This window comes from Scyliorhinus torazame, chromosome 28, assembly GCF_047496885.1.
Source record: "Scyliorhinus torazame isolate Kashiwa2021f chromosome 28, sScyTor2.1, whole genome shotgun sequence".
NCBI classification, from domain to species: domain Eukaryota; kingdom Metazoa; phylum Chordata; class Chondrichthyes; order Carcharhiniformes; family Scyliorhinidae; genus Scyliorhinus; species Scyliorhinus torazame.
In genome coordinates, this window is record NC_092734.1 from 24,106,532 (window position 1) to 24,244,489 (window position 137,958).

General features: G+C 46.3%; 2 protein-coding genes and 1 non-coding gene across 7 annotated transcripts; all 3 read right to left on the reverse strand.

Annotated features, from left to right (window-relative positions):
• Nucleotides 1-4,549: 4,549 nt before the first annotated feature.
• spef1 (sperm flagellar 1) lies at nucleotides 4,550-60,548 on the reverse strand. Of its 5 annotated transcripts, XM_072491663.1 has the most exons (8): nucleotides 60,342-60,548; nucleotides 55,549-55,660; nucleotides 54,004-54,139; nucleotides 46,335-46,377; nucleotides 44,903-44,966; nucleotides 35,928-36,024; nucleotides 26,360-26,485; nucleotides 4,550-4,725 (listed from the first exon to the last, which is right to left on the reverse strand). In XM_072491663.1, the coding sequence occupies exons 1-7, from the start codon at nucleotides 60,448-60,450 to the stop codon at nucleotides 26,372-26,374; spliced, it is 675 nt and encodes a 224-aa protein (XP_072347764.1). In that variant the 5' UTR covers nucleotides 60,451-60,548; the 3' UTR covers nucleotides 4,550-4,725; nucleotides 26,360-26,371. The 5 variants fall into 5 exon arrangements, with proteins under 5 accessions (XP_072347764.1, XP_072347763.1, XP_072347765.1 ...); XM_072491662.1 differs by lacking the exon at nucleotides 4,550-4,725 and having other exon boundaries at nucleotides 22,766-26,485; XM_072491664.1 differs by lacking the exons at nucleotides 4,550-4,725; nucleotides 26,360-26,485 and adding an exon at nucleotides 29,606-32,517.
• On the reverse strand, nucleotides 35,774-35,846 carry trnar-acg (transfer RNA arginine (anticodon ACG)). Its single transcript has one exon. It is a non-coding gene; the product is annotated as a tRNA-Arg (tRNA).
• A 1,861-nt stretch (nucleotides 60,549-62,409) lies between the features above and the next one.
• On the reverse strand, nucleotides 62,410-112,416 carry adam8a (ADAM metallopeptidase domain 8a). The gene is made up of 25 exons (XM_072491665.1): nucleotides 112,163-112,416; nucleotides 111,528-111,637; nucleotides 106,095-106,171; nucleotides 102,408-102,483; nucleotides 102,223-102,299; nucleotides 99,295-99,478; nucleotides 99,112-99,177; nucleotides 97,666-97,737; nucleotides 96,146-96,315; nucleotides 93,073-93,154; nucleotides 90,453-90,604; nucleotides 89,255-89,432; nucleotides 86,901-86,990; nucleotides 86,022-86,217; nucleotides 82,742-82,844; nucleotides 80,562-80,742; nucleotides 79,725-79,802; nucleotides 79,119-79,203; nucleotides 77,747-77,870; nucleotides 74,173-74,356; nucleotides 71,760-71,819; nucleotides 70,217-70,288; nucleotides 67,400-67,453; nucleotides 66,259-66,336; nucleotides 62,410-64,682 (listed from the first exon to the last, which is right to left on the reverse strand). The coding sequence occupies exons 1-25, from the start codon at nucleotides 112,212-112,214 to the stop codon at nucleotides 64,632-64,634; spliced, it is 2,652 nt and encodes an 883-aa protein (XP_072347766.1). The 5' UTR covers nucleotides 112,215-112,416; the 3' UTR covers nucleotides 62,410-64,631.
• Nucleotides 112,417-137,958: the final 25,542 nt, after the last annotated feature.

Sequence of the window (137,958 nt, forward strand, 5' to 3'; positions counted from 1 at the left end):
TCCCCCTGTTCTTCACATCCAAACCAGAATGAAACACCTGCCCCACCCATCCTCTACGTAGTCTGACCTGGTCTATCAGTTTCAGATGCGTCTCCTGCAACATAACCACATCTGCCTTTAATTTCTTTAGGTGTGCGAGTACCCGTTCCCTTTTAATCGGCCCGTTCAGCCCTCTCATGTTCCACGTGGTCAGCCGGGTTGGGGGGCTCTTTACCCCCCCCCCTTGTCGACTAGCCATCCCCTTTTTTAACCCAGCTCCTCACCCGGTTCCCACGTACCCGTATATCCCCCCAACGGCGCCCTCCCGCCTCGACCACCCCATCCCATAACAGCTCCCCCTTCTTAGCAGCAGCAACCCAGTTAACTCCCCCCTCCCCCCCCCTCCGCTAGATCCCCCTCCAGCGTAGTTGCACCCCCCATGTTGCTCCCAGAAGTCAGCGAACTCTGGCTGACCTTGGCTTCCCCCCTTGTCCTCGGCCCCCACTGTGCGAGGCCCCCTCCTTCCTGCGTCCCTGTTCCCGCCATAATTACCATAGCGCGGGAACAAAGCCCGTGTTTCCCACTCGGCCCCGCCCCTAATCGCCGGCGCCCACTGTTCCTCATACTCCCCCCCCCCCCCCCCCAACATGGGGAAGAGAGAAAAGTTCCAGGATTGCAAAATTAACAAATTGAAAAAACCATCCCCCCCGCCCTTTTTTCTCGCCTTTCTCTTGCCCGCCTATTCCAGCTTCTCGTCCACAATAAATGTCCACGCCTCTTCTGCCGTCTCAAAGTAGTGGTGCTTCCCTTGGTGTGTGACCCACAATCTTGCCGGCTGCAACATTCCGAATTTGACCTTCCTTTTGTGAAGCACCGCCTTAGCCCGATTAAAACTTGCCCTCCTTCTCGCCACTTCCGCACTCCAATCTTGATATACGCGGATCACCGCGTTCTCCCACCTACTGCTCCGAGTTTTCTTCGCCCATCTGAGGACCATCTCTCTGTCATTATAGCGGAGAAATCTCACCACTATGGCTCGAGGTATCTCTCCAGCCCTCGGTCTTCGCGCCATAACGCGATAAGCTCCCTCCACCTCCAAGGGGCCCGTCGGGGCCTCCGATCCCATTAACGAGTGAAGCATCATGCTCACATATGCCCCGAAGTCCGCCCCTTCTGCGCCTTCGGGAAGACCAGGAATCCTTAAATTCTTCCTCCTCGCATTATTCTCCAGCACCTCCAGCCTTTCCACACATCTTTTGTGTTGTGCCTCGTGCATCTCTGTCTTCACTACCAGGCCCTGTATTTCGTCTTCATTTTCAGCGGCCTTTGCCTTCACGACCCGAAGCTCCTGCTCCTGGGTCTTTTGCTCCTCCTTTAGCCCTTCAATCGCCTGTAATATCGGGGCCAGCAGCTCCTTCTTCATCTCCTTTTTTAGTTCTTCCACACAGCGCCGCAGGAACTCTTGTTGGTCAGGGCCCCATACTAAATGGCCACCTTCCGACGCCATCTTGCTTTGTGCTTGCCTTCCTTGCCGCTGCTCTAGAGGATCCTCCGCAATCCGGCCGCTTTCCTCTCCTTTTTCCATCCGTATCCAGGGGGGGATTCCCTTCTGGTTTACCACACAGTGTTTTTAGCCGTTAAAATTGCCGTTGGGGCTCCTATTAAGAGCCCAAAAGTCCGTTCCACCGGGAGCTGCCGAAACGTGTGACTTAGCTGGTCATCGCCGCACCCGGAAGTCGCCCATTTCCCTTTTAAATGTAGATGCTAAGCTCCTGGCTAAGGTGATGGCGACGAGGATAGAGGACTGTATTCCGGGGGTGGTCCACGAGGATCAAACTGGGTTCGTTAAGGGGAGACAGCTGAACACGAACATACGGAGGTTGCTAGGGGTAATGATGATGCCCCCACCAGAGGGGGAGGCGGAGATAGTGGTGGCGATGGACGCCGAGAAAGCATTCGACAGAGTGGAGTGGGATTATCTGTGGGAGGTGCTGAGGAGATTTGGTTTTGGAGAAGGGTATATCGGATGGGTACAGCTGCTGTATAGGGCCCCGGTGGCGAGCGTGGTCACGAACAGACGGAGGTCTGACTACTTCCATCTTCATAGAGGGACGAGGCAGGGGTGTCCCCTGTCTCCGTTACTGTTTGCATTGGCGATTGAGCCCCTGGCCATAGCACTGAGGGGCTCCAGGAAGTGGAGGGGAGTACTCAGGGGAAGAGAAGAACACCGGGTATCTTTGTATGCAGATGATTTATTGCTGTATGTTGCGGACCCAGTGGAGGGGATGCCTGAGATAATGCAGATACTTAGGGAGTTTGGGGAATTTTCGGGGTCCAAATTGAATATGGGGATGAGTGAGTTGTTTGTGGTGCATCCGGGGGAGCAGAGCAGGAGAGTAGATGACTTACCGCTGAGGAAGGTGACAAGAGATTTCCGGTACTTAGGGATTCAGATAGCCAGGAGTTGGGGAACCTTACATAGGCTTAATTTAACAAGATTGGTGGAACAGATGGAGGAGGATTTTAAGAGATGGGACATGGTGCCCATGTCACTGGTGGGTAGGGTGCAGGTGGTCAAAATGGTAGTCCTCCCGAGATTCCTTTTTGTGTTTCGGTGCCTCCCGGTGATGGTCACGAAGGCTTTTTTCAAGAGAATTGAGAAAAGTGTCATGAGCTTTGTGTGGGCCGGGAAGACCCCGAGAGTGAGGAGGGGGTTCTTGCAGCGTAGCAGGGATAGTGGAGGGCTGGCACTACCGAGCCTAAGTGAATACTACTGGGCCGCCAATATCTCAATGGTGTGTAAGTGGATGGGAGAAGGGGAGGGAGCGGCGTGGAAGAGATTGGAGATGGCGTCCTGCAAAGGAACCAGCCTACAAGCAATGGTGACGGCACCGTTGCCGTTCTCCCCGAAGAAATACACCACAAGACCAGTGGTGGTGGCAACACTAAATATTTGGGGGCAATGGAGACGGCATAGGGGAATGACGGGAGCCTCGGTGCGGTCCCCGATAAGAAATAACCATAGGTTTGTCCCGAGGAGAATAGATGGGGGATTTGGAGCATGGCAGAGAGCTGGGGTTGTGCAACTGAGAGATCTGTTCGTAGACGGGACGTTTGCGAGTCTGGGAGTGCTGACGGAAAAATATGGGTTGCCCCAAGGGAATGAATTTCGATTCCTGCAACTGAGGGCTTTTGCGAGGCAGCAGGTGAGGGAATTCCCGCAGCTCCCGACGCAGGAGATTCAAGATAGAGTGATCTCGGGGACATGGGTGGGGGATGGTAGGGTGTCGGATATATACAGGGAAATGAGGGACGAGGGGGAGATCATGGTAGATGAGCTGAAGGGGAAATGGGAAGAAGAGCTGGGGTAAGAGATTGAGGAGGGGCTGTGGGCTGATGCCCTACGTAGGGTAAACTCGTCGTCCTCGTGCGCCAGGCTAAGCTTGATACAATTCAAGGTTTTACACAGGGCGCATATGACTGGAGCAGGGCTCAGTAAATTTTTCGGGGTAGAGGATAGGTGTGGGAGATGCTCGAGAAGCCCAGCAAACCACACCTACATGTTTTGGTCATGTCCGGCACTGCAGGGGTTCTGGGTGGGGGTGGCAAAGGTGCTTTCGAAGGTGGTGGGGGTCCGGGTCGAGCTAGGCTGGGGGTTGGCTATATTCGGGGTTGCAGAAGAGCCGGGAGTGCAGGAGGCGAAAGAGGCTGATGTTTTGGCCTTTGCGTCCCTCGTAGCCCGGCGCAGGATATTGCTAATGTGGAAAGAAGCCAAACCCCCGGGCGTGGAGACCTGGATAAATGACATGGCAGGATTTATAAAACTAGAACGGATAAAGTTCGCACTAAGGGGTTCGGCTCAAGGGTTCACCGGGCGGTGGCAACCGTTCATTGACTACCTCGCAGAACGATAAAGGAAATGGGAAGGTAGCAGCAGCAACCCAGGGGGGAGGGGCGGGGGGGGGGGGGGAGCCCGGGCGGGTCCTTAGGGGTGTTTTTGTATAGATATTTGTATTAGGCTATGTATATTGGATTGTTTGATTTTATTTTTGGAGAGTTAGTAATTTTGATATGGCAGTTGCCATTTAGTTTATATATATATTATTTATTTATTTGTTAAAAACGGCCACTGTTATTTATACTGTTTTATTGTTGTAAAAAGGAAAACCTTTGTATTGTTTTGTTTGGCCAAAAAATTTGAATAAAATATATTTTTTTAAAAAGCATTTAAACAATTATATGGTAAAGCTGGGTGTAGAGGATTATGGGCCAAATGCAGGCAATTGGGACTAGCTTAGTGGTTAAAAACTGGGCGACATGGACAAGTTGGGCCGAAGGGCCTGAATCCATGCTGTAAACCTCTATGACTCTATGCACAGCACAAGCCAGATAGGCCAAATGGCCTCTTTCTGCTCTGTAAGTAACTTTGTATTTGCCCATGTTTTGGTCATTCCTTCCTATGGTTTAATTCCAGCTCTGAACAGCTGTCATCCATATTATTTGGGAAGTGAAAAGCTCAAGAATTTAGTGCAACTTCCCTTTATTATCAGTATCACGAATATGACAGGGGTTCTTGCACGTAGTATCGTTCCACACACCAGGGGGAATTCCGGGATGAGCTGGAAACTCTGTCCAAAATGTGTTTGGAGTTAACATGGATAAATGGTCCAGTACAGATCAGCCATGACTTAATGGAATAGCATATCAAGCTGGAGGGGCTGAATGGCCATCTCCTCTTCCTGCGCTCTGAAAACAAAATACTGATTAGTAAGCTAGAAAACCGTGTTGTAAACTGAAGCTGGGGTAATGTCGCCCTCAGCGTTCTCCTGTGTTTCTCTGTAAATTTGTTATCAGTGTCAAAATTGCGATAGTTTGAGATTGTGTTTGATAAACGTATCTGCCCTATCAATTTCTCAGTACTCATGGAGTGATGTAAGGATGTATCTGGGGACTTTTGCTGGTTTAGTTCTTGGAAGAGACAGAATTTTTTGTTTTGAAACATTCAGAATCAGGTTGCTCCATCAGGAGGTTTGAGGGTGGAAAATATGGCAACTGTCATTTATCTCTGCAATTTTTACAAGTATTAACGCTGAAATATTTCACATGTCGCTGCTCTATTTTTAACAAGGATGTCACTTCCTGTAACATTGAAGAGTTAATTAATAAACCTGCATTCTGGTATCAACTGGCGGAAGATCTTTCTTTGTGTGACGTTTGGTATTTAGCCTTTGATTTTATTAAAATCAACATTTGCGAGCAAACATGACTTCCGATATAGTATTGCGACAAGATTGTCACAATGTTCTTGCATGTGTACAGTTTCATTGTATCATCCAACCACAATTGCATCATAATTTGATCAGATGATTACAATTCCATCATATTAATGGAATCGCATCTTTGCAAAACCATAACATCATCAGCACGGTAGCACAGTGGGTAGCACTGTGGCTTCACAGTGCCAGGGTCTCAGGTTCGATTCCCCGCTGAGTCACTGTCTGTGTAGAGTCTGCACGTTCTCCCCGTGTCTGCGTGGGTTCCCTCCAGGTGCTCCGGTTTCCTCCCACAGTCCAATGACGTGCAGGTTAGGTGGATTGGCCGCGATAAATTGCCCTTGGTGACTGTAGCGCACAAAGACTCCGTGAGACGAATAGAGTGAAGTCGATGAGGCTTTATTAAGCGTGTCTGTTCCCCCGCAGCTCGATAGTAGAATGGCCTGCGGGGGAGGACTCCGGCTTCTTATACTCCGCCTTCAGGGCGGAGCTAGAGGTCAACGGCCAACCAGGACCCGGGATCTGTCAGCCAATGACATTAGGGCTTCCAGTCCCACATGACCCCTAATACATACTACCACATTCACCCCTTGTCAAAAATGAACCCGGCGGGGTGATGCTTCGCATGGTGGTAAGGGTTTACAGGGCTGGTCCTGGGAGGAAAACATTCATATGGCAATACAGTATGTACAATTTTGTCCTGTTTCAACTATTTACAGAAGGTATCGGGAGAAAGGCAAAATGTTCTTGTGAAAAGTCCATATATCGATTTAGATCGACGCCACGAGTCGGTCGGGCGGTCTGGTCGTCTGTGTCGATCGCCTCGGCCCCGGTGGTGGTGGTGGTGCTTGTACCGGTGTTGTCGTCTCCGGGAGCCTTACGGTTTCAGCTTGGGCTTTATTCTTGGTCGGGCCTGAGGGGAGGGGAACCGATCCTCCTGGGGAAGGGGGCGGTCGCGGGGTGCGGCGGTGGCAGGAAGGGGGGGGGGTTGGTTGAATGGTGTCGGGGGGGGTGTGTGTGTTGCCGGCGGGCGCCAGATCCCGCAGGGAGACCGTGTCCTGTCGGCCGTCGGGGTACTCCACGTAAGCGTACTGCGGGTTCGCGTGGAGGAGGTGAACCCTTTCGACCAACGGGTCCGCCTTGTGTGCCCGCACATGCTTTCGGAGCAAGATGGGTCCTGGGGCCGCCAGCCAGGTCAGCAGCGACGTTCCAGAGGAGGACCTCCTAGGGAAGACAAGGAGACGCTCATGGGGCGTTTGATTAGTGCTCGTACATAATAGCGACCGGATGGAGTGGAGAGCGTCCAGGAGGACCTCCTGCCACCGTGAAACTGGGAGGTCCCTGGACCGTAGGGCCAGTAGGACGGTCTTCCAGACCGTGCCGTTCTCCCTCTCTACTTGCCCGTTCCCCCGGGGGTTGTAGCTGGTCGTCCTGCTTGAGGCTATGCCCTTGCTGAGCAGGAACTGGCGCAGCTCGTCGCTCATGAAAGAGGACCCCCTGTCGCTGTGGACGTATGCGGGGCAACCGAACAGTGTGAAGATGGTGTTCAGGGCTTTAATGACTGTGGCCGCGGTCATGTCAGAGCAGGGAATGGCGAATGGGAAGCGGGAGTATTCGTCCACCACATTAAGGAAGTATGTGTTGCGGTCGGTGGAGGGGAGGGGCCCTTTGAAATCCAGACTAAGGCGTTCAAAGGGGCGGGAAGCCTTAATCAGGTGCGCACCATCCGGCCTGAAAAAATGCGGTTTGCATTCCGCGCAGATGTGGCAGTCCCTTGTGACTGTACGGACCTCCTCTAAAGAGTATGGGAGGTTGCGGGACTTGATAAAGTGGAAAAACCGAGTGACCCCCGGGTGGCAGAGGTCCTCGTGGAGGGTTTGGAGGCGGTTAATTTGTGCGTTGGCACATGTGCCGCGGGATAGGGCATCGGACGGCTCGTTCAGCTTTCCGGGACGATACAAGATCTCGTAGTTGAAGGTGGAGAGCTCGATCCTCCACCTTAAGATCTTGTCGTTTTTGATTTTGCCCCGCAGTGCATTATCGAACATGAAAGCTACTGACCGTTGGTCGGTGAGGAGAGTGAATCTCCTGCCGGCCAGGTAATGCCTCCAATGTCGCACAGCTTCCACTATGGCTTGGGCTTCCTTTTCCACTGAGGAGTGGCGGATTTCTGAAGCGTGGAGGGTTCGGGAGAAAAAGGCCACGGGTCTGCCCGCTTGGTTAAGGGTGGCCGCTAGAGCTACGTCGGAGGCGTCGCTCTCGACCTGGAAGGGGAGGGACTCGTCGATGGCGCGCATCGTGGCCTTTGCGATATCCGCTTTGATGCGGCTGAAGGCCTGGCAAGCCTCCGTCGACAGAGGGGAGGTCGTGGTCTGTATTAGGGGGCGGGCCTTGTCTGCGTACTGGGGGACCCACTGGGCGTAGTATGAAAAAAACCCCAGGCAGCGTTTCAGGGCTTTTGAGCAGTGCGGGAGGGGAAATTCCATGAGGGCGCGCATACGTTCGGGGTCGGGGCCTATTATCCCATTGCGCACTACGTAGCCCAGAATGGCTAGCCGGTTGGTGCTAAAAACGCACTTGTCCTCGTTGTACGTGAGGTTCAAGGCTTTGGCGGTCTGGAGGAATTTTTGGAGGTTGGCGTCGTGGTCCTGCTGGTCGTGGCCGCAGATGGTTACATTGTCGAGATATGGGAACGTGGCCCGCAACCCATGTTGATCAACTATTCGGTCCATCTCCCGTTGGAAGACCGAGACCCCGTTTTGTGATGCCAAATGGGACCCTTAGGAAATGGTATAATCGCCCGTCTGCCTCGAAGGCTGTGTACTTGCGGTCACTTGGGCGGATGGGGAGCTGATGGTAGGCGGACTTGAGGTCCACGGTGGAGAAGACTTTATATTAGGCAATCCGATTGACCATGTCGGATATACGGGGGAGACGGTACGCGTCTAGTTGTGTGTACCTGTTGATGGTCTGGCTATAGTCTATGACCATCCTTTGTTTCTCCCCTGTCTTCACTACTACCACCTGTGCTCTCCAGGAACTATTGCTGGCCTGGATTATGCCTTCCTTCAGTAGCCGCTGGACTTCGGACCGAATGAAGGTCCAGTCCTGGGCGCTGTACCGTCTGCTCCTAGTAGCGACGGGTTTGCAATCCGGGGTGAGGTTCGCAAACAAGGACGGGGGTTGCACCTTGAGGGTTGCGAGGCCGCAGATAGTGAGTGGGGGTATTGGGCCGCCGAATTTGAACGTAAGGCTCTGTAGATTGCACTGGAAATCTAATCCCAGTAATGTGGGGGCGCAGAGTTGGGGAAGGACGTGTAGTTTGTAGCTTTTGAACTCCCTCCCCTGCACCGTTAGGGTAACTATGCAGAAACCTTCGATCTGTACGGAGTGGGATCCTGCAGCTAGGGAAATCTTTTGTGCGCTGGGATAGGTGGTCAAGGAACAGCGTCTTACCGTGTCGAGGTGGATAAAGCTCTCCGTGCTCCCGGAGTCGACAAGGCATGGTGTCTCGTGCCCGTTTATTAGCACCGTTGTCGTCATCGTCTGGAGTGTCCGGGGCCGAGCTTGATCGAGCGTAATTGAAGCGAGACGTGGTTGTAGTAGTGGAGCGTCTTCCTCGAACCCCGTGGAGCCGTCGACACTGGGGTCCGTTGTTGCCGTCCAAGATGGCGTCGGAGATGAACAAAATGGCTGCCCCCATACATCGCACATGGCTGGGGGGTCACAAGATGGCGGTGGGGGTGGACAAAATGGCCGCCCCCACGCGTCGTACAGGTCTGGGGTGGTCCAAGATGGCGGCGCCCTTCCTCCCCTCGTGGTGGCCGGGACCCAAAATGGCGGCGTCTGCGGGTCGCACATGGGGCGCTGGGGGGGTTGGGGAGTGTTAGGACCGCGCGGGGCTCCCTCATCTCTGGGGACAGCGGTGGTCGGGACCCAAATTGGTAGCGCCGGCGGGTCATACGTGGGGACGGGGGGGAGGGGTTGGGGAGCGTAAGCGGCGTGCAGGGCTCCCTGTTCTCCCGGGACCGCGGTGGTCGGAACCCAGAGTGGCTGCGCCTGCGGGTCGTACATGGGTCGCTGGGGGGGTTGGGGAGCGTAAGCGGCGTGCAGGGCTCCCTGTTCTCCCAGGACAGCGGCGACCTCGCGGGACCGGCACACAACCGCGAAATGGCCCTTTTTCCCGCAGCTCTTGCAGATTGCTGCGCGGGCCGGGCAGCGCTGCCAGGGGTGTTTCGCCTGGCCGCAGAAATAGCAGCGGGCGCCCCCGGTGCGACTTGGCGTTTGGACCGCGCAAGCCTGTGGGGTGTCCGGGGGGGGGGGTGGGATTTTCGCGACGGGTACATACGGAGCCCAATGGGCTGCCGCGCGGTCGGGGCCGTAGGCACGGGTATTACGCGTCTAGGGAGGCTGCTAGGGCCCGTGCCTCTGAGAGTCCTAGCGACTCTTTTTCTAGAAGTCTTTGGCGGATTTGGGAGGAATTAATACCTGCCACAAAAGCATCGCGCATTAACACGTCCGTGTGTTCATTTGCGTTCACCGAAGGGCAGCTGCAGGCTCGTCCCAAAATCAGCAGCGCGGCATAGAATTCGTCCATCGATTCTCCGGGACTTTGCCGTCTCGTCGCGAGCTGGTAGCGAGCGTAGATTTGGTTAACTGGGCGGACATAGAGACTTTTCAGTGCTGCGAACGCCGTCTGGAAATCCTCCGCGTCTTCGATGAGGGAGAAAATCTCCGTGCTTAACCTCGAGTGCAGGACCTGTAGTTTTTGGTCTTCTGTGACCCGGCCGGTGGCCGTTCTGAGGTAGGCCTCAAAACAAGTCTGCCAGTGCTTGAAGGCTGCTGCCGCGTTCACTGCGTGGGGGCTGATCCTCAGGCATTCCGGGATGATCCTGAGCTCCACAGTCCTTTTTAGACACGCTTAATAAATTGTGGCGCACAAAGTCTCCGTGAGACGAATAGAGTGAAGTCGATGAGGCTTTATTAAGCGTGTCTGTTCCCCCGCAGCTCGATAGTAGAATGGCCTGCGGGGGAGGACTCCGGCTTCTTATACTCCACCTTCAGGGCGGAGCTAGAGGTCAACGGCCAACCAGGACCCGGGATCTGTCAGCCAATGACATTAGGGCTTCCAGTCCCACATGACCCCTAATACATACTACCACAGTGACCAAAAAGGTTAGGAGGGGTTATTGGGTTACGGGGATAGGGTGGAAGTGAGGGCTTAAGTGGGTCAGTGCAGACTCGATGGGCCGAATGGCCTCCTTCTGCACTGTATGTTCTATGTTCTATCACACAGGACTCTGTCCTTCCAGAAACATTGGAAGAAAACAGCAGCAACCATCACTCCGCTACATATCCATTGATGGACAAAAACTGGTTGAAACCATCTGTGCTGCACCTCACCTACCCACATGGAACAACCTTCCCGAGCAAGATCTGCCGGCGGACATCATATAACGGTCCGTTGACCTCGGGTGGAGATTTCTGGTCGCCGGGAGGCGCAGACGGAGAATCCTGCCCTAAGTGTTGCCACCGGGATTGAATTACATGCGGTTCCCATTCTTGTTGCGGGCGCTATTCGGGGAGCAATTCAGGACATACTAAAGGGCTCTGCTGACGTGAATTCCGAGCAATTTCCAGCCCAGCGGGCGTCCTAATCGCTGGGGCCGGAGTTACTGCCAAAGAGTCTGACAACCGGAAATGTTTTAAGCACTCCACTTACCACACTCATTGCAGCCACCAAGATGGCTCAGAGAAAACCTGCCCCCTGCAAGGTCGGGGGTCCGAGGTGGACTCACAGCTCCATGCTAATGAGGAGCGGAGGGACATCCTCTTCCCCAGGATGGGCCGCAGACTCTACCCTCCTGAACACTGCCTGAGAGGTGGGGGCAGAGGCAGTCAGTGCTGCCAGCCTCACCCAGGGCAGACAGCTGGTGATCCGGAGATGTGGGGGTCACTGGTGAGGCCTCTGCCCTGAGAGGAGCAGAGAACCAGGGAGGGCTCCAAAGGCTGCACTGCGGGTGTCCTCTGGTTGGGGTGAGCTCTGCTGATCCCTTGCTTCCTCTGTAATGGGGAAGCGCTTCTGAGGGGTGCCAATGTCTCATTGGCGGTAACTCCGTTTTTGAGATAACAGCAGGTGCCTCCTTAGCTACACGGCAAAGACTCCTCACTGTTGATTAGAAGTCAATTCAATTAAAGTTACTTTGCCTCACAGAATCAATGAAAAATACAGTGCAGAAAAGGCCTTTTGGCCCATCAAGTGGTACCGTTGCAAGAAAGGCACCTGATCTGCCAATCCTAATCCCATTTGCCAGCACTTGGCCCACAGCCTCGAATGTTAAGACGTGCCAAATGCTCATCCAGGTACGTATGAATAACTTTGTGGGTTAGTCGCAGTTTTCACAGATCATCAAAACAACCTCCCAAAATATCCCCGATCTTCTTTGCAGCGAAATGTTTTGGGTTGAGAATTGGATGCACTCATATCATGATCAGCGCTCACCTACTGTGTCAAGACTTTGGTCTCCCTAAGGTTATCTACCTATTCCCAGAGATTAATGTACTTTTCCTGCAACTGAGCTAAATCTCATTGATTTTACAACGGGAGGATTTGGAGACATTGGGGAAGATGATCAAAAATTTGGTCAAAGAGGCAGCTGGTTGAGAATGTCTTGGAGAGATAGAAAATAGAGGTGGAAAGGTTTAGGGAGGGATTTTCAGATTCTGTGAACTAAGGCAGCAGGGGGCACAGCCACCGAGGAGGCCCAAGAGGCCAGAATTAGAGGAACACAGTTACCTTGATGAATTGTAGGGCTGGAGTAGATTACAGCAATAGTGAGGGGTGAGGCCACGGAGGTATTTGGAAATAAGAAAGTGTATTTTAAAATCGAGGTGTTGCTGGAGCAGGAGCTAGAGTAGGTCAATGAGCAAAGGAACGATAAGTGAATGAGACTTGGTGCAATGAAGAATTAAATGATTGCACTGCTGCCTCACAGGGACCTGGGTTCGATTCCGGCCTTGGGTGACTGTGTGGAGTCTGCACGTTCTCCCCGTGTCTGCGTGGGTTTCCTCCGGGTGCCGGTCCAGTTTCCTCCCACAATCCAAAGATGTGCAGGTTAGGTGGATTGGCCGCTCTAAATTGTCCAAAATGATTCGGTGGGGTTACTGGGTTGCGGGGATGGGGTGGAGGTGTGGACTTAAGTCGGGTGCTTTTTCCAAGGGCTAGTTCAAACACAATGGGCTGAATGGCCTCCTTCTGCACTGTAAAAACAAAATCTATGATACCACATACAGACTTACAAGTAAGCTACTGAAGGCTCCGAAGACTTCTTTAAGATGCACCGTTCTGTAACCAACACCCTCCCAACAAGAATATGAAAGTCGTGTTGCCCCAATCTCACCAGTTTTATGTTAGCGGATTAGAATAAAATTTCCCCCAAGGTTTTCCTTGACTCGGCAAAACAGAAATGACCAGAAATGTAGATTAGACACAACAGGAGCTGAAACAGGAAGGTTAACACTTTGGAAATGACCTTTCCTTGGTTCTGTACAACAATCTTTGACGAATAGGCACCCCCCCAGGATGCTAATCTATCATTTTGCTTTTCTGTTTGACTGCTGTACGTTTCAACCACCCTTCTGTTTTATTTCAGCTTTCTATCTGCACTGAACCTTTGTTCATGTTCTGAAGGAGACAAAGGAACAGTATTCTGCTCTTCCTAATGTCGGAATGTGGGCTTGTGGTCATTGTTGGATCCCCCGTGTTATCTGATAGCGTTGGTCATTACAAGCTGCTTGCTCAGCAGTCTGCTGCCCCGGCCTGCTTGGTGTGGAATAAGGCCAAAGCATTTTTTAAGTGAGTTAATGCAAAGTTCATTGTGTAAATCAGAAAGCAAGAAGTGATGATTATGTGCTGAACGGCTTGATGTGATGTCTGCTGTCCCCACTGATTTCGAAGTTTGATTTGTGTGGCTGTCAACTCATGGGCGATAGACTTTTATAATGCATTCCATTCCATCTACGAATCTCTATTTATTGCAATAAATTTAGAGCTTAATTCAGTACTTGATTTGCTAAACGTCTGACTTGTGGTAAAAGACTTTGGTAAGCAAATAGGTTGAGCCATGGATGGTGGGACCTGGGTTCTTCATCATCATCGTGCTAATGCCAGCAAATCTAAAGAGCTGGTCATTGACTTCAGGAAGCAAAGTATTGTCCACACCCCTGTCAGCATCAACGGGGCCGAGGTGGAGATAGTTGACAGCTTCAAATTCCTAGGTGCGCACATCACCAGAAATCTGTCTTGGTCCACCCACGTCGACGCTACCACCAAGAAAGCCCAGCAGCGCCTTTACTTCCTCAGGAAACTAAAGAAATTTGGCATGTCCACATTAACCCTAACCAACTTTTACAGATGCAACATAGAAAGCATCCTATCTGGCTGCATCACAGCCTGGTATGGCAACTGCTCGGCCCAAGACCGCAAGAAACTTCAGAGAGTCGTGAACACTGCCCAGTCCATCACACGAACCTGCCTCCCACTCCCTTCAGAAAGCGGGCAGCATAATCAAATACACAGTCCACCCGGCTTGCTCACTCTTCCAACTTCTTCCATCGGGCAGGAGATACAAAAGTCTGAGAACACGCACGAACAGATTCAAAAACAGCTTCTTCCCTGCAGTTACCAGACTCCTAAACTGCCCTCTTATGGACTGATCTGATTAATACTACACTCCTGTATGCTTCGCCCGATGCTTGTGTCTATGTATTTACATTGTGGACCTTGTATTGCCCGATTACATATTTTCTTTTCATGTACTAAATGATGTTTGAGCTGCACGCAGAAAAATACTTTTCACTGTACCTCAGTACACGTGATAATAACCAAATCCAATCCAATCCACAAGGTGACCCTTTCATTTCAGACAGAGAACACACAATTAAACAAATGACAATTAAACGAGTGGAGAAAATGAAGATTAAAAAGTTAAACAGGGAGTTGATTAGAGGCAGACGTCAGGAAAAAGGATGAGATACAAATGCACCTATCAGCGGAAAACAAGTATGTTACATAAATGGCGAGAGAAAACAACGGGGCTATAGATGTGGTAGCTACAAAGTGGAGAGGTAAGGAAATTGACGCATATCGGCCAAAAGCCAACTCCACAAGGTGAATGACATGAAAGGGAACACAATAGTATCACTGTAGAGCAGTAACTAAAGGAGAAGGGGAGAGAGAGACAGCTGACATCAAAACTGCAACAGTCTGCAGGTATCATCTCCCGAAGAAACAGGAATCTTTCACCTTTGCTGATCCTGAAGACTATTCCCAGATGTGGCCACATTAACCTGAGTGTGGTAATTATTTGCTGGATTTAGCTCACAGAGTTATTTAATGTTGGATGTTGTTTGGCAAAAGGGATGTCTTAGAGTTCTGGTAATCGCAGATAGGTGGAGACCAAGGGGATGGTTTCATGTATAATTATGTGCGTACAGTGTCACAGTGTGTTATCATCCTCCTCGTCATGTGTGTTTTTGCCTTTTTCTTTAGTTAATAAATACTTTTTATTCATTGTTCCCCACAATGACTAGACTGTTCCCCACTGAGTTGTACATCATTCCTCCTCACATTATATTAACAAAAAAGGAAAAACCATGGTGAGCCAGTGTTCCAAGTGATCCCTCTGGATTTCGGGTTACTTTCACGAGGTTCGTCACAGGATCTGAATTGACAATGCCTGTTCTTTTCCAGAGTGAAGATTCTTCAATTTCCCCCTGGAGGAACTTTTATTCAACTTTTATTAAACATCCCCATCGCCACACTCCAAAGATGTGCAGGTTAGCTGGATTAGCCATGCTAAATTGCCTCTTCATGCCCAGGGATGTGTAGGTTATGTTAAAGGGTTATTGACGGGGTAGTGGGCTTGCGTAGAGTGCTCTTTCAGGGGGTTGGTGCAGACTCAATAGGCCAAATTACCTCCTTCTGCACTGCAGGGATTCTATGGATCTATGGAACTCTAACACCTCAACATCCATGGCTTATCATTCCCACCGGGTATTATGACAATATCTGCAAATGTGGTGATGATGTCTTGTAACCCACTGACTCCTGCTGTACTTGTGGATCTGTGCAACATCTGTCATTAACAGCGATTGGCTTATTGTTATCATGAATGTTCACACCATTTGCAAGATTAGTAACTTGGTGGCGAAGGCACTCGTAAATTACAAGAACATGAGCTACATCATATTATTGTCGCCCACCCCAAAAGCTATAAAAATAAGAGGTTTAATGATTAGTGCATTTGTTCTCCATTAGTTGTTGAGGTTCCTCTGATCCCAGGGCTGTAGCACATGTCATCCCACACCTTTACAGAGACTCTTTGCTGCAGAGGTCACCACTGACATAGAATCATAGAATCCGTAAAGTGCAGAAGGAGACCATTCGTCCCATCGAGTCTGCACTAACCCTGTGCACGAGCACCCCACCCAGGCCCATGCCCCCATCCCATCCCCTTAAACCCTCGTAACCTTTTTTGGTCACTAAGGGGCAGGTTAGCGTGGCCAAATCACCTAACCTGCACATCTTTGGACTGTGGGAGGAAACCGGAGCACCCGGAGGAAACCCACACACACACCACATAGAGTCACGCAAGGCTGGAGTTGAACCCGGGTCCCTGGCACTGTGCGGCAGCAGTGCCAACAACCACTGTGACATCTGGAACAACTGGTTTAGTTGTTGTAGCACAGCTACCTTTTACCACAAGCATCCAAATTTCTTCCAGATTGACCGTTCCTTCGTGTTGGTCGTTGCCTAGCTTCAATTAGAGGTTTCATTCCTGTGGTCACAGAAAAATATTCTTGTCGAGCACCTTGTGATTTGGACTGAGCACAAGGTCAAGGTGCAGGAGCATCAGATTCCTGTCTCTGCCGATCTCTTTCGCAGCGACAGGCTGAAGCAACTCATTCATTTTTATTGTGTGACTCCAGAATCAGTCAGAGTCGCAGCACTGACTCAGTGAATTAATCAGGTTACATCGTGCATGCTTTGTAACATTAATAGGTCTTGTACCTAGATCTATCTGCATTGCAAGCATGCCCATTTGGCTGGGAATAGCTTCAAAGGCTGAATGAAAAAGGAATATGCATGAGTCGCGCAAGTGAGGGTTGTTGTAGATGTCACTGCTGCCCATGGAATGTGAGGGTGCAGAAGGTCTTGGAGACGGCAGCCAAGTTTTACAAATGCCGGCTTTCCTTTGGAAAAATACGCCTCGGTTTGGCGTTTTCCTCCGGTTTTTCCGTCAACCCATTTCCTGCCTAGCAACCAGAGGGGAGAGTGCTGACTGACAGTAGTTCTGAAGTGAGTCATAATCGGGATTCCAAATCTCAGTTTCTGTGGTAACTTGGGGGAGCTTGGCACTGTAAGGTTGGGGGGGGGGGGGGTATTAGCTTTTGAAGCTGTATGACCAACTGATGACTGTAATCATTGCCTAAAGTTACAAAAAGGTCTTTCAAGAGAGGGCCTGACCACACATATGGGTGATGACAATGTTTTAACACAATCTCCTTCCACTCAATGTTATTAGCACTCTAATAGATTCCAGTGTCCTCTGTTATACGAGGAAGAATTTAACTCTTCAAATGCTGACAACTCTTCAACACACAGGTCCAGAATTTGCTGGACGGGGAGTGGGTGTGGGGGGGGGGAACATTACACGGCACATGTTGTCAGATTATTTTCCTGCAGCATCAACTCCAAATATCTCCATGCCGCAAATTGCAGGAAATGTAAACAATTTTTCCTTGCATCATTCACAAGTCACTTTAAATAGAACATAGAGTGCAGAAGGAGGCCATTCGGCCCATCGAGTCTGCACCGACCCACTTCCATCCTATCCCCGTAACCCAATAACCCCTCCTAACCTTTTTGGACACTAAGAGCAATTTAGCGTGGCCAATCCACCTAACCTGCACGTCTTTGGACTGTGGGAGGAAACCGGAGCATCCGGAGGAAACCCACGCAGACATGGGGAGAATGTGCAGACTCCGCACAGACAGTGACCCAGCGGGGAATCAAACCTGGGACCCAGGAGCTGTGAAGCCACAGTGCTAGCCACTTATGCTACCATGCTGCCCTAAATCTGTGCCCTCTCATTCTTGATCCTTTTCCGAGGGGGAACAGTAGTTCTCCCCGTCTACTCTGTCCAGCCCCCCTCATGATTTTGACCATCTCTATCAAATCTCCTCTTAGCCTTCTCCTCTCCCAGGAGAACAGTCCCAATCTTTTCAATCGATCTTCGTAACTGATCCTTATCCTGGAACTATTCTTGTAAACCTCTTCTACCCCGTCCAATAATTTAATCGTGGCCTAAATGCAGCCTTCCACAAGTTCAACACTGGATCCAACAGCCACTGTACTGCTATATTGGGTGGCACAGAGGTTAGCACCGCGGCCTCCCAGCACCAGGGACCCGGGTTCACTTCCAGCCTTGGGTCACTGTCTGTGCAGAGTCTGCACGTTCTCCCCGTGTCTGCGTGGGTTTCCTCCGGGTGCTCCGGTTTCCTCCCAGTCCAAAGATGTGCAGGTTAGGTGGATTAGCCACGCTAAATTGCCCCTTAGTGCCCAAAAGGTTAGGTGGGGTTACTGTGTTAGGGGGATAGGGGGCGTGGATCTAGGTAAGGTCCTCCTTTGGAGGTCAGTGCAGACTTGGAATAAACTCTGGGTTTCTGGCGCTGTGAGGTAGCAGTGCTAACCACTGTGCCACCTTTCAGAGTTAAATTCTTCCTCATATAACAGAGGAAGACGGCATCTATTACAGTGCTAGTGACAATAAGTGGAGGAGATAGTGCTAGAACATTGTCATCACCCATGTTTGGTCAGGCCCTCTCTTGAAAGACCTTCAGCCAATGATAAGTCATCAGTTGGCCACTGTGTATCAGTGCAATGAGGATCAGCTGTGTAGCTTTCCCAGACTATATAAGCAGAGCACTGAGTCCTGCTAGGGGGGGAAGCTAACTTGGTGAATGCAAGGAAGGTGCCGTGCAGAATTTGTCCTGTGCTTGCTATTGGCCATGGACTCTGCAAATACCCTGATTTGGATTGAACTTTGGCCTGTATGTGAACCCGCACTGTTGCTGTTACAGTGTCGTGTTTTTCCTGGGAAACAGATTAGCCGTACAGGTTTAAATAGGGATATACTGCGAGCAAAGCTAGGCTCAAAGAAGAGTTAGGTGTTTATTTCCTGCTCTGTTTTGCTGAGTACCTGAAGATCTTTAAATAAACATTCAGATTTTGGTCTCTGGACCACTGTGTGAGCTATTGAACTGAGTGAACCCCACCCCACCTATCACCATCCCCTGCCCCTTGACACGTCACATATGTCACCCCCCTTTAGAATCCTGTTTCAATAAGATCACCCTTCAGTATTCCGAACTCCCGAGAATATTGATCTAATTTACTCAGCATCTCATTTTAGGACAACGTTCTCGGCCCAGGGATCAATCTAGCTCATCTTTGCTGTACTGCCTTCAATGCAATTATATCCTCCCTTAATGCACACCTAAACTAAACCAATAAAATTAAATCACAACATCGTCAGTTAAAGAATGGGATATGGAGACACATCTTTTGAAATCCCTACAAAAACAAATTTGTACTTCACGTGATAACATGAGTTAAAAATCTACTGTAAGGATTCAGAGCCAAATTGAATGTTCATCGCTCTTTAATGTAAAGGTCAATGTATTTCATCTGTTCCAACTTAATTTTTCCATTGGTTTGAAAAATAGTTTCCCCTCCCAATTATCGGAGCTACAATGCACAATAAAACATTTATAGTCAGCACCGCATGGAGTGTTTATGGCTGCTGTTTAAGACCTCAGGTTCTACCATTACATACCGAACGCTACAAGTCGCTACCGTAAGCAGGAAAATGTTTGAGATAGCGCCCCCCACTCACCATGAGCTATCCCCGCAGCAGCAATTTAAAATGTTTACCTCCAATTTTGATTAGAAATGGCTGGAATTTTAAAGAGTGTCCGGATCGCGAGCAATGCCATTTGTAACATCAAAACGGTCGTGCTCGGACCCGATGGCACTCGTGGTCTCAGGCCGGCGCAGATGTGCGGTGGACCCCTGTCTGTGCGTACCCCTGCTCAGACAGAATTTCACATTGGCCCAGGTCCCTAATACCCCCTCACAAGATGGAGCCCACAGCCTGAGGCACCTCGTGGAATTGCCCTACGTACCCTTTTGCACGGCACAGAGGGTCTTAACCCCAGCGGCCTGCGGTGGAGGGTATTGCATGCAGCAGTCCCACACAACCAGAGGATGCATTGATTCATAGACTCGCTAGATACCTACCCTCTTTGCGACCTTATGGAGTCCGTGGACCAGGCTTATATAGGTTGTTTTAGACTGCAGCCTCTTTTCATTTTTGTTTGCAGTTCAGCCCCACGCTCCAGATCTATGGGCACCCGATACGGAGAGGGGCAGGTACGGAGGAGGACCTCTTCCTGAACCTGCTCCTGGGCCCGGCCAAACCTGCCACATTCCTAACCTATCCCAGCTTCATTCATGGCTGGGTGTCCCTGGAGAGGGAGCACACTGTGTCCACTGGTACCATCGAGGCCTTCCATGCCTGTTGGGCACCCCAGGGGCTGGGGTGCCTCATTGACCCTTTTAATCTGATTTTGGTTCGATGTTTTAAGTTACGTTTTGATGCACTATCAATTACTACAAAGACGAGAGTAGTGAATAACCGAAGCTTTATTGAGCAAAGATGTGTGGCCTCCTGTAGCTGCTACCAGAATGGGAGCAGCTCCGGTGTGCACACACATTTATACGCCGCCTACTAGGCGGAGCCAGCAGGCAGGGATTTACCCATGTACCTCTAGTACAGGAGCCTTACCGTACGACATCTAATACAGGTACTACATCTAATATATAGTTAGTGGTGACTACCACACGTTTGTGACTCGCGTTTTGTTAAAGGCAGTTTCCCTTTAAGGGACTGTCCCTTTAATTTGTCCCTCAATTTATTTGATTTAGTCTACTTGGTTACTTGTATTGCTTGGAATCATGGGAGTCCCACATCAGCCCCTTCCACCTCCAATTTAAACTGGGGGCGCTCTCCCGGTCCCAGGTGACCGACATGGGGCCTTCCTGTGACCAAGTGGGGCAGTTCAACACGGTTCCCACTGCATCAGGCTGCTTTAAATCCAGCCCCAAGTTTCCCCTCCTCTTCAATGTCATGCCTCTGTACTATTATTCGCTTTTGACTGTTTCTTGAAAAAACTTCTAAATATTAGGCTAAAGCAAAGTCACTAAATCTGAGGAAGCGCATAGCTTAGATGCGGTTGAATGCTTATTATATCGTCTAGTCAGGATTAGCTTGCAATGCACGTTGAGGCAAAATAATAAAAGCTTATACCAGCGGAGGCACTTTTAGTCATTTAGAAAGGAAAGCACCTTGCCTCCCCAAACGTTTGTAGCTTGCGTTGGTTAGCTGCTCCTAATAAGGATGTTGGACCTTGGTACAATAGCACAAATACTGGAGCAGATCTGTTTTCCTATTATGTCTGGTTCCATTGTGTATCAATTTCTCTCGCCTATCCTTTATACTCAATACAAACACTGAACACAACTCCCCAGTGTTCAGGCAAAAGATTAGTTTATAGGCCTGTTGTTGTTAAGAACATATTTTTCAATTGCCCTTTTTGTGGTCAGGCTCAACAGGAAGAGCTTGTGATTACTGATGAAACACCAGGGTGTGTGCTTGTTTGTTGCCAGAGACTCGTACATTATCTGCTCAAGCTAACAATAACTACTGATTTTCTATCATTAGATGTTTTGAATATTTTAAAAGTTGTTTGTCAGAGTGCCCTGAGATGGAACTCACAGTTTAGCTCCCTTCTGCACTTAGGAGGGAAACATTCTCATTTTCCCGCTGATTGGTAACAACAGTCGCACCCTCAGTGTGGAGGTGGAAGTATGATTAACACATTCGCAGGCGGACATGTATCCAGTTATTTCATTTGAAGAATCTCTTAATTCCTCACTCAGTCTTGGACCTGGCCTCCAAATGTGGAGGTGATGGTGCGGCTGAATTTTGTCCTAATCCTTGCAGGCAGAAAGGAAGTTCTTGGGAAATTATATTGAAAATCAACACAGTGTCCCCATTCTACAGTAAGCCACAGAGAAACCGGCCTCTCCATCAGGTCCTCAATGGCGCCACTACCATAGAAATTGAAGATAAATCCGTCATTCTATGGTCGTGGTTCATTCTGATTGAAGTCTGACTAACCAGCCATTGTGGTCAGTGAGTGTAAAAAATGGCGTGGTGATATGTCATCGAATTAATGGCTAATTCTATTCATTGTAATGTCAGACCATTGCCGTGAAGCATATAATTATTTGATAGTCATTTTGATTTTCGGTTGTTCAAGTGTAACATGTGGACTATTTTCAGTAGGTCTGGTTCCAGAACCCTCGCCCTTAGCTTGTAATCTCCACTGATGTGCTGCTCTGGACTCAGCAATACATCAGAACCCCTCCAGTGCTTGAGGAGGAGCATGGGGCGGGATTCTCCGCTGGCGGGATGCTCCGTTTGCCGGCGCCCAGGGGGTTTCCCGACGGCGTGGGGCTGCCCCACAATGGGAAACCCCATTGACCGGCCGGTGTAACGGAGCGTCCCGCCGGCGGGTCGGAGCAGAAAAGTAGCACGGCTGGGCGGAGAATCCAGCCCATGGTATCTCAACCATTACAGATGTTTGGAGAGATCAGTGATGAAGACCTCTGCAGTGCACTATCACGTCTCCATTGAAAATGTTGCAGGAAAACGGATATAAAATCCTTATACTGGAGGACCAGATTCATTCCACTTCACTTCTGGATAAATACATTTAGATTAAGCAAAGATTGGAAAGGCTATTATATCTAGTGTGATGAAACCTCAGGTCACACACACGCATCTTAAATTTGTCTACCTTGATTGGCAGAATTAGTTATATGGCTAAAGTGACACAGTGTACTGTGTATTCTCAGGTCTGGGTCATGCCTACTAGAAATGTACAATGAAAACCCTGCTTAAAGCCATCAAAATAACTAACAATAACCACAGAACAAGCTGCTACGTTAAGGACTGATACTGATTAATAATCTATGAAGCAAACCAGATCAATGCAATTAATATTTGGAGACTGACTTCAAAAAGGCTTAACAATGAACTGTGTATTAAGAGGGTTCAGAGGTTTTCCATTGCTTATTATTTTAAATCCCAAACGTATTAATTTTCTGATGCATGGAATCAATTAAAAATAGGCTCAAAATTGCTTCTTACAAAGAGAAACATGATTGCACATTCATAGTTCCAACATTAAATCTACAGCAATCATGCTCAGAATCTGGCTATTCCCTAGTCTTCCTTCAGACTTGAAAGCGTCAGCCATTGGGTTTTGTGCCCTCTTTTGGACAGTTTGTGTGGTGGCTCGAGACAGACGCTGGAGGCTTCCAGTAATTAACAAAGAGGTTTATTGATGAAAGGCAAAAAGCAGTGAGGTAACAGGCACAGAACATTATATAGCACTCCAGCTCCCTGGTCCATCCTGCGTGCAAACTCCCTATTGGCCGGGGTTCATTCGCTCTCATACGATAGGCCCCAAGCCGGTCATGTGGTCCATGGAGCTGCCCCTTAAAGGGGCCACGCCACCACACCTTGAAAATGAACCATCAGACAAAACATATCCTTCGGGATAATGGTTGTAGGTTAGTAGGCTACTGAATAGTGGAAACATGATTTAGTTTACTGTATTATGCCTTGATCTTGCTGACATCACTTCCTGTAAAGTGCTAGTCACAGATTAGGGTGGATGCAACTCTTTTAGATTGAGGCATATGAAATGAGCGATACACTAAAGGAAACCCCATGTTACAAAATGCACAGAAGGTGCATTATACAAGATAGTTGCAAAATGTTCAGTTCAACTTGCAATTCCTCAGATATTGAATCTGTCTGTACCCACATGCACTATGCGTGGGCAGCACGGTGGCATAGTGTTATGAACTATGGCTTCACAGCGCCAGGGTCAATTCCCGGCTTGGGTCACTGTCTGCATGGGTTTCCTCCGGGTGCTCCGGTTGCCTCCCACAAGTCCTGAAAGATGTGCTATTAGGTAATTTGGACACTCTGAATTCTCCCTCAGTGTACCCGAACAGGCGCCAGAGTGTGGCGACTAGGGGCTTTTCACAGTAACTTCACTGCAGTGTTAATGTAAGCCTACTTGTGACAATAAAGATTATAAATAAAATCTGGACAACATTCAAACTGCGAAATGGCCAAGTGAAATTCATGGCACACAAAATGCCAGGTAATGAGAATCTTCAACAAGAGAGCCTAATCAACTCCCTTTGACATTACCATCATTGAATCCCTCATGGCCATCATCCTGGGGTCACCAGTGACCAGAAATTTAATTGGATCAACCCCATAAATACAAAAGTACGTTAGGGGATGACTGTTCTGTGGCGACTGAGTCACTTCCTCAATGGTCAAAGTCTTTCCACCACCTAAAAGGCACAAATCAGAAGTGCAGTGGAATACCCTCCACTTGCCTGAGTATAGCTGCAAGAACATTCAAGAAGCTCAAAGCCATCCTGGACCAAGCATCTCACTTGATTGATACCACATACATCAGCAGTGCAATGTGTGCCACCTAAAAGATACATACCAGCAACTCACCATGGCATCTTCGTACCTTCTATACCTGCAATCTCTACTAACTGAGAAGTGCAAGGGCAGCAGGTGCATGGGATCACCACCACCTGCAAATTCTCCTCCAATTTACACACCATCCTGACTTGGAAATATATTGCCATCCTCATTTCTGATTCAAAATCCTGGAACATCCTCCCCAACAGCACCGTGAGAGTCCCTTCACTACACAGGGCAGTCACAGTTCATGAAGGCAGATCAGGTTCACCTTCTTAAGGCCAATTTGCGAGGATGGGAAATAAACGCTTTCCTTGCCAGTGATCCCCACATCCCACAAATGGATAAAATACCGGGTATTCCACTGCAGTACTTCGCTGTGAAATATACTAGATAAATTTGCGTTGTCGGAGTTTTGTACCCTAGGAACACATATCAGGAAATTGTAGGCGTGAATCAGCTCCCTCCTGTGTTCCGTAATAGGTTGAAAATAGGAGTTCATGTAAATTCCCAATCTGCATGAGGTTGCAGCGCCGATGTGCATATTCACAAGCTTTAACCCAGAGGCTTTAATTTTTGAATAATAATAATAATCTTTATTGTCACAAGTAGGCTGACATTAACACTGCAATGAAGTTACTGTGAAAATCCCCCCGTCGCCACACTCCGGCGCCTGTTCGGGTACACGGAGGGTGAATTCAGAATGTCCAAGCACGTCATGTGGGAGGAAACCGGAGCAGCCGGAGGAAACCCACGCAGACACGGGGAGAACGCGCAGACTCCGCACAGACAGTGACCCAAGCCAGGAATCGAACCTGGGACCCTGGAGCTGTGAAGCATTTTCCATCATCACTGGGCCTCTCCCGTTACAACAAATAAAGGTCAACATAATTGTAACTTCCTTTTGACCCATATTGTTGCCAGCTCCATAAGACCTTCAGAGTAACTCCAATATTTCTTAATGCTATATCAGGTGTTAAACTATACATTCTCCATATTCTGGACAAAAGCCTTTTTGAAGTCAGTTGCAAGGAATGACGTTTCAATTCGCCAATTTTCCAGACCCGTCCATGTTTTCCCCTTTCCTCGGCCCATATCTCCCCCAACCAAGTGTAACTGAAAGAGAATTCTGTAAACCACATGAAACAGCAGATTCAGTCTGAATTCCAGCTGTAATGTCTCAATCTCTGTCAGTTCTAATATATTTTGGTTTCAATCATCGAATTTGAAACAAAAGTGCACTGTTTTCTAATAACGTGGACAAAATAATTTATTCACAAATATGTGTTCAGCTACGTTGAATGACACTTTACAGATCACATGACTAGCAGCACAAAGACTGACATATAGGCCAGAATTTTACATTGCTCAGACGGACAGGAGCCTGGTCCGGAAACACATGAAATTGCACAGGAAGTGGACGGGCACGAGTCCCAACGTCATCGTGCACTCACGTGATACTTCAGTAGGTGGGCACGCATGAGTCAAAAGTGCACCAGCCAACATGCAGGCAACTAAGCCCATTAAGAGGCTAATTGAAAGCAAGTTTGCTTGGCCCAACTACTTTTAGGGTCCGGGGTGTCGGACGATGGGCCAGGTGGCCATTTGTTTGGCTACAACCTCGATCCAGGGGGCAATGAAATGTCAAGGCTGTAATAAAATTTTAAAAGGTGTCTGGGGACTGAGGCTTACGTTTGAATGTGCCGCCTAGGCTCAGAGCGCAGCGTTCTTTCATCACATTTGACTTGCAGAGATCTGCAGTTGCTTGAGGCAGCTCCGCATCAGCTGCCCGCCTTGAGGAAGCCCATCAGAAGCGCCAGCTTTTACCCTCCTTTATCTTGGCACGTGCTCTCTTCCCACCCCCGCTTGGCAGCGCCACATGTTTCTTAGCACGCTAGATGCCCCTTAATTGGACAGCCAGCGTGGAATTGTGCACCAGGGCCAATCGCAGTCGGAAGCACATTTTGAGTTTGCTTCTGGACCTGCCAAGGGTGTGCGCCAAATGGGGGGGAAAATTCAGGCCATGGAGTAGAACTTTGAACAAGACCACCCTCTATAAGGAACCATTTGAACAATATTATATTCAATTTAAATCTTTAGATAAAAATAAGTTGTATTTCAATTCTCTCATAGTTCCTAAAGTGAAAACAAGGTAAACCAGACATGGTATTAGGGTATTAGGGCACAGTTCAACCTTCAATCTAAAATCACAATAATTAAAAAAGCTCTACAGAGCCTGTGGAAAATGTATTGGTAGGTTTTAGAGAGTGAGAACACTAATGTGCCACTTTCATCCCAGTAACATTATGCCACGTGTCTGAAAACAAATGAATAAAAGGCTGCCAAACATCTGGTCCATGGACATTTTAATTGTTCCTTCCCCCCCCCCCCCCCCCCAACCTTTTTTGTGTGTCACATCACTGTCGTCTGCGATTTATGCTTCTTCAAATGCCTTGTCAGATCTTCGATTCGGAGGTCTTTCAGCTGAACCAGGTGCTCGAGTCTCTGTACTTTCATCTGCAGAATCTGACAAAACGAAGAACATTTCAGCACACTCGAGAGCAGTCATCTCCGAATGTCACATCAACTTTTGTTATGGAACACAGCCTGAGAAAGCACCCAGCTCCAACCATTGAGATAAAAATGAACACCGTCAAATATTACCATAACATGCACTCATGTTTACTGCTTTGTGTCGTATAACATTTGGACCCTGCAAGTTTAAATAGATTGATGGAGTCAGCACCAGAGGCATGTTGTGTTGTTCGGGTTACATCTCATTAGTATTATATTGGTAATGGATACACTGGTGCATGGTCTGGAGTACAAATGCAATTTAATGGCAGGCAAAATTTGCAACATATTTTGACTGTCATAAGTGATGATGTATCATTTTTTTGCTTGTAGAAGAGACGGACTTGGATTGGGCAGGGACAAAACCCACATGACTCATAGTGATCTCAGATAGAGCAAAAATATGATTATGCAGCTGAGTTGAATGATTCAAAAATGCCCACCCATGTAATTCACCCACCGGATAAAGCTTCGATTCACACTCAGGCAATTATGTATCGCTGCAGTCCCTGTACAATGACAGTTACTAATTTAAAATAGTACATCTTCAGCTCAAGACGATACTAGTCGTAAAAGATGAATTCATCGTTTTGCTCTTATGCCTAACTCCCTTATGTGTGGCGGTCTGTGTGAAACATCCGCCTGGTGGTTAATCCTCTCAGAACCACATCTGATCATATAGCTCTTTGTATAGTTCTGTTTTCAATTTGACCTGAGCGTATCATTGAATATTGCTTCTGTCTGTTAATTATAGGTTGTCTCTGTTTGAAATACTTGGCCAATTTAATCCATCAAAAATAATAAATAAGATATAGGTTAATGCTGACTGAAGCACCGATTCTTCAAATGTAGTGATGTGTCAGTGGAAGACTCAAACAAGAGGAATGCAAGTTGTGTGTAGACAGAAACCAGAGGAATTCTGTCTGAAGCACTACGAGCTGAAGGCTTTGCTTTACAATCTACGCTACAAACCTGATGCCTTCAGATATTTGCCTTCTGAAAGGGTAATCTGTAGAATGGCACAGTGTTTAGTATTTGTGTTTGCATGGAAATTCGATTGCATTCCTAAGAGAGGTAAAAAAGGCAACACATTCATGTAAAAGTGTTTGGCAAGTATTTCACTCGGAGGTTTGATTCAAAGTCGTGGGGGGTGGCCATTTTGTTAAACAAAAGGACGGGGTTTGTGGGGGCCAGGGTAAAGAGGGCTCAGTTGCAGAGACAGAGACAGAAAGGGAGGTTGGCGCACCCGAACCTGCTGCATTATTATTGGGCGGCGAATGTGGAGAAGAGAGGGGATGATGGTGGGGGGCTTGGAGTGGGTCAAGATGGAGGAGGAGTCCTGTAGGGCATCCAGTCTGAGGGCCAGGGTGACGGCTCCGCTGCTGTTTGCTCCGGGGAAGTATACGGGGAGCCCAGTGGTGCAGTCGACGGTCAGCTTGTGGAATCAGCTGAGGAGACATTTTAAGTTGGAGGGGATGTCAGTGTTGACGCCACTGAGGGAGAGTGGAGGGCGTTTGCCAAGTTGCCAGGGTACACTTTATTGGAGCAGCTGCTGCTCCCGGATGAGTTGAGGGAGGGTAGGACTGGCGGTATATGCACGTGGTTGGGGCAGTAGGGTGGGGCGCAGGTGGTGAGGATCAAGAACAAATGGGAGGAGGAGTTGGGGGAGGGAAATAGGTTGGGGACTGTGATGCGAGGCATTGCGGCGGGTGAACTCAACCTCCTCCTGTGCGAGGATGAGCTTGATTCAGTTCAAGGTGGTGCATAGGGTATACATGACTCAGACGAGGATGAGTAGGTTCTTCCAGGGGTGACCGATAGATGGGGATAAAAGGGGGGAAATTGTACAAACTGTGGGCTGTGATTTTGTGGAGGGTGTATTTTTGTTGTTGCTGTTTTACACATGTTTGGAATAAAGTACATTTTTTTAAAAAGTAAAAAATGTTTGGCAAAGCGCTTTTTTATGCAGAATAAGCAAAATGGCCAGAGGAGTCCTGTGTTAATTTGTAATGAACAGGTGATTCAATGATACATTTCAATGTGAGTCAAAATCCTCTTCCCCAAGATGATGAAAGTTGAACGGAGCACAGCTTTGTTTCCGGACAGGAAAAGTTAGCCTCTTTCTTCAGCACATTACACTCCTGACTCACGGACACCAGATTCTGCCGGACGTAGAAGCCAAGATGGATAGGAGGGATATGACTCATTTGGTTAACCAGGGCACTTTGTCCTGCCTCATGCTTCCCCTACCATTGCCACGTGGAATCTCCAGACACACGCACACACACAACGCTTCATTGGAGACCAGCCCTTCCTCTGTAAGGTTCAGTGTGGGAAATGAACTATAAAGATTTATCTCGAACAAAAGTAGTCAGTTAGCAGCACTGCTGAGTTTAAACAATAAACTCTGTCAGACTAATTCGACACATGAAGGAGATGGGCTATTATCGAGGTGGTTACAAACTATGCACATTGGAATCCAATAAGTAAACCTCTTCACTAACAGAATAAAATCTACTGACAGTGCAGATCTTTGATAGCCATTAATCATATCTAAAACCAGGCATGTGATGCTCAGTAGATACAAACATACAAACTAGGAGCAGGAAAGGGCCACTCGGCCCCTCCAGCCTGCTCTGCCAGTCAATAAGATCTGATTGGAACCTCAAATTCGCATTCCCGCCTACCCCTGACAGCCTTTCACCCCCTTGTGTGTCAAGAATCTATCTATGATGTGGAGATGCCGGCGTTGGACTGGGGTGAGCACAGTAAGAAGTCTTACAACACCAGGTTAAAGTCCAACAGGTTTGTTTCAAATCACTAGCTTTCGGAGCACTGCTCCTTCCTCAGGTGAATAAAGAGGTAGGTTCCAGAAACATATATATAGACAAAGTCAAAGATGCAAGACAATGCTTAGAATGCGAGCATTTGCTTCAAGAATCTATCTAGTTCTGCCTTAAAAATATTCAAAAGACCTGTGTTGTATCTTTGGTCTAACAGCACAAAATAAATTGATTGCTGATGCATATGGGTTTAATGCAAGATCAACAGAAGTTTATTAGATAGGTCTTCACTATACAAGACGAAGGACAAAAGTCCGCAAAGTAGTCAATGATGTCACACATGTTACGTGACTCCCTTCTTAAAGAGACATTGCACACAACTACAATAACCCACATATATAACATCCCTCCCTCTTTAGTTATAAAGTCCATCAGGACTAATAACTAATATTTTAACATAGTCATTTACATATACATATATATATATATATATATATATATACACACACACACAAGTGCGGGCATGAAATTATTACATTGTAATGACACAGTCAATAAGATAGACTGTCAGGTGGATGACTATTCCTCACTGGTTGCCTGTGCACTTCTGGGACTTTGTTCTTCTTGACCTTAGATGTATTTTCAGGTTCTCCAGTAGATGTCTCTACCCTGGAAGGTTTTATAGTCTCTTTTTCTGAGGGGAGACTTGTAGTAGCAGGTACCTCTGGTGCAATTGCTTCTTCTGTAGGTGAACTAGAAGTTACACAGTCAGATGGGACGGAGACTGTTACCACTTGCGGTGGTCTGGCACTGGCACACTAACGCGTGTTGACAATAACTGATCTGCAAGGCGTCTCCACACGAGTTGGTCTTCGTTTGGACTGTGTAGGATATTTGGCCAGTCTGAGCCAATATCGTCCCTGGGACCCACTTCTCACTGATGGTGTAGCAGTGTGCGAACACTTGTTGAAACAAGCTTTCCTTCAATTCCTTTCTCGTCTCAAGATAGGGCAGCACGGTAGCACAAGCGGATAGCACTGTGGATTCACAGCGCCAGGGTCCCAGGTTTGATTGCCCGCTGGGTCACTGTCTGTGCGGAGTCTGCATGTTCTCCCCGTGTCTGCGTGGGTTTCCTCCGGGTGCTCCGGTTTCCTCCCACAGTCCAGACATGCAGGTTAGGTGGATTGGCCATGATAAATTCCCCTTAGTGACCAAAAGGGTTAGGAGGGGTTATTGGGTTATGGGGATAGGGTGGAAGTGAGGGCTTAAGTGGATCGGTGCGGACTCGATGGGCCGAATGGCCTCCTTCTGCATTGTATGTTCTATGTTCTTTATGTTCTAAGGTCTGTGACTGTTGGTATCTCTCTACTATGTCAGATGTCTCCTCTGGCAAGAGTAAATCAAAGGTAGTCCTCAGCTTCCTTTTCATCAATAGAAAAGCTGGTGAACTTTGTGCAGTCGCATATGTCGTATTTTGGTATGTTGCTAAAAACTTGTTCACAAAGCAATGTAGTGAGCCTTGGGCCATGAAGACTTTGAGTATGTGCTTCAAGGGCTGGACAAAACTTTTAGCTAAACCGTTCGTGGAAGGGTGGTAAGATGCAGACTTTACATGTTGAACTCCACAAATCTTTAAGTAGTCTTTGAACCCTTGGGCTGTAAACTGGCACAAATAAACAAGAACACTTATGACACTTAGAAGCTACAATGAAATGCTTCAGGTGCATGGTCTTCGTGTCAGGAAATAAAAATGTGATTCCTTTCAGATATCCATACAATATCTGGGACATGTAATTGACAGTTAGGGTCTACACAAAGCATCTAAAAAGATGAATTAATTAAGCCATTGACAATGCTCGAATTCAGTTCAATCCTTTCCAGCCAAGAGCGGCAAAAGAGAGCTGGAAAATTTCCTCAGACCACGTGGACTGATAGCTCTGTAGTTTACATTGGCTGCCCTTGCTCCAGCAATCAGCCTGTGATTGACCCGTTTTGGCAAAGCGATGACATGCCTGTTGGTGGGTAGACTTCTTCTGGGCGGCAAGCAGTTTATGCGCTTGCTCCAAGCTGAGAAGCTTCGAGCTCCATTAAAATGGAAATTGCGGATGCAGCCTTTGCACTTAGATTTCATTCCATTAGGGCAGCAATGGTGGTGCAGTGGGTTAGCATTGCAGCCTTACGGCGCCAAGGTCCCAGGTTCGACCCCGGCTCTGGGTCACTGTCCGTGTGGAGTTTACACATTCTCCCCGTGTTTGCCCCCACAACCCAAAAGATGTGCAAGCTAGGTGGATTGGCCACGCTAAATTGCCCCTTAATTGGAAAAGAAATATGAATTGGGTACTCTAAATTTAGAAAAAAAAAGATTTCATTCCATTGATAATCTTCTCTGAATGGCCTCATTTTTCAAAACACACGCCAAACGATCTCTAATTGAGTCATCTAGCGAATTGCCAAATTCACAAAGCTCTGCAGGGTGTTTGAGGATTGCGACGAACTGTACAATATCTCCCCCTTCTAACTGATTCCTTTGATGAAATCGAAACCTCTCCACAATATTTAATGGCTTTGGTGCAAAATGGTCTTCTAATATTTTAACCAATTCTTGATACGTCTTATCCCCGGTTTCTCAAGCTTCTTAACAAATTGAAAGTTGTGCTTCCAATTGTACGTGGGAATACAGGGACCTTAATGTCTTCCAACATCTTATTGGCCAGAATATAATAATGGAATCTTTCTGAGCATGATTCCAGTTCTCTGAGTCTTCAGCAAATGAGTCCATTGGGCCAACGTTTTCCGCCATTTTAACAGCATCGGAAGGCTCTCCCATCTTCCCTTAAGTTAATGGTCTGGTTAAATATAGTGGAATTGCCAATTTAACAGCTTTTTGTTCTGTGCCCCACACTACCTCCATGTCTTACTGCATGTGACGGGAGCTGCAGTCTGAACTCCTCGGAGTGCCGGTTTAAAGTCAGTATGAGTCCTTCCTTTGAATTTTTGCCCCCCAAAAGCTTTCCAGTTCCGATGCCAGATGCGATTCCTGATTTTTGTTAATCTGCTTGACTGATTGATCTGGTGAAGCAGCTCAACTCTTCTACATCAGAGGCCAAACTTTGGCTTTTTATCTTTCTTCTGAAAAGTATTTTTTCCCCTGATCCGTTCCTCGCCGCCAGTTTTCTTTTTGTAAGCTGTTGTATCTCTGGGCTAACAGTACAAAGAAAATAGATTGCTGATGTACGTGGGTTGAACGCAAGCTCAATAGAAGTTTATTAGGTAGGTCTGCACTGTACAAGAGTTGGTACTAGACCAGGAGCAAAGGCCCTTGTAGCCCATGTAGCCGATGACATTGCACATGTCACATGACTCCCTTCTTAAAGAGACATTGCACGCATATACAATAACCCATATATATAACTTCTTAAAAATAAATTTAGAGTGCCCACCTACCCTACACATCTTTGGGTTGTGAGGGTGAGACCCACGCAGACACGGGACAGTGACCCAGGGCCGGGATCGAGCCCGAGTCCTCGGCGCTATGAAGCAGCAGTGCTAATCACTGCGCCACCGTGCCGCATATATAACACTCTGCTTCCACTGCCTTTTGAGGAAGGGAGTTCCAGAGACTCGCCACCCTCTTGAGAGAAAATAATTTCTCCTCATCTCTATCTTAAATTTGACAGCAGTGTTCAAAATCACGAGGCGCGGCTGGACACGTAGATAGGGAGAAACTGTTGCCGCTCGAGATCGAGAACGAGAGGGCACAGATTTAAAGTGATCTGCAAAAGAAGCAAATGTGATATGAGAAAAAACATTTTAACACAACGAGTGATTGGATTCAGTTGAGGCATTCAAGAGGGCATTCGATGATTACTTGAATAGAAACAATGTGCAGGGGTAGGTAGGAGAGCGGCGCTAAGTCAGAATGAACGTTTGGAGAGCTGGTGCAGGCACGATGGGCTGAACGGACTTTCTGCGCCGTAACAATTCCGTGATTGGGAAATGTGCAACCCCTTATTTTTAAATAGTGACCCCTAGTTCTAGATTCTCCCACAAGGGGAAACATCCTCTCCACAGCCACCCTGTTAAGATCCCTCAGAATCACATACTCTTCTAAACTCCAGTGGATCCAGTTCAACCTTTCCTCATAAGACAACTCGCCCATTCCAGATCTAGTAAATGTCCTCTGCAATGCGTCCAACACATCTGCATCCTTCCTTAAAGAAGGAGACCAATACTGTACACAGTACTCCAGGTTTGCACTCACTAATGCCTTGTATAACTAAAACATATCCTCCCCACTTTTGTATTCTATTCCCCTTGCGGTATACAGCAAGCTGCTTTTAATAGTGAAGAAGTCTGGCTGCTTATTAGGCCTATGCTACCACCAATACAAAATTCATGATTTTTGAATAATACAATAATGATTCTCATCTTGGGTTTCACTTTTTTTTGCTAGTTTCCTTGCATGGTGTTTGTCTTTATAAAATGGGCCTTCTGATTGTTTGGCTGTGTTACGACCCCTGGGCTGGTGCGCCATCAACTCCAGCCCCACTTGACCCAGAGTCATAGAACATAGAACATACAGTGCACAAGGAGGCTATTCGGCCCATCGGGTCTGCACGACCCACTTAAGCCCTCACTCCCACCCTATCCCCGTAACCCAATAAACCCCATCTAACCTTTTTGGGCACTAAGGGCAATTTAGCGTGGCCAATCCACCTAACCAGCACGTCTTTGGTCTAAGGAGGAAACCGGAGCAGCCAGAAGAAACCCACGCAGACACGGGGAGAACGTGCAGACTCGGCACAGACAGTGACCCAAGCTGGGAATCGAACCTGGGACCCTGGAGCTGTGAAGCCACAGTGCTAGTCACTGTGCTACCTTGCTACAGTTGCAACACAATTGAAATTAAGAAATAATTCTTAGAAAATACACTCAAAGTCTTTGGCCCTTAGCTGTCCAATAACTACACTCACCAGGTTTGTAAATTTAAACATAATTACGCTTATTAATAACAATAACTATAATTAAATATCCAGAAAATACAACTGGTTAACTATTATCTAATTCCTAACCCTTCCACTTAAACTCATCCCACCCTCTACACACACACACAAGACAGACAAATACAGAGGGGAGAAGAGGGGTGTAAAGTAAAAGATGAGTCCTTGTTTCAGACGGTTGTTTCTAGCACACCTTCCTTCAAGCCTTTCAGTTTGAGCTTTTTGTTTCCAGCCTGTAATGGTTTTCACTGTAGATTAAATGAGACTCCCTGCTGTATCAGAAGTACAGCAGCTTTTCAGGAGAAAACAGGAGGGTGAGAGAGAGAGAGCAGGTCCTTCTCTTTGAGTGCCCAAGTCGCCAGCACTGCTTTCCTTGAGTCTCTGGAAATCATCCCACTCGGGCAGGATCCAATCATCACCTGTTACCGGGCAGAATACGGACTTTTGGCCAATTCATTGGCCAACAGCCAACCAATTGAACCGAGTCCCATCCCATCTCGGGTGCCATAGCGTCTGAGTCCTGTTGAAAACTAGCACCATAACTTATGTTGCATAATTCCTTATTCTCGCTGCTGCTTGACTTAAAGATACAGGTCCATGAAGCATCCATGGATCAAAATGGTGACGGCAAAAAATAAAAGAAAGGGGAAATAAGGGAATCGCCAGGAAGGAGCCATTCTGTAGAAATTGGGCGGGAATTTCCAGCCACGGGCGCCGGCGTGTTTTCCGGCAGTGGAGATGGCTCGCCATCGGTCAGCGGCAGGATCAGGCGGTCCTGCCACAGACCACGGGGTTTTACATGGTTCCCACCCTCTGCCGCCAGGAAACCCTCTGCGATAGTAGGTGGGGGGGGGTGGCGTTGCCGTCGGCGGGACTGGAAGGTACCGCTGGTGGGGAGTGTCGGAAGATGCCGGCCTTTTACTTTTTAAAGCTGCGCCGCACCGTTGAATGTTGGTTGTCACGTTTCCTTTTTGTTCAAATTGTAGCTGTAAGCAAAACGTGAATAGGAAACAAGTAATTGCGCAATGTCAAAATAAATTCAGATATATATGTTAATTAAAGCACAAGGAAAAATGTGGAAGAAATGACCCAATATATACACTGTCAGCACTGATTTCCCCACTCCTGACCATTGCCCATTTCATCCGCATTTACAAGAATAAAATCCACCGGCTGTGCAGGTCTTTTGTGGTCATTAATCATATCTAAAACCAGGCACGTGATATCTGCATACTTAGTACAAATGAACAGAAGAACTTGGAGTAGGCCACTCGGCCCTTCAAGCCTGCTGCGCCATTCAATTACATCATGATTGACCTGATTGTAACCCAGACTTCACATTGACATGGTGCTTCCAGCAAACAAATCTTCTCAGGATAGGATTTCCGTAGGAGATTCCAACAGTGCTCCAAAATTCTAGAGGCCAGATTCCATCATAGACATTCCTTTTTTAAGTCCGAGCCAGCCAGGAGTCGAACCTGGAATCTCCTGATTCGTAGTCAGACGCGTTATCCATTGCGCCACTGGCCCATACGGGTCATCATAGACATTCCTAATGACACCAATTGAACGTTATGTAGCAGAATGAGCCATTTTCATTACACGACCTACCCCGACTGTTTCACGAAGGGCGAACAAAGCTTGTTCCTTTTCCTCTAATAAGAGACGGATTTCAGGATCCAGGTGGGAATACTGCTCACAAAACGACCTAAGACAGACAAAATGGAGATGGGTCAACCAAAATAGAACATGTTCACTCTGCTGCCTTTCTAATAGTAATTCAACACCTGTGCCAGAATTTAACAGGCCCCTCTCCCCCACCCTGGACAGATTCTGAGGCTGGGGAGGGATGGATGGTGTAAAATTCCGTGTCCGTGATTCTCCCTGGAGTCCCGCCTGCCCTGACCCAGATGCAATGTTTTAACAGTGGGACAGGCAGGGAACGGGCCTGCTACAATTGAACCTGATTAGTGAACATCAATTATTGGCCACGCGAGGGCCGTTTCCCACCCAGCCTTAATTGTTAGGCTGTTACGAGGATGGCCCTGGAGTTGGGGAAGTTCGGGAATCGACGTATCGGGTGAGAAGGGCGGGGGCATGCGCCTCCATCAGAAGCCCTCTTCTGATACCGGGCACATCCTCCTTCAGGTTCAGTGGCCTCTGGGCCTCCCTTTTCACAGCCTCCCCCCAGAGACCCCAATCACTCCCTTTGGGCCCTGTATGCGATGGCCAAGGAAGGTGTGTTCACAACACGGCCAGACAGGTTGCTTGTGGATACTTTCAACACATGCCAATGGCAGGTTGTAGGAATGGGAGCGATTTCTGGTCAGCCATCAACAGGAAAGAGAGAGACAGAAAGAGCGAGAGCGAGAGAGGGAGAGACCTTCTCCCTGTGCTATCAGGAGACAAAAATGAGACCCCTTGGGACTCTGAAAATTATTCCTCTGGGATTGGATCCAATCTCCACCTGTTATCAGCAGAGCAAGGCCTTTTGGGCCAATTCATTGACCACCAGCCAATCAACTAAACCGAGTTCCACCCCATCTCTCTCCCTGGGGCCGACAAGTCTGAAGCTCCTGTTCAAACCAGCAGAGGCTAGGAGAGTGTTCTCTCCTGTAACTTCTTAATTCTGCTGCTTGACTTAAAGATACATGCCCATGAATCACCCGTGGATCAAACATAATGACAGCAAAATAAAAGAAAGGGGGAATAAACAGGCCGGACCCTTATACATCACTGTCCATAGCTCCAGGCTACAACATGCATGTAAAAGTGTATGTTGCCACAGCAACTTGGACTCCTTGGACAAAATGGTGCCAATATCACGGGGCTTGATCCCTGTTCTGACTGGGGTGGATTTGTGACCTGCCTCCTTGCCCTAACCATGGTAGGGATCATTGCGTTGGCGGCTGTCCCTGACTTCAGGTAGCGAGAACTGAAGACGATATTTAAAACATTTTTCAAAGTGCACATTGTATAGCACAAATATTAATGATATTGATCGGTACTTGGCGCCTCATGCCATATATTTGACAATTGCACTTGTTTATACTGATACAGACATTCATAAGCCTCATTGTTAGGCTTCTAATTGTAACTAACGTCCCCTTTCTTCTCCATCCTCAATTAGCTTTTCAGCTTTCTTGTCTTCTCCCATCAGGCTTGTGTGTGTGTGTGTCTTTGATTTGTATTCCTTCAGACAAGTTGTAGTCGGTTGTGATAAATTATAGAAAATAATTAATAATTACATTTTACAAAGCTCTGTTCAAAGTAAATTGCACATTGGGCCATTGTGCACAAATGCGGGCGCCGATTGTGTCGTTGAATTTTCCCATATCAGAGCACTTACAATGTGCCTGAATGGATATATTGTGCCACTAAATATTATGAGATATTTTCCCCTCATTTATACTCTTTACCTCTCCCCCCTCCCCACCCCCAACCATCCCTCTGTGGTACATTAGTCAATTATTATTATCCTGAGCCTAAACATTGCAGCAATCTGCTCGACCTTGATCATCCTGGTAATGAAACATCTGTAATTGCAGCCGCGCTGTGGATGGGCACTTTGCCAATCTCCACCCCCCGCTTAGCACAAGAACACTGAGGCCAGCCATAGATTGTTATTTATGCTTGCTTTCTGTTTATTTTGTCGGGCCTGGTAGTATTCTCATTTTATTTTTATTTTTGTTATCTCTCTGCTATACTTCCCTTGGCCGTACTCTTTTACTCTTGAAGTCACAGATTTCAGGGTCTGGTTCCATGAGTCGTGCCCCCCACCTCCCTCACGCGGGTTGCTGTTTTTCAAGCACAATGGCCATAAATTACAGATCAATTAAAAACGGGACAGAAATCAATCAGTCACAGTGGGGAAGGCTGCAAATTATACCATTGGATTACTGAATGAAGGTCATGTAGCAGAAATCCAGGTCTGGGTTCCATAATCGTTGCACTGTTATAACATGTGCAGTTCACCATTGACTTGTGATATTATTGCTAACTTAATTCCTGCTCATTTTTTAATAGCTCTCATGGAAGCATTCTTGACATAGGATGCTCCTCCTTCAGATACCGTGTTCTAAGAGGGCATTGTCAACCATGGAGTTCCATTGGATTGGTCCATGATCAATGTTGGCAAAGTACTGCAGTGGTTTTCCCTTTCATTCTGCCGTACAGCTGACCAGGAAACTCTCCCACTCTTACCGCCTGCCATCAGGAACGTGGAAGGATTTACAGGCTGATGATCAACTTTTTTTGTCACGTTATGAACGCACCTTCTGTGGGCATCAAGTCCTGAAGTGGAACTTGAGCCCAGAGCCTCTGGCTCACCGAGGCGGATGCTCCTCGCTGCACCACAAGATGGTGTCTGACATAGGACACCTGCACAATACAAATTAACATGAACGTGTTTGCACATTCAGAATAGCAACCCCAAAATGCTGAAATTACTGTCCAGCTTTTATGCTGCAGAACTGTAGTTAGACTCTTGAAATCTATCAGGAAGATATCAAGGCACTCGATAATGCAAAGGCTATGGGCGCTGACAATGTTCCGGCAATGGTACTGAAGACTTAAGCTCCAGAACGTCCAATGCCTTTAGCCATGCTGTTCCAGACTGGCATCCACCAATAATGTGGAAAATTGCCCAGGTATGCCATGTACACACACCTGGCCAATTGCTTCCCATTCAGTCTACTCTTGATTATCAGTAAAGCAGCGCTGTTAAGCAGTACTTGCTTCACCATAACCTGCAACCTGACCATTTAGTTTGGGTTCTGTCAGTATCATTCAGCTCCTGACCTCATTACAGCCTTGATTCAAACATGGACAAAAGAGGTGGGTTGAGAGTGACTTGCCTTGCCATCAAGGTAGGATTTGATCAAGAATGGCATCAAGGAGCCCCAGCAAAACTGTAGTCGATGGGAATCAGGGGGAATCTCTCTGCTGGTTGGAGTCATACCCAGCACAAAGGAAGATGGTTCCATGTGCACCATCTCCAAGATGTACAGCAGGATCTCACCAAGGCTCCTTAGGCAGCACCTTCCAAACTCACGGCCACCACCGTCTAGAAGGACAAGGGCAGGAAATACATGGGAACACCACCACCTAGTAGTTCCCCTCCAAGCCACTCACCATCCTGACTTGCAAATATTTCACTGTTGCTGGATCAAAATCCTGGAATTTCCTTCCTAACAGCACTGTAGGTGTGCCTTCACCACATGGACCGCAACAATTCAGGAGGACAGCTCACCACCACCTTCTCAGGGGCAATTAGACCCAGCCAGCCAAGCCCACATCCCTTGAATGAATAATTTAAAAACTACCTTGTTTGTATGATTGAGCAAAAGCAAAAGAAGTAGGTTGTTATTGTAAGCTCCATCAGGGTGGTTCAAAAACAACAGTAAAAGCCACAAAATCGTAAAAGAACAGGAAACTATAAGCCACATACAAAATTTCAAATGTGAAACCCTTCATCAGAATGGACCATAAAAAAATGAACAAGTATCTTTGTGAGACTGGAAAAACAATGTCAAACGTTCAAGAGTAGGCAGGGAGAGAATGAACAGGTATGGTAATCAGTGTGAGAGTCAACAGTGAAATTCAACTTTGATGAGTGGTATGAAGACGTGGTAGTGGATAGGCTGCCCAGAGCTCACCCTGTCTTATTTTACTTTCCCCTGTTGATCGGAAAATTGGACGGTGATCAGCTACTGTCTGTTTTGTGCATCCTCCCCATTTCTGATCCTCGGAATGCACTCCATGGTGCTCGTTCCTTCCGAGCCCTGTGGCAGACATACAATCCGCACGTCCTGCGCTCTGGACCAGTTCTCCTGCTCCTCCACCTTCACCTGCAGCCACTTGCATAGATCGCCCAGGATCCCCACCTCTGCCCCCAAAGGCACAATATGATCGCACTGGCCGGACACCACTTTCTCCACCTCACATATCGTTAACTGTCTTCTGCCGGGTCTGATAGCCAGCAGGTATGCCAATCCTGAGGAGAACCTCTTCTCCTATAACCTCCACTTCACTTTTCTGCCGCAACTACCCCGCTAACGGGTAAAAAGTGCCAAAACCAATGCCTTCGAGCCGGAGCTGCCCTATGTGCGACCACTCACTCCATGGCTGCCACTGGAAGTCAAGATTTAGCAGACTTGATAGACTTCACACCCAACACATCCAACCAATATGGCGCAGCAATCAACAAATTTTAATTAAACAGCCAAAACAGTAGAATGCAAGTCCGAAGTTGTGATCAACCATACAATGTTGTATGGGTCAGCTCTCATCTTGAGTAGTGTTCAGTTTGACACAAAACAAGGACAGGAGACAGTGCTGAGAAGAGCCACAAGTCTGTTAGAAGACGGAGTTATGAAGAAGCCTGAAAATATTTGGATTTTTCAATCCTTCAGAAGGCCAGGCGAGAGGTGACCTTATAGATTTACTCAAATAGTTAAAAGAATGGAGAGAGCAAACTGAATATTATTTTAAATTGACGTTCAAACACAGGACAAGGGACACAAAACTAGTGAAAACTGGTAAAAGGTGAGTTTTCTGACAGAGTGATCATTACAAGGAGCAGAATTTCATTTGGACTATGGAACCATTTAAGGAACAATCAGGTACTGGAATGGGGCAAATAGAGAATTATTCTGGAAGTGTGAAGTAAGCTGGATCAAATGATGATTCCCATCTGTAATTATCTTATGAATTAAGACGCATGATGGATTTGCATTCACTATTAGACAGAATGAACTATATTATGGAACTTTGATCTTCCATACATTCTCTTGAACCTTACAACACCCCAGGATTATTCATCTGCTTGATGGACAAGGTGGCACATGACCGAACAAATATGAAAGAAGGCCCTGAAATTTCATTCGCTCCGTTTGAAGATCGAGGCTACTTTGGAGAGCAGAGAGGTTATAGGGGAAGGTAAAGTTCTCAATATCAAGGCTATTCCTTCACTTCCAACCATTCACCCAGAAACAGTGGGGAGAGTATGAGCCCGCGTTAGCCGTGCTCGGGATTGCCGACGCAGGCAGAAAAATCAGGAGAGAATCGGGAAAAGCGATTCCCTCCGGGGAGATTGTGTTTCCCGATTTTCAAATTCCGTCGCCGGTGAGGTCACGGGATCCACGCCCAAGAGGGCGAAAACCTAAATTTTAATCCTTTTGAATACACTTGAATGTAATTACCCAGCACCCTGCCACATGACCCCCCCCCACCCCACCCTCTGCCTCACTGAATATTCAAACCTCACTGACGTGACATCGTGTCAGCAAGGTTTACAATAGGTTTTGAAAAACAAGATTCAGTTGAGAGGATCCCCCCCGGGGCCAAAGTCAAGTATAACCGCCGGGGGAAGAGGGACATGCCTTGGAATGGGTTGGCACTGCCAGGTTGACACTGCCAGCGGGAGTGCCAGGAGTGTCAGGGGGCAGTGCCTGGGGGGGATGCCTCTGGGGAGCCACATTGGGGGGGTGTTTTCCCGTTTGCGTGTCGTGGGGGAGAGTGCCGAGGACATTGAGGGGGGAACTTGCAGGCACGGGGGGGGGGGATCAGGCAGTGAGGGGAGGGTCGCCGGGGATATCTCCATGGTGGGGGAGTTGGTAGAGAGTTGATTCTCAGTTCTGATCGGACCCCCGTTTAAATACAGCGACCCAATCTCTATGGAGCCAGCCTTGCAGGCTCTACCAGGCCCCCGGCCTGCTAGCCTGACATCATAAACCGTGCCCACTCATTTCTATTTTACCCAGAGAGGCTCAAGATCTGGGCTGAAAACTGGTCTGTGCAGCTGGAGAGCTGCTACCCGTTTTCAGTCTGAGCCTGACACTGAAACAATCTGGTAACATTCTGCCTGTGGACAAGCACAATACCGTCAGACACAATGCAATCCATCACTGAAGGTGTCTCTTGGAGCTAGCATTTGTCCGTCTGGGGAAAGCAGATCGTCAGTGCTGCAGGTGGGCCTGAGCATTCAAGCACATTGCAGTATGCCTCATCAGTCTGTTGCAAGTGCCAGCGCAGCTACGCCCACCATCAGAGGGGAACAGCAAGTTCCACAGTGAACAGAGAGGAAGATCAAGTGTAAGTGGCAGCAATTGTATAGGAACCAGCTGGCCAGAAGACCAGCTCATTTCCTTCCTTGTAGCAGTGATTAAACAAAACACAACCTCGCAGAGTCTTATTATAAAAGCATGAAAGACAGAATGAGTAAAATTGTTTCTGTGGGCTACTTGAGTCTAACCAAATATATAAAGAAAGAACGTTGCTTTATACATTACCCTTATATCTTCGGGATATCCCAAAGTGTTTGACAGGCAATGAATTATTTTGGTGATGTGATCACTGCTGTAATGTTAACACTGCAGCGGTCAATCTGCTCAAATCAAACTCTCCAAGACAATGAGTTAATTTGCTGTTGTGATGTTGGTTGACGAATGACTGTTGACTAAAAAAACCGTGCGAGCCCTGCTCTTCTTTAAAGTGTGACCAGGGAAACAGCCATTCAATAGGGTCAGTATTAACAAAGATAAAGTTTTAGCATAGCCTGCAAACATTTTCTAACGAGGTTGAATAGATTTATCCTGAAGCTTGCAGAGCATACAGAACGCTGACAACCAAGGACACCTGTTGAGGTTGGGCTGCACAAGCTTACACAGATTTCCAAGGGGCAGACAAATGGGACACTATCTGCACATGCTTCCCCATTGATATCATTGAAGAATGCGGCATGGGTCAGTAGCTCGAAGCACTGCCTGGCCCAGGGAATCGACATTGTGGTTTGGAGTGTGAACGGACTCTTTACCCATTATTTTGTTTTTAGTGAGGGTCTGTACTGATCGCAGCTAAAGACGCAAACATCTGGAAGCAGATAATTTTCTCGCATTTTCAACATTTAAGCACTCACAGGTCCGATCCAGTATAAGGTAGATGCAGGCTATAATTCTGCGGCGGGAAACTCAGCCACGTGTTTCGCGATGGCGTGCCGTTCGCCGGCGACGGGATTCAATCTTCTCGCCGCGTGTCAATGGGATTTTCCATTGTAACCACCCCACGCCACCGGGTAACCCACCGGCGGGGATGTGCTACCAGCGGGAAAAGTGAATTGCAACGACCAGGGAATTATTTCCCCAACAATGTTTTTTTTAAAATTTGTTCTTGGGACGTGGGTGTCGCTGGTGGGCCAGCATTTCTTGGCCAAATTGCCCTTGAACTGAGTGTCTGGCTGGACCATTTCAAAGGAGGGGGCAGTGAAGAGTCAACCGCATCGCTGTGTGGGTCTGGAGTCACCGGTAGGCCAGACCGGGTAAGGACGGCAGATTTCCTTCCCTGAAGGACATTAGTGAACCAGATGGGTTTTGATGACAATCGGCAATGGTTTCATAATCATCTTCTACTTTTAATTCCAAATTTTTATTGAATTCAAATTTCACCATCTGCCGTTGTGGGATTTGAACCCAGGACCCCAGAGCATTACCCTGGGTCTCTGGTTTACTAGTCTAGTGACAACACCACCACCTCCCCAGAAGACGCCAATGAACCGTTACAATATTTTGATATCCCATGCTCAGGATTGACAACTTAATAACGATAAATCGCAAATCAGGGGCGGGATTCTCCGTAATCGGCGCGATGTCCGCCGACCGGCGCCAAAAACGGCACGAATCAGTCCGGCATCGCGCCGCTCCAAAGGTGCGGAATTCTCCACATCTTGAGAGGCCGAGCCCTTACCTTGAGGGGCTAGGCCCGCGCCGGACTGATTTCTGCCCCGCCAGCTGGCGGGAAAGGCCTTTGGTGCCCCGCCAGCTGGCGTGGAAATGACTTTGCCGGGCACCGCATGCGCGGGAGCGTCAGCGGCCGCTCGTGGCATCCCCACGCATGCGCAGTGGAGGGGGTCTCTTCCGCCTCCGCCATAGGGGAGACCATGGCGAAGGCGGTAGGAAAAGAGTGCCCCCACGGCACAGGCCCACCCGTGGATCGATGGGCCCCGATCGCAGGCCAGGCCACCGTGGGGGCACCCCCCGGGGCCAGATCGCCCTGCTCAGGACCCCGGAGTCCGCCCGCGCCGCCGTGTCCCGCCGTCCCAAAGGTGGTTCAATACACGCCGACTGCCGTGGGTTGACAGCGGCGGGACTTCGGCCCATCGCGGACCGGAGAATCGCCAGGGGATTCCCGTCGACCGGCGTGGCGCGATTCCCGCCCCCGCCGAATAGCCGGTGGCGGAGAATTCGCGACACGGCGGGGGCGGGATTCACGCCGGCCCCCGGCGATTCTCCGACCCGGTGGGGGGTCGGAGAATCGCGCCCCAGATCATCGTTTCTTTACTTGAAACTGGACTGGAACTGCCAAGATGAAGACCCTTACAGATAACTGTACATATGTGGTTTGGGCCAATTCAAACTTAAAATACAGAATTGAAAAGACAATTGTTCAAACTTTCTCTCCAATTATGCAGGGTCTTAGAGGATGAACACAAAGATTGATATAAAATGTTTACAGGCTACCTATTCTATTGACTCTGACTGGTTGATGGACAGTCTGAATCAATATGAAGTAGAACAAATATCCTAAATTACCTTTGATTTTGACTGTTGTACCACATTTCCACTTGGGATTGGTGCATGTTGGGTGGTGCGTAATCTAGAAAAAAAAGTTGAATAACTTTGTGCAGAATGTGTATTACATTTTGCGTTAATTCTAACAATCTGTCACACACACACACACACATATAAGAAGATAATGCAGCACTGGTTTCCTACGTATTCCGTACTGATTACCTGCAATGCAGTTTTGGTATTGTATAGACCATTGCACATTATAATATGAAAGTTTAGCAGGTAAGTGAATAATCATGTGGGAGGTTCAACTAAATTAGTCAGACATAACTACTGGCTTTCAGCTTAACCAGTGTGAGATCATTATTTCTGGCAGATTTAGACACTGTTGATTAATAGTAAAGGAAATCCTGCTCATTTGTCAGCGCAATGGTAGTGCAAAGGTTTTATGTACCGCCGAGGATAACGTCAAAGACAGAAAGGATAACATTTTGCAACTTCCACAGCTGATTGAGTTGCAATATTTCCTTTCCGTCAATGCTCAGCTGCACAATATTACAAAGGGTGACAGGGCATTACTGTAATGACTCAATAGAGAGGGTGATGGGCATATTAATTCCAACGTTAGAAATCACTAACGTGTTTCTGATACCTATTTCTGCTCGAATAAAGCCTCTGCTGTGGAATTCCCCGATGCGTATATTTAGATGTTAACAGTTGTTAACGGTGCTTCCAAGGAAAACATTTAAACTTCCATTAGCCTCATTAATCTCTTCTAATAACCCATGCACGGGTACCAGAGACATCTTCCAGCACCGTTTGTTTTATTTAAATATGAGCAACTTACCAAGACCATTTTGACACAATTTCCATTCCACAAGCTCAAGGCTCAAGGAGGGCAATGGCAGCAATGCCCTCCTGACTGCCAAGTCCCCTGAGAATTCTATATGTCTCAATAAAGTTCTTCTAAACTCCAATGAGTAAGGCCCAATCTCTCCTCATAAGAAAATCCTTCCATACCTGGGATCAACCTAGTGAGCCTTCTCTGGACTGCCTCCAATACCAGTCTATCTTTCCTTAGACAAAGAGACCAAAACTAGTCACAGTATTCTAGGTGTGGTCTAACTAGTGCCTTGTATAGTTTTAGCAAGACTTCCCTATTTTTATATTTAATTCCCTTGGAAATAAAGGCTAGCATTCCATTCGCCTTCCCTATTGCCTGCTGAACTTGCACGCTAGCTTTTTGTGATTTATGCACAAGGACATCCAAATCCCTCTATGCTGCAGCTTTCTGCAGTCTTTCTCCATTTAAATAATACTCAACTTCTTTGTTCTTCCTACCCAAAGTGCACTGATGTCGATGGTCAACATATCTATGCTAATGCAAATAATACAAACTATTTTCAAATGGCTGTGTAGCCCAGTAATTAATGAATTAAAGAAAGCGGCTTACCTAAAAAGCTCTTGTCAGCACCAGTACTGTAATGTTCCATCTGCTGCCAAGATATAAGAAAAATATTTATTCATATACTAGACAAAATAAATGTAATGTACTCAAATGTCTTTAGTGACTCCGCAAGCATTTACTTCAGGGTGCTTTGTATATTATGGGGAAGAATTTGGTTGGGATCTTCCCACCATTTCTCCAGGGTTTGTGTAGATCTTCTGCTCAAGTTACAGTGCGTGATCTGGAGAATTCCCGCTGAAATTAATGGCATATCGATTTACACCTATGTTTTGTAACTGAATAATACAAAGCTGATTGTCTCATTCTCACCAGTGAAATGGCTATTTGTAACTACTGACATTCAATATTAGGGAGTAGCTGCTGAATGATGTCTCCCTGAAACCACCATATTTATTGAATGCAGTTTCTACAGCAATCAGGTGAACTTCATAACAATTCTTTTTTTAAGTAAATTTAGAGTATCCAATTTTTTTTTTCCAATTACGGGGCAATTTAGCGTGGCCAATCCACCTACCCTGCACATCTTCGGGTTGTGGGGGTGAAACCCACGCAGTCACGGGAAGAATGTGCAAACTCCATATGGACGGTGACCCAGGGCTGGGATTCGAACCCGGGTCCTCAGCGCCGCAGTCCCAGTGCTAACCACTGTGCCACATGTCACCCTGCTTCATAACAAGTCTATGTGCACACATTTATGCAAGCGTGATTGAAGTGGTGACAAAGTCACTGGTATTGTCACTGGACCAGTGATCCAGTGGCCCTGGGTACTGCCACCACAGCTGATGTAGTTGACTCTTAAACTGTCCACTGAAATGGCCGAGCAAGCCAATCAGTTCAAGGCCAACTAGGGGTGAGGGGTGGCCCAGCCAGTGAAATAAATTGTTTCCAAATTACTATTTGCCTACATTTTGTCCACTAACTTGGCAAGTGGCTAGCGGGCAGTGAGCAAATTTGCTTTGTGATGTACAGAGAAGTAAGTTCCCTTTCAATAGCTGGAGGTCATAATTATTCCTTCTGTCTCAAATCGCTGCTTTTGAGCTGGGTCTGCCCTTAACGGCTGTAAACGATGGGTGGGATTTTCCGCCAGTTCCCGCCGAAGATGGCCCCCCCCCACACCCCCATGGCGGATTCACCGGCGGCAGGGTGGGCAAGCCATGTAGAGCACCATGGGGAGGGTGAGGGGAAAATCCCGCCCTATGTATTTTGGCACTGTGCATCACCTCCAAAGGCAACTCTGTTCACAGTGCAATTTCGCAGGAGGAGCTGCCAGCAGCAATTTGCAAATAGAAACCAAGTATATGGGCGATTGGTAGCAATTCATAATCCAACCACATAGAACATAGAATATACAGTGCAGAAGGAGGCCACTCGGCCCATCACGTCTGCACTGACCCACTTAAGCTCTCACTTCCACATTATCCCCATAACCCAATAACACCTCCTAACCTTTTTGGACACTAAGGGCAATTTATCATGGCCAATCCACCTAACCTGCACGTCTTTGGGCTGTGGGAGGAAACCGGAGCACCCGGAGGAAACCCACGCAGACACGGGGAGAACGTGCAGACTCCGCACAGACAGCGACCCAGCGGGGAATCGAACCTGGGACCCTGGCGCTGTGAAGCTACCGTGCTCCCCTTGGACTGCACGGCAGCTTGATGGGCAATGAAAGCAGAGAATGCTGGGAGTACGCGGGTCAATCAGTGCGACTACAGAGAAACGACAAGTTAACCATTCAGGTGCATACTGACAATGGTTCTCATGGTATATACCTAAAATTTTAACTTGCCTTTTCTAATGAAGGATGTTGACTGACCTGCTCAGCATTTCCAGTTATTATTTCATATTTCCCGCTGTTGTATGAAAAGACAATAGACGTTTCTAACTAAAGTACACCCAAGAATCACATTGCAAGCGACACAACATAAACTGTTCTTCTACAATACCAAAAAAATGAAATAAATCAACATGTTAACTTTGAATATCTGTGCATATTCTCCCAATACATTTTTAGCATGGAGGATTTGGTTAGCTCAAAGCTACTTAATTTGAATAAACTCCTCATTTGAATTCTTTTTTAAATCAAACAAAATGACTCGTGCTGTTTTACTTAAATTTCTGATTTCAAATCACTGGATAACTTTCATGATTAGCACAAGACACAACTGATTCGACAACAGAAGGCAGTTTTCTTTTGTTGGAGTTAAAGGATCATTTTAAAACATACACGTGCAGTCCCATGGAAAGGAGAACAAAGAACACATTTTTTTCTGCTAACAAAGAGCAGTTTTTATGTGTTGAATTGAAGCCGATCAGATTGAAAGAATGGAAAAACTAGAGAGCAAAGAAGCTTCATCTTTGACACACGTATATTGCAAAATGATTTGATACTGGTCAGGGACTATTAAAAATGTAAATGGCTTGATAAATGCAAGGCATCAGTTTGAGGAGTTTAATGAGGTAAATGCTGGGGAAAGTTCTGTGAGATCCTGAGTGTCTTTAAGACAGAGACAGATAGGTTCTTGATTAATAAGGGGATCAGGGTTTATGGGGAGAAGGCAGGAGAATGAGGATGAGAAAAATATCAGCCATGATTGAATGGTGATGCAGACTTGATGGGCCGAGTGGCCTAGTTCTGCGTCTATGTCTTATGGTCTATGTCTTATGGTCTTATCTTGCACACTCTTAGTTAGGAGCCAGGCCTGCAAGGTGCAAGAGCTGAAGAATCCAGCTGTAATGTCGTGCTCTATCTCTGACCCACGCTCTTTCATGGCTTCCCTGCTGGGAAGACAGGTTTATGGAATTACCCTGTTATGGGCCAGGGTTTAGAGAACCCCAAAAGTGTATCATGGAGTTCATCTGACCCACAACTTTTAATAGATTGTGGTATGGGGAGCACACGGCCCACTCTACAGGTGTGGTACAGCAGAAATGGAAAAGTATTTTTGAAAGCAAAACAATGTTTATTCTATGAACTCAAGTTAACCTTTTTAAAACATACAGTGAACACCTTAGCAACCATTAATTCAAATACAACCCCCAAAGACTACAACACTAAGTAATCCTTAAGCTGTCCTTTTAACATCCATAAGACTTAAAAAAGAAATTTTAACAGAAACACATCAGGTTAAAGTCACTACTGAGAGCAGTTATTAGTTTTAAATCACCAAAGGATCGATTTACAGTTTTTAGATTACAGAGAGAGTGACTAATACCCCTTCTGGCTGTGACTGCAGCTACCCAGATCTGAAAACGAAACTAAAACACACTCTGCAGCAAACAGCTTAAAACAAAAGTAAAAAGCTGACAGACAGCCCAGCTCCACACACTTTCTGACATCACTGCAGTAATAAACACCCATTTCTTAAAGGTACTCTCACTACAGATATTTATCTACACACACCCATTTATAAACACCCATTTTTTAAAGGTACTCTCACATGACAACCCCTATTATTTAGTTAATCTCTTATGATAGGTAGTATTGAATCACAGAATTACCATGGCACAGAACTGGTCCTGCTGGTCCATCGTGTCTGGACCGTCTCTCTGAATGAACAATTCACCTCGTCCCATTCCTCCACCTTCTCCCCGTGACCCTGCACTTTCTCCCTTTACAGATGACAGTCGAATTCTCTTTTCAATGCTTCAATTGTACCTGCCGCTACCACATCCTCAGCAAAAGGATTCCAGCTCCTAACCACTCGCTCAGTAAAAAACATTTCTCCTCCCATCACTTTTCCTTCTTTTACAAATTACTTTGAATCTGTGTTCTCTCGTTCTTCACCCTCTCACGAGTGGAAAGAGTTTCCCTCTGGATGCCTCATGATTTTAAACACAAAAATGCACCAGCTGCTGAGGCATTTGGACACACATCCCCAGGGAAATTTAGCCTGGGTCCGTGGATGACTAGCCCAGTGGCATTGCCACTATGCCAACATCCACTTTAGGTAGAAAGGGTCCTAAAATATCCAGGGCTCTTGACACTGTGAAATCCAACTATAGTGTGGGCAGATGCCAGAGTCTTGGCAGTAGCAGATAACGAACTGTGTGCATGAGCACTGCCTCGAGAAGGTCACAAGAAGCTGGTTTATTTTATGGTCAACGTTCCCCAACAGCTGTACAAGCAACTGGAAAACTGCAGCGCTGCTGTGTCTGGGCAGGTTAAGCACTCAGCTTGATCATGCCCAGACGAATAGCTGATAAATGCTGCTGCAAACTGCAATTATATTGCTGTTCCGCTGCTACTGCCTCTGGAGATGCGATGGAAGGCTACCTCTCCAATATTAATATCAACTTGCATTTATAAAGTTCCTTTAATGTAGTGAAATGTGCAAGACGCTTCACAGGTATGCTATCAAATAGCATTTGACATTGAGCCACAAAGGGAGATAGCTGGCCAAACTTTTGGTCAGTTAGGGTTTTAAGGAGCGTCAAACGGAGTAGAGAGCAGTAGAAAGCTAGAGAGACTCAGCGAGGGAATTCCCAAACTGAGGGCCTAGGCAGCTGAAGGTACAATTGCTAATGGGAAGTGACAAAAATGATTTCAAGCGAGTCTTGGTACTTCTGGAGTCAGTCACAATGCTTCATTTACATTTGACAGTGTTGCTGTCAAAATGGGGTCCATCACCAATGGCATCAATGTTAAATAAATACACTATCGGGTAAAAAATCATTTGGCAGTACAGGACTTGAGTATTGCTGAAAAAAGACAATTTGTCGAAGCTTTTAATCTTGCACTCATCAGGACAATGGCAAGAATACAAATGTAGGGGAAACAAGACTTAATACTGTGAGAGAAGAGCGCGCTGATTGATATGTAAGTGGACTCTGATTGGCAGAGGCATTGCCATGGTGAATGCACCAGTTAATGGTGACTGACAGTTAACTGCCAAGAATTGTTTGAAAATAATCAAATAATTGATCGCCATTCAGTGGTTAATTTCAATGCCTTGATCAATCAGAGTCAAGCTGCCTAATGTAAATTTTCAAATAATGCTTGACTGTTAACTGTCAGTCACCAACTTGTGCATTCGCTATGGCAACGCCTCTGCCAATCAGAGCCCACTTGCCAACCAATCAGCACTCTCTTCTCATACAGTATAGAGTTGGTGTTTCCCCTGACATTGGAATTCTTGCGATTGTCCTGATGAATGTAAGACAAATAGCTTTGACAAAATGCCTTTTCCAGCCAGGTAAAAAGTGCTGTGTACGTCTAGCGGGAAAGTAATTGTTAATTGTCTCCGATTTCTAGCTAATCATTTAGCACCTGAATGACTATTAGATAAAATGCTTGAAATCAAATTTTAATAGAAGTATAACTGAAATAAAGGATTTGAATTGTTTTCTAGGCTCAATGGTACCACTCTCACCTCTGTGTCAGAAGGTTGTGGATTCAAGTTCCACTCCAGGGGCACCCCAGTGCGACAGTCGGAGACAGTGACGGGAGAGAGAGTCGGCGGGGCACCCTAGGCTGGCACCCCAGTGAAATACTGAGAGAGTGCTGCACTGTCACTGGCATTGTCTTTTGGAAGAGACAGTAAACTGGTGCCCCGTCTGCTCTCAATTGGGTGTGAAAGGTCCTCTGACACCACATGAAGACGAGCAGGGCTGTTCTCCTGAAGTCCTGGCCAACGTTTATTCCTCAATCAGTCACCGCCCCAAAAACAGGCTCGTTGCTCATTTATCGCAATGGTGTTTGCGGAACGTGGGTGCGAACAAAACTAGTTGCCATGTTTCTTTACACTGCAACAATAGCTACACTTTAAAAGTAATTCATTTCCTCTGATACACTCTGATAGTACAATGCACTACATAAATGCAAATATAAGTTGAGGGGGTTGATTAGCACATGTAGCTGGATGACTGGTTTGTGATGTCGATTGATGTCAACAGTATGGGTTCAATGGCTGAGGTTATTTGTGAAGGCCCTGTCTTCTCAACCTTGCCCTAGCCTGAGGAGTGGTGAACCTCAAGTTAAATCACCACCAGACAGCTATCCTCCTCAAAGGGGCGTGTGGTGACATTTTTCTTTAGTTACATCAATGCAAGCCCTTATTTTCTTTCTACTTATAGGTGTCAATTTTATCTAGGTTTCTGGTACTTGTGTAAAGACTTAGACCAGGCCTTTGAGATTGGCCAATTGGAATACGAGTTCCCTGATTAGTGGGCCAATCAGGGAACCCCTTTCTCTGTATATAGCAGGGAGTGTCACATCCTCTGCACTCCCAATGTAGAGAGTAAGTCGAATGTATATGGTTGTACTGCTGTGTTTTTTTGTTGATAAAAAGGGATTCTGGTGAAAGGACTTCTGCCTCCATGGACTTATTACAACTTGGTCTTTATTAATTAGCTGGAAGGGTACAAGGCAGGTAGCTCAAATTTATATTAAAGACCCCCATCTCTGCTTGAACTAATTCTGTCATGTTCTCCCCGCACTGTGCAGCACTGTTTATTTGTACAATTCAGGTGACAACACTAAAGTAGCTGCAGTTGGGGCAGCACGGTAGCATAATGGTTAGCACTGTTGCTTCACAGCTGCAGGGTCCCAGGTTCGATTACGGCCTCGAGTGACTGTCTGTGTGGAGTCTGCACGTTCTCCCTGTATCTGCGTGGGTTTCCTCCGGGTGCTCTGGTTTCCTCCCACAAGTCATTGATCATAGATCATACAATTTACAGTGAAGAAGGAGGTCATTCAGCCCATCGAGTCTGCACTGGCTCTTGGAAAGAGCACCCCACTTAAGCCCACACCTCCACCCTATCCCCGTAACCCAGTAACCTCACCTAACCTAAGGACAATTTGGCACGGCCAATCCACCTAACCCTGCAGATCTTTGGACTGTGGGAGGAAACCGGAGCACCCGGAGGAAATCCACGCAGACACGGGGAGAACATGCAGCCTCCGTACAGACAGTGACCCAGCGGGGAATCGAGCCTGGGACTCTGGAGCTGTGAAGCAACTGTGCTAACCACTATGTTACTGTGCAGCCGTGCTATTAGGTGAATTGGAAATTCTGAATTCTCCCTCTGTGTACCCGAACAGGTGCCGGAATGTGGTGACTAGGGGCTTTTCACAGTAACTTCATTGCAGTGTTAGTGTAAGCCTACTTGTGACAAAAAAGATTATTATTATAAGCTTTCACATGCACAAACAGCTGTGGGAAAAGCCCTTCCTGGCTACAGTTGCATATGAAAGATCTGTATAAACATTCACTTGAGAAAGTACACCACCAGTCTGCAAGACGGGCTGTATTGGGATGGGTAGCTTCACCAGGCCTTTGAAGATAAACATAAAGTATCTTTTGCTCTGTGTTTCCCTTACTGTGCAGCCGAGATCACAATGTGGGGCACTGTAGGTAAGAAATGTACCGGTAATCTGCCTATTGTACAAAGTGTTTGGATTACTAAGCATCTCAGAGGCCTGCTTAGAAAAACGTTCTGAGCAGCACTAGGCCAGTATCACAAACTGAGAACAAGGCAGATTTTGAATGTCTAGTAACACCAACTCAATGCTGCCTTTAACTTGAGACCCAGACCATCACCTTACATTGCATTGTTGGTGCTTAATTAGATACAGAACTCCGTTAAGAGTAAAAGCATCTGAAAATCATACAGGAGTAAAACTTATCTGTATATGAATAAGATTTATGCTTACTTGTACGCTGTTGAGTTCTTCCTCAATCTTCTGTCTCAACATGCACAAAACTGTTTCAATAATTCCAGGGGAACTCTTAATCAATTTTGTTAACATATCTTCGGGAATATGATAACGCAATTTGGAAAATACCTTCCTGCGTAAAGGAATTGTGAAAAATGTTTCAATGAAATACATTTTAACATATAATGAATATAAACGTTTGGGGACTGCACAGATTGCACAAAGAGGAATACCTCCTGGGTTTAGTGTAACAGATTGTCTTCGGGAGTTAATGATATTTATTGACCGTCATTCTTAACTATCGATTTCCTGCTTCTGATTATCACATCTATAAAATTAGCTTTGTTTGAAATTTCTAGTTATATTTTCATGTAAAAAATGTGTCCTTATTCAATATTTCGTGCCGGCTACTTGCACGGCAAGATTATGTTATATGCAAAGCACCACAAAGTATGGTCAAGTCCCAGGCACAGCTGCCAATGGTGGCCGATGTGCCCATGGCACAGCATTCTGCCAGGACGTTGTTGAGCACCCAATCATTTAGTGATTTTATCAGGACATTCATAGGAATCACACCGTTAAACAGCAAACTGGAACCAAGCAAACTTTTAAAAATACGGGTGGATAAGTTATTTGCTGCTATTTTTTTCTGAACTTGCGGGATGCTAAGAGGAGTGAAGGAGCTTTCAATCCAGAGGGAGTTACAGCAGCAACTACTCGAGATGACACCAGGACCAATGTGGGCCATTTTTTCACCGAGAGTTTCTGAGCAGCGGGGGAATGGGACAAGCCAGGTTAGTAGTTAATTATTACAACTACACTCAGGTTGCATGTGAACAATGCCATTGGAGATCAATAACAATTATTTTATCACTAAGTAACTCCCCTTACATATTCAGTGAGGATATTGGTTTTATGTGGGAGTAGAATTTTACCAACATCATATCCAACTTTTACTGTTCCAGATAATTAGTAAGGGGAACATGATGTATGGGGGGAGCAGCAGTGGGGTGAGGGGCTGCACTTTGGGGGGGTAGATGGGGCAGCACTGCTTTAGAGTGAAGTGGAAGGGGCTGCACTGTGAGGTGGGGTGGGACTGCATTGTGGGGTGGAGTTAGGGTCTGTGCTGCAGGGCGGCATGTTAGCACAGTGATTAGCACAGTTGCTTCACAGCGGCAGGGTCCCAGGTTCGATTCTCATCTTGGGTCACTGTCTGTGCGGAGTCTGCACGTTCTCCCCGTGTCTGCGTGGGTTTCCTCCGGATGCGCCGGTTTCCTCCCACAAGTCCCGAAAGACGTGCTGTTAGGTAATTTGGACATTCTGAATTCACCCTCCATGTACCGGAAGAGGCGCCGGAATATGGCGACTAGGGACCTTTCACAGTAACTTCATTGCAGTGTTAATGTAAACCTACTTGTGACAATAAAGATTACATAGAACGGTGAGGGGTGCTGCACTATGGGATTTGATTGAAGCGGCTGCACTGTAAAGCAAAAAGTTAGTTTTTGCAGAGTGTAAACTATTAAATATCGGAGCACTTGCCTGTTTAGTATCTGCCAGTTACTCAGTTTTTGCTGCGTAGAGTTTGCTGGGAAATAATTGTGGATATCTACCAGTTTTGGCAAAAAGTGCTTCACGACTTCAGCAACTAATACTTGAAGGAAATAAATAAAAAACAATTGAAATTTGTTGGAATAATCATTGGTCAACTATATGAATAACATGTCTTCAAAAAGAATTAATCAATTTTTTGTGAAATTTTCAAATGATTGCATGTTTATTTTACACAATTATTCAATAGTTCTAATATTCTTTTTTATTGGATATGGGTGACTAAGTTGATAGGGCTGATTTTCCAAGTACACAATTTTCCACAATGTATTCCCAACACAGAAGGCTTATCTGCACAACTGGAAAATTACCTCCTTTATATGCATTCTCTTTATTGTGCACAAATCACTAAAAGCTAGTGTACAGGTACAGAATGTAATCATACAGCATATCATCCAGTGTCATAAGGAGTGTTAGAAAGGTGGGATCACACTTTAAAGACTATGTTGAGGGCCGATCGCCAGGATTACCCAGAGGATTGGGATAAAGGAATTCCATTTGTACTGTTTGCAATTGGGGATGCACCTAATGAATCAACTAAATTCAGTCTATTTGAACAGATTTTTGGTCATGAGATAAGAGGGCCACTTAAACTGACCAAAGAGAAGTTGGTGAGTCAGCGTTCAGAGACTACGTTGTTGGACTATGTGAGAGAGATTAACTATGGCTGGTGAGTTGGCGAGAAAACATTTTAAATTGTCATAACGTGATGAAAAAAGAGGTGGCTCTGAATACAAAAAATTTGTAGTTTGTTAGTGTGGAGGAAATATTAGTATTGTTATCAATGGTAGGTGAACCATTAAATGCAAGGTTTCGTGGGCCTTATCAAATTGAAAGGAAATTGAGTGAGGTGAATTATTTGATAAGAATGCCAGATAGAAGGAGAACTCAGAGTGTGTCATGTTAATATGCTCAAAAGGTATTTTGAAAGGAGGTGTTAGTTGTTGTAACTTGGGGAGAAGAAATGAATCCAGATGATTACAGGCTCAATCCACTAAAGTTAGCAGAGGTGCAAAAGCAGATTGAAAGCATGCTTAAGAATGATATCATCAAAGTGAGTTGCAGCGATTGAGCTCCTATTACCCAGAGAGTGGTTGGGGCGTGGAACGCACTCCCAGTTATGGCAGTGGAGTCGGACACTTTAGGAACTTTCAAGCGGTTATTGGATAGGCATATGGAGTGCACTAGAATGATTGGGAGTAGGTTGATTTGATCTTAGTTTCAGACTAGTTCGGCACAACATCGTGGGCCGAAGGGCCTGTATTGTGCTGTACAGTTCTATGTTCTATTGTGATGGTGCCAAAACCAGATAGAACACAACGATTGTTTGTCGACTGTAAAAAAGCTAATGTAGTTACAAAGGCTAACGAGGTGGTCTTTATCTCAGGTATCTGGAACGAAAAGATCCTACAGCAGCTAGACCATATAACCTGTGAGGTTAAAAATGTTACGCTTTAAACAGTATAATATTGCGGTCTTTACAAAACAGCACATATGCTAACTCATCATGCTGGGGGATTCACTAATATTTTATAAATATCTGTATAATTTAAACTTGCAATGTCCAAATTTTGTCTTTAATCCCCAATCAAGATCACTGCCGAGTAATCATTCCCATCCATCCATTTATTATAAGAAATACTTCACACTTACAATTGCTCGAATCTAGCTATATTTATATGGGCTTGCAAGCAGAAAGAACATGGCGAGGCATTGCACCTTCTTTCAATTAAACAAAAGCATGGGGACAATAGTTCCTTATTGCTTCCTCTTGACCAATCAGAGTCAACTCGCCAACCAATCTACAGGATAAACAATAAATTGATACATCCTTTGAAATTTTGTATTCTTGTGTCTGTCCTGATGAGTGCAAGATGAAAAGCTTAGACAGCATTTTTCCTCAGCAACACTTAAGTTTTGCACCATCAAGTGATTACTTCTGCACTTGGTCAAGAAATGTTTCATTTGCCACTTTTCCCTCCGCCCTGCTGTTGTTATCATGCTAAAGAGACATCCAGGGACTTCCACTTGGTTGGCATGTGGTTAGGTCTTTAGTGAAAAACAAATATGAAGGCAGGGAGTGTCTGGGGAAGATAACAAAAATTGGATAAAGCAACTGCAAAGTGCTTTAAAATAAATGATGGATCTGTGGGATCAGTTACTGAACAGCAATTTTATTCGGATTCGGATCACACTCATTGCTCTTCTTCTGGCTTAAGCAATGATCTATTTTTGCTTCAAGTTCCATAAGCTTGAATTGTTGGCAATTAACATTTTTTTTGTAAATACTTGGGATTGAAAATTTATTTTTGAATATATAATTAAGGGTGGTTTGGTTCAGTGTGCACAAGGCTACCCACCGCAGCAACACATGTCTGGGTCTTACCTGTCCCCGTTCTGTGCCCCTCTTTAATCCCAGGGCCAGGAGGGACAATAAATTGGTCCTTTAGTAAGAGGGGTTAGATACATAGAAGGTGAGAGTGGGCTGGTCTGAGGTATTGTTGTAGTTGCCAAGCCTCCAGGATTGTCCTGGAGATAGGTGGATGTGCGAGAAATCCCGGCCAAATACCTATCGGAACAGAAATAGGTAATTCAGCTCATCGAGCCTGTTCTGCCAGTCAATTAGGCAATGACTGCCCTTAATCCAGTTGGCTGCCTTGTACCTGTACCCTTAAGGGCCTTGTTCAAAAAAAATCTATCACTCTCAGTTTTGAACTATTCAGTTGGCCTCTAGCTTTTTGGGGGGAGAGTTCCAGGTTTCTGCGACCCTGCGAGCAAATTAGTGCTTTCTGTCACCTAATCTAGCTTTAATCTTGAAGTCCTTGTTCTGGAGTTCACCACAGGAAAGAGTGGAAAAGAAAGGCTTGTCTTTTATATCGCCTTTCACAGCCAGTGATGTATATTTGAAGTGCGGTCACTGTTCAAATGTAGCAAACGCCCCAACCAATTTGCACACAGCAAGCCACCACAACAGCAACATGGCAATTAGCAGATAATCTATTTTTAGTGCTGTTGGTAGGAGGATAACTATTAGCCAGGAAATGAGAGAAATTCCCTGTTCTTTTTTTATGCTTTAATGGAATGTGGGTATCGCTGGTTCGGCCAGCATTTCTATTCATGCCTTGAGCTGCCTTCTTGAACCGCTGCAGTCCATGTGGTATAGGTTCAACCACAGTGCTGTTAGGGAGTTCCATTTGACCCAGTGACAGCGAAGTAACGGCGCTCTTGTTCCAGGTCAGGATGGCGAGTGGCTTGGAGAGGGTCTTGCTGGTGGTGGTGTTCCTATGCCTCCACTGCCCTTGTCCTTACAGCTGGTAGAGGTTGTGACGTTGGCAGGTGCTACTGAGGGAGCCTTGGCGAGTTTCTGCATTTTGTAGATGTGACTGTGCATTAGAGGTGGAGGAGGTTACTGCTGAAGCTGGTGGATGGGATGCCAATCAAGCTGCTTTGTCGTGGATGGTGTCGAGCTTCTTGAATGTTGTTGGAGCTGCACTTATCCAGGCAAGTGGAGAATATTCCATCACACTCCTGACTTGTGCCATGAAGACTTTGGGGAGTCCTGGGGCAGATTACACAAAACAATGCCATGGGATCTTTTACATCTACCTCAACCTCACACGGGAAAGATGGCACCCTGTCAGTGTAGGGCTCCCTCGGTGCTGCACTGGAGCATGGACCTTCATTTTAGTGCTTGAGTCTCTGGAGTGGGATGCAAACCTAGACCACCTGACGTAGACGAGCAACCCCACCCCGGCAGCCCTGATTACCCGGGTACCTCCTTTCTGGACGCAGAAGTGGGGGGGAGGTTCTCCTGCCCCTAAGCCATGTCCCCATAGCCTCACCCCCACTCTCCTGAGTTCCTATCTCTGCCCTAGGCCATGCCCCCTGCATTTAGCACATCCTTCCCTAAACATGAACCATAGAATTCCTACCGTGCAGAAGGAGGCCATTCAGCCCATCGAGTCTGCACCATCCCTCTGAAAGAGCACCCTACCTGGGCCCACTCCCCCAACTTATCTGCACATCCCTGGACACTAAGGGGCAATTTAGCACGGCCAATCCACCTAACCTGCACATCTTTGGATTGTGGGAGGAAACTGGAGGACCCGGAAAAAACCCACGCAGACACGGGGAGAACGTGCCTGGTTTAGCACAATGGGCTAAATAGCTGGCTTGTAATACAGAACAATGCCAGCAGCGCGGGTTCAATTCCCGTACCAGCCTCCCCGAACAGGTGCCGGAATGTGGCGACTAGGGGCTTTTCACAGTAACTTCATTGACGCCGACTTGTGTCAATAAATGATTATTATTATTATATATTATTATAACGTGCAGACTCTACACAGGCAGTCACCCAAGCAGGGAATTGAACCTGGGACCCTGGTGCTGTGCGGCAACTGTGGTAACCACCGTGCCACTCCATGCCCCCCCCATCTTGCGCCACCCCTGCCATAAGCCATGCCCCCTTTCTGAAGCCACGCCCCTTGCCTGAAGCCACGCCCCCTGCCTGGAGCCCCGCTCCCAATCTGAAGCCCCGCCCTCTCCTGTCTCAAGCCCCACCCCTGCCTCAAGCCCCGCCGCGCCTCCCCCTGCATGAAGCCCCGCCCACCCCAGACCGCGTGCCCCCCTCACTCCGGCAGTGAAACGGCTGCTGAGCGCCAGCGGGGCGGGGCGGGGTGGGGTGGGGAGGGGGATTGAACTGCGGCTGCGCCCCCCCCCGCTACCTCCGTCGCTGAAATCCCGTGCGATGTTCCGCTTGGGCCTGGAGAGCGGGATTTTGTCGATCCAGGCGTAGAGTTCCTGCATGGCCTCCTTGCTCAGTTGCCGGGCCATGGCGAGCGCGGCGCGTTGCCTGGTTACCGCCGATTGCCTCCCGGCTACGGCGCGGGAGGAGGGACAGGAGGCGCGGGCGCCACACCGCAACCGGCAGCCCGGCCCCCTCCCCTCACCCCAGCCCCCTCCCCTCACCCCAGCTCCTACCCCCTCATCCCAGCCCCTCCCCTCATCCCAGCCCCTACCCCCTCATCCCGGCCCCCTCCCCTCATCCCAGCCCCTACCCCCTCATCCCGGCCCCTACCCCCTCATCCCGTCCCCTACCCCCTCATCCCGGCCCCTACCCCCTCATCCCGGCCCCCTCCCCTCATCCCAGCTCCACTCCCTCATCCCAGCCACTACCCCCTCATCCCAGCCCCTACCCCCTCATCCCAGCTCCACTCCCTCATCCCAGCCCCTACCCCCTCATCCCGGCCCCCTCCCCTCATCCCAGCTCCACTCCCTCATCCCAGCCCCTACCCCCTCATCCCAGCCCCTACCCCCTCATCCCGGCCCCTACCCCCTCATCCCGGCCCCTACCCCCTCATCCCGGCCCCCTCCCCTCATCCCGGCCCCTACCCCCTCATCCCGGCTCCTACCCCCTCATCCCAGCCCCCTCATCCCAGCTCCTACCCCCTCATCCCAGCCCCTACCCCCTCATCCCAGCCCCTACCCCCTCATCCCAGCCCCTACCCCCTCATCCCGGCCCCCTCATCCCAGCCCCCTCCCCTCCCCTCATCCCAGCCCCCTCCCCTCATCCCAGCCCCCTACCCCCTCATCCCAGCCCCCTACCCCCTCATCCCAGCCCCCTACCCCCTCATCCCAGCCCCCTACCCCCTCCCCTCATCCCAGCTCCTGCCCCTCGTCCCAGCTCCGTCCCCCTCGTCCCAGCTCCGTCCCCCTCGTCCCAGCTCCGTCCCCCTCGTCCCAGCTCCGTCCCCCTCGTCTCAGCTCCTGCCCCTCGTCCCAGCTCCATTCCCTCGTCCCAGCTCCACTCCCTCGTCCCAGCTCCCCTAGCTCCACTCCCTCGTCCCAGCTCCCCTAGCTCCACTCCCTCATCCTAGCTCCGTCCCCCTCATCCCAGCTCCGTCCCCCTCATCCCAGCTCCTGCCCCCTCATCCCAGCTCCCTTGCCCCATCATCCCACCTCCTGCCAGTTTGACGCTGGATCACGATGCCCCGTTCCCTCCATCTGCATCATTGGGACGTGCGCCGCACACAAGTCACAATCCTATTGGGATGTCATTAGCAGGCCCACCTGCGAAACACCGCTCCCGATGGGCCGAGTGCCCGATGGCACAGGCCACGTGTGGTCTCAGTGGTCGAGGGCCTGGCGTGCCAGCTGTGGAGAGTGGGTTTGCGGACAGTGTCCAGCGCCACCACACTCAGCTAAGATCCATGCCGCTGGCCGGGGAGGGGGGGGAAGAGCTACTGCCAGTGCTGGGGAGAGTGGTCGGGGGTGACCAGGAGGTGGGTGGGTACGTGGTCCACCACGTCCAGTGCCATCTTCTCCGGCATGATCTGTGCGTGTGGGGCGTATGCACGGCTGCAGCTGGTCAGCCCTCCGCATGTACAGCACAGGACCCGTCGATTCCCCAACCATGTTCCGTGGGTGTTTCATGCAACGCCGGTGCTAGCCCCTCACGGTAGTGGAATCAGTGAGGGTTTTGCGCCGATCTTCCCGTCGTGCAACACCCCGGATCCTCAGTTGGCGTCAGCCCTTAGCCTCAGGAACGGAGAATCCAGTCCCTTCTCTTTTGGTCCTGGTGATGTAAGAATGTCAGGGCATTGTCAGGCTAAGATGTGAATAAAAGGCATACATTAAAGGTGTAGAAACTGTGTTTTCTTCTATTACTTTAGAATTCTACTTATAAATAGCATACTTTTATTTGAATCGAAACCCCGCGGTGTTATGGGTTCAGTTAGCCTTCAGTGTAATTATGAAACAGACTAGCAGAAATGATCTACTTCGCAAAACCAATTGCTGTGCGTTGCAATAAAGTACAGTATTTATTTGAAGAAAATAAATAACCCATTTCACATGGACAGATATTTGTTCAGTCCCGCTGAAAAAGTGCAAACGATTTAATTATGGACATCTCTGGGATTAGGCACAAATGGTTTGAAAATTGAATACTAACACTAGATAATAATTGACATCACAATTCACCAAATCTGGATAAAAATGATAAAATTTGATTAACCTTTCACAACATGCAAATACCTTCTCAACTGTAAATACCTGTCACTGATTAAAATGGTAGTGTTGGAAGATTTAAAAGACCAAACATTCATTCTGTGCAACCGGAAGGTTCCACAAATAGGGACAATCAAAATCTGTTAAAGCCCTTAGATTGGAGTAGTCTTTTGTCTGCTTTCAAAAAGTGTCCCTCAAGCAATACTGTTTCTGAGTCTAATGGAAATGGTGTTTCATTTAAAGCAAATGAGAAACTTGCCCATCTTTGAATGTGCTTGAAGGCATTCCCACCAGTATAGTGGTAATGTGTGAAAGAAAACGGATATTCTCAAAGTTTCTATGTACTTGGTTAGCTAGCAAAAATGCTAGTTCAATTCAAAATTTACCTGGTCATCTTCCTGCTAAATTTCACATTTTTAAATTAGAAAGTAATTCAAGCAAAACTCCAGTTAATGATTTTTACACCAAATGCTAAAATGTATTTCCAACACCCCCAAAATGTCTTATGTCCACTTGTGAATGCCAACTGAAAAATCAGAACTTTGACACTAATTTTAGTTTCAAGCATGCATCTCGCACCTTCCCACACCTCACCAAAATAAGTGCAAACAAAAGTAGAGATTTAAAAAAAAAACATTCCTTGCATTAAAACACAAAAAGCATTGGTAGATGACACAAGTAGAATTATAAACACATTTTGACTGCATTCAAATTAAAAATATTTCCAGTATGGCGATTGATGGGAAATTATGTTCACTGCAATGATAAACTTTAAACCCTCTTTAAAAATAAATTGCTCTGTGTTTGCTTATTTGGGATTGGTTACTTGGTTCATCCATGGGTTAGGGCTGTAACCCAAATTCAGTAATTAAGTCCCTGCAAATATACCAAGGGGGAGCTGTGCAATTTACCCTAATTTTTTTTGTTTCAGAACTAAAAGCGTTTTGTCCATACACAATTGTACTATTTTTAATGGAATGGTGCAATATTGTTGAGGGGAGAAAATGGTCAGACAGGATCCTGGAAGTAGGACAGTGAGGGATAAATTGTCCAGCATTGAGGGGGTAATTCCAAGTCACGAGTCATTTAATGCTAGGCCATACTGGTGTACTAAAATCCGTTCTCATATGAAGCAATACTCAGACCGATTTCCATTTGTTCTAACACAGCTTTGTTATAAAAACAGAAAATGCTGGAAATCCTCAGCAGTTCTGGCAGCTTTGGAGAGAATGACGGAGTTAAAGGGAAGTGTCCTCTCACCAGAATATTCCGTCGAGTCTCACACCAAAGAGCTCCGCTTTAAAAAAAAAAAAAATCAAGACCAGGGCTTTGCTTTTGCATTCAGAGTCTGTGGCCAATTTCATTAAATCCTATATGGTACAGTACAGGATTTGTCCCATTAAAGTCTATACCAGCCACATGAGCCATCTTGGCTGAAGCCAACCTTCAAAAATGGGAATGTTGAGACGTTTTCAGAATTTGCCTTAATTGGATCAATTCAGACTAAGTGCCGGAGCTGGACATACAAGTGTGAAGATGCTCCTCAACAAATCTGGGAAATTTGCTTCCTTATTCACACCCAAACTTAGTATCTTGTACAAGACCAAAGTAAAGACAGATAGATGCAATACTTTATTCAATGTCTCTTCACTTTGGGCTCCTTTCTAAACAGAAGGATTACTTCACACGTTGCCTCATCACTGCAGCAGAATCATTTTAATTTATATAATTAAAAAATAGCAAGAGAAAATATATCCTTAATAGTACCATGGCACCAGTACAATGAAAGCAGCATTGTTGGGAGATGTTCAGTTTTCTGATATTTCAACCCAGCCATCGTCTTGCACAGTGTTTCATGTTTTTTCCTCCAAGTGCGTGAACTTGTATGCCAAGAAACCAAAGATAATACTTTAATCTTCTTCCTGACATGACAGGAACAGGCAGCAAGCCCAGCAGCTCCACAGCTGTGCTTCGGCAATGTGGTGATGGTTCTACACATTTCCCCTTCATCGGTGAAGATACGGTGGCTTTAATGCAACTTTTGGCTTTAAACCAACCTAGCAAGAAGAAAATTATATTGTTGTTTAGTCATGTTGACCCCCCATGTCAGACTGACTGCTATTAAAATAGAGTGAGACATATTTCGCAAAATATTTCTAATAATTCTAAATGACAATCTTTAAAAAAAAAAAGTACCCAATTAATTTGTTCCAATTAAGGGGCAATTTAGCGTGGCCAATCCACCTAGCTTGCACATCCTTGGGTTGTGGGGACAAAACCCACGCAAACACGGGGAGAATGTGCAAATTCCACACACGGACAGTGACCCACAGCCGGGAACGAACCTGGGACCTCAGCGCCGTGAGGCTACAGGGCTAACCACTGCGCCACCGTGCTGCTCTCCCTAAATGACAATCTTGCCCCGTGCATCTCCCCGCCAAGAGTTATGAATCTATGCAAATTGGGTTCATTTGCAATCTCCCCTCTGTCTCCCACCCCCTTTAATCTTCCTGTCAGGTGGCCTGATCTCTGGGGAACCCAATGTTGGTTGTCTCACACTGGGCACCTGTTCGGAGTGTGCAGCAAACTGGCAACATGTTATTGAGGTTCTGCTGTCAAATGGACGTGCCTTCATGCTGAAGGCATGTCCTGTGCTAACTGCATAATTTAAAATTCCCCCAAGACTTTTAACGTTGCAAACAAGTGAATACAATACACTCATAGAAGTTGCTATTTAGCTCCTTGTAAGCAAACAATGTCTTTCCTAATTGCGGTTTGTTGTACATTAGATTTATAGTTATTGTTTTCAGCATTTTCATCACTGTGGGAACACCAATGTGTATGAAGTTTCCAAACCAATCCTCACAGATTTGAACAGCTCACCTTACTTAAAATCACAAAATAGTTTAAAACATTTTAAATTTAAAAATGATAAAATCGATCAATAAGGGAGCTTCCAAATCATACATACAATGAACTAAATAACAGCGTTGGTTATTCATAGAAATCCATAGAATTTACAGTGCAGAAGGAGGCCTTTCAGCCCATCGAGTCTTCACCAGCCCTTGGAAAGAGCACCCTACTTAAGCCCACACCTCCACCCTATCCCTGTAACTCAGTAACCTGACCTAACCTTTTGGACACCAAGGGGCAATTCATCATGGCTAATCCACCTAACCGGCACATCTTTGGACCGTGGGAGGAAACCAGAGCACACTGAGGAAATATTTGATTTCCTTCACAATATTACTTTCCGGGATTCGCTCTGAGCCCATGTTAAAGAATACTGGATCCTCAGGCTAATGAACTGTCGCCTCTACTTTTCATCAACGCACCAAGGACCCGGGTTCAATTCCGGCCTCGGGTGACTGTATAGAGTTTGTACTTTCTCCCAGTGTCTGTGTGGGTGTCTTCCAGGTGCTCCGGTTTCCTCCCACAGTCCAAAGAGGTGTAGGTTAAGTGGGGCAGGTTAGGGGAGGTCACAGGGATAGGGTGGCCAAGTGGTCTTGGGTTGGATGCTCTTTCAGAGGGTCGGTGCAGACTCAATGGGCCGAATGGCCTCCATCTGCATTATAGGAATGCTATGGTTTATAGAGGTGGTACAGGCAGTTATTTTCATAACTGCAGGTTTACCTGAGCTTGTTTGGAGGATGTAGCTGGAAAACCTGGTTTGACAGGAGGTAGCGGAGGTTGAATTGTTGGTTTTACCACCTGCAAAATAAACAGCTTGTTTTTGTCACATTGTACAAACCACAATCACTTCCTTTTCTGCTGATCACATCCGTTTCAGTCATACAAAGAGTTTAACTGAACAAATTTTTTAAAAATGGTGAAAATTCAATTAATTGGTATTGAAACTGCAGCATTTTAAACTTTAAATTATGGATTCAGCACAAAATGAATTTTAAGTGTGTACTTTGCCTGGCTTGACTAAACGTTAAAGACTGCTTATTGACAGGCAATTAAACTGCGTGTATTGTGCAATGTGTATATGCTGATGAGTTCAGCTAGGTCAAATGCACAAAATTATGCACTAGTTTCACGTGTGAACAGACAGATGCACAAATGCAAAGGGAAAATAGAAACTAGAAGTTAGAGTAGACCATTCGGCCCCTCTAGTCTGCTCCGCCATTCAATATGCTCATAACTGAACATCATACACCCAGGGTGCTGGATTCTCCGCCCCGCCACATTTCTGTTTCACCCCGACGGCGGCTTTCTCCGTTACGACAGCCGGTCAATGGGGTTTCCCATGGTGGGGTCAGCCCCACGCCGTCGGGAAACCCCCTGGCGCCGGCAAAACAGAGCATCCCGCCGGCAAAGAATCCAGCCCCCATTCTCTCTCTCTTTCCCCCCCCCCCCATACCCCTCAACACCTTAAGTGTTTTCGATTCCCATCTGCGCATATGTGCACAGTTTATTTTTCTTTGAAGTGCTATCGAATGCACTCGAGCAAAGGGCATTCTGAAAATCTGACGAGACTGAAAACTGACATCTAATTTGAATAACAAATGATTGTCAGTTACCACTACTGAGGAAACATCAGTTAATGTGTTTGGGAGTTGTCAGTTTGACTCTTGTTTTTGAGATGATAGTGACCACATTGAGAATTGTCTTTTTTTTTTATATGAACAGGTTAGTTTATATGAACATTCAGTTCTCTTTCTAGTTTCCAGATTCACCGTACTATCCTGTGAACAAGCAAACTCGAAGGGAGGAAGGACAGACAATTACACACAAGCTTTATAGTTCGAACGCCTGGAGGTAAACCTACCTGTTTATTCTTCTGTTCTGGTGATGGCTTTACTGGAGGAGGCGGAGGTCTGACCTGGAAACAAAAATCAAACACATTTAACATAGAAAGAGGACTTGGTTTTAACTGCATAAATGCAATTTGTCTTCCCATCTTAATTTAATTACTTGTTTTGCAGTAGCAGAATTATGGCTACAGCTCTTCAGCACTACAACAAATGTTACACCAAAATAAAGAGGCATATACCCATTAAACATCGTATTACAGGGTGTGCCTACAGTTTGTAATAGCTCAAGAAAGTGGCTCAATCATTTTAACAAATGCAGTTAGAAATGGGCTTGCCTCAACACACATGTCCCAAGAATTAATTTCTAAAACTTCAAATGGGTTTTGAAGTATGATGGACAGGAAATGCATATATGCAGTTATCTTATTATAGATATATGACAGTATACATTTTAATTGTCAGATAATCCAGGAACCCTGCTATTATTTCCTAGTTTCACTTTGTTTACGTCTGAAGCAAAATACCAATTTTGAGTTAACTTACTTTGCAGACGACACAAAGGTTGGTGGAATTGCGGATAGCGATGAGGACTGTCGGAGGATACAGCAGGATTTAGATTGTCTGGAGACTTGGGCGGAGAGATGGCAGATGGAGTTTAACCTGGACAAATGTGAGGTAATGCATTTTGGAAGGGCTAATGCAGGTAGGGAATCTCCAGTGAATGGTAGAACCCTCAAGAGTATTGAAAGTCAAAGAGATCTAGGAGTACAGGTCCACAGATCACTGAAAGGGGCTACACAGGTGGAGAAGGTAGTCAAGAAGGCATACGGCATGCTTGCCTTCATTGGCCGGGGCATTGAGTATAAGAATTGGCAAGTCATGTTGCAGCTGTATAGAACCTTAGTTAGGCCACACTTGGAGTATAGTGTTCAATTCTGGTCGCCACACTACCAGAAGGATGTGGAGGCTTTAGAGAGGGTGCAGAAGAGATTTACCAGAATGTTGCCTGGTATGGAGGGCATAAGCTATGAGGAGCGATTGAATAAACTCGGTTTGTTCTCACTGGAACGAAGGAGGTTGAGGGGTGACCTGATAGAGGTATACAAAATTATGAGGGGCATAGACAGAGTGGATAGTCAGAGGCTTTTCCCCAGGGTAGAGGGGTCAATTACTAGGGGGCATAGGTTTAAGGTGAGAGGGGCAAAGTTTAGAGTAGATGTACGAGGCACGTTTTTTACGCAGAGGGTAGTGGGTGCCTGGAACTCACTACCGGAGGAGGTAGTGGAGGCAGGGACGATAGGGACATTTAAGGGGCATCTTGACAAATATATGAATAGGATGGGAATAGAAGGATACGGACCCAGGAAGTGTAGAAGATTGTAGTTTAGTCGGGCAGTATGGTCGGCACGGGCTTGGAGGGCCGAAGGGCCTGTTCCTGTGCTGTACATTTCTTTGTTCTTTGTTCTTTGTAATCCCTGACTAAAAGCGAAGGTGAGGCTATACTTTGTAACCAGATACAAGGGGCGGCACGGTAGCACAGTGGTTAGCACTGTTGCTTCACAGCACCAGGGTCCCAGGTTCGATTCCCGGCTTGGGTCACTGTCTCTTCAGAGTCTGCACGTTCTCCCTGTGTCTGCGTGGGTTTCCTCCGGGCGTTCCGGTTTCCTCCCACAAATCCCGAAAGTGCTTATTAGATGAATTGGACATTCCGAATTCTCCCTCTGTGTACCCGAACAGGCGCCGGAGTGTGGCGACGAGGGGATTTTCCAGTGCCGTGCTGGCCCCCTGTAGGGGCCAGAATTGCTGATCCTGAGGCCGTGATGACGCTGTCGAGAAATGAGACGGCGTTTCTGACGGCGTCAACACTTAGCCTCAGGATCACAGAATCCCGCTCAGAATGTTTAAATGCTTCAAAAATAATTGCAAAGCTGAAAATTGATCATTTATTATAAAAAGTATAATAATTTCAGCAAGGTATTGATGGAAGTGAAGCAAATTTAATGAGCCATCGTCGTCCAAGGAAGATATCCATCTGCATCTACCATAAGATACATGCTTAGGTTTTCAAAGTTTTAGATGACCAGGCACTAAGAGTGAGAGCTGATAACGATATAGTGAAGTTAGCTTAAATCTGACTAAAGAGGCAAACAATTTTATATCCCCTTAACCAATTGGGAAGAAATTAATGGAGGAAGGACGGAGAATGATGTGCAAATTATAATGGGCAAATGTCAAATTAGTTACAGAAACATAAAGAAACCTTCGATTGAGAGAGCGAGAGAAAAAGATAGAAAGGAAAAGGGTGACCAGAGGTTAATTGTCAGTAATAAACATAGCATTAGAAGTATTTCGATTGAAATTGGCCCAGCTTAATTTTATGTAGCTCATTTAGGAACTCCACCCTGTTCAATATATTTCACTGATCTTGCCACGGGTAAGATGCTCTTTTTGTAAAGCAAAAAGTGGAGAGGCACAATTATGACAGGAAATTCTGGATTTCTGCTTTTAACCACACACCGTTGTAACATTTCGGTAGGATTAGTATTGAGTGCCATTGCCTCAATGCTATTTCATAACAAATCATGAGCCAATATTTTAAATTTGTATTTGTAAAAACATGGGAACTATTTCTTGCCACATAAGCCTATCATGGTTAAACATACATGATGACGTAATTACATTGCCAGTCTAAAAAGGTATTCTGTCTGTTAACTTATTCTGCTGATACTTCACTCAAGCACAAGGGACCAAATATTTACAATTGTATTTCCTAATTTCTCCCCCCCTAATCAGTCCGTGAAACAAGTGGAAGATACACTTAAAACACTCACCGGTACTTGTAGAGGTGGAAATAGTTTGGAAGAAGGGACTGGAGGCGGTGCATTCGGTTTTGCTATTGTGCGCTAGGGTCAAAAAGAACATTTTAGTTTTCTATTCTAATTTGGCCAGAAGATTTTGTTTGACAGAAATTATTGCAATAAACTTGCAAACAAAGTACGATTATGGTAATCAGGATTCCTCAACTTTGCTGGATTGGGGAGTTTTTACACAGGCAATGTGAATAAACATGCTCACGAATGGATTCTCACAAACCTTCTCCTTGAGAACAGAGAGTCAGTAGGGAATAGTAAAATTATAGCTTATTCTAATTGTTTAAACCAGTGTTGAATCCAGGATGCATAATTATCTAGACTAGAGGAAATATATGTTCACTTAATCTTATTAAATAGACAATACCAGATAGCCAAGTGGCTATATGGCAGTAATCTCATCGAGGGATCTAGGTCGTAACAAACTGACAAGAGCGATACACGAGAAGTTTATAACTATAATCCAAAAATATTAGGCACTGCGTAGGGTAAACGGGACCTTCTCTTGTGCAAGGATGAGCCTGATACAGTTTAAGGTGGTGCACAGGGTGCATATGACTCGGGCGAGAATGAGTGGGTTCTTTCAGGGGGTAGCAGATGTGTGAGAGGTGAGGGCGGGGGCCAGCGAATCTCACACACACATGTTTTGGGGTTGCAAAAAAAAAAAAAAAAAAAAAAAAAATTGGGAAGATTCTGGGCGGGAGTGTTCGCAGTCTTAGCCAGGATAGTGGAGGAGGTGGTGGACCTGGTCCCTTTGTTGGCGATATTTGGGGTTTCAGAGAAGCCGGAGCTCATGGAGAGGAGGAAGGCCGATGTCTTCGCCTCTCTGATTGCACGGTGGTGAATTTTGCTGGAGTGGCGGTCGGCATCGCCACCGGGGGTAGCGGCTTGGTTGGGTGACCTGTACGACTTCCTGTGATTAGAGAAAATAAAGTCTGAGTTAAGGGGCTCTTCGGGGGGGGGGGGGGGGGGTTTGAGGAAGGTGGGGATGTTTATGACTGTGTTTGAGGGGCTGTTCATCGCCGGAGAGGGGGGGGGGGGGGTGAAAAAGGGGAAAATTCCATACAGACTGTATAGTTGATTGTTGGGAAGCACGTTTCCCGGGGTGTTTATTTGCTGTAACCTGTTTTGATACAAGTTTGTAATAAAATAGATTTAAAAATTTTTTTTTATAATCCAAAAATATTAAACTACAGATTTCAAATTTCTCAAAATAATTTTTCTTTAATAATGCTGTAAAATTCCTTGGCGATAACTTTGGGCCTTTTGATTCTGGTATAGCGATGGTGCTAGAAATCGGAAAGAAATTCTGATGATAGGTCATTCAACCTTATCTGTCAAGTATTTCCACCGTTTTCTGTTGTTAGTGTAGTAAGATGATGACGATGATGCAATAACGACAGGTTTATATCAAGCAATAGATCATCAACTACTTATCCCTAAAATGAGCCAGTACGTACAGAAAGTCGTGCAGGCGAATTTATGATGTGTAACATGATCATACCTGCAGAGGATTTGCTGTAATGTTTGGAGAAAAACTCTTGAGGGGAGCTGGTTTTGGAGGCTACAAGGAAATAAAGTGAAACAAAAGCAAATCAAACCCCTTTGTTTATATCATCTTCAATATTATCCCACATTTATTCAGAAGTATTTTATCTGACTTATCGATGTTTCCTTTTCTTGCAATTCTTAACCCCCCGAAATACTTCACTGGTTCTAAAAGCATAGAACCATAGAAATGCTACAGTGTAGAAGGAGGCCATTCAGCCCATCTGTACCAATTCTCTGAAAGAGTACCCTTACTTTTCATAAATGTAGAGTACACAATTGATTTTTTTCCAATTAAGGGGCAATTTAAAGCGTGCCCAATCCAACCACCCTGCACATCTTTGAGTTGTGGGGCGAAACCCACGCAAACGCGGGGAGAATGTGCAAACTCCACACAGACAAGTGACCCAGAGCCGGGATCGAACCTGGGACCTCGGCGCCGTGAGGCAGCAGTGCTAACCACTGCGCCGCCCAAGAGTACCCTTATTTAGGCCCACTCCCTTGCCCCATCCCCATAACTCCACCTAACCTGCACCTCTTTGGACACTTGCACCTCTTTGGACACTTAAGGGGCAATTTAGCATGGCCAATCCACCCAACCCATACATTTGGACTGTGGAAGTAAACCGGAGCATCTGGAGGAAACCCACACTGACACAGGGAGAAAATACAAACTCCGCCCAGACAGTTACCCGAGGCCGGAAATGAACCTGGGTCCCCAGTGCTGTGAGGATGTAGTGCTAACCACTGTGCCGCCCCTTTAGATTATGAAACTAAGTAAGCACATCTGAACAGTTGTTGTGCAACTACTTTTCGGAAGTATGAGCAGAGACAACTGAAATGTTGTCGTTCCAAGATCCGTTCACCAGTTCTCGAGAAGCAACTTAAATGACTACACCGACAACACTTAAAGTGGCCCTGTAATCATAGGCGTGATAACAGCCATAAACCAACAACTTTTTGCACAAAACTATCTTATTACGCTCATTATTTTCTAATCCAAGCAATAAAATTTATTGTTCTGTGCATTAACTGAAAGCATGACAGACTCACGAGACATTTTTATCCCAGGGACAGACTTGCCATCAGAAAACTATGGCTGTGTGACAATGCTACTATCTCAAGGTAAATATAGTGAGTAACTGAATGGATATTGCCCTCACTTTCATTTTGTAGAAAACAACATTAGAATATAGCAGGATCGTGACTTAAATAACATTCTAAAGCAAGAAATGAGAAGAGGCCCTTTTGGCCTATATCTCTTCCTTCTACAGATTCAATATTACTCAGTGATCAGGTACACGTGTGGCACTATGGCCCCAGAGCAGGGTGGAAAGAGAAATTAGGTGATGGCAAGTTTGCAAATTAAAAGCATCGGAATTAGAGGATTAAAAGGACAGGAGAAAGTAAGGAATTTGATGACCACTGATTCCATCCCCATCTCTTGTCTTCAGGTGAAATCAGGCAGTTTACAACCTAATTTCCCTACCTGAACGTGATCCGAGCTTCCAACTCCCTGTCCATATTCAGAGCTGCACCCCCCCCCCCCCCCCCCCCCCCCCCCCCACACCATGTTCAGAACTGCCTAATTTCATCCCCTGTATTATCACCTGCCTCCGACAATCTGCTACTGAATCCCTCATCCAAGTGGACACGATGATGCCACCCTTCTATCTGGCTCCCCATCTTTCACCCACCAGACATTTCACCGAACATTCTGCTGTCCGTATCCTGGATCGCACCATTTCACCCACTGCCCTTGTGCTTCAGTAACTTACATTAGCAACGCTCCAAAATTCTAAACCCTCATCCGGATGTTCAAATCCCACATAGCTTTACTCCCCTGCTCCTTTCAGCCCTCAAGAATTCTGCCTTCCTCCTCTTCTGGCCCCGTGTGCGCATTTGCGATTCCTTTTGCCTCCGTTGGAAGCTGTGCAGGCCCCACACTTTGAAACTCCTTCCCAACACCTTTCTACCTCTCTCTCCTCCTAAAGACACCCCTGGAAAATCTACCTCCTTGATCCCCAAAAAGCCTCGGGACGTTTCATTAGATTAAAAAGGTACAAAAGAAAAGTTATTGTTCAAGGCGCTGAGTGTAATATCTTGCCTTCTAAGGTAGAGTGACCGGAGGGGGGGGGGCAGAAATATATATATGTTTTTTTTTTTATAAACTTTTTTTAAAATAAAAGCTTCCTTAGATTTGGAAAAAGTTGAGGTACTTGGAAGGGCAGCTGAAGGAAGATGTAGAAGAATACACCATTATAATTAATACATGTTGTAACAGTATCATGGAAGTAGATTGACTAAATATGACAAGAGACAGTGACACCGGCCAGACAGGGTTGAAAATATCAAGGCGATGGATTTACCTGAGGTGGTGGCCGGTTGGGTATTACTTTAATCTGCAATCGCTGATCGTTGTCAGAGGTAACAAGTAGTGAATGTTTTACACGTGGACTCCTGTTGCTAGGATTCACGGCTTTAGAGTTGCTTCTGTCCTTTCGTTCAAATATCGGATTCGACAGGCCGTGCGATGATTGAGATTTTCTTGGTCTACAATGAAATTGACATGAAAAATTTATTACGTGACATTTAAATCCAAATGAATCTGGGGGCAGGTGGTGAAATTGGAATTCAATTTTTTAAAAAAAATCTGGAGTTAAAATTCTAATGACGACCATTGTTGATTGTTGTAAAAATCCATCTGGTTCACTAATGGGAAGGAAATCTGCCGCCCTCACCTGGTCTCGCCTACATGTGACTCCAGATCCACAGCAATGTTGGTTGACTCTTAACTACGTTCCGAAATGGCCAAGTAAGTCACTCAGTTCAAAGACAGTTTTGGAGATGGACAAACAATGCTGGCCCAGCCAGCAACGCCCACATTCCATGCAGGAATTTAAAAAAAGAGAATCACCAACTTTAACTTCCCTCCCCACTACTTGGGAATGTTACCACAGCTTAGGCAATTTTGTTGTTGGTCGACTACTCTCTCAGGGAGAATCAGCAAGATGTGGGATGCAATTCCAATGGCTGTTTCTTTCTAACAAAGGCATTATTTGTAAAATGTATACAAGTTAATACTTTATTTAAAATAGTGGTCAGGTGAATTGATCCCGTGCTTACGTCACTGGACATTAACCAACCCATCAAATTTATTTCGGCGTTCAAAATATTGTCACGGAGGATTGGATTTGTTTATTGTCACGTGTGCCAAGGTACAGTGAAAAGTATTTTTCTGTGAGCAGCTCAACAGATCATTAAGTACATGAGAAGAAAAGGAAATAAAAGAAAATACATAATAGGGCAACACAACATATATAATGTAACTACATAAGCACTGGCATCGGATGAAGCATACAGGGTGTAGTGTTAATGAGGTCAGTCCATAAGAGGGTCATTTAGGAGTCTGATGACAGTGGGGAAGGAGCTGTTTTTGAACCTGTTCGTGCGTGTTCTCAGACTTCTGTATCTCCTGCCCGATGGAAGAAGTTGGAAGAGTGAGTAAGCCGGGTGGGAGGGGTCTTTGATTCTGCTGCCCGCTTTCCCCAGGCAGCGGGAGGTGTAGATGGAGTCAATGGATGGATGGGAGGCAGGTTCGTGTGATGGACTGGGCGGTGTTCAGGACTCTGAAGTTTCTTGCGGTCCTGGGCCGAGCAGTTGCCATACCAAGCTGTGATGCAGCCCGATAAGATGCTTTCTATGGTGCATCTGTAAAAGTTGGTGAGGGTTAATGTGGACATGCCAAATTTCCTTAGTTTCCTGAGGAAGTATAGGCGCTGTTGTGCTTTCTTGGTGGTAGCGTCGACGTGGGTGGACCAGGACAGATTTTTGGAGATGTGCACCGCTAGGAATTTGAAACTGCTAACCATCTCCACCTCGGCCCCATTGATGCTGACAGGGGTGTGTACAGTACTTTGCTTCCTGAAGTCAATTGCCAGCTCTTTAGTTTTGCTGGCATTGAGGGAGAGATTGTTGTCGCTACACCACTCCACTAGGCTCTCTATCTCCCTCCTGTATTCGGACTCATCGTTATTCGAGATCCGGCCCACTATGGTCGTATCGTCAGCAAACTAGTAGATGGAGTTGGAACCAAGTTTTGCCACGCAGTCGTGTGTACAGGGAGTAGAGTAGGGGGCCAAGTACGCAGCCTTGCAGGGCGCCGGTGTTGAGGACTATTGTGGCGGTGGTGTTGTTGTTCATCTAGATCTAGCGTTGTTTAAAACTAGAACCTGAGACCACAGCCTCAGACTGAAGGACGATCCTTTGAAACACAGAGGGAGGAATTTCTTCAGCCAGGGGGCAGTGAATCTGTGGAACTCTTTGCTGCAGGAGGCGGTGGAGGCCAAATCACTGAATGTCTTTAAGACAGAGATAGATAGGTTCTTGATTAATAAGGGGATCAGGGGTTATGGGGATGAGAAACATATCAGCCGTGATTGAATGGCGGAGCAGACTTGATGGGCTGAATGGCCTAATTCTGCTCCTATGTCTTATGGTTTAATATGTCAGCCACATTGGGAAGCCAGATGTGACTAATTGTATGATGTTTGCAGAAGAAGTAATAACAGACAGCATTCTTGGGCATGCAATGACAATGGTTATCGATTTTAAAAAAAATTGTGTAGCACAGTTGACACCATACTTCTGCACGATGAAATACTATCGCACGGAGAGGGGAGATCCGATTGTGGTCAGCTAAAACTATTTGGAATAGTCATGACAGACCATCACAAATATAGCAATAAAGTGCCTTTCCAATCAGGCACATCATGGCAATGATCAGAACAGACAGCAGTGATTGGTCTGGCATGTGTTATTGAGAGAGTTAACATTCATGACAGCTGTGCTCACAACTGCTAGATAAACATCTGGAAGTTGTATTGAGATGTCCTCCCTCGCAGGAGTTGAAACATTTATTGAAAGAAATTAAAAAAAAAAAAATTTTAAACCAATTTCTCACTGATTGGTGGATTATTACATTTATGTACCTACACAAAATAACTTTACTCATGTTGGGTGCTAGGTGTTTTGTATTAAAATTAAATAATTTAACAATGTTATTGTACCTACACCTTTGGCTAGTCAGTGATTTCAATGGTTCAACAGTGACTTATACCAAAACCGTGTCAGAGTTACATAGTCTCGCAGAGCCGTGTCAGGATTGTATAGTCTCGCAGAGCCGTGTCAGGATTGTATAGTCTCGCAGAGCCGTGTCAGGATTGTATAGTCTCGCAGAGCCGTGTCAGGATTGTATAGTCTCGCAGAGCCGTGTCAGGATTGTATAGTCTCGCAGAGCCGCGTCAGGATTGTATAGTCTCGCAGAGCCGCGTCAGGATTGTATAGTCTCGCAGAGCCGCGTCAGGATTGTATAGTCTCGCAGAGCCGCGTCAGGATTGTATAGTCTCGCAGAGCCGCGTCAGGATTGTATAGTCTCGCAGAGCCGCGTCAGGATTGTATAGTCTCGCAGAGCCGTGTCAGGATTGTATAGTCTCGCAGAGCCGTGTCAGGATTGTATAGTCTCGCAGAGCCGTGTCAGGATTGTATAGTCTCGCAGAGCCGTGTCAGGATTGTATAGTCTCGCAGAGCCGTGTCAGGATTGTTTTGTAGATAATTCAAGGCCAATTCTAATAAATCAAAATTTAAATATTGCATTGCTCTTGAATCACAAGAATGTTCTGCTTAGCTTGTGTATGTATTTGGCAATGTACTCATGTTAATGAAAAATGTTACTGCTTTATATTTCTCGAAATAGCCTGAAAGGACAAATCTGGGCAGTTTTAACCACACCTAACTAACTCCTGTGCAGAGTTGAGAGAGGGATAGAGAGATGCCCTTGGACAATAAGACCTCGGATTTACGTCAGCAACATGACAGAACTCTTTACCTGACAATGTTAGTAACAGCGACTGGTGCAGGGAAATCATCTCATTCAATACTTACATCTTGTTTCTATATCTCTTCATTAAGCATCTTTTATAATACAGAAGTCCACCACTTATTAGGATAAGTAAAATGATGAAAGGAAGGATCAGTGAAAGAATAATGGTTCTGGCAGTACTTCCCACTGAAAGAGAAGAGTGTAAATTCATTAATTTCTGCAGCTACACAGTCACAGGTTCTGCCCTTTGAGCCGTACAAAATACTTCAACAAACTGATACGAATTGACAAAAATCACTGGAATTCTGGATCACCTTTTAGCAAATTTGTATATTAGAGTGTGAGAGACAGCTAGTCTCATTCTAATAAGCACTCCCATGATCTGCCCAAAGGGTTAGGATCTAACCTCTCTCTCCTTAGAAGATCTCAGGCGAGTGCCGTTCAGTACTGGTCTCCACAAACGGGAACCAAATGGAACAGCACTCGCGGGGGTCTCCCAAGGGATTGGGGGCCCCCAGGTGCTTGCCCTCTGGACACAGTAGCACCCTGGCACTGCTGGTGCCAGCCTGGCACTCTGGCAATGCCAGCCTGGCCAGCCAGGAACACCCAACTAAACACACGTGCCACGGGACTCTGTTCCCATTTGGGTAGATTGCACTCAATCTTTTAGCCTATAATACATTTTGTGTTAGCGTTGATAATAATAATCTTTATTGTCACAAGTAGGCTTACATTAACACTGCAATGAACATTAACGCTGCAAATCAAGTTTCTGTGAAAAGACAGAATTCTAGAATGGTTACAACAGGAGGCCACCACTTGGCCCACTGTGTACCAACTAGTTCGGAGAAGGAGCCAAGTTGTTATAAACAAATAATTGGCCGATCAGATAAAATAAATTCACTAATCTCTAGGTGTACAAGTTACTTCTTAAAAATCAATGATTGCAGTTTGCAGTGGGATGGGATGGCAACTAAATGCTGAAAAATAATAACCCTACACAATATTCACCTGGAGACATGGGAAGCTATTACTTTTAGAAGACACCCATTAGGTTTGTCATAGTTTTTAACCGCATGGAGGCCCGTCAGCCCATAAAGCATCTATTTACTCTAATCCCATTTTCCAGCACAACCTGTAGCTTGTGCTCTGGCATTTCATGTGCCCAAATAAATGTTTCTTAACGTTGCGAGGCTTCCTGCCTCTACCACTCTTTCTGGCAGCGAGTTCCAGATTTCAACCCACCCTCTTGGGTATACAGGTTTTTCCTCAAATCCCCTCTTGCCATGCACCTTAAATCAATGCCCCCTGGTTATTAACCCCTCCACTAAAGGCAAAACGTTCCTTCCTGCCCACCCTATCTATTTTATACACTTCAACCTGCCCCCCCCCCGCCTTCTCTGCCTCCCGTCACCTGATCGGTTGGATTCTTACCTGTTGGAAAGCTACCGCTTCGTGTGAGGCAATATGGCGGTTCCCAACCTGGATCACAGTGACATTCTCTTTTGTGGTTACACACCTTAAAAAAATAATTAAAAAGTGTTAACAACAATCGGAATCTCATCCGAAACAGAACAAACTTATGAAAGTAACCAGCAGCTCAATGTAATACACAAACTCATTAAATGGTGTTCTGTGCAACTTCTCCACGCTTTTCCCGTATAGATCCGTTCCATCTCAATTGATTTCCTGATCACAAGTACTCGTGTGAAATAAAATCTGAGTGATAGAATGCTAACCATGCAGAAAGGAGGCCATTCGTTCCATCGGGTCGGTGCTGGCTCAGAACGGCTAGTCCCCGTCCCCCCCCCCCCTCCCCCTATTGGCCCCTCATCTTTCCTCCGCACATTTTGCCAATTATCTTACAGCCGTGTCCTCGGTTTCCTAGCCCGCTTGCCAGTGGAAATAATTTCTCCTCAACTTTTTTTATCCAAACCCCTCTTTATTTTAAACACCTCTATTAAACATCTCCATTAGGCGGTTAATGCTAATCAGCAGCTTGCACTGAAAACACAACAAAGAATTCTACATGAGCCTTACCCCGTGGTTACTGCATTTGCCTGAACAGTTTCTTGATCCATAAAGCAGAACGCTCTGGCAATAGCCACTGTAGCAAACCTGTAAAAAGACAAAATCAAATATATTTTGTACTTAAAACCGTGCAAGATCTGAAGAATTACAGGCCCAAAATCATAAATGAGTTGCCTCAACACGAGAAGGTGGGTGGCTTACATTATAACATAACAAGAATCATTTTTAACTATATTTTATTTATTAAAACTTTATTTTGCCAAGTTAATGGGGGAAAGTAGGAGGTCACAGATAAACTGCTCCATTTTCTGTAAAGCTTTCTTGGGAAGCTCCGAAGCACTTTACAGAAGTGCAGCAACTGTGGTGGTGTCGGCAAATGCAGCAGCCAAGTGCCAGACACACTGAATGATCGATCAAATTAATAAACAACCGGTTAGAATAATTTCTACTGGTGTTGGTCGAGGGAGGGATGTTGGCCAACACACCAGGAGAACACCAGGAGAAGATTGTTCAGGTATATCCTAGCCACAATGAATGTAACCTAGCCAAGTACTGTACCATTCAATTAATGTCCAGAGCAGGCAGACCTCAAGGAACCTCAGCGAGTTGCTGCAGTGCATCTTGTAAATGGTACACATGGCTTGGTTTGAGAGGCCTTTTGAAAGATGGCACATTGGAATGTGGTGACCACCCTCATTTAAGAGTGTGTCGAGACCTAATTTCGATCGGCCCCCATCTGCAGGGATTGTTCCCCGATCCCAGTCTGCGCTCGCTGCTTTCCTATTTCTAGGACAAGAAATTCTCTTGGAAAGATTGCCCATGATCATTCCTGCTCGCATTTCTTACCATCCCATCTCCACATTTGGTTCCTGAAGGGACCAGTCCAGGGTCAGCAGTATGTTCGCTATTTTCGCTTGATGTTGCAACCCTACACAATTTGTTCCGGAACAGTGTTAGTTCGTACTTTGCTTGAGTGACTGGAAACAGGTTTCCTCCGACGCAGTGCATTTTACCACATTTGACGTCCCTGCAAAAAGAATACATTTGTCATGGAGAACGGAATGGAAAAGGATGACATCCGAGACTAGAGAAGATAAACGATCAGAGGGTCCGAGGAGAGATTCCATGACACATGGAAGAAATTCACAAAACCTCCGAGGACCTGTTCACGACCAGCAACTAGCACGGGAACCTGGGTCACAGGAAAAGAGACAACCTGTTGTACAGTTGTTTCTGAATTTGCTTGGTTTGTTCTGGTGTGTTTTTGACAATGGCGCTGTCTCGTGTATAAATCTGGTCACTAATCTGGTTAGAAATCACAGTAAAAATATTTTTATAAAAGGGCGATATTTGAGTCCTAGTTATAATTTTTATTGATATTCATTTCCGGGATGTGGGCGTTGCTGGTTAGGCCGGCATTTATTGTCCATCCCAGTTGGTAAGGTGGCGGTCGAATCGCTGCAGTTTCCAAGGTGTAGGACACCCACTGCGCTCTTAGGGAGGCTCCAGGATTTTGCCCCAGCGACAGCGAAGGAACGGCAATATATTTCCAAGTCAGGGTGGTGAGTGACTTGGAGGGGAACCTCCAGGTGGTGGGGCTCCCAGGTATCTACTGCTTGACCCTCTAGATGGCAGGTGTTGTGGGTTTGGAAGGTGCTGTCAAAAGGAACCTCAGCGAGTTGCTGCAGTGCATCTTGTAAATGGTACACATGGCTGCCACTGTTCATTGGTGGTGGAGGGTTTGAATGTGTGTGGAAAGGGCTCCTTTGTCCTGGATGGTGTTGAATGTTGAATGTTGTTGGAGCTGCACTCACCCAGGCAAGTGGAGAGTATTCCATTACATTCCTGACTTGTGCCTTGTAGTGTAATGGAATATTCTTGATCAAGTGATCAATATCCAAGACTCAGGTTGTTTATAATGAACAATTTCAAGTAGTTTCTGGAAACCCAAAATTTTTCATTGGAACCTAAAAATTCTTGAACAAATCTCCAGTGGTGTCTTCAGAGACATGTTCGAAACCCACTTGCAATAACTCAAACCTTAGGCCAGTTATCATAGAGGCTTTGGAGTTTGCGACCCTCCGAAATAGCACCCTATCTAGGCCCATTCCCTCACGCGCAATGATGACGGCCAATCCACCTAACCTGCACATCTTTGGACTGTGGGAGGAAACCGGAGCGCCCAGAGGAAATCCACGCAGACACGGGGAGAATGTGAACACTCCACATAGACAGTCACCCAAGGCCAGAATCAAACCCAGGTCCTACCGCTGTGAGGCAGCAGTGCTAACCACTGTGCCACCTGGATTGCCATTGGAATCTACCCAATAATATCGAAGATTGTTCAGGTATATCCTAGCCACAATGAATGTAACCTAGCCAAGTACTGTACCATCATCACAAGCAATTGTTGGGCATCAAGTGACACCTACTCACTAATTAGAAGGTTAGTTTGGTTTCCCATCACATGCAATTATATGTTGCCTATTATGTAATAAAATGCTCCAAGGCACTTCAGAGCAATGTATTGGATAAGGTTTGGCACAGAATTACACAGAGCGTAGGACATGGGACATAGGAATTAGGAGTAGAAATAAGCAATTCAGCCCTTTGACCCTGCTTTGCCATTAAATCAGATCATGGCTGATCTTTTCCTGGTCTCAAATCCACCTCCCTACCTGTCCCCCATATCCCTTTAACCTGATTTTTGACCAGAAATATATCTATCTTCTTCGTGAAACCACTTAATGACTTAAATTCCATCACACTATGGGGCAGCGAGTTCCACAAATTCACCATCCTCTGCGAGAAGTAGTTCCTCCTCATCTCAGTTCCAAAATCTACCGCCTCTCAACCTTTATCTACATACAGGGTGACAAAAGCTTGTTTGAAGGCTAGATTCCAAGAAGCAACTTAGAAGTGTGGAGAGGTGGTTGGTTTAGGGAAGGAATTCCACACCTTGGGGCCCCAAGTAGCCAAAGGCACAGCTACCATTTGCTCCCCCCATAAAAAGAGTTTATACTTACTTTCTCCGACAGGCCTCATAACCAGTTTTAGCTGCTTTGCAGTGAACGTATTCATTTCCTTTCATATTCTGTTGGAAGCAGTCATCATGTGCCACCGTTGCACCTGCAGAATATCAGAGAAAAGATTTCTCTCAACTCAGGAGGCAAGAAATGAAATGAAATGAAAATCGCTTATTGTCACGAGTAGGCTTCAATGAAGTTACTGTGAAAAGCCCCTAGTCGCCATATTCCGGCGCCTGTTCGGGGAGGCTGTTACGGGAATCGAACCGTGCTGCTGGCCTGCCTTGGTCTGCTTTCAAAGCCAGCGATTTATCCCGGTGCTAAACAGCTAAAAATGTTCAGTTTAATCAATGCACTCAGAAACAATGGTACAGGACAGTTGGCAACTATTGGAAATTATGCGAAGCAGAAAATAACTTCATGCGAGTATTATGAGCAATGGGCACAAAGTCAACATTATATCAACATCTCCACGTTGGCAACATCTCCATCAGGTTGCTCGAGTCCTCGATTGTGGCGCTGGTGAAGGGTGTGTCTTACTGCAGACATTAGAATACATTTGATTCATCACTATGCCATTGTTAATCCGGTTTCAGACTAATTTCATGCTATGGTTCGGAATTTCCTTGGAGATGTTCCCACTCTGCTGGTGTAATGGCGCCACTGTGCAGGAACAGTGCGAGGTTTCCTCTGCATTCGCAGTGAAATCGTACCAATAGAATAGGAGCAATTCCGAGGGTGTTCCACATCTCTGCCGAGTTTGCTTTAGCACTTCCATCTCATTTCAATGCTTCAACTTTTTTGGGTCAAAAATTGTCATTTGAATCTCCTTTAAAAAGTTGAATCTTATCATCGAATTTACAGTGCAGAAGGAGGCCACTCGGCCCATCGAGTCTGCTCCAGCTCTTGGAGAGCGCACCCTACCCAAGGTCAACACCTCCACCCTATCCCCACAACCCAGCAACCCCACCGAACACCAAGGGCAATTTTGGACACGGAGGGCAATGTATCACAGCCAATCCACCTAACCTGCACATCTTTGGACTGTGGGAGGAAACCAGAGCACCCGGAGGAAACCCACGCACACACGGGGAGGACGCGCAGACTCCGCACAGACAGTGACCCAAGCCGGAATCGAACCTGGAGCTGTGAAGCAATTGTGTCATCCACAATGCTACCGTGCTGCCCTTAAACAAATCAAACATTCCCTTCGTACTGAAACGGGATGTCAACCTAACTTTGTGCTCAGATCCTGGAGTGGGACTTGAACTCCCAACCTTCTGATTCTCAAGTGGGAGTGCTACCGAATGAGCTATGCTGACAGCTCATTAATCTTGTTCAATCCATGCCAGAAACGTGTAGGTACAGTGTCTCAAAACCAACAACTCGGGATCAAGGACATGCCAAATTTCAGGTCTTGCCAGATTTTGGGTAGGGGATTCAGGGCAAGTGTGGAGTCAAGGGTTGCTCAAAGTACAGGAACGGACCAGCATGCAAATGGAAAAGGGGGTAACCAGTCATGCTCCACATCGCGCCAATGGATAGACTAGCCAAACTGTTAGGGTAAGTATTATTTAATTTCTCTCAGTTAAAATTGATGCAGAAACATTCTAAAAAGTTAGGTTTTCGGACAATTCCGGTTCTTGAACAGGCTGATTTGAGATGCTGTATTTGCATACACACCAGGAAAGAATCGGCAGCCATCTCTTTTCTCTTAATTAAAGGCAGCCGAGGGGCATCCTAGGGGTATTTAACAATCAAAAGTTTTGATAGAGGGGATACGGAGACAACATTTCCTCTTGTGGGGAATAGCATTAACTGGAGACCGTCAATACAAGATGTCTTGTACCCATTGGATAATTAAAGTTCCCTAAAGAGTGGTGATAATATGGAACTTGCTACCACAGGGAGTGGGTGAAGACAATAGTTTAGACGTGCTGGACAAACATAGGAGGGAGAAGGTAATAGACGGTTATGATGATACAATTAGATGAGGAAAAATGCAAGGAGGCTCCAGTGGAGCATAAACACCAGCATGGACTGGTCGGGCCGAATGGCAGAGTTCGGTGCCATATATCTGGTGTAATTCCTTTTAACGCTACCTTAGCAACTATCAAGACTGGTTAAATTCTTTAACAATTGTAATAATGTAATCCTTTCTTTTCTAATTGGCCTTTGCAGTTTTCAGAACATATACATCTATTTATAATTAGTAACAAGGTGATTCAATCTTATGGCATTTGCAATCGAAGTGCATAAAATTTTAATGCTGGGTATTAGAAAGGGATATACAAAATAATGAGGTGCAGAATGGTGAAACTATGGCGAACCATAGGCTGATTTTTCCTTTGAGGACTGACTGGTGGCTCTTTAACCAGAGGGTCACCATACCTCAGGCGAGGGGCAAGGTTGAGAAGGCGGGGGTGCCTTCATGAATAACCTCGACCGGTACAGGAATTGAACCCATGCTGTCGGTGTCACTCCGCATCACAAACCAGCTGTCTGGCAAATTGAGCAACCTACCCCATTATATTTAAACATAGTGGGTTGAAATAACAATTGTAATGTGACCTCAAACACCAAATTTACTTGGGAATAAAAACAGAAAATGCTGGAGAGACTCAACGGGTCTGGCAGCATCTGAGGAGGGAGAAACGGAGTTTGCGCTTCGAGTCCATGTGGCTCTGCTTCAGAGTTCCATTTATTTGAACCAAATTTATTGGTTTAACAGAAGCAAATATAAAACATTAAAACCACATTAAAAAAAGTTCAAAATATTTCTCAAATTAAACATTTAATTGCTTCCTGGTTGGAATTTGTAATCGGTGATGGAATGATTAAAAAATAAAATTAGATTTACAACAAAAAAAAAAAAAAAAACACACTTGAGCAGATACATCATGTGCTGCATCTCAAGTTGGATCATAATGGTTATGGTGTTCGGGTCGGAAAGTGGAGCCGAGTCCACAAAAGATCAGCCATGATCTCATTGAATGGCAGAGCAGGCTCGAAGGGCCAGATGGTCTACTCCTGCTCCTAGTTCTTATGTTCTTATAACAGCCAATGTGATGGCTCAGCTACTGGGCTCCAGTGCAGTTTCCTGCACAACGAAAGCGGTCTGTCAAAAAATTATTTAGTCAAGAGCTGTCACATCAAAATATGAAACAGAACATGGGAGACAGGAGCAATATCGATCTCAACTGGAGCAGAACGTGCCAGGCACTTTGAGCATCCATTTTGGTGATGTTCGATGGAGTGAATTCTTTGTAAAAGGAAATACCTGTTCCCCATAGGGTAAGACAGTGCCGTTGAGGAGTGGGGCACTCTCCATTGTAGCAGTAGCCTTCCCCGTTGCTGCAGGGAGAACCATTCATTCTGAAGGCATCCTCTGAACACTGAGCACTCACACCATCGCAGTAGTCGGACAGATCACAGTCGTGCTGTGCGGCCCTACATATTTGACCTGCTGGTTTGATCTGAATTAAAACAAGCAAATCGATCACCTTAAGGCGCCAATTCACAAACGAAAGGAAAATCATTTAAGTCGAAACACAATTATTTAAAAAAGTCGAGATACAGTAACCTCGCCACAGATTACAAGATCCTGAATCAGAAAAAAAATTCTGACGTGCAAATGATTCATAAACAAAGAATAGACAGCCAACAAAAGCTGTTCGTCTGTTCCATAGACTCTCTCTCACCAATACCCCAGGAGGTTATCCTCATTAATAAAACTGCATCAAGTTAACACTTTTAAATACAATCGGTGAATAAGTTTAATGCAAATTCTTTTTCAAAAACGTGTTCTAAAATCTGCCTGGAGGCGCTGTACATTCACTAATTCATCAAGAAAAAAAACCTATTAAAAATAGCACAATTTGCACCTGGATCACCGATTGCACGCTGTAGAAACTCGTAGCAATATTGGTTGAAGAATCAATGGTAAAACATTAGAAGGACTCCCTACTCTTTCGAATCGTGCTAATGCAATCTTCATCTGAACAGGCGGGAGCTGCCTTTAGTTAATGGATCAGAAACAGGGCACCTCCAACTTGCTCAGTGCTGTGCTCGAACGTCAGTCTGGATTACAGCCTCAAATGTATGGATCAATACTATTACCACGAGCAAAGATAAACATCTGGGTCACTTGTATTTATACCTTGCAGTTCTGGCAGCATTCTCCGCCAGCGCATTCCACTCCTTCCTTGAATCTGCAGGTTGTAGCATTACAACAAGGATTGGTGCATTCCTGCGAGGGTAAAGACCAGTCAGTATTTATACACATTAATAATCCAAACACACCTTTCAAACAATTTACATTACTTTGTGCACTTACAACCCAGAAATCCACTGAGGACATGATGGAAACTCAAAGATTAAAACCAGCCATCACTGTCTGGCAGTTCAAAATGGATCATTGAAAAAGAGGATTCTCACATTTGGGCGGAGCAAACACAATCCAAAAGGAGTCCCTTGTCCTTGCATCATTCTAGTAGGCTGGCTTCTCAGGAGTTGGCGAATAGAAGGCCAGCTAGGATCATTAATATGATCAATGGCTTCAAAATGTGATAACTGGTTAAGGATTCCTACCTCCTACTCCTTTTAATTCAGGGTTTCAAAAGGTTAAAGAAGAAGTGACTAAAGATCGTTACCATCTTCAGACACGCAAGGATAAATACGAATGCGTGCTAGCACAACAGTATTATACATAGCATGTCAGCTTTCCGGTTTATTGCATAATCAAAGTCGAGACTATTGTTTACTAACAATTAATACTTTTGCATGTGAAATTGGTCTAATCCAACAGCGATCTTCACCACCTAGAAGGAAAAGGCAATATGGAAGTTCCCCTCCAAAATGTACACCATACCGACTTGAAAACATATCGCCCCACCCTTTCACTATCACTGGGTCAAAAATCCTAGAACTCCCTTCCTAATAGCACTGTGGATGTACCTACACCAGAAGGACCGATGGTTCACCATCACCTTCTCAAGAGCTATTCGAGATTCGAGATGGGCAATAAATTCTGGCTGTGGCCAGCAATCGTCACATCCTTTGGAAGAATAGGCTTTTACAAAAAGCAGCAAATGGTCTGGTTGTGGATAGGATGCTGATTCTCGAGTGTTTGACTTTCATTCTACTGATGTTCACAGAACAATCAGTCAAAGTCTTTTTCTGAAGACTTCTAAACCCTCAAGTTTAAAATGGAAAACATTGGCAGTATTCCAAGTCGATGGGAAATGAAAACAGGCGCGGTGTATAACAGGCTGCCGACCTGCTAGGAGCCTGCTTCACACATTGGCGTGGACCGGTTTCACCCCCACAATGCTCCCAGTATCGTCCAGTCCATTTCAATAGCAGCGTGGAAACGTGAGCATCAGGGGTCTACCTGGTTTCTAAGGGCCGATCCTCTGGATAGACACAGACAGCGGTGCCTCACCAACCAGAAGCACCTGCTGAAAGTCAGCTGATTCGCAGCCTATGTGTTTCTGCCTCTATTGATGGATGGAAAATGGTCGGAGGCAGCCTGCAATTTCCCCAAGTGCCTCTCTTGTGGAAGCAGTCTCCTTACCAGGGATATGCATCTGAAAATCAGCCCTTGGTTCTTTCAGCATCTTATTAATTTCTCCATCTAACTGACATGCAAGGCAATGGAGCAATCCGTCATTAACAATGGTTTGGAGATGCTAAAGGCTTAATAAATAGACGTGGATGGCAGAGAGAAAATGAACTCCAGGAGTATAACAAATTCACAAAGCAGATATATATCTTTTGCATTCGAATTGTACATATGTCACTTATTTCAAACAGCAAATGGACCTGACACCAATAAATAGCCCTGCACAAGTTTTTCTATTAATTTCACTCTGCCAAGTGTTTGGCTAAGGACAGCTACAGATCTCCCATTTGGGGCTGGTATCGAAGAACCGCTGGGAGCTGTGCAGTTTAGATCGATGAGCAACATTTCAAACTCTTCCCCCTGATTAAATAAGAGGAGCAACTTTACATTTTGGCGGTCGTGGTCAGGGTGAATTTCGGACGTGGTATGTTCAGTCCTGAAGTGTAAAGTAGAATGTTTGCAAACAGCCTGCTTTCCACCCCTCGCATACAATTTTGCTGCATGTGGGAGGGTGTGCCTTATTAACCAAGCAGTGCATTAGCATCTAGCTGAGGGCATGTGTGCGTTTAGTACCCTGCACCTTGTTCTCTAGCAACGCTGCTCTGAAACGGACAGCAAAGTGTTGACTTTTGTTTGTTTCGCCAACTGATTTCAATTCCCTTTGAGAAAGTGCTGTTCCAGCCAACAGCAGAAACTTGCCTTAAGAGGCGTTGTGTGTACTAAACCTCTGTGCCATACATCACATCGATTTGGCAATAGTAGGCTGCTGTTCCCCAAAGGTTCCTTCAGGGAATGTTAACTTACCATCTATTATAACAGAGCAAATATTTTAAACACTATTTTGCTATAACAAGTAAACCTCCAGGTAAAATGAAGAAATTCCCTATTACCTCAACGGTGCCACAATCGCATTCCTCTCCTCGCTCAAGAAACTGATTTCCACAGACCGGGCTTCCATAAAATTCGTCTGCTCCAGGACTGTTCCAAAGACAGTCCGTCATTCCCAATGCCAAGAACTTCTGCAACTCCTGATGACTGCAGCTGCTGAAGCTTTTAGGAAACACACGCCTAAAAACAAATAAAGATGCGAGCGGCCAGTAAGATTGAGGAGAGATTCACATTACATTTAAACTTAGCAAATTAGAACCAAAATGAAACTTGGATTGTCACCGGATATGTAGGAGCAGAAGTGGGCCATTTGGCCCATCGAGTCTTCACTGACCCACTTAAGCCCTCACTTCCACCCTATCCCCGTAACTCAATAACCCCTCCTAACCGTTTTGGACACTAAAGGGCTATTTAGCATGTCCAACCCACCTAACCTGCACGTCTTTGGATTGTGGGAGGACACGGGAGCACCCGGAGGAAACCCACGCACACACGGCGAGAACGTACAGACTCCGCACAGACAGCGACCCAGCGGGGAATGGAACCTGGGACCCTGGCGCTGTGAAGCCAGTGCTAACCACTGTGCTACTGTGCTGTCCAATAAATGCGATCATGACTGATGTGATGACCCTCAACTCCACTTTCCCACCTCATCCCCATCACCCTTGATTCTTTTACGGATTAAAAATCCGTCCATCTCAACCTTGAACATAGTTAACGACCCAGCCTGTGCAGCCCTCTGGTAATATCAGAGCATTCAAATCTATATGCACCAATGTAAAAACAGCATTTGAGATGAGATTTATATTACTTCAGAATTACCAAAAGGAAAAGTTTACTGTAATGTTGCAACTTAAATTATAACAGAGTCCAAAGTGCATTATTGCTGCTCAGCCTATACAATTGTGGATTCCATCTCAAGTTCTCCCTCAGAAAACAAATTTTAAATTCAGCCACCAAAAAATGTCCAGCCTAGAATTTGAAAAGCAGTTAGAGAAAATTCTGGAACAGCCCCGTTACTTGATGCTGTTCAGGCACAAAACAGGCCAAACATTTCTATTTTCTCGACGGGACAGAAAAATTTAAATCTTGAAATCAAACTTTTGTTTCCTCCAAATATTTATGTCAGACACCACCACGCCGACGGTGAGGAAACGGGTTCCTTCGTCTGGGCTTGTTGTAGCCGGTTACTATCCTTACCCGGTTTTCTCTGCCATGATACAGCCACCTTCGTGTATCCTTGATCCTCCGCAGCTACATGCGCTGTGATCCTCATCATGGGACATCCCAAAATTGTGACCCATCTCATGGGCAATCGTGCTTGCTAATCCTATTGGGTTCCTATTGTGGTCCTATTAGAATGATTAAATCATCACCATCACATCCACGAGTCCAAGTAATGCGATTCGATTAAGGTTACAGGTATTATAGCACTGAATAACAGGTGTTACAAAGATGTATACATTCCCAAAAGGTTATCGAAAATGCTGACGAAACTAAAACCAGGACAGAAACAGGCCGTTTGGTCCAACAGGTCTATATTGGTATGTCTACTGCACACTTACGGCTCGAACACTCATTTCCTCTCTCCCACATGTACTTTTTATTTTTAATAAATTTTTTATTCTCCTTTTTCACATTTTCTCCCACATTTACATCCATCAACAATAAACAATAATCAGCAAGATATGTCAGTCCCCATAATAACAACGATCCCATCTACCCACCAACCCCCAAACCTCAACCCGCATGTTTACATAAACAAATGACAAAAAGGAATCAGGGATTACCCGTAGTCACCCTTAATCTTACACAGCTCCCACCCCCCCACCCCAGTCTCCAGCTCCTCCCGTCCACTGACTCTTGTAAAACTCCTCCTCCCAACCTCGGTTCCTTCCCCCCCAACTTTCCACCCCGGCTAGACCACTCGGACCCTGTTCTGCCAGGCTCCGATGGCCGCAGCCCCTCCCCCCACCTCACTCCCGTTCACTGGCCAGCTTAAACCGGCCAGCGTGGAGGCCCCCGCCAGGGTCCCTTTCCCCCTTGCCTGGCCCTAGGAAAGCCCAAAGATCCCCTTTTAGCACACAAACCCCGCATATCCACCTACACCCCAAAGAACCCTCATTTCGAGTGAAAGTCCCGTCCCTTGTCCAAATGTATACAACATTGGCTCCTTTAGCCTCTACACCCGCGCGCAGTGATACAAAAAAGAAGAAAATATAGTCATGAGGTTACATCGGCCCATGGCCATTCCTCAATTTGTCAGTTCTGCCACAGTCCTTCTGCTTTCGCAAACTCCTCCGCTGCTTCCGCCGTTCCAAAATAAAAGTCCCTGAGCTTGTAAGTCACCCTCAGCTTCGCTGGATATACAATGCCGCACTGCACCTTGCTAATGTACAGTGCCCTCTTCACCCGGTTGAAGGCAGCCCGCCTCCTCGCCAGCTCCACCGTAAAGTCCTGGTATACACGTATACCAGCTCCAGCCCACTGCACCACCCGCTTCTGCTCGGCCCAGCTCAGGACCTTCTCCTTCACACTGTACCAACGGAAGCACAGCGTCACTACCCTTGGTGGCTCACTCGCCTTTGGTACAGGCCTCCACGACCGAGGAGCCCGATCCCGTTCATATCGGGAGGGATCCTCCCCCTCCCCCAATAGTTTTGCCAGCATCGCGGCAAAATACTCAGTCGGCTTCGGTCCTTCAACTCCTTCGGGCAGCCCCACAATCCTCAAATTCTGTCGCCTGGATCTGTTTTCCAGGTCTTCCATTTTTCCTCCGCATCTCCTTCCCCATCGAGGCAAGTTGATCACCGTGCTGCAATAATGACTCCTCCACTTCCTTCAGCGCCTCCCCTTGCTCTCGCACCTCCGCCACTGCGCTCGCCACCGCCGTCCTCACCGGGGAGACCGCCTCCTCCACCAGCACACTCAAAACCTCCCTCATCTCCTTCCTCACCGTCTCCATGCGTTTCGCAATCTGCGCCAACTTCTTTTCGAATTCCGCAGCCATCACCTTAGTTATTTCTTCAGCCATAAGCAATGCGGCCTCCCCTGGTGCTCCAGCCTCCATTTTCCTTGGTGACCCCGTGGTGACCGTTCCACCCCCCGATGGACCTTCAGCTGTTTTTTTTACGGCCGTTTTTTTGCTCACCCTCGACATTTTTCTTTTTTAAACTGTGCCTCCTCTGTGCCTTCTCCCTGCTTTTGCCGCCTCCGTGGACCCTGGGACCGGGCTTAAAGCCCTGAAAATGCCGTTCCCGAACAGGAGCCCTCCATTGTGCGGCCGCCTCACATGTACTCCTCTTTAAATGTTTTGTTTAGCGTACCCAATTCATTTCTTCTAATTATGTGCAATTTAGCGTGGACAAGCCACCTACCCTGCACATCTTCGGGTTGTGGGGGCGAAACGCACGCAAACACGGGGAGAATGTTCAAACTCCACACAGACAGATCTTTAAATGCTTCTGTATTAATCCCTTCAACCACCCCCTGTGGTAGCAAGTTCAACGTTCTAACCTCTCGCTGGGTAACCACGTTTCTCCTGAACTTCTTGAATTTATTAGGGACTCTCTCATATTCATAACTCCCCAGTTCTTCTTCCCCCACAAGACTGATGTATAGATCATCCAACCAGCTAATCCTTTATTGCCCCATCATAAAAATCATGTATTCCATCATGAGGGTCCACTATTACTCAATTCCACTTCATTTTACCCTTAAATGATGTTCTAAAATTACAACTTCGGGGGGGGAAAAGAGGGACCTTTCATTCTTTGAAACTGTACCAGGTGGCACAAAAGCAGCAGCGTGTGTAACTCACCTCATTCACACCACCAGACTGATCGGAACACATGGCAGACTTTGTTGCTAATCCAACAGTTGTCCCGTCAAAGCCTATTCCACTGAAAAGATACATATTTCAATGTTAGCCAGAAGACTTCTTTTGCAAATATTATAGCATTGTGATAATGACAGTGACAGTTCATTTTTGATGACACAAAAGAGAGCCCAACACATCCTCAGACCCCATGCAACTAATTGAATTATATTAAGATCTGCTAACTCAACACTAAAAGCCACCCTCTTCACTGCGAGGACTGTAAGCAGAGGCTGTTTAATCAATTGGTAATTTTAGGCCACAACTATTTTATGATCAATTCTCGGGGCATGGACAAAACTGGCAAAGGGGCATTCGTTACCCCTCCAGAGTTTCGCCTTTCTCCGTGAACCACTGCAGTGACGTGCGGTGTTTGAAAGGGAATTCTACTATTAGCCAGCAATGATGAACGGACGGCGTGTCCAAATTGAGAGGCTGTCTCACTTTGGAAGGGAACTTGGAGCAATAATGTTCCAATGACATTAACATTTTGCCCCTCTCAACAGGGAAGATGCTGCTGAAGTTAACTTAAGATTTAATGGATTACAAACAGTAGATCAAACATTTAGACCATAGAATTTACAGTGCAGAAGGAGGCCATTCGGCCCATCGAGTTTGCACCGGCTCTTGCAAAGAGCCCCTACCCAAGCCCACACCTCTACTCTATCCCAATAATCCCTCCCAACACTAAGGGCAATTTTGGACACGAAGGGCAATTTTAGCATGGCCAATCCACCTAATCTGCACATCTTTGGACTGTGGGAGGAAACCGGAGCACCCGGAGGAAACCCACGCGCACACACAGGGAGAACGTGCAGACACCACACAGACAGTGACCCAAGCCAGGAATCGAACCTGGGACCCTGGAGCTGTGAAGCAATTGTGCTAACCACTATGCTACCACGCTGCCTAATAAATAACCTTTACATTAATGAATGCAATGAAGTTACTGTGAAAAGCCCCTAGTCACCACATTCCGGCATCTGCTCAGGTACACAGAAGCTGGTACGGGAATTGAACCTGTACTGCTGGCCTTGTTTTGCATCACAAACCAGTTGTCCAGCCCACTGAGCTAAACCAACATGGAGGGTGTGCATAGTGCTGACAGGAGGCACCAATAGCCTGGTCCTGATTCTTCAAAGTGGTGGTGGATGCACCTATCCAGGCAAGTGCCCTATCCAAGCAAGTGCTGCGTATTCCATCAACTCCAGCCATGTAGATGGATGGACAGGCTTTGGGTTCCCCCCCCCCCCCCCCTGCTCTTGTAGCTTTTGCTTTGAAATGGCTTATCCAGTGAAACCTCTGGTCAACATTGGTTTCTAGAATATTCATGGAGGAAGGGATTCACCAATGTCAGTGCCTATGAAAATGAAGAGGAAGTGGTTGAGTTTTCCCTTTCATCTGGCCATCGCCGGTGCTGATACAGAGTGAACGTTAGCTAAACACATCAAGCCCATGTCTGGATGGTATCCTGGTGCTGCCAGAGGTTGGCATAATGGTGCCTCATTATCAAAGGAGTAGAGAGTTGACCTGAAATGTTACTGTGGTATCATCAATGAACAGACCCCTGGCATTAATTCAAGTACAGGTCGGAGTCACTGATGAAGCAATTGAAGATGTGTGGACAGAAGGCACTCCCCATGGAATATTACACAGGTATGATATGAACCATTGATTGACTGAATAGTTATAATTTTGATTTGCTTTTTTTTTTAAAGCCACATTTGTGGTAGCATGGCCCCTTTAAGAGTGCAGGCGTCACAGACCTTGCGACCAGCTCGGGGCCAATTGCACATGTGTGCGAGAACCCCAGCCAGAGCAGAGTTTGATGTGGATGAAAGGGCCATTCAAACTTTCAAGAATGCCTGAAAAAGCAATTTAATAAACTGCTTCGCCAGAGGTTGGCTAATTTTTTGTTGTACAACTGAACGCAATTGGGCACAGTGGCACATTGCTTAGCACTGCTGTCTCAAGGCGCCGAGGTCCCGGGTTCCATTTCGGCCCCGGGTCACTGTTCATGTGGAGTTTGCACCTTCTCTCCGTGTCTGCGTGGGTCTCACCCCCACAACACTAAATGACATGCAGGGTAGGTGAATTGGCCACACTAAATTGTCCCTTCATTGGAAAACCCAATTGGATCTTGTATTCCCAAATTTGGCGGGGAGGCTGGAGGCAAGCCAGGCTGCCCAGTCGAGAGCCAGTGTTCACAGCAAAGAGGTGACGGACCCAGTTTTGGTCCGAAACTTCTGTCAGTTCGCCTTGGTTGGGAGGATGGGTTGTGGCCCAATCAGGGTTGATGTCTTATGGGTCAATGTTAACCAGAAGACCATCAAAAAGCACGTTGGCCAACTGAGAGTCTAGGGGTGACGACCCCCAAAATGGAGTCGACAAGTCCAGTGAGCACTGTGAATACTCCTGTAACTCAGTCCAGCTAAGGGGGGCTATGGACTCCTGTTTCTGTCCTAAGGTGGCATCAACTGTGGAGCACTCATTGAGGAGAGTGCTGAGCCTGTGGCAGGGCTAGGAGATTCAAGGGGACCTGGAGGTCTCCAGACCAAATTGGCTTTTTGATGGATTCTTTTGTTGGTGGCCCCTGTTAAACATTGTACTTTTGTACAGAGTTTTGGGTAGTGTGTGAAGGGACCCAACGGGGGAGGGATGTAGGAGCGTGGTCCCTTTAAGGGGGGAGGGCCAGGCTACATGGACCACATGACTGTCTCGGGGCCAATCGCGCAGGAGCATGCAAATCTCGGCCAAATGGGAGTTTGCACAGGGCCCTGGGTGCAGGCGCTGTGAACTAGGGAGTGGTGTGGATCAGGGAGCTGAAGTGTAAAGACCTGTTGTCTATTGTTCTGTGCCGGTCATCCAACTGCCTTTGATCAATAAACCCGTGTTTATTATTGGAAGCCTCCAGTGTCTGTCCCGAGACACCATGATTTCCAAAAGGGATCTCAGAAATATATTACACTAACAAACATTTCTTGCTCGGAGTTTGGTATTCCCGACAGGTACATACGTGACAAACTGTGCATTATCGTGCTTCCTCTTCAACAGGAGCTCCTTTCCACGCCATTTAAGGAAGTTATCCAGAGTTGTATCAGGATTTGAGCTGACGGCAATCTTATCTGAACGTGTCCACACATCTAACCCAACCAACGCAACACGGATATTTAACGATTTGTACAACTGACAAAAAAAAAGTGAAAAACAAAATCAGAATACACAGCAAATGGACAGATTTTATAAAGAGACCATCCAATTTACTGCAGTTTTTGTTCTTCTAAATAAAACACATACATACGAATTAGAAGCAGTAGCAGGCCATTCGGCCCCTCTAGTTTGCTCTGGCATTCAATAAGATCACAGCTAATTTGATGGTATCCTCAGCTCTTCATTCCGCCTACCCGCAATAACCTTTGACTCCTCTCAGTCAAGAATCTTCCTATCTCTGCTCTTGAAATAGTCACTGACGCTACCTCTACCACTCAATGGGACTGAGTTCCAAAGATTCATAACCCTCAAAAAGAAAGAGTCTTCCCACCTCTCGTCTTAAATGGGGAAACCCGTTATTTTTAAACGGTGTCCCCTAATTCTAGTCTCTCCCACAATGAGAAGCATCCTTTCAACATCCATCCTGTCAAGTACCCTCAGGATCTTGCATGTTTCAATAAGATCTCCTCTCGTGTTCTAAACGCCAATGGATACACACAAAAAATAAAAGTTTCTTAATTTCTTGTAATTACATGGGATTCAGAGTCAAAGAGTTACATTCCATTAATTTCACGTATGAACCAGGCTCCTCTTCCCAGTCCAACACTGGGCCTCAGCCTCAAGAGAAGTCAAAGAGTTAAAGATGCCTACATCACCCCCAAGTTCTCCTCTTTCCTGAAGCCAGCAATCAGTAATACAGGTGGTCCTTCTGAGTGACGCTACCACTTTAGACCTGCGTTGCAATCACTTTTAACTGGATCAAAATTGTCTAAATGTGTTTCACATGAAACCCTTGCAGTCAAAAGAATAGATTTTCATTTATCGTTTCCAATCCTTTTTAGATGCCAAACTTGATCTTCATAGATAAGCACCACATATCCATTTATGGGTGACTTACTCCATTATTTTCATGAAATTTGTTAGCATATTTGAAATCAAACTATCTTCTCTTCCCGTCTTTATCTTGATCTTCTCTGAAAAGGATCATAAGTTTCCTACGGGGTCCCTTCCCACCCCAATCAATAACCTACGTTGCTCTTTCAGACAACGGACCCTATTTTCCTCCGTCTCACAACATGTTTTTCAGCGGCAGAGGCAGCCAGCCATTGGCCACTGATGGGATCTTCCAATGCCACCCAAGCTTCACCATCGGCGGGACCGGAAGACCGCACTGGCAGCCAATGGCGGGAAAATTTCACCCAGTGATCAGACTGGCATATTTACAGTATTCAATCTCCCTTTTCAGACTCCACCATGTGCAGGAGCATCTCGTTTCTCTTTTACTTAGCTTTTCATGCCCCAGAAAATAAAACAAATATTAATTACCCTGTCTACATGGTTCACTACCTCCATCATACGCTGGCGTATTGTTAGGAAATTTCTGTTGAATCTTTCATACTGAAAATGAAAAATAATATCCAAATGATTAACATCTATAAACCAAATTGTTGCCCAAACCTACCTATGAAAAGAGTACCCACCGGGACCCACACGTATATATCGAACACTCTTTAGTCTCAATTGGGTTAGCTTTTCCTCCCACCAATTAATATAAACGCTTACTGACATTTGACCCTTTTGTCTGCGCTTTCATGATCCCAGGGAGATCGGGTGCGATCTAACGGAAAAACAGATTCCATTTTGGGCGGGTTTAGAGGGGATAAAGGCCCAGAAACAACCCTGCTATCCAACAGCAATCTGCTTTGTTTTTCAGCCCTCCGCAGGCAAGCCCCCCCCCCCCTCCCTCAGCAGGAAAGCCCCCCCCCCTCCCCCAGCAGGAAAGCCCCCCCCTCTCCCAAAACGCTTGTCAGTGCTGGACACCATTTTGAAATGGCACCCCGGTCTCAAGGCCCCCCAAACCTCGCCAACTCACTTGTTTGAAGGGGTCCTCCAGCTCCCCCCACCTCACAAGGGTAGGGCACCTTGGGCTTGATCCCCAGCCTGGACAAAATGCCAGCTTGGCACCCTGCTCCGAGGCCAACCATCCAGGGATAGGCCTCCAAACGTCTCGGGGGAATAGGTGATTAGGCCCCGGGAATAGGTGATTAGCTCGGCCTGGTCCCTATTCATGGAGACCTGTGCTAGATGCTCATCTGGGGTCTTCGCTTTGGGTAGGTCTGGCAAGTGCATATTAAAGGGAGACTAGTTGCTCACTTTAAAATGCTAATTTGCCAAATACAGAACCCGCCCATTGTTGATGGGATCTAGATTGCAACATTGCATGAGATCTCGTTAGATCTTGAGAGCGTAACGAGCCGGGTGAAAATTTACCGGCTGCTTCACACCCAGAGTCGGGCATGGCGCGACCGAATAGGTTGCGTCCAGAGTCCGAGTACTTCTAGCCAAGGAGCAGGTTTAATATAATATGATTTTCCAAGTCAACAATATACATATGTACAACACATACAAATAGGAAAACTCGAAACACAGCCAACCCTTGGACTCAACTAATAATAGCTGCTTCAGAGGGTTGTAACATTGTGAGGTTATTGAGTGGTCTTCAACATGGATTGACAGATTTTATAGTCAGTTGTTATATTACACCAAGGTGTACACCCACCAATGTACAACTGTTTATGCGCCACTATTTGATCATTAGAAATATAATACTATAGAGAAAACTAAGACACGAACAGCAATGTTTCTGCTGGAAATGTTCTTTGAAATCAGATATTAAACGATTTGGCGAGTTAATAAAATTCAAAGCAACTTGTAAAAAAAAAAGTAACGCGTTTAAGAAACATCTTATTTCATTTTAAGGTTTAGGCTTACCTCAGCATTGTCAACAACTAAGTAAAGTTCCACAAATCGAGAGCTTTGTGAAGCTTGTGCAAATCTCTAAAAAGGGGAAATAGACAATTTGAACGCAGTTATTAACATGGAATGCAAGAACCAACACGTTAACATGTATCCAAATGTTTAAAAGCACCAGAAACGTTCACAGGAGTGTTGTACCCTGACAGGAGGTTGGTAAAGTGCGGCCGTTTTGGGTCCATTGTCATAAAGTGTAAAGTTGCGTGCGCTGCACGATCCACGTTTAAGTTTCAGGTGCTGCTGTCTGTACAACGCGTGTTCTCCAGTTTGAGTTCCTTCCAGTGGTTCAATTAAGTAGACATTACTCCCAGCTGTGAGGATGCCCCTGGAAAACAACATTAACAAACACATTAATTCCAAATCAAAGATTGCTTGCTTTGATGCATAAAGGATGTTCAAATTTCACAAATGTTAGACAGGGTAGGGGGGAAAGTCCAGGAGGAATACTTTTTATTCACAATGCTCTCCCCATATTTTCTTATATAAAAGTAAGGAATTAGTGATTTACCTGGCATGGGAACGTCAAGTCTCCCTCTCTTCTTTCACATGCCGTGGGGGCTAAGCCAGAATTTATTCCCCATCCCTAATTACCTTCGAGACCCAGAAGGAAAAACAGTGAAACGGAGAGAAGAAGAATACTGGTTCTAACTGTTTATTCCTTCTGGGGAAAGTGGTGACATTTCACGTGGGGTAGGTACATCCACCGTGCTCTCAGGGAGGAAGTTCCAAGATTTTGACCCAGCGACAGCGAAGGAACGGGGATGTAACCCCAAGTCGGGATGGTGTGTGACGTGGAGGGGAACTCGCAGGTGGTAGTGTTCCCAAGCGTCTGCTGCCCATCTCCTTCTAGGTGCCAGAGGTCATGGATTTGGAAGATGCTGAAGTAGCCTTGGTGAGCTCTGTAGTGCATCTTGTAGATGGTACACACGGCTGCCACTGTGCGTGGGCAGTGGAGGGAGTGAATATTGAAGGTGTTGGATTGATGGGTGGATGGAAGGGGTGCCCACCCCTCCTCGAGAAAGACAACTGGTGAAACTGGACCCGGGCCCTCGTGTCGGACCAGCCGGGGTTGGAAATGGGCATGGAGGCAGATGTTGTAGCCTTCGCCTCGTTGATCGCCCGAAGGCGGATCCTTGTTGGGGTGGAGATCAACCTCTTCACCCTGTCCCGGCGGGGGGGGGACCTGCTGGAATTCCTGACGTTTGAAAAGGTCAAATTTGAACTGAGGGGAAGGATGGGGGGGGGGGGGGGGTTCTACAATTCATGGGCATTATGCACTTTCGAGAATTGGATCACATCGAACATTAGCGGAGGGTTGGGAGGGGGAGATGGACTGTATATGTTAATGGTGACTATGGGCGATTCCTTTTCGTCATTTGTTTATGTTAACATGCGGGCTTATATCTGGGATTTGATGGGAGGATGGGATTGTTGTTATTGATATGGGGATTGACATTACATTCGTTATTGATTATTGTTTGGTGTAAATTTGGGAGCAAATGTGAAAAAGGAGAATAAAAAATTTTTAATAAACATTTTTTTTAAAAAAGACAACTGATGAAAATCATATTTGGTGCATTTTCATCAACCTGAAGGCACCATTTTAAACAGACATTGCTTATTTAAAACTATTTTCAAGTTCCCCCTCATCCAGTTACACTGTGGAGTCTAATTCTTATGCCCACTTAGCGCAAGTTCACTGGAAAATTCTCTTCAGCACAGCTGGCAATCATTGGTTGTATGACACCTTTGACATAGCGTCATCCAGACCCGAAACGTCAGCTCCATTCTCTCTTCACCGATGCGGTCAGACCTGCTGAGATTGTCCAGCATTTTCAGTTTTTGTGCAACTAAATATAGCTCAAATCCAAATGAATTATAGCTTCTTTTGTGGGTGCTAATTAATTGTTTTGCTGCCTTCCTCGAGCGGTTTTATTGTTCAGTCTGCAGTGTTGTGAATCAATGATTCTTTTCAGACAATTTCCATTGTTCACTGTCGAATGGCTTTGGCTAAGTTCCACCTTTTGGCGGCCATTTCCTCTTGCCAAATGTACTGTACCTTGTACAGACTGATCCATTACTCCATGTATATTAATCCATCATTTCTCAACTGTAAATCGGAGGGTGTTAAACTGCACCATTTCACAATGTTTAAAAAAAGAATCAAGCCGCTTTGTACTTTTAACTCAAGACTTTCCTACCCACAGATTATACTAGTGTCAGTACAGCTCCACTGATCGTTTGTCATTAATTACATTTAACTACCACTGTTGGAAGTGGATCCCATGGTTCTTGGCCTGCCTGTAAGATGGAGCATCTTTTTGGTTAGGTCTCTTCATTAGAGACAGCAAACACCCATCTTAACTACCGCTAGTGGGCCCAAGGCTCTGCTAACATGCGCTGATTGGAAAGCTATGAGGGAAATGATGGATGGGCTGAACAAGATTTCTGGTGTCAACTCGGTTCTTGGGAGGAAGAAGTAGTAGGATAATTAATGGTCCCTTATCGAAGGAAAGATATACTGGCATCGGAGGCTGTCCAGAGAAGGTTCACTTGGTTGATCTTGGGTACGGAGGGATTTTCTTCTGAGGGGAGATTAGGTCTGTACTCATTGCAGTTAAGAACAATGGGAGGCGATCTTATTGAGATATATTAGGATTCTTAGGGAGCTTGACAGGGTAGATGCGGAGAGATTATTTCCCCTTGTGGGAAAGTCAAAGATCTATGGTGCCAGAGGGCATATGAGTAAGAGGTTGTCCATTTTAAACAGATGAGCAGGAATTTCTTCTCCGAGGGGATTGAATCGGTGGAATCCTTTACTGCAGAGGGTTGTAGAGGCTGGGCATGCAAGTACGTTCAAGGCAGAGATAGACAAATTGTTAATCACTCAAGGAATAAGGGTGATGGGGATCAGGCGGGAAAGTGAAATTATGGATCATCAATCATGATCTAATTGAATGGCGGAGCAGACTCGATGGGCCGAATGGCCTACTTCTGCTCCTACATCCTGTGGTCTTATAATTATCAATAATAAAAGCAGCTTAAAGGAAGGAGAGAGCTATTACATACCGGAGTCCAGTGCAGATGCTGATACTGGCAGAGGAATCATTGATGCCTTCAATCACACCATGATAATTACAATGGTCCTGTGACAAATCACACCATTGCAAATTAAAACATCAACAGAATGCCGAGATATAAAACACTTTAATTACACAAACCATTTTAAAATTAAATAGATGGCAGACAAATACCAGAAATGGCGTTTCCACTACTTCCGTTCCATTTTCTAAGTAATGGGTTTCAGTATAATGCTTGACCAGTAGACCCCTGTTGAAGCAGAAAATAAAATGAATTGGAGCTGGACTGAGGGGTCTCAACAAAAGCTTGAGAGTTGATGCAGCTCCACACAAGCTCGCACCCGTACCACTGTGAAATGAAGCCTCATTGACTGCTACACCAACTCAATTCAGTAAAATCCTTCCTCCTGCCTGGCATTGCCTAATCATTAGCTCATATCTCACCTTCTTCCCCAGAAGGTTCAACCTTAATGGCATCCTGCAATAAAGGGTGCTGGCCCTCCTCTTGGGTTTCTTTATTTTTCATAGAATTTACAGTGCAGAAGGAAGCCATTCGGCCCATCGGGTCAACACCGGCCCTTGGAAAGAGCACCCTACCCAAGCCCACACCTCCACCCTATCCCTGTAACCCAGTAACCCCACCCAACCTTTTTGTTCACCAAGGGCAATTTATCATGGCCAATCCACCTAACCCGCACATCTTTGAACTGTGGGAGGAAACCCACGCTCACACGGGGAGAACGTGCAGACTCCGCATAGACAGTGACCCAAGCGGGAATCGAACCTGGGACCCTGGAGCTGTGAAGCAACTGTGCTGACCACTATGCTACCGTGCTGCCAATTTTTATATAATTGAATGCAACCAATCTACTTAGCAGACCCAGGCGCAAAGGGTCTTTGATTAAAAATTTAGAAGCTTAATTCCATTCTTAATTATTATAGGAACTGCACTCTTTCTGGCTATCTGATCAGCTCAAAGAATTAACTTTACTAATTCAGCTTGAGCAGGTTAAAACTTGTGCACAAGGTTTACTCATCTATTAGCAGAGTCAGTGGAGTTTGTATTGCAGACTGAGGCAATGGTAGAGGGTGGCTCGAGACGGGTGGAATAGTTTTATGTGAGCAGAGGATCGGAGGGTGGTCCAGATAGTCAGGCCTGTAGATGACAAAGGCCCAGATAAGGAGGTCCACAGCAGATGAAATGAGGGAAGGATGGGGGTGAGAAATGCCGAAGAGGTGGAATTAGGTGGTCTCAAGAATGGAGAGCCGACAGTGGGTTGGAAAGTTGGCTCAGAGTCAAATAAGACGCTGTGGTGGTGAACAATCAACTGGAGACCTAACCCAGGAAGGGTGATGGATTCTGCAGCAAGGGTATGGAGTTTCTGGTAGAAGCCAAATTGATGATTTTGGTTATCTCGCTGTTTGAGTGGAGGGAGAAACCTACAAGACAAAAGTCTGACAACATGGATTGGAGGAGTGAGGAGAACGGGATGTGCTCTGTGCATCTTTCTGTGCCCCATTCTCCCAGTGATCCCCTCCATGCCCTCTGTCCCCCCTCTGCATAGGTTTGCCTCGCTCCATTTCTTTCCAATTGGCTGAATATTTATGAGAGTCAGTAGGCCCTGTGTCTCAGTGTCACTTTCCCAATCTCCTGCTGTCCAAAGATGTGCAGGTTAGGTGGATTGGCCATGCTAAATTGCCCTTGGTGTTGGTTGGGGTTACTGGGTTATGGGGATAGGGTGGAGGTGTGGGCTTGGGTAGGGTGCTCTTTCCAAGAGCCAGTGCAGACCCGATGGGCCGAATGGTCTCCTTCTGCACTATAAATTCTATGATTGCTTTGCACATTTTTCATTCTCTCAGTGTTCCACCCTTTCCTGACATTATATTGGGAGATACAGGCATTCCATGCAGTCAGAGGTGCCTCCTTCTCTTGTTACTTTAACAGAAGTGTTCAAAGTGAATGAGTTAATGATGCTGTTGAGAAATAGCCTCAGGGCCTCGTCTTGTTCTCAGAATCACTCCCGATTAGTTTACCATCATCACATTTCCTGTGGTTTTATAAAAAAACTGCCTTCCTTTACACAAGACTGCTATCTCGGGGCTGCTATCTCTGAAAAACATTACAGTCAACTAACAAGAATTGTGCTCTTACCATATTTAACAAACATGTATTTTTTGATAGGCCCAGAGATATATTTGCACTGGAATAGGTCACAAAAAAAAAAAAAAAAATCAAATAAGACATTCATAACATGGTATAAAAGTTGCAGAGACCAGCATGATCTTTGACTTGTTCCATTCTACCCAAACTGTTCCACAAGGACCTGGTATACTATCCAACCAGTGCAAAAGCCGTTAATTTAAACGGTACATTAAACAGTACATTACCATGGTCATATTAATTTCATTCATGCAATACATCCTGGAGTTAAAGCAGTGGTTTACAGTAGAACATGCTCCCACCAGTGGAGTCAAGTTGCCAGAATGGAGAATAGGACTCGTTTCTATTTAAATGCAATCTTTATTTCAAAACTTATGCTGCGCCACTTCATGTTTGACATTAAATGGCTGCTCCATTAATCCACACTGCCGAGTAGGAACCAACTTTCTCCTGCCGAGTAGGAACCAACAGAAAGTTGAAGTGGAAAATTAATTTAATTGTGGAACCCCAGTACATAGAACATTTACAGCGCAGTACAGACCCTTCGGCCCTCGATGTTGCGCCGATCTTTGAAACCACTCTAAAGCCCATCTACACTATTTCCTTATCATCCATATGTTTATCCAATGACCATCCAATGACCATTTAAATGCCCTTAATGTTGGCGAGTCCACTACTATTACAGGCAGGGCATTCCATACCCTTACTATTCTCTGAGTAAAGAACCTACCTCTGACATCTGTCCTATATCTATCTCCCCTCAATTTAAAGCTATGTCCCCTCGTGCTTGACATCACCATCCGAGGAAAAAGGCTCTCGCTGTCCACCCTATCTAATCCTCTGATCATCTTGTATGCCTCAATTAAGTCACCTCTTAACCGTCTTTCTAAAGAAAATAACCTCAAATCCCTCAGCCTTCCCTCATAAGATCTTCCCTCCAGACCAGGCAACATCCTGGTAAATCTCCTCTGCACCCATTCCAATGCTTCCACATCCTTCATATAATGCGGCAACCAGAACTGCACGCAATACTCCAATTGCGGCCGCACCAGAGTTTTGTACAGATGCAACATGACCTCATGGCTCCGAAACTCAATCCCTCTACCAATAAAAGCTAACACACCGTACGCCTTCTTAACAACCCTCTCAACCTGGGTGGCAACTTTCAGGGATCAATGTACATGGACACCGAGATCTCTCTGCTCATCCACACTACCAAGAATCTTGCCATTTGCCCAGTACTCAGTCTTCCTGTTATTTCTTCCAAAATGAATCATCTCACACTTTTCTGCATTAAACTCCATTTGCCACCTCTCAGCCCAGCTCTGCAGCTTATCTATGTCACTCTGTAACGTGTTACATCCTTCCGCACTGTCCACAATGGGAGGACTGGGGTTTCCACACAAGACTGCTTTGAGCCCATGACCACTGTGCGCTTTGAGCCCATGACCACTGTGCGCACACTAATGTTTTTACAGTTCCTTAAACACCGGCCGAGACTGCATTGCAACCCCAGTGCTGGACACACCTTAGTACAAACAAAATCTCTGGCTTGCAAAGGGATCACACTGACCCTTTTTAAAACAGTAACACAATAAAGTGACTTTATATCAATAATAAAAAAAAAGGCCTGCTCTCCAAAATCAACTCGAGAAGAAAGCGGTACTGTTCTTAAAAAAAAGGAAGTCACACAACCTTACCCATTCTTTTCGAGATGAACAATGAGTTCCTTCCCTTCTGCATTTACGGAATAGGTGATTTTTTCTGGATGGACGATCTGAATAATGGGGAAGGAGGGGGGGGGGGGGGGGGGGGGGAAAAGAGAAAAACAATATTGTTCTGATAATCAAGACCACGTTGGCTAAGAACACCTACACCAAGATGTACTTGCAGAGGCTTCCTCTGTTCAATATTTATAATTAACACTGAGAGAAAGGGTATGTCTAAGTAACTTTTGAAATAGGTTATCCCAAATGCTTTCACAACATGAATAATTACTTGCTTCAAGATCATCTGGCCCATTTCATTTCACTGTGAGGTTTTCCTTTAATGTCTTTTTTATGGTTAAAGCACAATCCAACTTGGCTGAATTTTATTTATAAACTCATTGAAATGGTTTCACAACCACATCAGGTGAGAACGGACGGTGCCGCCTTTTTCAGAGAGCTCTGGGAATACAGCATCAGAACTGAATAGTTTCCAGCATTCAACCACACCTGTGCCATTTCCCAGCATCTTGAGTCAGTCTGGCTCAGTGGTCATGTTCTTGGAAACAGAAGGTCAGAGGTTCAGGTCCTGCTCCAGATGTTGACATAAATGGCCGACTCTTGGCAGCGCTGAAGGAATCTTGCATTGTCTTTCAGATGACGAACTGCCTGGTCGGTTTTGTTTACTGTTCACTCATTCTCAGGATGTGGGCATCGCTGTCAAAGCTGGCATTGGTCAGACAACCCAGTTTCCGAGCGGTTTACCAGCTCACTTCAGAACCGCACTGGTGTGGGGCCGGAGTCAGGTTAGCCAGTCCGAGCCAAAGTGGCAGCTTACCTTCCCAAAAACGTCAGCAGTGAGGCAGTCGGGGGCTTAACGACAATCCCAAACCTTCATGGTCACTTATATTGATCGCAGATTTGAAAAGAAAAATTGAATTCAGTGCCTAAACCCATATTCAGAGCATAGTCCAGGGTTTCAGCTGAGCTACTTAACTGGGGCCCGTCTCTCAGGCGATCAGAAAAAGTCCTACGGTACTAGTTTGATGAAAAGCATTTATCCAATTGCACTGCCCCATGTTTACGCCTCAAATGACATCACACAAAAAAAAACACGGTCACGTGACTCATTGCCAACTATGGGATCTTTCTCTGTGCAGATTGGCTTCCATGTTTCTGAAATTTATAAGAAATAGGAGGAATAGGGGCAGCACGGTGGTGCAGTGGTTAGCACTGCTGCCTCACGGCGCCGAGGATTTGGGTTCAATCCCGACTCTGGGTCACTGTCCGTGTGGAGTTTGAACATTCTCGCCGTGTCTGCGTGGGTCTCACCCCCGAAACCCAAAGATGTGCAGGGTAGGTGGATTGGCCGCGCTAAATTGCCCCTTAATTGGGTACTCTAAATCTATTTTTAAAAAAGAAATAGGAGGAATAGCCATTCAGCCCATCAAGTCCGTTCGGTCATCCAATAAGATGACAACCTTTTGACTAATATTCAATGACTTAGCCTCCATTCCAACAATGATGCTTCAAAACTACTTCATTGGTTGCAAGGCACCTTTGGGATGTTCTTAGGTGATGAAGAGCATCAGTCAATCTCAGTGCCCCGACCCAAAGACAGGCCCTTCAATCAGGCACTGCGCCTTTGTACGAGACCCCCTACCCTGCGCGTACACAAGCAACCGCGCACAGGCTTGCTTGTTGTGCTTCCTGCATGGTGTGCCACCCATCGCTGGGTCAATACCAGCATTGGTGGAATGAAACCCTGAAGTGGGCATTAATTGGTGGCGGGGTAGGGAGGCTGCCCACAGGCTTTCCAGGACTTGGATCAGGATAGAGGCAGGAATGTGACCGGGGTTCCCACCCGCCCACTCTCCAGTCAGATTAATAACTACCCCCCCCCCCCCCCCCCCCCCCAATCAAACACCATGGGGGTGGAGGGGCGGCTACAATATTCTGCCCCATATTTATTTGCTTTAAAATTCATAGACTCATAGGGTCTCAACACTGCAGAAGGAAGTCATTTGGCCCATCGGGTCTGTACCAACCATCAGAAAGAGAACCCGACCTAGGCCCACTCTCCCACCCCATCTCCGTAACCCGACCTAACCTTTTGGACACCAAAGGGCAATTCAGCATGGTCAATCCACCTTATCTGCACATCTATGGAGGAAACCGGAGAACCCGGGAGGAAACCCACACAGACACGGGGGAGAAAGTGCAAATTCCACACGTTCACCCGAGGCCGGAATTAAATCCGGGTCCCTGGTTATGTGAGGCAGTAGTGCTAATCACTGTGCCGTTTAACGTGATCATCTGTCCGCATTGCCCTGAAGATTCATATTTTAATGCAATTTGCAATTTTCTGACTTTGCATCCCTGACACACACCTTTTCTATATTAACAAAAACAGCGGTTCCAAAAGTGACCCCTGTAGGACACCACTCTTTACATCCCTTCAGACACAACACGTTTGTTAACCATTATTCGTTCTGCCCTTTAGCCAACCTCCCATTTATTTTTTTTAAACTCAGTCGTAGGATGTGGCCATTGCTGGCAAAGCCAACAATGATTGGTCATTCACGCTTGCCAAAAGAGAAGCAGGTCCTTGTGGAGAAGGTCCTCCCACAGCTTCTCCTCCAGCAGCTTTGGTACAACCGAGTGGTTTTGCTAGGCCACTTCCGAGGGTAAGGATTCCCCCACATTGCTAGTGGTCGGGACTGTCAGTGGTCGGACACGATAAGGATGTTACATTTCCCTCCTCAAAAGCCATCAGCGAATCTAATGTTTTTTTAATGACATCCCATAGTTACATGGTTATTGCTGATGCCAGCATTTTAGTCTAAATTTAACAAAATGTAATTAACTGAATGAGGTAGGGTTTGAACAAATCCCCAGATCGTGAGCCCAGGTCCCTGGATGACTAGTCTGGGAACATATAAACTTACTTTCATTTCATCAACAAGCCTCATGAACAGTACTTTATTAAGTTACTTTATAACGTTTGTCAAGGGATTTGGGGTTACTTGTGCAGTAATGGAATGTCGCTCCTTATTTCAAGGGGCTTGGAATACAAGAGTTAGGAAGCTTGCTGCAACTGTACAACGTACTGGTGAGATCATATCTGGAATACTAAGAGCAGTTTTGGTCCCTTATACTTAAAGGAAAGATATTATTTCATGGGTTCAGTGAAGGTTCACTAGGATGATACCTGGTATGGAGGAATGGTTTTATAAGCAAATGTTAAACAGGTTGGGACTCTACTCGTTGGAATTTAGATGATTGAGCAGTAATCTCATTGAAAGGAGCATTCGGCTTGACGGGGTAAATGCTGGGGGGGGGGGGGATGTTTTCCCTCATGGGATAGTCCAGGACCAGAACCCATTTCAGACTGAGAAGAGGAAGAATTTCTTCTTCCAGAGGGTTGAGTGTCAAGGGAATCAAGGGTTTCAGGGAAAGGGGAGATTGGACACGAGGAATGTCGGATCAGCCATAATCCTGTTTAAAGGCAGAATGGGCTTGAGGGGCTGAAAGGCTATTTCCTACTTCTTACAGTCTTTATAAGTCTGGTGTTAGCCGCCTAAAGTCCTCTTTTTCCAGGTAGATATATATTCGACTCTATTATGGATTCCAGAAGCTTTACCAGCATGGACAATAGTCCGATTAGTTCATTGTTACATTTTGAATGCCTCCATTACACCGCTAACTTTTATGGTCCCTGGCAAAACTTCCATATAGATACATTGAAAATAGGAGCAGGAGGAGGCCTTTTGGCCCTTCGAGCCTGCTCTGTCATGATCTTGGCTTATCATCAAACTCAATAGCCTAATCCTGATTTCTCCCCATAACCTTTGATCCCATTTGTCCCAAGTGCTATATCTAGCCGCCTCTTGAATATATTCAATGTTTTAACATAAACTACTTCCTGTGGTCCACAGGCTCACCACTCTTTGGGTGAAGAAATGTCTCCTCATCTCTGTCCGAAATGGTTTACCTGGAATCCTCAGGCTGTGACCCCTGGTTCTGGGCACACCCATCATTGGTAACATGCATCTACCCTGTCTAGTTCTGTTAGAATTTTATAAGACTATGAGATTCCCCCTTCATTCTTCAGAACTCCAGCCAATCTCTCCTCATGACAGTCCTGCCATCCCTGGAATCAGTCTGGTAAACCTTCGCTGCACTCCCTCGAGAGCAAAAATATCCTTCCTCAGAATAGGAGACCAAAACTGCACACAATACTCCAGGTGTGGCCTCACTAAGGCCCTGTATAATTGCAACAACACTTCCCTGCTCCCTACTCGAAACCTCTTGCAATGAAGGCCAACATACAATTAGCCTTCTTTACCACCTGCATGCTTACCTTCAGCGACTGGTGCACAAGGACACCCAGGTCCCGCTGCACACGCCCCTCTCCTAATTTACAACCGTTCAGGTAGTAATCGGCCTTCCTGTTTTTGCTTCCAAAGTGAATAACCTCACACTTATCCAAATTATATTGCATCTGCCATTGATTTGCCCACTCGCCCAACCTGTCCAGATCATGTTGTAGGAGCTCTGCATCCTTGTCACAGTTCACTCTCCCACCCAACTTGATATCACCTGCAAACTTTGAGATGTTACATTTTGTTCCCTCATCCAAATCATTAATATCCAAAGGCATGGGGCTGGTTTAGCTCAGGGCTAAATCGCTGGCTTTGAAAGCAGACCACAGCAGGCCAGCAGCGCGGTTCAATTCCGGTACCAGCCTCCCCGAACAGGCGCCGGAATGTGGTGACTAGGGGCTTTTCACAGTAACTTCATTTGAAGCCTACTTGTGACAATAGGCGATTTTCATTTCATTCATGATAAAGATTGTGGTCAAAACCCTCTTATTTGTCCTCCCACTTCACAGCTATTGGGGCTGCGGTTTGTCTACTTGCAATTCGACCAATTCTGTGTTATCCAAGTGTAGGAAACTTCATGGTATCAACATGTATTTGACTGAGAGTTCAATGCTGTACAACTGAATGGCCCAGACAGCAATGTTTGGATACATATAACCTCAACAGCAGAGTTATCAGCACCTCCCACCCCCCACCACCACAAACTCAGGACTCCAGAGGACACTTACATTGAGAAAAGCTAACAGCACAGGCCTCAAGTCAAACTAAAGATTCAGTCTCCATGTCTTAGCTACTCAATGCCTTAACCAGCATTAGTTAACAGTGTCAATGCCATCCCAGTTCTACCCACACGCTGCTGTTATTATTCCAGCCCCTCACTAACTCTGGAATTCCCCTAATTGATTCACTGGGGTCAAACCATTTTCTATTCTGTAATCAATCGCTTGAACAATTCCCACTTATAACCCAGTCGTTCAGGGAAAAAAAAAAATCACGCATTTGCTATAAACATATTCTTAAGGGTGATGTACTCGGTTCCCACCTTCGATGGAGACAAATCTCTCTTGTTGAGAATGGTGCTCATTAAACGAGGTTTCACTACTTCATATTTCTCTACTTCAGGAAGTGAGTTAGACCAGGGAGGAGAGGCAGCTGGTGGATAAAGCAAATCAGCAAGGTTAAAGCAAGGTTAGGAACAAGCACAGACTTTGTCATTTCAAATAATCAACACTGCCACAATGTCCAATAAAAAGGAACAAGAAGTTGTTACCACCGGGGTTTACTTAACAATTAAGATCTGTGCAGATGTGCAATTCTCATTGCAGCCTGTGGATTTAAAACTATATCAGTATAAAATTCAGAAACAAAATAAAACGGGCAGTTGTCTGTACTATTAACTTGCCCGCCCTCCAATAAAGTTTGGAGCATGTTAAAACATTCAATTGATAAGCTAACAGGTATGCCAAAGGCATGTTTAATTGAGAGTTGGTCAAAGATAGTGCATTCATTGTTTCGAATTCCAATAGATTTGTTTTTTTAAAGTGAGAGGTATGGAGTCGAGATTTGTTGTCTCAATCCTATGAACTAAATGGTAAAAGGGTTTTAAAAAGAAAAAAATCTGAACTCATTTATGTTCAATACACCACACTCGTGAATAAGGGGAAGATGTAAACTTACCACACGTCGTGCCTACAATCAACAAGCCAAATGTAACAGAAATCCAGTGCATTCTGTCCTGGGGGCTCTTCTCCCTGTCGGATGCAGTCCTCTATATCAGTGACCAGCAAGCAGGCTTGGCTGAATGTAGCCACTACACTTGAGAGTGACTCATTACCACAAACTCCGCCTGTTACTGCCATTGCACAAGCCTCCAGCCAATCGACACCAATTAGTCACAAAATAGGTGGAAGTTAGAGTTAAGTTGGAAGATGCGCCTCTTGAATTATTACCTTTCATCTGAAACATGCTCAGGGATAATGGCTTTGGGCGGGGAGCCTCCGGGAGAGGATGGAGCAGTTCAGCCAGGTTAGATTTGGGCTGGGATCGGGGCAGGGCAAGGACCAGGAAGTCTGAGTCAAGAATGAAACAGCAGCAACCAGGTTAGATTTGGGCTGGGATAGGGGAAGGGCAAGGACCAGGAAGTCTGAGTCAAGAATGAAACAGCAGCAACAAGACCCGGACCCCACCCCCTTTCCTGAAACAGCATCCCCAGTATCGAGAAAGTCAGGGAATAGGAATCTCTGTCCATTTTCCTTCTTGATCAACGCCATCGATCTTGCGGGGGAGGGGGGAGGGGGGAGGGAACCATTCTTCTCGTCGGTAAGCTGTTGTGCTAGTCCTGATTTATTAGAATGAACAGGTTTTCCTTCTGCACATTCTCTTTCATTGCTTTCAGTATGCGAATATCACAAAAAAATGGTTTAAAAATCGTCCCTCTTTGAGCTTGCACTCAGATTGGAAAGTATGGGAGGCATGGCTCATTATTAGCGGGGTCCCACAGATTCAAGAGCCCCAGAACGCTGTCATGATCGCTGGATTTGTAACTCCCCGAGAATGAGAGCACATTTTTATCTTTGTTTGACTCTCGCGCACCTCCTAGTGGTGTGGGCTATAGGACAATCTGGGAACAGTTTTGCTGACAGTGTGATAGCGGGGCAGCATTGCCTCCACCACGGATAGGACATTGGAGGCAGGTCACAAATCCACCCCAGCCAGAACAGGGATCGAACCTCCTGCTGGTGACACCAGTCTGATTCATTCCAACCATCCACCGGAGCTCTGTTAGTCCCAGAAGGGGCTGAACGGGCGTCACGGTGGCACAGTGGTTATTAGTCATAGATTTAGTCATAGAATTTACAGTGCAAAAGGAGGCCATTCAGCCCATCGAGTCTGCACCGGCTCTTGGAAAGAGCACCCTACCCAACGGCAACACCTCCACCCTATCCCCATAACCCAGTAACCCCACCCAACACTAAGGGCAATTTAACATGGCCAATCCACCTAACCTGCACATCTTTGGACTGTGGGAGGAAACCGGAGCACCCGGAGGAAACCCACACACACACGGGGAGGATGTGCAGACTCCGCACAGACAGTGACCCAAGCCGGAATCGAACCTGGGACCCTGGAGCTCTGAAGCAATTGTGCTATCCACAATGCTACCGTGCTGCCCCCAAGCACTGCTGCCTCACAGCATCAGGGACCGACCTTGGCCGACTGTGTGGAGTTTCTTCCCATGTCTGCGTGGGTTTCCTCGGGGTGCTCCGGTTTCCTCCCACAGTCCAAAGATGTGCGGGTTGGGTGGATTAGCCATGCTAAAATTGCCCCTTAAGTGTCCAAAGGTTAGATGGGGTTACGGGATAGTGTGGGGGAGTGGGCCTAGGTGTGGTGCTCTTTTGGAGAGTCGGTGCAGACTCGATGGGCCGAATTGCCTCCTTCTGCACTGTAGGGATTCTATGACCAAGTAAGGAGTATTAACTGTTGACTATGATGATAGAGTGCTCTTTTGGTGGGTCGGTACAGACTTGATGGGCTGAATTGCCTCCTGCACTGTCGGGATTCTACCACCTGCACTATTGGCATGCATATTGGAAGGATTCACAAGCTGATAATCAGCCTAAAATAAAAACAGAAAATGCTGGATAAACCCCGCAGATCTGGCAGCAACAGTTAATGTTTCTACAGATAATCAGCCTGTTGGGTCACATTATGAATACTCCTTACTTGGTCATCAGATCTACCCCGGGCTTATGGCTCAGAGACAGGGACAATACCACGACTCCACAAGAGCTCCTATAGACAAAGCAGGAGAAAGATAAAATAGAGAAATGGAATAAATGACCTAAAACAGCTGGAAATGGCAGGTAGCACTGACTGAAAAATTGAATCTTGGCATAAAAACAGGAAATTCAGGAAGCAGTCCACAAATCAGTGAGGAGTGAGTTTCTCTCTCCACAGATGCTGCCGGACCTGCTGAGTGTTCCCAGCGTTCTCCTGTTTTTATTCCAAGAGTTCCAGCATCCACAGTGTCCTGCTTTTCCAGGACGATGCCGGTTGTGTATCTACGCACCGTCTGTCCGCTCAGCTCTAAGTCACTTGCCAAGAGGGTGGGACAAGCGGAGACAATCAATCATTTCAAAAGGAAATTGGATAGACGCAGGATGGGGGAAGAAAGTCAGGGCTACAGTGATCGAGTCGGGGAGTAGCGGTGGCATCATGCTGGTGTTGGCAAAAATGGCTGAATGCGGAGGCTGGTGCAGTGAAAAGTGAAGACAAGGGGTTCATGGTTCTGGGAGGGAGGGGATGGTGTGAGGGTAGAGGTGTGGGAGATGGATCGGGAATGGGTCGGACACAGTTTTTAAAAAAATATATTTTATTCAAGATTTTTTGGCCAAACATAACAGTACATAGTTTTTCTTTTAAACAACAATAAAGTAATATAAATAACAGTGGCCAGTTTTAAACAAATAAATAAATAATATATAAACAGGAACAAAAAAACCAAAACTAAATGGCAACTGCCTTGTCAAAAATAGTTACTCTCCAAAGATACAAACACCACCCCCCCCGCCCCGCCCCCCCCCCCCCCCCCCCCCCCCCGGGTTGCTGCTGTTGTCTTTCTTCCTTTTCATTCCCTCTATCGTTCTGTGAGGTAGTTGACGAACGGTTGCCACCGCCTGGTGAACCCTTGAGCCGAACCCCTTAATACGAACTTGATCCGTTCTAACTTTATAAACCCTGCCATGTCGTTTATCCAGGTCTCCACGCCCGGGGGTTTGGCTTCCTTCCACATGAGCAATATCCTGCGGCGGGCTACTAGGGACGCAAAGGCCAAAACATCAGCCTCTCTCGCCTCCTGCACTCCCGGCTCTTCTGCAACCCCGAATATAGCCAACCCCCAGCCTGGCTCGACCCGGACCCCCACCACCTTCGAAAGCACCCTCGCCACCCCCACCCAGAACCCCTGTAATGCCGGACATGACCAGAACATGGGGGTGTGATTCGCTGGGCTTCTCGAGCATCTCCCACACCTTTCCTCTACCCCGAAAAATTTACTGAGCCGTGCTCCAGTCATATGCGCCCTGTGTAAAACCTTGAATTGTATCAGGCTTAGCCTGGCACACGAGGACGACGAGTTTACCCTACGTAGGGCATCAGCCCACAGCCCCTCCTCAATCTCCTCCCCCAGCTCTTCTTCCCATTTCCCTTTCAGCTCATCTACCATGATCTCCCCCTCGTCCCTCATTTCCCTGTATATATCCAACACCCTGCCATCCCCCACCCATGTCTCTGAGATCACTCTATCCTGCACCTCCTGCGTCGGGAGCTGTGGGAATTCCCTCACCTGTTGCCTCGCAAAAGCCCTCAGTTGCATATACCGAAATGCATTCCCTTGGGGCAACCCATATTCTTCCGTCAGCGCTCCCAGACTCGCAAACGTCCCATCTACAAACAGATCTCTCAATTGTACTACCCCAGCTCTTTGCCATGCTCCAAATCCCCCATCCATTCTCCCCGGAACAAACCTATGGTTATTTCTTATCGGGGACCGCACCGAGGCTCCCGTCCTTCCCCCATGCCGTCTCCACTGCCCCCAAATTTTTAATGTTGCCACCACCACCGGGCTTGTAGTGTATTTCTTCGGTAAGAACGGCAACGGTGTCGTCACCATTGCTTGTAAGCTGGTCCCCTTGCAGGACGCCCTCTCCAATCTCTTCCACGCCGCTCCCTCCCCTTCTCCCATCCACTTACACACCATTGAAATATTGGCGGCCCAGTAATAATCATTTAGGCTCGGTAGTGCCAGCCCCCCCTATCCCTACTACGCTGCAAGAACCCCCTCCTCACTCTCGGGGTCTTCCCGGCCCACACAAAACTCATAATGCTTTTCTCGATTCTATTAAAAAAAGCCTTCGTGACCATCACCGGGAGGCACTGAAACACAAAGAGGAATCTCGGGAGAACCACCATTTTAACCGCCTGCACCCTACCTGCCAGTGACAGGGACACCATGTCCCATCTCTTGAAGTCCTCCTCCATCTGTTCCACCAATCGTGTTAAATTAAGCCGGTGTAAGGTTCCCCAATTCTTGGCTATCTGAATCCCCAAGTACCGGAAGTCTCTTGTTACCTTCCTCAGCGGTAAATCCTCTATTTCCCTGCTCTGCTCCCCCGGATGCACCACAAACATTTTCCCCATGTTCAATTTATACCCCGAAAAAACCCCAAACTCCCCAAGTTGGGTCGGACACAGTTGAGTGCCCGTCAACCACAGTTGGTGGGAGGAACCCTCGGTTCAAGAAAAAAGATCATCTTTCACCATTTTGAACAACTGAAGTCACCACTAAACAGACCTACCACTCACCCCATCATGGTCAGCATTCTGCAGGGACCACTCCCTCTGTCACTCCCTGGTCCACTCCTCAATGGCCCCCAACTCCTCATCCCCTTCCCATGACCCCTTCCCTTGCAAATGCAGAAGGTGCCCCTTTACTTCCTCCCTCTTCCATTGTCCAAGGCCGTAAACAGTCTTTCCAGGTGAACTAGCAGTTCACTTGCACCTCCTTCAATTTGTTCTACTGTATTGCCTGTTCCCAATGCTGTCTCCTCTACAGCAGGGAGACTAACCGCAGATTAGGTGACCATTCTGTGGAGCACCTTCGCTCAGTCTGCAAGCATGACCCTGGCCTCCCTGTCACTTGCCATTTAAACTCACCACCTTCTCTCATGCCCACCGGTCCATCCTTAGCCTACTGCGATGCTCCAGTGAAGCCCATTGCAAACTGGAGGAGCGGTACCTCATTTTCCGATACGGCGCTTTACAGCCTTCTGGACTTAACATTGAGTTCAGACCATGAACTCGCTCCTCCATCTTGACCCCCTTTTAAAATAACATTTTAGGTCCCAATGTAACCCACCCCTCCCCCCACCCCACCCACCACAGGACCATCTGTCACTTGTTCTTAAGTTTTGCTTTTGTTCTGCTCTTCACACATTCTGCTGGTTTTACCTTTATGCCACTATCAGCACCTTCTTTAGTCTTTAACACTCCCTTTGCCTTGTGCCCACAACATATTTGTCAAATCCCTCCTCGTTCCTGCCGACTCTGCTCCACCTACTCCACCTCCTCTTAATCAGCACAAAATTCATCACATTTCTCCCTCTCTTTCGCTCTGTAGAAGAGTCACACGGTCTCGAAACATTAACTCTGTTTCTCTCGCCACAGATGCTGCCAGACCTGCTGAGTTTATCCAGTGTTTTCTGTTTTATTTTAATAAGTCTAGCTTGAGAAAGGAAGACCATGATGTAAAGGAACACCAGGCGAGAATTGCCAGTATGAAGAACAAAGTCTTGGAAAAACAACTCCACGGTTAAGGATATCACTACTGATTACTATTGATTAATTATTTGACTTAATCAAAGCACAATCACACTTAGTTTTAAGTCAAGATCTACCAAATTAAGGTTAATGTGCAGGTTCAGTTGGCAGTTAGGAAGGCAAATGCAATGTTAGCATTCATGTCAAGAGGGCTAGAATACAAGACTAGGGATGTACTTCTGAGGCTGTGTAAGGCTCTGGTCAGACCCCATTTGGAGTATTGTGAGCTGTTTTGGGCCCCATATCTAAGGAAGGATGTGCTGCCTTGGAAAGAGTCCAGAGGAGGTTCACAAGAATGATCCCTGGAATGAAGAACTTGTCGAATGGGGAACGGTTGAGGACTCTGGGTCTGTACTCGTTGGAGTTTAGAAGGATGAGGGGGGATCTTATTGAAACTTACAGGATACTGCGAGGCCTGGATAGAGTGGACGTGGAGAGGATGTTTCCACTTGTAGGAAAAACTAGAACCAGAGGACACCATCTCAGACTAAAGGGGCAATCTTTTAAAGCAGAGATGAGGAGGAATTTCTTCAGCCAGAGGGTGGTGAATCTGTAGAACTCTTTGCCACAGAATGTTGTGGAAGCCAAATCACTGAGTGTCTTTAAGACAGAGATAGATAGGTTCTTGATTAATAAGGGGATCGGGGTTATGGGGAGAAGGCGGGAGAATGGGGATGAGAAAATATCAGCCATGATTGAATGGTGGAGAAGATTCGATGGGCCGAGTGGCCTAATTCTCCTCCTATGTCTTATGATCTTATGATCTAAGTAACTTAAAATATTCAATACAGGCGTAATACAGGTACTGTTAAAATCAAGAGCAAAAATATAAAAATGCAAAAATATAAAATTACAAAAATTAGAGGACTCAAGCCTTCTCCTCTTCTGTGCTCAAACAAATCTATGATTTTATACCAGTGGACGAGTCGCTTTAACTTCCTCCCCCAGTGTATCATTCCAACAGGAAATCTAATGACTCTTTCGATGTCCTCACTTTCTTACGCTTAGATTCAAGGGCCACATATAAAGACCAGCGGCCTGGCCAAATTTCTGACTGATTGGCATCAGCTGTGGAACTGTATTTCGTACCAGTCGACACTTTCAGGATAGAAAACCGCTTCAGTAATTGCATCCCGCCAGCTTCCAGGAAGAGAGTGATCAACGTAGTAATTGTATCGGATCTGGTCACACATCAGGCACTATGAACACAAATGGACGCAATGCCATTGTCTGTAATGGTGGACCCACCCATAAATCTCCAGAAAGGAAGACACCCTTTTCAACAATACCCCCAGGAATCACGAAAACCCCCCACACAAGCAATAACTGCTTGGCGAGAGTTACGTCCAATCATATTTCTATATTTCATGGACAGTGAGATAGAAAGGGCCATAACATAAGACTTGCAAATGCTTTTGCTGTTTCAATTCAGGAATCTGTTTAAAGTATTGGTGGAAGAATATTGACCCAAATGATACACTCGTTAGAATGTATTTTCCTCGGGCAGTGCCCTTACCAATGTACTTGTTGCAAACGTAAAATCAATAAACGTCTTCATTACAAGTGTTTTACTCACTCATCCGATGCAAAATGTGCACACCTTTAACAATAATCTGTTAACTCAGTCAGCAGTGAAACCAGTGCAGTGTACATTGACGGTAACTACCTCATCCCACTGCCACTTATTGGCTGCATTTATTTATTTATTTATAATCTGCACCGTTAAATTAAAAGAGCAAACATCCACAAAGGCACCTTGTACAATGAAGTCTGTGAAGATCCAAACATTTGTCAGGTTACCGGACCAGAAACCCAATCACTTAAAAAATAAATTGTACTGCGAGGAAAGTATACTTTGCTCCAGGAGTGATTCCACGTAGGTATATTTTATATTCAAACAAAGTTTATTCTTAAATACATGAACATGACATAAAGAGCTTTTCAACAAAGCATTTAACAACAAAAGGTTTTCAACCAAGAATTTAAACAATTCTTAAAATAAAAGGAAGCCCTTTTTACTACTAACTTATAATTTCTGTAACTCCACTTATGAAATGAAATGAAAATCGCTTTATTGTCACAAGTAGGCTTCAAATGAAGTTACTGTGAAAAGACCCTAGTTGCCACATTCCGGCGCCTGTTCGGGGAGGCCATTACGGGAATTGAACCGTGCTGCTGGCCTGCCTTGGTCTGCTTTCAAAGCCAGCGATTTAGCCCTGTGCTAAACAGCCCCTATGCAAAGGCCAAAAGCCACTTATAAATAAAGTTAGAAAAGACAGGGTTACTTGCTATACACTTGTATAGAGATTTCTTGAAAAGACTGCTTGAAGAGATCGATCCTTTCAGAAAACAGACTGCAGATCATTCTGTCTGTGTCAGACTACTGATTAACCTGACAGCCTATGGCAAAAGCTGCTGCTCAGCTTAAAGCTGTTAGCAAAACTAAAAATTAAATTGCCTGCTCCAGACCTGGCTCCTCCCATTGATTATATAATTTTTATCCCACTCCGATCCCCTGACTTGCTTACCCAAGTTTAAACACAATGGGCTGGATTCTCCGTCTAGCGACGCCAGAATCGGGAATCGCGACCAGGGGAGAATCGGATAATTGCCGAAAATCAAGACCGCGCCGGGCACATGATGGAATGCCATGCCTTGACAGTGGTGTGAATGCATTCCACGCCGCATGCTAGCACGGACATGCAAATTTTACAGTAAACGCCGTGGGCATATCATTAAAGGGCCCGAGACAGCAACTTCCAGGTCCCCCGCGATGCTCTGCCTCCTACAGGAAGAATTACCAATGGCAAGGTTCACTTGTGGTATTTAAAATAAGGAAACAGGTGTGTGGCTGCTGAGGGAGAGAGAAGGGATACGAAAAGTGTCCATCAGCGCTATAGCGTGCTGACAGTTACGCTGCTAACCAGAGGTGGGGGGGGGGGGGAGGGGGGCTTCTGCCATGGCCAGGGGGAGTAGTGGGTGGCAGCCAGGAGGTGGGGCATGGGGTCGGGATGGGTGGGCATGGACCACCATTTCCACAGCCTGCATGGCAGCCATGCGGCTGCACACACCGCTGACTGCCCACTGTGAACTTAGCGCCACAGATCGTAGGGGTGCCTCGCCAGGCCACCCCCTTAGGTACCCTCTGGCCCCAGCTGACCCATCAACAGGACGTCTCACATTATGTACTCTCCAGGGAATCTTCAGCAATCATAACAAAATTCAATTAAACCTCTCTGTGTAAACACAAACATGGTTGGAATGAATGATGCTCTCGCTTTTACCACATCTTAATTGCATCTTTAGCAGCCACAGAGTCTGGAGACCTTCAGCTAGATTCTTCAACAATATTACTGCAACAGATACATATATACCTGAACTCAGGCTTTTAAAAATATTACTGCAACATTTTCAAAATGCAATATATATATATACCAATTTCGTACATGCATCATAGGTCCATTGCACTGTTGATGTTGAATGTAAGTTACTTGAATTAAAAATTATGATTCCCAAAATGGGGCATCTGGGAACCATCGCTTAATCTGCCGTAATTCATTCTGACCAAATATAGGTGCCATCAGCTTGGAGTGGCCATACTACAAATATAATTGGATTATATTCTGGCTATATTGAAGAACTAAGGATGATTCTGATTGAGAAAAGATTTTGAGGTTCCCCAGTTGGTATGTTGTTAAATGCACCACCCAGTTCAGAACTGATATTCAGATCACAGGGTCCTCAAGTTTGATTCACAGTTTGCACCATGTTAGTTGATGCCAGTCTGATTATCGATAAACACATTATAACAGGGCTCAGTGCTCCTGGGCAACGTAGGAAAGTTAGAAAGGTCCCTTTCTCTTGCTTGCAATCTATTGATGCTGGTAAAAGTTAATGCACGCCCCAATATCAGGGAGGATTAAGGATTGAGCTTAGTGACCATGCCTTCCACCTTATAAAGACTGATTCTCTGGGCTCATCCATGATTGATTGCTAAGGGCAAGGGACTTCAGGTGACTCTTAGAACCACGTTCCAACACACGCCAGCGCCTTCTGGAAAAAAGGGCAGAAAATTTGAATTACTATTTAAACATTTTTAAACTTGACTTAAATAACTATTTTGGGTTGATTTAAATTACTATTTTTAAGTTAGAACATAGAACATTACAGCGCAGTACAGGCCCTTCGGCACTCGATGTTGCGCCGACCTGTGAAACCACTCTAAAGCCCATCTACACTATTCCCTTATCGTCCATATGTCTATCCAATGATCATTTAAATGCCCTTAGTGTTGGCGAGTCCACTACTGTTGCAGGCAGGGCATTCCACGCCCTTACTACTCTCCGAGTAAAGAACCTACCTCTGACATCTGTCTTATATCTATCACCCCTCAATTTAAAGGTATGTCCCCTCGTGCTAGACATCACCATCCGAGGAAAAAGGCTCTCATTGTCCACCCTATCCAATCCTCTGATCATCTTGTATGCCTCAATTAAGTCACCTCTTAATCTTCTTCTCTCTAACGAAAACAACCTCAAGTCCCTCAGCCTTTCCTCATAAGATCTTTTTGCCATACCAGGCAACATTCTGGTAAATCTCCTCTGCACCCTTTCCAATGCTTCCACATCCTTCCTATAAATACGGTGACCAGAAATGCACGCAATACTCCAAATGCGGCCGCACCAGAGTTTTGTACAGCTGCAACATGACCTCATGGCTCCGAAACTTAATCCCTCGACCAATAAAATCTAACACACCGTACGCCTTCTTAACAACCCTCTCAACCTGGGGGGCAACTTTCAGGGATCTATGTACATGGACACCAAGATCTCTCTGCTCATCCACACTGCCAAGAATCTTACCATTAGCCCAGTACTCTGTCTTCCTGTTATTCCTTCCAAAATGAATCACCTCACACTTTTCTGCATTAAACTCCATTTGCCACCTCTCAGCCCAGCGCTGCTGCTTATCTATGTCCCTCTGTAACTTGTAACATCCTTCCGCACTGTCCACAACTCCACCGACTTTAGTGTCATCTGCAAATTTACTCACCCATCCTTCTACGCTCTCCTCCAGGTCATTTATAAAAGTGACAAACAGCAGTGGCCCCAAAACAGATCCTTGTGGTACACCAGGAGTAACTGGACTCCAGTCTGAACATTTGCCATCAACCACCACCCTTTGTCTTCTTCCAGCTAGCCAATTTCTGATCCAAACTGCTAAATCACCCTGAATCCCATGCCTCCGTATTTTCTGCAGTAGCCTACCGTGGGGAACCTTATCAAATGCTTTACTGAAATCCATATAGACCACATCAACTGCTTTACCCTCATCCACCTGTTTGGTCACCTTCTCAAAGAACTCAATAAGGTTTGTGAGGCACGACCTACCCTTCATAAAACTGTGTTGACTATCTCTAATCAAATTATTCCTTTCCAGATGATTATACATCCTATCTCTTCTAAACCTTTCCAAGATTTTGCCCACAACAGAAGTAAGGCTCACTGGTCTATAGTTACTGGGGTTGTCTCTACTCCCCTTCTTGAACAAGGGGACAACATTTGCTATCCTCCAGTCTTCTGGCACTATTCCTGTAGACAAAGATGACTTAAAGATCAAAGCCAAAGGCTCAGCAATTTCCTCCCTTGTTTCCCAGAGAATCCTAGGAATAATCCCATCCGGCCCAGGGGACTTATCTATTTTCACACTTTCCAGAATTGCTAACACCTCCTCCTTATGAACCTCAAGCCCTTCTAGTCTAGTAGCCTGAATCTTGGTATTCTCCTCAACAACATTGTCTTTTTCCTGTGTGAATACTGATGAAAAATATTCATTTAGCACCTCTCCTATCTCCTCAGACTCCAAGCACAACTTCCTGCTACTGTCCTTGACTGGCCCTACTCTTACCCTAGTCATTCGTTTATTCCTGACATATTTATAGAAAGCTTTAGGGTTTTCCTTGATCCTACCTGCCAAAGACTTCTCGTGTCCCCTCCTGGCTCTTCTTAGCTCTCTCTTTAGGTCCTTCCTAGCTAACTTGAAACTCTCGAGCGCCCTAACTGAACCTTCATGTCTCATCTTTACATAAGTCTCCTTCTTCCTCCTTCTTCCTGTTGACAAGTGTTTCGACTGCTTTAGTAAACCACGTTTACCTTGCTCGACCACTTCCTCCCTGGCAGACAGGTACATACTTATCAAGGACACGCAGTGATTTAAATAATTTCAATTAAATAACTATTTTAAATTTGTTGTCAGATCAAGAGGGATAAATACTCAGTATAAAAAAAACGAATTAAATAGTATACGGGGATTGGATTTAATCTGACACAAAAACATCTTTCTAAAGTTTAATTTCAAAGGTTTGATTTAAAGGAATAAATCATGGCAGGACAGCTCCAAGGCGTGGTCTGCTCCTCTTGCTTCATGTGGCAGGCTGGGGACAGTTCCAGTCCCCAGGGTCAGCATGTGTGCAGGAAGTGTCTCCAGTTACAGCTCCTGGAAGCTCAAGTTTAAGAGCTGCAGCGGCGGCTGGAGGCACTGTGGAGCATCCGTGAGTCGGAGAGTATTGTGGATAGCATGTATAGAGTGGTGGTCACACCGCAGGCTCAGGCTCCACAGGCAGGAAGGGAATGGGTGACCACCAGACAGAGCAAGAGAGCGAGGCAGGTAGTGCAGGAATCTCTTGTGGCCATTCCCCTGCAGAACAGATATACCATTTTGGATACTGTTGAGGGGAATGGCCTCTCATGGGGAAACAGCAACTGCCAAACTCGTGACACCACGGTTGGTTCTGCTGCAGAGGGGCATTAAACAAGAAATTAGAGATGCATGTAATAAGGGAATATCGGTGATCATGGGTGATTTTAATCTTCACACTGATTGGGCAAATCAAATTAGCCACAATGCCGTAGAGGAGGAATTCCTGGAGTGTATACGGGATGGTTTTCTTGACCAATATGTGGAGCAACCAACTAGAGAGCAGGCCATCTTAGACTAGGTACTGTGTAATGAGAATATAGCCAATCTGGCTATACAAGACCCCTTGGGGATGAGCGACCATAACATGATTGAATTTTTTATCAAGTTGGGAGAGTGAAGTAGTTGATTCGGAGACTAGGGTGCTGAATCTTAATAAAGGGAACTATGAGGATACGAGGCGTGAGTTGGCCTTGATAGATTGGGGAGAGTTACTTAAAGGGATGACAGTGGATAGACAATGGCAAACATTCAAGGAACGCATGGAGGAACTACAGCAACTGTTCATTCCTGTCTGGCACAAAAGCAAATGGGGTAAGAGGGCCAATCCATGGCTTGCAAACGAAATTAGAAAAAGTATCCGATACAAGGAGGAAGCATACAGATTGGCCAAGAAAAATAATAGGTCTGGAGATTGGGAGCAGTTTAGAATTCAGCAAAGAAGGGCAAAGGGATTGATTAAGAAGGGGCAAGTACAGTACGAAAGGAAGCTTGCAGGGAACATAAAAACTGACACTAAGAGTTTCTACAGATATGTGAAGAGAGATTGGTAAGGAAAAATGTAGGCCCACTACAGACAGAAACAGGGGGAATGCACAATAAGGGACAAAGAAATGGCTGAGAAATTGAATACATACTTTGGTTCTGTCTTCACAAATAAGGACAAATATCAAGTCCCAGAAATGTTGGAGAATGAAAGGTTTAGTGAGAGGGAAGAACTGAGGGAGATCAACATTAGTAGAGAAATGGTGCTGGGAAAACTGATGGGATTGAAGGAGCATAAATGCCCAGGGCCTGAGAATCTGCATCCCAGAGTGCTAAAGGAGGTGGCTCTGGAAATAGTGGATGCGTTGGTGGTCATCTTCCGGGATTCTATAGGCTCTGGGACTGTCCCTGCAGATTGGAGGGTAGCTCACGTCACTCCGATATTCAAAAAGGGAGGTAGAGAGAAAGCAAGGAATTATAGATCAGTTAGCCTAACATCAGTAGTGGGGAAAATGCTTGAATCCATTATCTTTTTTTTTCTTCTTTTTTTTCTTTTTCACGTCCAGTCCCGAGTGGAATACCTGTCCTACCCATCCCTTTCTTAACCTGACCTGGTCCGCCACCTTCAGATGTGTCTCTTGGAGCATGGCCACGTCTGCCTTCAGTCCCTTTAAGTGCGCGAACACTCGAGCCCTCTTCACCGGCCCATTCAGGCCCCTCACATTCCACGTTATTCGCCGGATTGGAGGGGCTCCCACGCCCCGCCGACTAGCCATCTCCTTTTCTGGGCCAGTCCCGTGTCCACGCCCCCCTCACCCTCCAGTCCCCCTGAGGGGGGACCCCCGTCCCGACCACCTCTTCTGTGTCCCATTCCCTTTCGGCCAGTGTAGCAGCAACCCTTTCCCTCCCCCTTCCCCCCCCCTCCCCTCCCCCCGCTAGACCCCTGTCTAGCTTTTTTGCTCCCCCCATGTCACTCCCGTAAGTCAGCTGACGCCTGCTGACCCCGGCTTCCCCCGCCGTCCCATTGACCTCCCCGCGTGGGAGTCTCCCAATCCATATGCATTCCTTCGTTCCCCTTCCCACCTTTCTTCCCGCGCGCGGGAAGACACCCCGCGTTTTCCAAAGCCCGCTCCGCCCCCTCTGGCACAGCTCCTGTCGCGGCCTTGTCTCTCTCCCCCAGCCCATGTAACATTTCCTGCGCGTGATTAACCCCCTATATACAACAACCATCACACATCAAACCCCAAAACATCCCCCCCACCCTCACAAACCCTCAGTTAGAGTCCAGCTTTTCGGCTTGTACAAAGGTCCACGCCTCTTCAGGCGTTTCGAAGTAATAGTGTTGGCCCTTGTATGTGCCCCACAGTCGCGCTGGCTGCAGCATTCCGAATTTCACTTCTTTCCGGTACAACGCCGCTTTGGCCCGGTTGAAACCCGCTCTCCGTTTTGCAACCTCCGTGCTCCAGTCCGGGTATATTCGGATCTCTGCATTGTCCCACTTACTGCTCCGCTCCTTCTTGGCCCATCTCAGGACCCACTCTCTGTCCGTGAACCGGTAGAACCTCACCACCATCGCTCTTGGCGGCTCATTTGCCTGGGGCTGCTTCGCCAGCACCCGATGTGCCCCGTCCAACTCCAGCGGCCTCGAAGGGGCCTTCGTGCCCATCATCGCCTCGAGCATCGTGCTCGCGTATGCCCCGGCATCAGCCCCCTCCACTCCCCCATGGAGACCCAGGATTCGCAGATTCTTTCTCCTCGACCTGTTCTCCAGGTCTTCGAGTCTTCCCGCCCACCTCTTGTGTAGCGCCTCGTTCTGCTCCACTCTCACTGCCAGGCCCACGAGCTCATCCTCGTTCTGACTGACTCTTTTCGGTACCTCCTGGATCTTAGCTTCGTGGGCCTTCTGCGTGATCCCGAGTCCTTCAATTGCCGAAAGTATAGGCGCCAACATCTCCTTGTGCATCTCCTCGCGCTGCTCCTCGAAGCAGCGCTTGATGAGCCCCTGCAGCTCCCCTTTGTCCCTGGCCGCCGCCATTTTGTTTTCTTTCCCTCGCTTCTCCCGTTGCTCCAGTGCCGCTCCTTTGGCCGTTACACTTCTGGTCCGTTTCATAGAAGTTGGCAGTGTTTGCTTCACCAGTCTGCCCCAAAAGGTCTATGGAAACTCCTGAAAAAGGTCTGAGAGTCGGTTCCAGACGGGAGCTGCCAAATGCGCGACCTACTCCTCCATGGCCGCCACCGGATGCCTCGTCCCTGCTTCTTCAATGGCCTTGGTAGATCTTTTCACAGTTGTTCCCTCTGATAGAATTCACCTTTGATAGAGTCAAGTCAGATTGCAGCTTTAAGCTTGCCCTTCCCCCGCCTGCATGCTGGAAGTGGCTTTTGTCTAAACCTGCAGCCAAAGCCAAATCTTTTACTGTTTCTGCCGGGTCTGGCAGCCAAAAGACATAACATTCCTGGGGGACACTGTCAGGGGAATGCTGCAGTCTTCTTCCCACACCGGGAAATGTCAAACAAATGCCGTGGGGGCCCCGTAAAAGAGCCCAAAAGTCCGTTCCAAGCGGGAGCAGCCGAATATGCGATCTAGCTCTGCATAGCCGCACCCGGAAGCTTGAATCCATTATCAAGGACCTTATAGCTGAACATTTAGAAAGCAGTGGCAGGATCAGTCAGAGTCAGCATGGATTTATGAATGGAAAATCATGCTTGACAAATCTGTTGGAATTTGTTGAAGAGGTAACCAGTACAGTCGACAAGGGGGAGCCAGTCGATGTGGTATATTTGGACTTTCTGAAGGCATTTGACAAAGTCCCGCATAAGAGATTATTGTGCAAAATTAAAGCACATGGGATTGGGGGAAATGTATTGAGGTGGTTAGAAAACTGGTTGGCAGATAGGAAACAAAGAGTAGGGATTAATGGGTCCTTTTCAAATTGGCAGGCAGCAACCAGTGGGGTACCACAGGGATCGGTGCTAGGACCCCAGCTATTCACAATATATATTAATGATTTGGATGAGGGAACAAAATGTAACGAGGATGCAGGGATCCTACAGCAAGATCTGGACAGGTTGGGTGAGTGGGCAAACCAATGGCAGATGCAGTATAATTTGGATAAGTGTGAGGTTATTCATTTTGGGAGCAAAAACAGGAAGGCAGATTACTATCTGAATGGTTGTAAATTGGGAGAGGGGAGTGTGCAGCGGGACCTGGGTGTCCTTGTGCACCATTCGCTGAAGGTAAGCATGCAGGTGCAGCAAGCGGTAAAGAAGGCTAATGGTATGTTGGCCTTCTTTGCAAGAGGTTTAGAGTATAGAAGCAGGGATGTGTTGTTGCAATTGTACAGGGCCTTGGTGAGGCCACACCTGGAGTATTGTGTGCAGTTTTGGTCTCCTTCTCTGAGGAAGGATGTTCTTGCTCTCGAGGGAGTGCAGCGAAGGTTTACCAAACTGATTCCAGGGATGGCGGGATTGTCATGTGAGGAGAGATTGACAAGGTTGGGATTGTTCTCGCTGGAGTTCTGAAGAATGAAGAGGGAATCTCATAGTCTTATAAAATTCTAACAGGACCAGACAGGGTAGATGCAGGGAAGATGTTACCAATGATGGGTGTGTCCAGAACCAGGGGTCACAGCCTGAGGATTCAGGGTAAACCATTTCGATCAGAGATAAGGAGACATTTCTTCACACAGAGTGTTGAGCCTGTAGAATTCATTACCACAGAAAATAGTTGATGCTAAAACTTTGAATACGTTCAAGAGGCGGCTGGATATAGCACTTGGGGAGAATGGGTCAAAGGCTATGGGGAGGAAGCAGGATTAGGCTATTGAGTTGGATGATCAGCCATGATCGTGATGAATGGCGAAGCAGGCTCGAAGGGCCAAAAGGCCTCCTGCTCCTATCTTCTATGTATCTATGGGAGGGGAATAAATAGATTTTTTTATTTTTTTAAAGACAACACTTTGAATTGGAGGACTGGGAAACAATAAATGGACAGGATTATTGGAGAAGGCAACTTGAACTTAAAAATAGGAAGGTCCTACCAGTCACTGAAGGGGAGAGGATTGAGCGGCACGGAGAATGAGCAGATTACAAAGAACAAAGAACAAAGAAATGTACAGCACAGGAACAGGCCCTTCGGCCCTCCAAGCCCGTGCCGACCATACTGCCCGACCAAACTACAATCCTCTACACTTCCTGGGTCCGTATCCTTCTATTCCCATCCTATTCATATATTTGTCAAGATGCCCCTTAAATGTCCCTATCGTCCCTGCTTCCACTACCTCCTCCGGTAGTGAGTTCCAGGCACCCACTACCCTCTGCGTAAAACACTTGCCTCGTACATCTACTCTAAACCTTGCCCCTCTCACCTTAAACCTATGCCCCCTAGTAATTGACCCCTCTACCCTGGGGAAAAGCCTCTCACTATCCACTCTGTCTATGCCCCACATAATTTTGTATACCTCTATCAGGTCTCCCCTCAACCTCCTTCGTTCCAGTGAGAACAAACAGAGTTTATTCAATCGCTCCTCACAGCTTATGCCCTCCATACCAGGCAACATTCTGGTAAATCTCTTCTGCACCCTCTCTAAAGCCTCCACATCCTTCTGGTAGTGTGGCGACCAAAATTGAACACTATACTCCAAGTGTGGCCTAACTAAGGTTCTATACAGCTGCAACATGACTTGCCAATTCTTATACTCAATGCCCCGGCCAATGAAGGCAAGCATGCCGTATGCCTTCTTGACTACCTTCTCCACCTGTGTTGCCCCTTTCAATGACCTGTGGACCTGTACTCCTAGATCTCTTTGACTTTCAATACTCTTGAGGGTTCTACCATTCACTGTATATTCCCTACCTGCATTAGGCCTTCCAAAATGCATTACCTCACATTTGTCCGGATTAAACTCCATCTGCCATCTCTCCGCCCAAGTCTCCAGACAATCTAAATCCTGCTGTATCCTCAGACAGTCCTCATCGCTATCCGCAATTCCACCAACCTTTGTGTCGTCTGCAAACTTACTAATCAGACCAGTTACATTTTCCTCCAAATCATTTATATATACTACAAAGAGCAAAGGTCCCAGCACTGATCCCTGTGGAACACCACTGGTCACAGCCCTCCAATTAGAAAAGCATCCCTCCATTGCTACCCTCTGCCTTCTATGGCCTAGCCAGTTCTGTATCCACCTTGCCAGTTCACCCCTGATCCCGTGTGACTTCACCTTTTGTACTAGTCTACCATGAGGGACCTTGTCAAAGGCCTTACTGAAGTCCATATAGACAACATCTACTGCCCTACCTGCATCAATCATCTTAGTGACCTCCTCGAAAAACTCTATCAAGTTAGTGAGACACGACCTCCCCTTCACAAAACCGTGCTGCCTCTCACTAATACGTCCATTTGCTTCCAAATGGGAGTAGATCCTGTCTCGAAGAATTCTCTCCAGTAATTTCCCTACCACTGAAGTAAGGCTCACCGGCCTGTAGTTCCCGGGATTATCCTTGCTACCCTTCTTAAACAGAGGAACAACATTGGCTATTCTCCAGTCCTCCGGGACATCCCCTGAAGACAGCGAGGATCCAAAGATTTCTGTCAAGGCCTCAGCAATTTCCTCTCCAGCCTCCTTCAGTATTCTGGGGTAGATCCCATCAGGCCCTGGGGACTTATCTACCTTAATATTTTTTAAGACACCCAACACCTCGTCTTTTTGGATGACAATGTGACCCAGGCTATCTACACCCCCTTCTCCAGACTCAACATCTACCAATTCCTTCTCTTTGGTGAATACTGATGCAAAGTATTCATTTAGTACCTCTTCATTTCCTCTGGCTCCACACATAGATTCCCTTGCCTATCCTTCAGTGGGCCAACCCTTTCCCTGGCTACCCTCTTGCTTTTTATGTACGTGTAAAAAGCCTTGGGATTTTCCTTAACCCTATTTGCCAATGACTTTTCATGACCCCTTCTAGCCCTCCTGACTCCTTGCTTAAGTTCCTTCCTACTTTCCTTATATGCCACACAGGCTTCGTCTGTTCCCAGCCTTTTAGCCCTGACAAATGCCTCCTTTTTCTTTTTGACGAGGCCTACAATATCACTCGTCATCCAAGGTTCCCGAAAATTGCCGTATTTATCTTTCTTCCTCACAGGAACATGCCTGTCCTGTATTCCTTTCAACTGACACTTGAAAGCCTCCCACATGTCAGATGTTGATTTGCCCTCAAACATCCACCCCCAATCTATGTTCTTCAGTTCCCGCCTAATATTGTCATAATTAGCCTTCCCCCAATTTAGCACATTCATCCTCGGACCACTCTTATCCTTGTCCACCAGTACTTTAAAACTTACTGAATTGTGGTCACTGTTACCGAAATGCTCCCCTACTGAAACATCTACCACCTGGCCGGGCTCATTCCCCAATACCAGGTCCAGTACTGCCCCTTCCCTAGTTGGACTGTTTACATATTGTTTTAAGAAGCCCTCCTGGATGCTCCTTACAAACTCCGCCCCGTCTAAGCCCCTGGCACTAAGTGAGTCCCAGTCAATATTGGGGAAGTTGAAGTCTCCCATCACAGCAACCCTGTTGTTTTTACTCTTTTCCAAAATCTGTCTACCTATCTGCTCCTCTATCTCCCGCTGGCTGTTGGGAGGCCTGTAGTATACCCCCAACATTGTGACTGCACCCTTCTTATTCCTGATCTCTACCCATATAGCCTCACTGCCCTCTGAGGTGTCCTCTCGCAGTATAGCTGTGATATTCTCCCGAACAAGTAGCGCAACTCCGCCTCCCCTTTTACATCCCCCTCTATCCCGCCTGAAACATCTAAATCCTGGAACGTTTAGCTGCCAATCCTGCCCTTCCCTCAACCAGGTCTCTGTAATGGCAATAACATCATAGTTCCAAGTAGTAATCCAAGCTCTAAGTTCATCTGCCTTACCCGTAATGCTCCTTGCATTAAAACATATGCACTTCAGGCCACCAGACCCTCTGTGTTCAGCAACTTTTCCCCATCTGCTCTGCCTCAGAGCCACACTGTCCCTATTCCCTAGTTCTCCCTCAATGCTCTCACCTTCTGACCTATTGCTCCCGTACCCACCCCCCTGCCATACTAGTTTAAACCCTCCCGTGTGACACTAGCAAACCTCGCGGCCAGGATATTTATGCCTCTCCGGTTTAGATGCAACCCGTCCATCTTATACAGGTCACACCTGCCCCGGAAGAGCTCCCAGTGGTCCAGAAAACGGAAACCCTCCCTCCTACACCAGCTGTTTAGCCACGTGTTTGTCTGCTCTATCTTCCTATTTCTAGCCTCACTGGCACGTGGCACAGGGAGTAATCCCGAGATTACAACCCTCGAGGTCCTGTCTTTTAACTTTCTGCCTAGCTCCCTGAACTCCTGCTGCAGGACCTCATGCCCCTTCCTGCCTATGTCGTTAGTACCAATATGTACAACGACCTCTGCCTGTTTGCCCTCCCCCTTCAGGATTCCCTCTACCCGTTCGGAGACATCCTGGACCCTGGCACCAGGGAGGCAACATACCATCCTGGAGTCTCTTTCACGTCCACAAACATTTCTATGTTACGAAATGGATCAAGATCCTGAGGCATGACTAGTTGGGTAACAGAGTGGTTAGCACTGTTGCTCAAAAGCTCCAGGGTCCCAGGTTCAATTCCCGGCTTGGGTCACTGTCTGTGTGGAGTCTGCACTTTCTCCCCGTGTCTGCGTGGGGTTCCTCCGGGTGCTCCGGTTTCCTCCCACAGTCCAAAGATGTACATGTTAGGTAGATTGGCCAAGATAAATTGCCCTTAGTGTACAAAAATGTTAGGTGGGGTGACTGGGATAGGGTGGAGGTGGGGGCTTTAGTAGGGTGCTCTTTTGGGCGGTACGTGGTGCAGTGGTTAGCACTGGGACTATGGCGCTGAGGACCCGGGTTGAATCCTGGCCCTGGGCCACTGGCCGTGTGGAGTTTGCACATTCTCCCTGTGTCGGCGTGGGTTTCACCCCCACAATGCAACGATGTGCAGGCTAGGTGGATTGGCCACGCTAAATTGCTCCTTAATTGAAAAAAATAAACAATTGGCCACATAAAAATTAAAAGGCTGGAATCCCTCGTGAAAGAGAGAGTGTTATTGGTTTACACACAATGTTACTGATGTCTGAGGGTTATTGCGAAATCCATGGACTCGGTTTTGGTTGCATTCGGCATTAATTCTGCAGTGTAGTGTGTTTGACCACAGTTTGCCTGTTCATTCACATGTACCTCATATTAAACCTGAAATATAATATAAATAGTTTTATCTTTCTGATCTTATGTGGTAACAAATCTTTTTGTAGTTTTATTCACTGAGCAGTGTCGTGAATCTCAAAATCTGTCTTCTTGAAACAAAACAAGATTGGTCCCAAACCAGGTCTTACCAACAACTTGGGGATATGGCCAAGGATGATGACAGATGAGATAAAGTCACTTAATTTAAAAAAAAAAATGCTTTCAGTGCAAGGTTGAAATAGTTTTTGGCTGGAATAACTGATCTTGGGTAAATTATGATGCACAGCACTCTCACAATGTTCGGCGTCAGCATCTGCAGTGCAAATCAATAGGAAGCAGCTCAAATTGTTCTGCAGCAGACACCGATTATAAAACACAACAAGTTCACCCGAAATATAAAAATCTCCCCTCCCGCCTCCAGTTTATTTCAAGCAGCTTCAGATTTTTAGAAGATGTATAAGGATGTTTCATGCAACTGGTTATGTTTGACATGTGAACCGAAGGTGAGCACAACCGGAGTAGTGAAATTGCAAGTAACTTATTACATTGCATTTCAGATCAGTTGATTTCCCTTTTAATTATGGAGTTAGGTTCTGCATTTTAAACACCCACCAGTTCGCACGTCAAGGTTAGGACCCAGTGTTGTTGTTCAGATATTCAAGTAATTTCTCCACATTGACACTGGAATGATAGTCAGTTAGCCGTGTTCCAAGGGCAGCTTGTGCCTGCGCAGTTCACCAAAGCCCACGTTAATATTTGCAGCAGCATAATAATAATAATCTTTATTGTCACAAGTAGGCTTACATTAACACTGCAATGAAGTTACTGTGAAAATCCCCTGGTCGCCACATTCCGGCGCTTGTTCGGGTACACTGAGAGAATTCAGAATGTCCAATTCACTTTAAAAAAAAATGTAGTGTACCCAATTCATTTTTTTCCAATTAAGGGGCAATTTAGTGTGGCCAAGCCACCTAGCCTGCACATCTTTGGGTTGTGGGGGCGAAACCCACGCAAACACGGGGAGAATGTGCAAACTTCACACGGACAGTGACCCAGAGCCGGGATCGAACCTGGGACCTCGGTGCCGTGAGGCTGCAGGGCTAACCCACTGCGCCACCGTGCTGCCCTCAAATGTCCAATTCACCTCACAAGCACGTCTTTTGCGACTTGTGGCAGGAAACCGGAGCACCCGGAGGAAACCCACGCAGACACGGGGAGAACGTGCAGACTCCACACAGACAGTGACCCAAGCTGGGAATTGACCCTGGCGCTGTGAAGCAACAGTGCTAACCACTGTGCGACCATGCCACATTATGAGGCACTTGCTGAACTTTTATTTCTGCGCCTGGCAGAAACATATAGGATGTATACCCTTGTTTGCATGCATTTAACAGAAGCCCACCATACCATGGGGAGTGCCAGGAAGTCAGCACTGGAGTGGATGGGGGGGTGGGGCGGGGAGAACTGAGAAGAGGGATAAGGGAAAGGAGGCAGCAGCACACAGGCGTGGGGGTATAACAGAACAAGCAAATGTTCCATTTCAGATATGTGAAAGGAACATCAATAGTTGCTGAACGTTACATAGGGAGAACCAAATTGAGTGTTTCATTCAAAATACCGAGCAAGCTGGTCCATACGAATGAGTGATTTGAAAAACACACAAAAGGCATAACGAGCATCCTGGGGGAGATGACGGGCGAGAATCTCCTATTCACAACTGATATTATGATATATATATATATTTTTTTAATTTAGAATACCCAATTCTTTTTTTCCAATTAAGGGGCAATTTAGCCTGGCCAATCCACCCAGCCTGCACATCTTTTGGGTTGTGGGGGCGAAACCCATGCAAACAGGGGAGAATGTGCAAACTCCACACGGACAGTGACCCAGAGCCGGGATCGAACCTGGGAGCTCGGCGCTGTGAGGCAGCAGGGCTAACCCACTGTGCCAACCTGCTGCTCCCTGATATTATAATAATAATCTTTGGTGCCACAAGTAGGCTTACATTAACACTGCAATGTAGTTAGGTGGCTTGGATCGGAGATTGATAATTGCGCATCCACGTTCGAAACTACCTACATAGGGTTCAGCAATGATTCAAGTCTAACTCGAGCAACTTGCAGAAAATGGCTGCAGCTCATATCATTGACAATTTCCGGAAACTCCTGCAGAGGGACGTTGGTTTTGAAAACTATTGCGCAGAACCCAAGAACCGGGGATCATTTCAGCAGGAAAAGTTTCAGTTCTTGCCTTGAATGGAAAATTCAACAAAAATAAAGGTTTTGATTTAGTTTAGATTTGTGGGCTGGAATTTTCAACTGGCGGCGGGGTCCAGGCAGCCTTTGAAACCAGTGGTCGTGGAGGTTGTGTTGGCACCCCGATATTTGTGGGACAGGGCTGTATTTACAATGAGCTGGCATTGGGGGGGTGGGGGGGGGGGGAGATAGAAGGTGCTCACTTCCCCTTAAGCAGCTTGTTAAGGGCCCTGTCCAGAATTAAATTCCATTTTCAGAATTCTTCCTGGTGAGCCTGCAGAGTCTTGTGCCCAGCTGTCAGGCTGGCCACGGGGTCTCGAATGAATTCTGCTGGATCTGAGGGCAACGGGGCCAGCTAGCACTGGCATGAGCATTGGAACTTCCCCGGTTATGCCAAGGCTATTATTGACTGCCTCGCTCGGCCTCTGGGTCTTCTGAGGAGCTACCTGCTCAAACCAGCATGGCAATGGGAACCCCCAAGTTGGCGGCTGCTCCTCTTTGCAGGCATCAGGCAGACAGTGCGTCTCACTGGGCTCCGAGCTCATCTCTCGGTGATTTAAATTTGAAGATTGAGTTATGCGCCTGATAGAACTACAGAAACATGGCAGGAAAAATACCATTCAGCCCACTGTGTCTGTGACAGCCAAAAAGAGAGAGAAAAAAAGAAATTAGCTGCTCATTTTAGTCAGTCCAATTTTCCAGCACCTTGCCTGTCAACTTGCAGGTACAACAGATCCAGGTACCTTTTAAATTAGTGTTTCAACCTCAGCCGCCAACTTAGGCAGTCAATTTCAGAACCCCGCCACTCTTTGGGTGAAGAAACCTTTTCTCTAATCCTTCTACCAATCGCCCTTAAATCTGTGTCCCCCAGCTGGGAGAAAAAAGTATCTTCACGTCTAGGCCCGTCATCATTTTGGACACCTCAATTAGGTCATCCCTTGTTCTCAGGAAAACAACCCCTCGCCCATCCAATCTCTCCTCACTGATGCAATTTTCAAGCCCTTGCAACATTCTTGTAAATCTGATGGAAGTTTGGACGTTGGTTTGGGGCCTGGAATTCATCACCGCAAATTGAAAAGCCAGCCCATGGTTTGGGCAAATTAGTTGCTGCGGCCAGGGTCAGTGGGCGTGGGAATTGAACAAGTGCCAGGATGCCCGTGCGTGTCCATTCTCACTACTGTGGCCAAACAAGCTGCTGCCAATCGGAAACGCTGTGATCCAGGATGGGTAATGGCCATTTGCAGAGGTACTATCAGGCATTGCCTAGAGAGTTGTATCCAACGGAGTGGCCCTGGAGAGGGGACATGGGGTAATAATCTGATACAAATTAAGTAGGGTGCTCTTTCCAAGGGCCGGTTCAGACTCGATGCACACTGTAAATTCTACGATTCCATAAATATAGTAGAAACATGTCGAATTTCAATCATCAAGACCTTCAGCCTGAGCGGCAGCAAGTTTGTTGACTTGGGTTCAAAGAGGTTTCAGTGATTTGACATGGAAAGCTGCTAAAGAATCTGGTTGGGAAAATTCCTTTTTAATTCAACTTTCTACATGTTCTAAGCTGGACATTTAATTCAATTACATCATTAATTTATGCTTAGTTATTTATCTTCGCATTATAGTCATTAGAAGTAATCAATAGTCTACACTGTAATTTTATACATCTGTGGATTTATTCACTGATACATTCTTTGTTTGTGAATCTGCTTAAAATTGGAGTTTGTCTTTGGTTGACTGATTTCCTTAAAAGGAAGAGTTCAGCATTGGACTAACTCATTGGGTAGATAGTGCCACCAAGTGGACACAAAGGGCATTGGCAGCTGCCAGGCTTTATGTTCTGTATCAGTATGGTCCCTACAACCAGCCGAAGCACCCCTTACTCCAGGAATTTGGGGGGGGGAAATAAAAAATGAAAATCGCAGTCCAGGCTTCCATCCCGATTGTCATCCGATTTCCTGAAATGGAACAATGTTCATGAGCTGAAGGGAGCCCAGGATGCCCTCTCCAGCTGTCTACTCTGGTACAAGAAGGATATCAGCGCATGTGGATCCGTAACCCTTCAGGGGACTCCCTTATTAACAACTTGCATTTATGTTGTGCCTTTGAAAATCAAA

Bases quoted from the DNA above. Each gene is read 5' to 3' on its own strand.
- adam8a (XM_072491665.1), bottom strand. From the start codon at position 112,214: ATGCACTGGATTTCTGTTACATTTGGCTTGTTGATTGTAGGCACGACG. The intron at 97,738-99,111 runs GTAAGCCTAAAC...TTTCATTTTCAG, and splicing joins TAGTTGTTGACAATGCTGAG to TATGAAAGATTCAACAGAAA. The intron at 80,743-82,741 runs GTAAGTATAAAC...TTCTTTTTGCAG, and splicing joins TATGAGGCCTGTCGGAGAAA to GGACGTCAAATGTGGTAAAA.
- spef1 (XM_072491660.1), bottom strand. From the start codon at position 60,450: ATGGCCCGGCAACTGAGCAAGGAGGCCATGCAGGAACTCTACGCCTGG. The intron at 55,661-60,341 runs GTAGCGGGGGGG...ATTTCCTTCAAG, and splicing joins ACGGGATTTCAGCGACGGAG to TATTAGTTGCTGAAGTCGTG. The intron at 44,967-46,334 runs GTAAGCCGCTTT...TTTTTTTTCTAG, and splicing joins TGCTGACAAGAGCTTTTTAG to ATTACGCACCACCCAACATG.